The sequence below is a fragment of the Cibotium barometz genome, chromosome 18 (genome assembly GCF_041138505.1).
Source record: "Cibotium barometz isolate CiBa-2024 chromosome 18, ASM4113850v1, whole genome shotgun sequence".
Classification (NCBI taxonomy): Eukaryota; Viridiplantae; Streptophyta; class Polypodiopsida; order Cyatheales; family Cibotiaceae; genus Cibotium; species Cibotium barometz.
This window is the reverse complement of record NC_141063.1, coordinates 8,265,616-8,409,794: the sequence shown is the minus strand read 5'-3', so window position 1 is coordinate 8,409,794 and position 144,179 is coordinate 8,265,616. Positions and strand designations below refer to the sequence as shown.

Below are 144,179 nucleotides of genomic sequence, written 5' to 3'. Positions count from 1 at the left end.
TCAAAGGTGTACTCATAGGCTTACACCCTGTCATGCCATACTTTGCCAACATATCCAATGCATATTGGCGCTGTACTAACCATGTACCTGCATGATCTTTGATCACTTCAATTCCAAGAAAGTATCTCAACTCACCAAGATCTTTCATGTCAATTTGCCCACTCAAAGCTTTCTTAACATGCATCACATCTGCACCATGATCACCTGTGATAATCAAGTCATCCACATAGATGACAAGTAAAATAATCCCATGCTCTGTCTTCCTCACATAGAGTGAAGAATCTGCTGTAGAAATCTGAAAACCAAGAGAGATAAGATATCTGCTCATCTTATCACTCCAAGCATGAGGTGCTTGCTTCAAACCATATAATGCCTTTTTCAATCCGCATACATAAGTGGGATATCTTGGGTGTACATACCCTTCTGGCTGTGCCATATACACTTCCTCTTGTAGATCTCCATTTAGAAATGCATTCTTGACATCCATTTGATGCATTTCCTAGCCATTAGCTGCAGCCATAGCAATGACTGCTCTCACTGTGCCCATCTTAGCCATTGGACTAAAGGTTTCATCATAGTCCAAACCTTGGGTCTGTGCATAACCCTTTGCTACCAATCTTGCTTTATGTCTCTCAATAGAACCATCAGATTTGCACTTCACTTTGTAAACCCATTTACAGCCAATAACATTCTTGTCCTTTGGTAATGCAACCAAGTCCCATGTGTCATTATGAACCAATGTGTCCATCTCAACATCCATTGCTTTCTCCCATACATGCTCTCCAATAGCTTCTGTATAGCATGTAGGTTCCACATGCTTCACCATAGATGTCATATATGCATAGTGCATAGCAAAATCTCGATATGTCAACCTGTCACAACGGGATATCTGACTCTCTGGGATCTCCGCGATGCATGCGGGTCACTCTGTACACCTGTAACTCTAGCATGTGGTGGCACATATCTATCCTGCCTACTAGCACCAGGTGTGCGTAAAACAGGTATGCCAAGCTCCTCATCTAAACTCTCTGAACTGGACGACTCATAACCTGTAATTCCAATTCCTTCAACTTTCTTCTTTCCTTTATCCATAGCACTACTACCAGTGCTCACACTCTCATGCCTCAAACGTCCTGACCATGGACGTACACTACTACTCTCAGCTTCTGCTGCTGGCCCAGACATAGTAGTAGAACTAGAACTTACTTGTGACAAGTTCACAGGCACATCAGCCTCAAGTGACTCAATGACTCCCTCATCTTTTGCTTTGTACCAACTAGCAAGCTCATCAAACACCACATCTCGTGAGATGATCACTTGTCTAGTTTGTGGATTATAACATTTGTATACCTTACGATCCTGTGCATATCCAACAAATACACATTTTTCTGCCTTAGGATCCAACTTCCTTCTTCTTTCATCAGGCACATGTACATAAGCTATGCATCCAAAAACTTTGAGGTGTCCAATGCCTGGCCTGTAACCTGTAAGTCGCATCTCTGGCGTACTTCCATGAATGGCTGCTGTAGGTGTTTTGTTTAGTATATACACTGTAGTAGCACATGCTTCTGCCCAATAGTAATCTGGCATGCTCTTTTCATTAAGCATCGCCCTAGCCACTTCACATATGACTCTATTCTTTCTCTCAGCCACACCATTCTGCTGAGGTGTATACCTGCAAGTCAATTGTCTTCTTATTCCATGCTTCCTCAAGAAATGCTCAAAAGCCTTTGAGGTATATTCACCACCTCCGTCTGTTCTCAAACATTTAATCCAACAGCCATATTGCTTTTCTGCAAAAGCTTTGAAATCCATAAACTTTTCCAACACTTCACTCTTCTCTCTGAGAAAGTAAATCCATGTCATCCTGCTGAAATCATCTATGAATGTCACATTTTATAAACTGCCTTTGATAGATGGGTTTTGTGCAGGACCCATACATCACTGTGTACTATCTCAAGTGGCCTGCTACTCATATTTCCTTCTCTAGGAAATCGCAAACTTGCCTACTTTCCAAACTGACAGGCTTCACAAACATGCATATGTCCATCATACTTGAATCTAGGCAATCCACTGACAATGCCTCTTGTTTGCATGTTCTTTAATCTCTGTATATTGACATGTCCAATCCTCTTATGCCACATATCAATGTCCTGTACCACATTTCTGCTTTTAGAGAACATGGCTGATTTTAACTCAGGAATTCCAGCATCCAGCTTAAACAACCTGCCTTCTTTCTTGCCTTTAGCAATGACTCTACATCCACGTTTGAAGTCCTCAACAAAGCAACCATGCTCGTTGGAAACGAACCTGTAATCCCTGTTCTACCATTTGACCAACTGAGGCCAAGCTCTTTGTGATAGAAGGCACATACAATACATCTGACATGGACTTTGTTTGACCATTGTGCATAACCAATGGTACACTTCCAACATGTGTAATGGCATGCTGAGTATCATCTCCTGTTTCCACATAGCCTTTCACATCCATAGGCTTCATATGCTCAAACCATTCACCATGACACGTCATATGGTTTGATGCTCCAGAATCCATATACCAAGTATCATCATTCTCAGCATTTGTCATCATCGATCCAACAACATGTTTCATGGCGAACAAATGATTTGCAGTGCCATCATTACTGCTTGATGCATAGTTTCCACCACCATGTTATGCATAATTTTCACCATAATGACCACCACGTTGTGCTCTACCCCCTCTCAAATCATTCTGTTTGCGGAAACAATCTCTCGCCATATGACCAAACTTCCCACAATAATGGCATTCCACATCTTGCATAGATGTCTGTTGGCCTTGCCAACGTCCTCTACCACGGGGGTTACCTCTGCCTCTCTGAGGTGTATATCCACGACCACCTCGAGCACCATATGTGGGCTGAAAATTCTGTTGTGGTGACCTGTCCTGCCATCCATGACCATTACCACCACGTCCACGTGATGTGAATCTCCCCCTGCCTCTAAAGCCTCTCTGAGAATAGAAAGTTTGATTTCTACCATTATCATCATGGCTAGTAGATGCATCTAGAAATGAATCACTGAGTTTGATTTCCTCCACAAGTAAGAGTGAAACCAACTCATCAAAATCTGGGAAACCTGTACTCCTCACTGAGATAGATGTATCAAAAGATTTATATTCCTTGCCAAGACCACGCAAGGTAATATCCACCAAATCATCATCAGGCATGGGGGCATTTATTGTTGCCAATGCATCTGCAAACTTCTTTATTTCTTGCACATAATCATGGATGCTCCTTTTATTCCACTTCACATTATGTATCTGTTGTTGCAACTGAGACTTGCGAGCACTCGTGTCTGTATCAAACATCTTTACCAAAGTATCCCATGCATCTTTGGGATTCTCAGCATCCTGTATGTGTATGAGCATAGCATCAGAAATACATATAGACAAATAATACAGCACTTTGAATGCTCTTTCTGACCATTGCTTATGAGCAATAACCTGCTGCTGTATAGGTTGTCGGGGTAGCTCAGGCTCTGGCTCAGCACCTGTAATGAGATTCCAAAAACCTTTTCCTTTTAAGAAACTTTTTATCCTGTACTTCCATGCCTGGAAGTTCTTCCTATCCAGCTTTTCACCAACAATCTGTACTGGATTATCCGACATGTTTGCTCAATGCAAAAACACCTTGCGTACACTTCCAAATTTGTAACCAAGCCTTCCTTAGCTCAACCACACTCCAATGAGTGTTCCAGGTACTCCAAAGTAACCACCAATCTTCAATTTTGATGGAGAAAATCAACCTGTATGCATTCAAAATGAACTGGCTCATGCAGTCCGAGATACCCTGTTTTGATGCGCCTTCCAAGGCTTCAAAATCACAATGTAGTGCTGCAATCAAGTATGGGAAACTTGCATTGACACCTAAACAACCTCAATGTTGAATATCAACACCATCTGACATGTGTACATATCAATTTTTGAAAACCCCTTTCTCTGTTTTGGGAAAAACCAGAAAAACCAATAGTAATTTGGCTCTAATTTCTTCAATATTTGTCCAAATTGAGCAACCAGGCATTCATTAGCTTAGCAATAGTGTCCACTAACTCCATGTAAGAGGAATTTTTCCAATTGTATAAGACCAAAGATTAATTGCTCAATTAAAATCACTCTGTTTCTCTGTAACCAGTGGATAGCTTGTTTAATCAACTCATTCCCAGCATTATTGATGATAATTTATCAATCAAATCACATAGCCCTCTTCTCAACTATGTGTAGCAACCAATTGCTCAAGCAATTGTGAAATATATCAAGCAACCAAGTGAAATTTGGCCTCCACAAATCAAAGTTATCAAAAATCTGCCCTATTTCTCTATAGGAGCTGCGTCGCTTGCTCCTGAGGGCTTTGGGAGTAGTTGTAGTGCTAATTGATGATGGGATTAAGTGCTCAACACACCTAGGTATGTGTGCAACCAGTCAATGGTTGGATTTTTGCCAAAAACACGCTCCAAATGCATCAAATCTTGACTCCCTTTTCTCTATTTTGTGAGAGCTCAAAAACCAGTAAATTCCACTCATTCAAATGCATTCAAATTGCTCCAAAATCAGTATAGGGCTTGCATAGGAGTTGCCAATACATCTCTCCTTGTCAGATACATGTTTGTTTTGCCAGATTTACATGTATTTCCACCATACATCAATGTTTCCAAGCTTTAATGGAAAGCTTCCAAAAACCAAAATTTTGCTTTGCTTTGAGTTGCTCTAAATTGCTTTGCTTTTGCCTGAATCACTTGCAATCCACTCAAGGATGTTTAGAAGACCTTACCCGGTAGGCCAAGCTCTCAGATCTGATAGTATTTGGTGTACTCCAAGCTTCACAGCTTCAATGGCAAGCTTCACAGCTTCTTCTCCCTCTTCTCTTCACTCACTCATAAACCCTAATAGACAGCACAAGGCTCTGATACCATGTTGAAAGAACGGTAGAGGGAGAGGAGACACACACAGGAGAAAACCCTAATGTATATTGCAAACCCTAACCATAGAGGGAAGCCATCTCCCTTCTCACACAATGCATAATGCCATAATCCATAATACACACAACACTATGAGTTGTGTCCACACACATCTAACCCTAGCTAATGTCCACACACTATGACCAGCTGGACACGCGGTCATTTATGTCTCACACATGTTCCTACCTAACATGCCAGCACATAGCATAGCTGGCTCACACTGACATCGAGCTTGAATCTCAACAAAAGAAATATGAAAGGATGCAATATGCATTATGATTCCTCACGTCAACTATTAAAGAGAGTAGCTACATGGAGAAATGAAGGAAATGTCAAACAAAATAGAAGAGATGAAGAAAGTCCATAATAATGAGTGAATGTTAAAGAAGGCAAGAAGCAAGAGAAAGAGTTAAAGAAAGTAGTAAGTAGCATAAGCAAAGCTTTGCATTGAATCACTTAAAGTCTTGCAATGCCATTGATGCCATTGTTCCATTTATAAAATCATGGTTTGTTTATCATGGTCTGGCCTTTGAAAAGTAAACCTTTTTACCATAATTCCCCCCTCATTGATCTCATTTCCATTGTTACTTCGACTTTGAGACTCCACTCACTAAGACAGTAAACCCAAAGAAGATAACCAAGAACCCCTTGCAAGCCACATTAAAGCAGATAGCTCACTGTAGCTTTATTCTCACAAAGGTAATTTTCCATGTTGCATGCTTACCTCTCCTCGAACCTCTCCCATGACAACTCACCAAACTCAACACTAGGTCCAACCCTTTGAAGGATATTTTATCATTGACAAATCCCCATTGTGAAGCTCATATGTGCTCCCACAAAGATCCCCTTCAAGGAAGCAAAAGGAAGTACCAACCTCACAATTAACCACCAATTTTTCTTCTAGTGGTATCCCAAGCCACAACACCTAGGTGACAAGCTACACTTATTAACTTGCCTTGTCTAGACAAACAAACCACCGTTTTGATTTTTCTCACACCACCTCCAACCTTGAGACTCTCGCCAGTAACATTCCAATAAAACTTGCTATTGGAGTTATTGACATTTGACAAACTCACGGTTTCCATGACAAAACATCCACAAGATCGCTCCATCTCTTAAGCAACCTACAACAAGTTCCCCACCTTGCCAATTGACATGAAAAGTGTATCAAGAAATGTCAAATGTCAAATGATGCAACAAATCTACCCCACAATGAACCATGTGTAAAACCACAGTACCGTAAACCACTCTTATCCAGTTTGCATTCCTTTCTAGTAAAATTGGATGAGTATCAAGAATTCTCTATTAGCTTTGGCAATCCCAAACATAAGATATAGTTGTTGATCATCCCTCCACCCAAGCAGAGGTCCATCCAAGTGCAACGACTCCAAGTTTCTACCTTTGAAAATGCTTTAGCTTGGCCCCAGATTGGACCTGGATGGTAAGAATTCCTTTACTGAGTCCCCAAACCAACTCCATGTATTAGATATAACGATAAATTTGATTAAAATGTACATCATATAAATAAAGAATGAAATCTGAAGTTGAACACTAACACTTAGTATAAAGGTAGGAGTGATCTGTGGGAGTTTCCATTACCTATCAAGGTCAAAATCTTCCTATGGAAAATGAAGGTGATGATGAGGTCCCTACCATTAGTCACAAGTTACAAAGAAGGAATATGTCTTTAGAGAAGTGTTGTAGGTGTAGAAGAAACAAAGAGGACTCATGGCATGTTTTTTGGTGTTGTCCCACATTGAGAGCTATGTGAACTCAACTGGGAAGATGGGCTATGCGTATATTAGGGGCTAGGATAACTTAGTCTGATTGGTTGTTCACAGCAAAATTGTAAGTCCTACTGATGAGGATAGAAATAACATATTGGGGATGATCTAGGGGGCTAGCTCATTCTTATTAGTTTTTTGGTAGGTCCTACTGAGGAGAGCAATATCATATTAGGGATGACCAAATTCACCACACTATGAGAAATCTATATACCCTTTGCCATGACCCTAGTCTTGTATTTATCTAGTGGACCCTCAAGGTGCTAATAACTTTCCATTTTATTGGACGATCCATAAGATCACAACAAGTGTGGTACTCATGATTGAGTCATACTTTGACTACATTTCCCCCCTCCAATTTCAATCTTCTAATGCTTCCTGTAAGTTGGCTGGCTCCTGTATTTTCATTATCTGAACCAGCATCGAGGCTATATTAACAATGTGAGTGGAGGCCCTCTTCTACGCTCCTCTATTTTCTTGGATCTACGAACAGCTGGTGACTCTTGTGGTGGAGCTCTCCCATCCATGAGAGTTGCTTCACCCATTTAGGATATCGCGCCTTCTGTGTTGCAAGTGTCTCTTCTTTATCGTCTCATGAATCCACCTCTTGTGGAGTTGGTACTGCCACTGGTTTGGTTGTTTCTGTTGGGTTACCTCTTCGTTAAAGGATATTGTGGATGAAACCTTCTCCTCCACCTAGTATGAGGCTGTTCCATGAACACCACATCACGGCTGAGATGATTGTCTTCTTTACCTTTGACTCATATAGTGAGTACCCTATGACTCCATAAAATAGCCTAAGAATATACATTTCTTAATCTTGGAATCCCACTTTGTATGAGTCTAGAACATACACAAAACAATCACATCCAAATGTCTTGAAATATGTAATTGAAGGTTTTCTTTTACCAAAATAAGCTTCTTCAAGTGTCATGCCCTCCTTCGCTGCCTTTTTTTAACTCATGTTAAGCATATGCATTATAGTGTTAAATGCCTTAGCTCAATTTGGCACTCCATTCCCTTTAGGAATACTACATTACATCTTTTACAATTGTGTGATTCTTTCCCTCCATAACACCATTTTGTTGTGGACTATGAGAAATTGTTGAATTTCTCTTGATCACGTGCCATATTTGAATTCTCCTCGTCGATTAGTTTAAAACTTATTTAGCCTCTTTCCTATCTCATTCTCCATCAAACTATGCCATGTTTTGAGTTTTCTAAAAGCTTGAGCCTTATCCAAAGAAAATACACCCGCATCCTGTCATCGTTCAGTAACACAAGGAACATTGCAATGCAGTGGTTAACATGCAAAGAAAATATCTTCCTATTGAAGTCTGACATCAATCAGTAACACAAAGAACCATGCCAATACAATGGTTAGCATTTTACCACAAAGATCTACATGGACAAGCTCTAGAGAAACCTTTGCATGATCCTTTGCTCTTCTTCTCTATTCTCTCTTCTTGTGGGTCTAGGAATTGCAATGTGAGATAATAAAGCTTGAAGAAATCATACAAGATTTGACTTCACCAATTATAACACCTACGAATATAAGGAACCCCCTCGGTGTGATAATGCAAGAGTGGGAGGATCACTTCTCTATTCTCTCTTCTTGTGGGTCTAGGAATTGCAATGTGAGATAATAAAGCTTGAAGAAATCATACAAGATTTGACCTCATCAATTATAACACCTACGAATATAAGGAACCCCCTCGGTGTGATAATGCAAGAGTGGGAGGATCACTTGAGGTGCAAGCTCTCACCAATATGTAGGTTTTGCCTTGTGTTATGACCCTTGCTCTAACAAGGCTAAACATTTTTTATTCCATTTCCAAGGAGAGTCATTTAGCTTCATTAATCATGGTTTTCATTCCTTTATATCTAGAGTCTCCCCCATGCTCGGTGCTTAGTACTAACACACTAGGAAAAGCATACGATTTTAGTGTTGTTTTGGAGGTATTTGTGTGTTTTCTTTTAGAATTTATTCAGTTGAAAGTTTTGAGCGAGGGAAGTGTAACATTTTTTTCCAATTCCTCTTAGGATTTTTACTATTTTTGTAGCATTAGATAGCTAAGTAGGAAATAGCAATTAGGTTAGAAAACATCAAAAGAATAGGGGAAATATTATCTTGATTTGATAATCAGTGTGACGATCACCAATTTTGGTGTCACACGAGTTTTTCTTCATTGGTATTCCATGTCCATGAGAACCTCTGAGCCATGCCTTTGTGCCTCTGAGCCATGTTCGGACCTCTGAGTTTACCTTGTAGGTTATGATATCAACAATCTTGTTCTCTTGGCATTTTCTTACGCAATTGAGGGCAATTGCTTCCTCAAACGGAAGGACTGTTTATAGGTATATATTTTATCATATTTTTGATGAATTAATAATCTTATAAAAAAACTGTGAGATCCCTGTTCCCACCGCGCAACGGGTTCGGATGCTGGCAGCGGAAGTAGCACATTTTGCGAGGGCAAGGTCCCACACTCGGGGCCTCGCCCACGGATATCCGGACAAGAGACTAATCCGTTGGTTTATCCAAAATTGAACCCGAAAAAACTTCCTTTACCCGGAAAGCACGGGCGATTCCTCCAGGATAACTTTTACTCTAACATAGTCACGACCATTTCCGATCAAGCTGATCCGACTGCATCTATAAAGATACTTGGTCAGATCAAGGAAGAAACTTGCACTTGGATCATTGGGATCACCGCTTTTTTTCCCATCAAGAGGCACAGCCGTTGATTCCTATCCATAGAACAATTACTATCCGAGATTTACTTTATCTATTATAGTAACAGAAATTGAGTCTCGGTTTACGGATCTCTGTGCAATGCTGTTAAAGCTGAAAATAGTGCGTGGCGTCATCCTATATCATTCAACGCCTCAAAATTTTAGACTTTCATGCCAAGTCTACAGACTCCTCAGTTGCTTTATTCCTAAATGGAAGATAATAGCTCCCTTGTCAGTAAAGTGGACATTTGTATCAGGGCATGGCTATGGCCCAATACCGTCGTCATATGCGTCTCCCGAGGAGATTTTGAATTCTGGAGCCGAGTTGCTCTATGTACATATTGCAACTTTTACTGCTGCGAGTGACAAGTAAGAGTTACGACTTATATAAAAGAAAGAACTAGCGTAACCTAGAAGCCAACGGGGTATCTTGTCCACTGAAGTTTTACCGTCTTTTCATGATTTGGTTTTGGCACATATTTCTATAGAAGGCTTACATGAGATACATTATGAACTTTGAGATGAGGAGGTAAAAGAAGCTCGTAGGCTAAGTCACCTACTTTCTTTGAATTTAGATATGGCCCACAATATCTGGGGGATAACTTCTTATACTTCTCAAGAGATAAAGAACTTCTTTTGGGCCGTACTCGAATGAAGACCAAAAATTGTGGTGCACCTAACAGCTCCCATTTTGGACATTGGATGGTGGTGAAATATAGCCAGATCGTTAGGAGATGGCTTATCTAGTGGCTTATATAGACTTGGCACTCTGCTGCGAAGTAGAATGCATGCTTGTGTGGGCTATGTGATCGCATTTGTGAGCACTGAGCAACAAACCGAGGACACATTATTCTCATGTTACGAGGCCTATTTGAGGGTTCAAACGATATCAGATGGTTTGTGAGCAACAGTTTGCTATTGTCCCAGTCAGATGGCTAGGTGTGGGAGACAGTCTACTATAGTCACAATTGGATGATACAGTCAGTTGGTCATTTTAAACTCGTTTGACAACCTCTCATCGAGTTCATTACATTCAAATGCTCTTTTAAACAAGACATCCTCTATCCAGAGTTCATTATATTCAAATGCTCTTTTAAGCAAGACATCCTCTATCCAAAGTCTATCAAGATCACGGGTGGCTGGACAACCCATCATCACCATCAATTTTTTGTAATCAAAGTTTATAAAGCAGTAACTTTGTTTACTCTCCACTTCTTTCTACAATTCAATGCTTTGTATTGCAAAGATCCCACATCCGCTCTATCGCGTTTTTTTACATGGTATCAAAGCTTAGGCTCTAGGCAAAGCTTATTTTGGCAGTTTACTATTTGAACGTAGATTTGGAGAGATGGTCCAACCTATAAATAACGTAGTTGTGCCCCTGCCCATCCTCCACCATTTGGTGATGAAAAGTTAGATAAGATAGGTTACACTCTTTGGAGTTCAAGTTTAGGGTTATTTTTTATTCATATGAGTTATGGGAAATTCCACAACAAGTGTTGATGCAAAACTGAGTCCTACTGTGGCTCCAACCCTTCCATTATACAGATCCTGATCTCCCTTTAGTGTGGAGGTGTAGGAATGCATATATGTTATGTGCATTCATCATCGCATCACTGGTTTGGTAAATGTAGATACATTATGTGTCACCGCGTCCATTGATTTGGCAAATGCAGATACATTATATGCCACTATCACCAACAACATTAATTTGGCAAGTGCAGATACATTATATGCCATTGATTTGGCAAATGCAGATACATTATATGCCACTATCACCAACAACATTAATTTAGTAATGACCCTGATTCAACATACTACCATGGCTTTTGAAGCATGGCAAGTTCATAAGAACCTATATGAGAAGCTTCTAAGAAGAAGAAGATGTTAAACACATATTGGTTAACACATTCATATGACAACTATGTCCACACACTTATGTAATGGGAGCCTGTGCTATATTGTAAATCCTATCATTTGACGAGGGAAACACCCTAAAGGTGCTCCCAAGTATTAAGCTTCAAAGGAAACACAAGAGGATCTTGGTCAATTGGCCAAACCATAGAGAAAAGCCTTGTAACTATGTTTTAGGTGCCCCGGGTCACTTACTCCCGGGCGGCCTAGTGGGAAAAGGCTTGGAACTATAAAAGCTAATTTCTCTTGTTTGTAACTCATTCTTCCATTTATGCAATAGAAGTGGAGTGTTCTCTCTCTCCCTCTCTCTTGCAACTCTAATCTAGCATGTGTGGTGTGCTTAGGGTTAGGATTTGGGAGTGCTAATCACTTGTTTCCTCTTCCTCTCTCTCTCTCTCTCTCTCTCTCTCTCTCTCTCTCTCTCTCTCTCTCTCTCTCGTGTGATTAGGCTAACCAATGTAATTCTCTTCCGCAGAGATCCCACACGATCTTCATGAGAGAGCTTGCATCACCTATTGGATATTAGAGCAACCGCCTCGATGTGACAACGAGTGCGATTCTCTCCTGTGGAGATCCCACACAATCTAGTGTGACAACGAGTGTGATTGTGTCGTGGACGTTCCTTCCTAGTCATTCCTTCCCAAGTGCCGTGGACATTCATTCCCTACCGTTCCTTCACAAGTGTCGTGGACATTCCTTCCAAAAAAAAAGTGTTTAAAAAAAAAATTCCAAATCTTTTGAGGTGCTTCTGCTGGTCTACCTCCCCGACTCACTTGGGTCATTTTTGCATACATAAAACACCTCAAAAGACCACTTTTAACCTTAAGGGTGTGTTCACGTGCAAGGTAAAAGTGAGCTAAAACTCCTATTTTGGGTCTGCACGCGCACCGTTGAAGCTTCTTTAAGCTTACCCGCACACCATGGACACCTTTCGGTCATGGTTGCATGCCCCCAATGCCTCCATTCCATTCGGTGGCACCCCGATCTCAATTGCTCATTCACATGTGGTCGCCATGCCCCACATGCTTGGCCAGGAGGGCGAAACGATCTTTAAAGAGCCCTCATCTAGTGGGGCCCCTCCATACATGCACCCCAGCATGGATAGACGCCTCGAGCACATTCACATACCCTCTTCTATATCCACCACGTATTTATTCCCACCCCCCACCCTTGCAACACCTCCTCTTACGCCACAACTTGACATTCCTAGCTTAGCACAAGCTCTAGGAAGGGGAGTGTCACAACACTTGCATCCACAAACATCATATACAAAACCTATGTGGGCGAAAATTTTCAAACTTCTGCCAAAATTCCACGGAGTTGGAGACCCCGTATTCCACATTGAGGTCTTTAACCAAATCTGTCAGACATTTGAAATTTTTGACGATACAACCAAAGTCTATCTACTTGGACTTAGCCTTGAAGGCAAGGCCATGCAATGGTTCCAATCCTTGGACCCTTGGCACAAAAGCACTTTCAACACAGTGAGGGAGGCCTTCATTCTTGGATTTACACCTACGGGCCCAAATGGAGCCCCGTTATCTGGAGCAAAAACTAGAGGATTATGTGACTACATCGCACACATCAAGTACCTTGATTCGCATTGTGAAGAGAGGGAAAAATTGAGTGATAAGCAATAAATGGACCGTTTCTTCTTGGGCTTGCACAATCCAAGGCTTCACGACCACATGTTGGTCAAGGACCCCTCCACCTTTGATCAGGCCTACAAATGGGCCATCTTTCTCAATGACAACATGCGAGAAAGCTATTCCATGCAATTGGCCACCACGCCAATGCCACCCCACAGCTTATTTGTAACATTACCTTCCTCTCCTCCCAGGCCCCAAACCTTACTGATGGCACCACCCCAAGCTAACTACTCATACAAAGCGCCACCACGACCTTCTCATGTGCCCATCTTTCCACTCCAACTGTTGCCTCTTCAAGAAAACCCCATTGCTTATGGAAAGATCCCAACCAGGTCCATTGCTAAACCTGTGGAGCCCATGCGCTCCGCAATCCCCGAGGCACCCCTACCACCTCATCTCCCTCTGCCCATGCCTCACATGGACCCTAAACCACTTGTGCACACTATAGATGCACCCACAGGGAAACCACTTCTTATGTGTTCCCTCTGCCCCATGAACCCCATATAGTGGCAGACTACCCTCAAAAGAAACGTTTGCCAATGCAACCATAATTTCATGGCTGTAGAATTGACCATTACTATAAGGATTGTCCTTTGCAATCAATTTCTCATTCCATAGTCGAAGGCATGCCATCCCTCAATGTGTTGAGCGTTCAGCATTGGGAAGATATCCAGTGTCCCATTAAATGTTGTCACACGGTTGCACGTCAAGCTAAAGAAACAATGCTCTAAGCACGTTGGCCATGATGACGATTGGGTTAGCATTTGCACGGGCTCAACAAAGACCACATCCTCCTCCTCCACGAGCGATGATTGTGCCTAACTGCCCCTCCCCCATGCAACCCACCAAAAACTCACCAAACGGGAAAAATGACTGGCCACATATCCTAATACCATCCTTGAGAAGCAACGTCTTTAGGAGGCCCAAGCACTGGTAGAGAAATACCAATCTCAACTTGAACTACCACCCATTTTCGTAACCTTTGACCCCATATCGGAGTGCGCACCGTCCCCCATTGAACCTAAACTTCCACACCAGGTCATCAGGCAGGAGCCCCTGCAACCACTCCAGGTTGAGGAAGATCCGTTCGCCAACATGATGTTGACAAATGAAGATTTTATCCCTCATGCACCTCCTTATCCTCCTATGCCTATTCCACAAATGGCCAAGCCCACAACTCTCACGTTCACATCATTGAACAACTTGATGCGAACACTGACGCAAAGTCTGATAGCAACTCATGAGATCCGCACACCAAATTTGCTGAGGAATTTTATCCTCCTACAGCAACTACTTCTCGACCTCCACACCTATCAAATAAGGACCAAATTGAACTTCCATATACTATTGTTGGTCCACCCTATGACCAAGGCCCCACCCCTCAAGAATCCCCTACTCATCAATGCAACCTGGCCGGCCTCTCTGCCTTCCTTTCCTCCCAGATCCAAATGCCCATTGGAACCTTGTTTTAAAAGGTAGTCCAAATTTATGGAATGACCTTTGCGATTGGAACACAAACTACAGACTTATGTGGAGGAGGAAGCTCCAAATTCCTTGGATAAATATGAGCCCCGTCATCCATACTTACTCCATCGCCACCACCCATGACCCAAAGGTGCACCACAATTCGAGTCAATATGCTGGGACAATACTTTGAAGGCAATGACACAAATAGAGCATTGCCCATTTCCTATAACACGGACATGTGGTCAAAGGCATCTTAGATGGAGGTGCTAGAGTAAGCATCCTCACACAAACATGCCCCTCCACTGTACATCCTCAACCACCCACAGTGCAAGCACCCCAACCTCGTATCTTTATCATGATATTCAATGGTGGGTGCCAAAGAATCTTCTTACCGCTTAAGGATTCTATGATGGCTACACAGAATTATGGATCCCTAGATGGCCATCTCTAAAACCCAAGCGTAAAAAGCCAACTAAGCCAACACACACCAACCCTAAGACAAAGCTTCAACATTGGCTAGTCCTCGACTACCTGTACGAGCACAAGGCTACTATGAAGGCAACACTCGCCTCTGGCTACCCAAGCATGTTGCTTGTGCTCATCCACCACAACTCACCACAACTCCCCAAGAAGCCATGACAAAAGGTCCCACAACCACAAGTTCGGCAACCCCAAGAACAACGAAGCCAACAACATTGGGTGCCTACGAATGTGCTCAAAGCACAAGACTTCCATGAAGGCAACACACACCTGTGGCTCCCCAAGCCACAATCAAAAGCCTCTTCTCCGCATTGACAACCACCTCATAGCTCAAAGCCTCATTGACAAAAAAGCCGAAAGCCTCGCCAACCACCACACGGACCTTCATCACTCGGCAGCGTTGGGTGCCCAAATGTCGCTTAGAAGCCCAAGGCTTCCATGATGGCAATTCCATCATTTGGCTCCCAAGGCATACCTCTCAGCAGTTCGCCCAAACCACACCCACCATGCTAGTACCTATCCAATCGACAAAGATGGTTTGGTGACCACTGGGCAGGCAGGTCCCCTCCTCCTCCTCCTCCTCGATAAAATCCTCCGGACTTTCCCACACCCAACCCATGGGCACTCCAAAGCTCAATTCGCCCAACTCTTTCAACCCACAGAGCCTCATCCACGAAGCTCCACCCTACCCCTCGTCTGCATCACCAAAACAAGGGGCAGTGCTACACATGGTTGATCTTATTCAACCACTCAAAGATAAACTCAAAGGTAACCTCACAACACTAGCCGCATGGGCCACTCAGTAGAAAACCCTTTTTAGGGGTGCTGAATAAACACACACAAAAAAAGAGAGAGTCTCTAGGTGATTTTAGGATCTAGGTGATTAGGACCACAAGCACATCTTTTGCCCTCACCCATGCACAACACTTGCAAATCTCACTTGGCTCTGTCCTATGCTCACACACCGCATAAAGCTTCATCCTCGACAACCATGCAGGTACATCTCTACATGGGGGGACCACGGTGGACGCAAGCCTGGTCCATGGTATGACCCATCGCTTGGATCTCCTTAATCACCCCTACTACGCCAGAATAACTGTGCTTCATGTCTAATCAATTCTACCCAAAACTTTTCTTCAGCGCAACACCTATGGATCCTTGCAATCGACTACCACTCCTATTAACATAAGATCCTAGAGCTCCAATGACAGTAGAAGACAAAGCATAAAAAGAAAAGAGAGAACACCGCAACCTGATGTCTCAACATCCACAGGAGCCAAGATACCCATCATTGTGTCTTGACAAAGATGTTAAAGCTTCATGAACATCGCCATATCGACATACAGCATCTTGGAGTACAAGCATTCTCCATGCGTGTTGCCTCCTTGTCCCTTCGGAATTCCCCCCTAAATAACCCCGTTACTTTACTATCTCCTCTTTAATCATACCACTTACCTGGGATACTGGTCATTAAGTATTTCATGCTAGTCTACTCATTCAAGTACTCTGACTCCTCTAATATGGATGTCCCGTCGCGCAAAGGTGACAAAAAACGAAAACATGCCCAAAATAAAATTAAAGAAAGAGTACTACTGGGCACATACAAAAAAGCAAACTCTAAGAGCATGTAGGACTAGCTGGATACTTAATCACCAGCCACTAACTTTTTTCCATCATACTAACTCCCCCACCCCCTCCCATTTCCAAAGAGACAGGAGAACCAACCAAGTGCGACATTCCCGTGTGCCTCACCAACCTCTCACCGATCTCGAGGATGTGATCGACTTCAAGAAGGAGAGTATGTTAACCACATATTGGTTAACACATTCCTATGAGACAACTATGTCCACACACTTATGTAATGAGCGCCCGTGCTATATTATAAATCCCGTCATTTGATCAGGGAAATGCCCTAAAGACGCTCCCAAGTATTGAGCTTCAAAGGATAGATAAGAGGATCTTGGTCAGTTGGCCAAACTATAGAGAAAAGCCTTGTAACTATGTTTTGGGCACCTCGGGTCACTTATTCCCGGGTGGCCTAGTGGGAAAAGGCCTGGAACTATAAAAGTCAATTTCTCTTGTTTGTAACTCATTCTTCCATTTATGTAATAGAAGTGGAGTGTTCTCTCTCTCCCTCTCTCTTGCAATTCTAATCTAGCATGTGTGGTGTGCTTAGGGTTAGGGTTTGGGAGTGATTAGTGCTAATCACTTGTTCCCTCTCTCTCTCTCTCTCTCTCTCTCTCTCTCTCTCTCTCTCTCTCTCTCTCTCTCTCTCTCTCTCTCTCTCGTGATTAGGCTAACCAACGTGATTCTCTTTCACAGAGATCCCACACGATCTTTGTGAGAGAGCTTGCATCACCTATTGGATTAGAGCAATCGCCTCAGTGAAACAACGAGTGTGGGAGGACATCGATGATGACGAGTGGCTATGGTGGAGCTCTTGAGCCATGCTTGAGCTCCGCAGATAGGCAACTTCCCACGACACGGTTAGGGTAGGCTTTCCTTAACAGAAGAAGAAATAAAAGGTTAAGTGTTTCTATTTCGTGTGATAAAATCATGTAGATTAAAGAAAGGAGATGAGAAGAATGACACTTTAAAGCCTTTGAAGAAGGAGTCTAGGAATAGTGCTGAAGTAGATTTGGAGCTGTGGCAATCGAATAAATCTCTATATAAAGGCAGACATTAGGCAAAATATGGACTCTCATTTATTTCCTTTAAGGATTTCCACACCTCCTCTCTCTAGAAAAATGGGCTCATGGGGTGAAATTTTTACAAATCAAATTAAAAGTTGGTGGAGATTGCACATTTGGAATCTACTCCATCGAGACCTTTCCCAATGATATATAGCATGATGAGTCAATTATTCAAGAAGTTGATTATGCCACAGCATCACCCATCACCAATTTGGGGACTTCTTGAATAATCAAAATTTCCCATCATGCTATATATCATTGGAAAGGTCTCAATGAGTAGATTGCAAATGTACAATCTCTACTAACTTTTAATTTTATTTGCAAAAAATTCACCATGAGCCCATTTTTCTAGAGAGAGGGGCAAAAATGAGAGTCATATTTCTCCTAATGACATTCCTCAACACTCAACGGAGCATCCGACATATAACTAATTAAAAGGTCCCTCAAGCCTATGGTGGGGGAGTCCATCCTAGTAGCGGTCGGGAACGACGCCAAATGCCCAACCATGGGAACATGTATCATTTATTTTTTTCTAACAATCGTGATAGTAAGAAGTTTTCTAATTTTCTTTATATTACAAACATCAAGCTTGTGGGGGATTCCATCCTCATAGCGGTCAGGAACAATGCCAAATGTCCAGCCATGCAAACATGTACTATTATTTTTTTCTAGTAATCATGATACTAAGAAGTTATCCAATGTTCTTTATATTCTAAACATCATTTGCAATCTGCTCTATCAATTTGTGCGGCTTGCTGATCATGACTTGAAGATTCTATTTAATAAGGCTGGTGCCATTAACAATGTCATAGGGAGAGGAATCCGATGCAACAACTTGTATGTGATGACTTTTAAGCCCAATGTTGTGACAAGCAAGCTATTTGGGACTTTGAGTTTTGTAGTCTTAAAAGAGATGCAACAGACTAGGATTAAGGCACATCTACTAGCATTTTCTAAGATGTCAGATGTATGTGAAGCTTGTATTGATGGGGGAAGGCACCATCAACAATCTCTTCATAAGCCATTTCTTGCTTGGGAGCAAGTGCCTTAAGAACTCCCATTGCTAGTTCTAACTCTTTTACATAGACTTGGCCTTAGTGTGCTAGTTCTAACTCTTTTACATAGACTTGGCCTTAGTGTGCTAGTTTCTTCATGATACAACCTTGACACCCTAGATGTGTAGACATCCTTTAGACATAACACCACAAAGACCACTTTTACAATATAATGGTGATGGTGATGTGATGAAGATGTCAAGCTAGACATTATGACTATAGATTGTTGATTATATATCCATGTCAATCATGCCCTCCATTTTAATCAAGTGATTAACATTTTAGATGAGAGAGAGAGAGAGAGAGAGAGAGAGAGAGAGAGGACAAAATGGGATTCTCACTTGATTTTTTATTAACTTACTTTTCAACAAAGTTAGAATACTTGGATAACTATTCCTATGGTTTCTCATGGCCAAGTGTGGATTATTTCAAATAGCATGAGATTGATGGAATCCAAATTGTGCACAACACTAATGGGTCACTATTTGTATGAAGAAACAAAGATTAAAATTTTATGGAATGATATAAGACTAAAAGAAGAAAATGGATTTTGATTGCTTACATCAACATGGAAACAATGATAGGGCACATGTTAGAATTTTGTGAGTGATTAGGCATGAGGTGGATGCTATCAAAGAGCCTCTCATAGTCCTTGGCAAAATAACATGTTAATTAATAGTAATTTTTTTGAAGTTAATTATTTTATGTTAGTGGACCCAACTAGCCCGTTTGGCCATCGCCCGAATTGGCCCATTGTGCAACAAACCAAGCCTTCTTGTTTTGTAACAAACTTGTAATGGTTTGTTGAAAAACGGGTAGTACCCATATGTATGTTAGCAACAAAGGGGGGATTAGTCGGATATGTGTGGATTAGAGGATAAGGAATAGAGGATAGTTGAGTACTGAGTGGAGGAGTCTAGTTTTTACCATTGTATTGCTTTGTATCTACAAAAGCTAATACTGAAGAATGTTGCTAGGGTTGGTCTCACATTTATCTCCGCTCTCCCTTGCATTATGATGTCTATTCTACATCATTCCATGTTAAGTGCATTCCTGTCTAGACGAGAACTCCTGTCCGAAATCATGACAGGCCTAGGAACTAACTTGCACACAAAAATGATCAACTCCTCTAGATTACGCAGACAGGTAGCTCAATGTGTTAGTGTTAGCTTATTGCATTGGGCAGAGTTACATTAGTCGTGCTCTTCAAGAGCCAACTAGGTGGTCTGGAACCACGCAAGTGTCGGGTCGTCTTGACCAAACACCGATACTTTTGGACGATCCTACTGGGGAAGTGGTATGCTAGGTAGGGGAGTAGAAAGATAAAGATTAGTTATAAGGTCAATCCTGCATAGTAAGTTTGTATAGAAAAGCTAGTTAGAGTAGATCTAGAAAGGAAGTGTGCAAGTACTAATGTCGGGAATGTTCATGAGGAAGAGTGCATGGAGAATGAGGGGAGCTCAAATAGAGCAATGCGGTACTGCGCAGATAGTCTGAAGCTGTAGGAAATGAAGGGTAACTACATCATCCAATAAGATTTCCATAAGGAATTCCGCACCATCAAGAGTGGCATATTCAAGAACCACTGAGGAAATGAGGAGAGCACCAGGAGTTTTAAAACAGGAAGCAAGAAGCTCAAGAAGAAGAAGAACCGGTAGCTGTGGGAAGAATGTCTCTCAAGTACCCAAAGAAGTTCAAGGGCAAGAGCAAGGAGGATCCACAGATGCTCACATCTTTGCCTTCTTCGAAACCACATTCTTGGCCACCCGAGCTCCGTTTCCACGAAAGACAAAGTACTTTGCAACAACTTTGGGTGGCAAGGCCACCAGTTGGTATGCACAATATGGTATAGAGCACTTCCAGAAATTTGAAGAAAAAATGTGGGGTTGGTGTTTGGCATGTGGTGTGTCCATTCGGGTGCCGTGACCATTCAAATTCCTTTAAAAATATATATTTTTGACCCAAAAATTTAAACAATCCATTAAAATTGTAGATTTTCATTGGATTTGAGAATTGTTGGTAGAATTGGAAATTTCATGAACGATGGAATTCTCAGGAAAAATTATGAATTTTCTAGAAATTATTTTTAGAAATCCTAGAAGTTGGTATTTTTAAAATATCAATGGTATTTTGGCAAAATTAATTGCTAAATTTTTTTTGGAAAAATATAGGTTTGGAATGCCATAAGATAGGTTTGGTGGAATTCAAAATTATCATATTTTGAGGTCCTATTAAATTAGGAAAATTAGAAAAAAATCATGATAATTCTTTTTCTCGAGAATTTTATATTTTCGAGGGTTATTTAATGTTGAAGTACGTTTTCTCCTGCTGACATTAGATAGATACGGGTTATTCGCATATTATTAATACGATTGTAACTCGTATTAGTAGTTATTTTTGTTTGGATTAATTCTAAACGATATTTTCATGATTTTTTACCATTGTTTAGCCATTCTTTTTGGACATGTTCCTTAATTTCTTTTGATGGCTATAATCTGCGTTCAAAGTGTGTTTCACCTTTGACACTTTTCCATGATAATTTATTTTGCACTTATTTAAGTGTGGTCTATGCTTAATTTCTTAGGCCTAATACAAATTCTATTATGGGTCAGTTGATCAGTTTGTTTTGCTGGATTTTATTGGATGTTTTCCAAGTTTTACATGGACTCATCAGGTTCTGCCTAGATCACTTATGTCTACGGGGTTTTTAATGAGTGTTACATACATGTGTTTCACTTGCTTACTTTTGGAGTTTTGCTTGAACAACACCACGTTCATATACTCCGGAGGATTGATGAGTTGGCCACCAATTTTAATGCTTCTTTTGGCATGATTAATGTCCATTAGATGGCATGCATTGATTTTTATGATCAACTATGGTTTTCATGGATTCGAGGAGCTTTTATGCTTTTATCCATGGTTTTATAAGGATCTTTTGATCTTTTGGATAATTTCATGTGCTTTGAGTGTAGCATTTGCCTTCGTTTTTTGCACATAAGTTTGGAGTATATTGCTTGTACTCTTGTACATATTCCAACTTGGATACCTAGTCGCTTATGTATCTAGGTGAGTTATTTTTCTACCCTAACTTTATTGTGTTTTGGGTAGTTATCATTAGAAAGGCACCAATAATTCAAAATTCATGATATACTCGGAAAGAGTTATTCCTTGATGTAGTCTCGAGAATATAGAGACAGGTTTTAGTATGTGAAAGTCTGGATAAGGCCATCTTATTCCTTTTATATAGGATTTTATTCATATTTCCTAGACAGCATACTAGAGAGTTTTCAAATTGTTAAGGTATGTATGGGTGGTATCATGGTGGTATGGGACGCTAGTGATCCCTCACATATATTATCTTATGGGATAATTTGGGCTCAAGATTGTTGCTTTGCTTACATCACTTAGCATGTTGACCTCAACATTCAAAGACAATCTCATTTTCTAAATACACTAGAAATTATAGTGTGGGCATTCTCTAGATAAACTTCTTTTATCTATAGCCTGCATGTTTTGATGAGGGTAATCTCGTCGGCATATTCACTTGTTGAAATCTCTTTCTTTAGAATTCAACGAGTTTATCTTGTTGTGTTCGGATTAAGGAAATTTGGATTTTTCCTTGGTTAGCATTTCTTTTTCTAGTTCCATACTTTAGGTGATTTATACAGTCAACCAGATGGTTTATGGATGGACATATGTGACTCATCGAGACGTTGATGACTCTCTATGTTGATATGGGTAACTCGGGACACCGATAATTCCATGTGCAGATGTGGGCGCATCAGGACGCCGATGAATCCCTGGTTTTTGCTGTTATAATGCCATGTTTTTCTACTTTATCACGAATGGTTTACAACGAGGAAATTACTTTGAGTATGAATTGCTCTGATCATCCGCTGCAGTCTGATGGTGAACAAGTGTATGAATCAGATTGTAGAGGATATGCTTTGTGCATATGTCTCTGGAAAAGCATCAAATTAGAAAAAATATCTTTCAATGATGGAATTTGCCTATAATAGTTTTAAACATACGGCTATTGGTTTTAGTCCGTTCATGCTTATGTATGGGTATCAACCCGGGCACCTATTGATGTCGGTCTTAAGGACATCGAGCTTGATGCATCGAGGGATTTCTTGCGTGATATGCAAGAAATGCTAACCGAAGCTCGGGATTCTATCAGGAGTGCTCAGGATATGGCACGGTTCTATGCTGATAGAGGACGCTCAATTTGGTCTTTTGAACTAGGAGTGTTGGTTTATTTAAAAGTTCTTAAAGATTTTCAGACTTTGTCAAAAGGAAAATGCTCGAATTTATCTCCTAGATATTGTGGTCCATTTGGATTTATACATCGGATTGGCACGATTGCGTATGAACTAAAACTACCTCCAATTGTTAGAGTTCATCTAGTCTTTCATATCAATACATTGAAAGGGAAACTGGGAGGTGAGGATAACACAGTTGCTCCTCAAGAACTCGTTGAAGTCGAAGAATTATCCTATGTTTCACATAAACCTGATAAGGTACTTGAATTCAGGGAAAGGAAACTTTGTAGTTGACTAATCCCTGAGGTTAAAATTAGGTGGAAAGATAGGGAAATAGAGGATTCGACTTGGGAGTCGGTTGAGATTGTTCAGTGCAGTTCTTCTTCTTTTCATTGCAAGAGTGCAATGTTTTGAGAGAGGGAAAGTATGTTATATGCACATTATGTGTGCATATACTAGGAGGCTAACCCACATTAGGCTTGTGAGCATGGGAGCATGGGAACAAGCTCTAGTGGAGCATGGGTTAGGACTAACCTTAAGGGTTAAGGTTAGGGTCACGCATCCAAGGGTCCCACATGGGAAATGGAGAGTCAAGAGTCACTTGAGGGTCCTCCTATATAATAGGGACATGGGGCACACTCAAGGGAGGCTTGGGGGCTTGGAGGCTTAGGCTATGGTCTCTTGTGTAGAGGTCCATATCTACTCACCTACCATTTCACACTATAGCTACATGCTATTGGATTGGAGTTATACCTCTTGATGGTATGGGACATCAAGATAGAGGTATGATGTATTTCATTCTATTTCATGTGTGCATCCCTTGGGCTCGGGGGTGGTTGGGTGGATGAGTTTATGCCTGATTTATGCATGTTTATGCATAACAATTATCTAGAGAGATCTTAGGGTTTTAACACCTGGGAGGAGCTCTCGCACAACTTTAGAGTTGTGGAGCAGTTAGAGCAGCTACCAAAATCAAATCTCATCAACGCTACCATTAGGTGAGAAGAAGGTGTTCGACCCTTTATATGTCACCGAAGTGTTTAATTTGCCTAGTTGAGGATGAAGTCGAGATCAAGCCAGCGGGTGGAAGACAAGGGCCTGATCAGGGAATTCGGCCTGCTTTAGAGGGTAGGGCCAAGAAATTCAAGATTACTGGCACAGTAGATGAGGACAGATAGAAGTAGCTGCGTTTTGTGGTGGAGATGATCAATCTCACCCACAAACCATACTGCATGTCCAGAAAAACTTTCAAGGATGGTGAAGGCAGCTGAAGACGGAATAAGAGTGGCCTAGGTAGAGGTCCTGGCTGGATGGATACATTGCAAAAAGAAATCTAGGAACTCTAGTAGGCCAACAAAGGGTTTAAAATGGAATTGGAGAATATGAAGGAAATGATGGCCAGAAAGGAAAACATGACTAGACAAATGCAGGAAGATTTGGAGAGGGCCAAAGAAAACCAAGCGAGGACTAAGAAACAAGCCACTCTGATCTGGGAAGAGCACCTCAAAATCATTAAAGAGGTCGAGGATAGGGCTGACAAAGACAAGGTGGAGCTAGCAAAACTAAAAGCTAGGCTGGCACCACTAGATGCAGAGGAGTTCCCTGAAGTATATAAGCTTAATGCTAAGAAGATGGAATAGTGAAAAGGTCATGTGATAGATGACCTTAAGGAGGTGTGGGGAGAGTATCTTACAAAGCTAACAGCAGTACTGCAGGCCCCCACACCTTCCTACAAACAGTTGGCTCCCTACTACTCAAAAGGGGGAGATTCGGACGAGGGGTCCAGAAACCCGAATTCGGCCCAGTTAGCAGGCCTGTAGCCAACAAAGGCCTTGGAAATAGCAACAACCGGCCAAGTGGGCAAAGGAGTTGGCAGTAAGAGGCGCCAATAGAGAAGAAGAGCTATAAAAGGAAAATAAGCATCTGGTAGGAGATGGAGGTCTAGAAAAGAGGATTCACAATTTTGAAAGGAGATGGAAAGAGGATTCACAATTTTGAAAGGAGATGGAAAGAAGCCAGCTATGCAATCTAAAGGGAAGGGAAAAGAGATCATCTTATGGAAAGGATGAAACCATTACAAGTTTGTTACAAAATAAGAAGGCTCAGTTTGTTGCACAATGGGTCAGTCTGCCAAACGGGCTGGTTGGCTGCCAACACCTATAGCGATCACGATGGATGCTGTGCCAGCAGCAGTAAAGCCCACAGTTGTTGTTGTGGAAAATTTTTGCATCCAGATATTCCCGATTCGGGATCCTGGGGGCAGTTAGACGCTTATGGCCTATCCCATCCGCCCTCTTCTTCTGCTTATGTTCTGATGCCCCCTGAAACAAATTGGATTGGGCGGTTCTAGGCATATCTTTGCTCATAGGCCCTTTTCCTACTGCTCACCCATGCATGGCCCACTCCAATTCTTTCATCCACCTATTGGAACTGCACGTCTATGGGACGCACCTTCAGATACCTTGCCCTGGCCCTTTTCATTGTGTCCACAACCATGCCTGCAAAGGCATGGGACTCTATTTGCTCTCGCGTGACGACGTCATCTTCAAAAACCATTTGCTCTGTCTCTCTTGGCCTTCTTCTCCCGCCCGAACTCCATTTCCACCCCCCATAGGATGGTATGCGTGTTGGTTTTGACTTTGGCACTCCCCTTCCTCTTTCTTCTAGGTAACTCCATTGGCGAGGGGCACTAGCGATATTGCTCTTTGAGTGAGCTGTTGACTCCTCACCTGGATCCACGAGTCATAAGAGCCCACTACTTCCCTGCACCGCTCTGGATTTGAGGGAGGGGCTTTTTCCTTGTCCCCCGGCTGCTCTGCTGTCTAAGAGCTACTCTGGCCCTATCTTGCTACCTTAGGCGCTTCCAAATGGTTCATGAGTTTTGCAATTTCGTCCCAATTGGAAGGGCACCTGCCTGCTGTGCCGTTTGGATCATGAGTTCATGAGTTTTGCAATTCCGTCCCAATTGGAAGGCCTCATGGGCACCTGCCTGCTGTGCCGTTTGGATCAGATTTTGCATGCACTTCAGTGGAGTCTCCTTCCATATGCTTTTCTGGCTCATTTCCTCTTACATCTTTTTCAGAAAGTCCTCCTTTGCCCTTTTTTCTCTTTTAGCCTAGCTTTGGAATTCCTCTAGCATTTTTTCTTTTGACAGCACTTCCTTCGCATGTATCTTTTTCATGGCCTCCATTTGATCTGCCTTCTTTATGAGGTCAACATTAGCTATCACGTTAGGGCAATGTTCAGCTCATTGATGGTCATTTTCCCTCCTTTGCCTCTTGTTTTATTCTTACAGTTGTGGCTACCTCCACTTCCTTTTTCAGGGTTTTTATTATCTTACCATCCTGTCTCTATTGTTCTTTGAATTCCTTTATGAGCGCCTCCAATTCTTCAATCTAGACCCTCAGTGCAGCCTCATCATTTTCTTTTTCCTCTAGCTTCTTTGTAGCTGCCCATGCATGCTCTTTAAGTTCATCGTCGAAGATGAGATCCATTGACGAAAAACGGGTACTACCCATATGGATGTAAGCAGCAAAGGGAGGATTAGTCAGATATGTGTGGATTAGAGGATAGTTAAGTATTGAGTTGAGGAGTCGAGTTTTTACCATTGTACTGCTTTGTATCTTTTGCAAAAGCTAATAGCAAAGAATGTTGCTAGGGTTCGTCTCTCACTTATCTATGCTCTCCCTTGCATTGTGCTATCTATTCTACATCATTCCATGTTAAGTTCATTCTTGTCTGGACAAGAACTCGTGTCCGAAATCATGACAGCCCTAGGAACTAACCTACATGCGTAGACATGATTAACCCCTCTAGATTACACACAGGTAGCTCAACGTGTCAGCGTTGGCTTATTGCATTGGGAATAGTTGTATTAGTCGTGCTCTTCAGGAACCGACTAGGTGGTCTAGAACCACGCAAGTGCTGGGTCTTGACTGGACACCGACATTTTGATTATGGCTATGCTATTGAGTGCATATGTGTGTGAGCGGAAAAAAAAGGACCAAACACAAGGTATGGCAAAGAGATGACACAACTCTGTCTTTAAATTTATGTACATAGGGGAACGTGCCTTCCCCTAATTTAAAAATCACTTCTAGTGCCATCCAATCCCGTGGGTTAGCCAACTGCCCAACCACTCTAGTGATGGGATCCAATTAAGAATTTGGTTAGGTTTCGTCTCGAGTACCAAGGAAAAGAGTTCCCAGGCCCCCTAGTAGCCAGATATTCATGCAAACATAAAACTAGTCACACCACTTACACACCCAATATGAACTTGCCTTTTTCACAGATTCAACAATCTTTAAAACAATCATTTAATGAAACCATATTTACTCAGCATAATCCTCTAATTATCCAGTTGAATCCTAATTTCCAATTTATTCCTTCATCAGTGTACCTATGGCATCATTGGCCAACCAGAACGCTCACCACCTGTTCACTCAAGGGCCTTTTCAATAGTTTCTAGCTCATAGTACCCGGCAATATAATCACATAAAAATATCCAGATGGAATCTCCGTTGAAGATTAGCAAGATCAACCAACCGATCCATATAAAAGAGCCATGGACTCACCCGTTGAGGACCAGCAAGGTCAATCAACCAGATCCATGCTCGAATTCAGAAAACAACTCTTACTCCTTGTTCCAATATCTTCCTCGACGTACTTGTGGGTATCTTCGGCGACCCAGAGTCCGAGCACCGTATGGTCAGCACCCTCTAGGATCCTTCCCAGATCACCTAGCGCTTCACTCATAGGCCGCTTCCTTGGTCCCTCATCCACTGTACCGGAAGCTCACCATTTAAATCAAACCGAGGCTGGTCAAGACCTCGGTCGACCTTGCTACGCGAGACGTCCTCCGTTGACTCTCCATCAGCAGTTGCAACTTTAACAGATAGGTCTCTACGACCTCATTCACAAGACGGTCAAAATGTTTCCCCAACATTCTTGACATAAAACAGTCATTTAAAAACAGATTTCACATACAAATACGGTTCCAATAATATTTCCATCTTTTCTCATTACTCCGCATCCTTTCACATTAGTCCCCATCTTTTCTCATCTTACCACAATTTTATTTTCTTCATCAATCCCTATCACATCACATCATTCCCACATCAAATCACATCCAATCGTATCATTCACACATCAATCCACATCGATCCACATCATCCATACATCCATCCACATCAATCCACTTCATCCAAACATCCATCGACATCAATCCACATTATCCACACATCATACATACACCAATCCACATCATCCACATCATTCACTCATCATACACACACCAATCCACATCATTCATACATCCATCCACATCAATCCATATTATCCGCACGTCAATCCACATTTATTTCATAAGCATTCTCATTCTCATCACATCGTTTTCTAACTCATCACTTATTTCCTCATTTATCCTCATCAGATCTCATCTACTTGCATCTACCCATATATCTCATCACTTCACCCTTTATCGTTCATTCACATCACATCACATCACATCCATTCACATCCCTTATCATTCATTCACATCCCTATTCTCATACTAATTCATTCACATCTTGATTCACATGCTAACACATTCATTCACATTCTAACACATTCATTCACATCCTATATCACATCACTTCTATTCACATCATATCTCATTCATACACATCTCATCTCATTCATCCACATCCATCCAATCGTTCTCATGTACGACTACTCACATCTATCCCTACATTCATATCTATCACTTCACATCCACATATATTCATGTCACATCTCATCTCTTTATATCACATCACATCACATTCTTTCACATACACATCTATATCCATTCTTTACATACACATTCACATCCATTCTTCTCATACACATCCTTATCCATTCTTTCACATACTCATTCACATCCATTCCTCACATACACATTCACATCCACTCTTCTCATACACATCCTTATCCATTCTTTCACATATTCACATCCATTCCTCACATACACATTCACATTCATTATCATCACATACATTCACTCACATCACATATCATTCATTACATTCTGATTCACATGACATCACATCTCATCTATTCATTCATCATCTATCTGATTCACATCTTATCTCATCACATCTATTCACCTCTATTCACATCACATCCATCCATCCATTCGCATCTATCTAATTCACATCACATCTATCCATCCAATCATCATCTATCTAATTCGCATCTTATCTCATCACATCTATCCACCTCACATTCTCATCATCTCTATTCACATCACATCCATCCATCCATTCGCATCTATCAATTCACATCACATCTATCCATCCAATCATCATCTATCTGATTCATATCTTATCTCATCACATCTATTCACCTCATTTCACATCACATCCATCCATCCATTCGCATCTATCTAGTTCACATCACATCTATCCATCCAATCATCATCTATCTAATTCACATCTTATCTCATCACATCTATTCACCTCATTTCACATCACATCCATCCATCCATTCGCATCTATCTAATTTACATCACATCTATCCATCCAATCATCATCTATCTAATTCACATCTTATCTCATCACATCTATCCACCTCACATTCTCATCATCTCTATTCACATCACATCCATCCATTCATTCATTCCCATCTCTATTCACATCACATCCATCCATTCATTCATTCCCATCTATCTGATTCACATCACATCTCACATCTATTCACCTCACATCTCATCATCTCTATTCACATCACATCCATCCATTCATTCATTCCCATCTATCTGATTCACATCACATCTCACATCTATTCACCTCACATCTCATTACCTCTATTCACATCACATCCATCCATCCATTCGCATCTATCTAATTCACATCACATCACATCCATCCAATCATCATCTATCTGATTCACATCTTATCTCCTCACATATATTCACCTCATATTCTCATCACTTCTATTCATAGAATTTAAGAGAAATCTAATTTTTGATATAAAGATTCTCTACGCATCTATTTATGCATAATTCAAATTTAAGAAAAATAACACTTTTGAAATAAAATTAAATCCTTTATGCATCTTTATATACATAAATTCAATTTTAATGAGAATAACACTTTTGAAATAAAAATAAATCTTTTATGCATCCTTCCTATGCATAAATTAAATTTTAATGAGAATAACACTTTTGAAATAAAAATAAATCTTTTATGCATCCTTCCTATGCATAAATTCAATTTTAATGAGAATAACACTTTTGAAATAACAATAAATTTCTTTATGCATCTTTCTATGCATAAAATCAAAATTAATGAGAACAACTCTTTTGGAATAAAAATAAATTCTTTATGCATCTATTTATGCATAAAATCAAAATTGGTGAGAATAACTCTTTTGGAATAAAAATAAATTCTTTATGCATCTATTTATGCATAAAATCAAAATTGATGAAAGCAACACTTTTGTAATAAAAAAATTCTTTTATGCCTCATTTTATGCATAAAAATCAATATTAGTGAAAGTAACACTTTTACAATAAAAAAATTTCTTTTATGCATAAAAATCCATTCTAATGAAAGTAACACTTTTACAATAAAAATATTCTTTTATGCATAAAAACCCATTTTGATGAAAGTAACACTTTTATAATTAAAAAAAATTCTTTTATGCATCATTTTATGCATAAAAATCCATTTTAATGAAAGTAACACTTTTATAATAAAAATAATCTTTTATGCATCTATCTATGCATAAAAACCCATTTTGATGAAAGTAACACTTTTATAATTAAAAAATTAATCAATATGCATCTTTTTATGCATAAAATTTAATTCTATTAAAAATCACTGTTTTATAATAATAAAAAATAATCAATATGCATCTTTCTATGCATGAATGAAAATGTCACTTTTAGAATACACAAACAATGGGGATTACTCTTTTTGATTAATAAAAGATGAAATTTATTTCACAAATTTTTAAAATTTTTTGCCATAACCTCCTTTGTATAGCTGACTATTTTTCAATTTTTCTAACCTTAATCTACTTAGGAATTATCCCCAATTAGTTTAAAGCATTCTAAACTAATCAATTTTCACTTTTAAGAGAGAAACAATATGAAAAGTTTAATTCCAACAATTTGATCACTTAACTAGGATAAAGAAGGGTTGATTTTAAGAATGAGAGAGGGGGAAAGCCTTTCCAAGAAGGCATATCATCTGTTTATCATTTTTAGATAACAAACAATTTAGAAAACCATTAAAAGAATAAGAAAAAGTAAGATTTCTTACTTACATGAAATTCTGGGAGCTTTCATTTGGCTTGATGGTTTGAGGGATCTACTCTTGTTTGCAACAAGAGTGGCCACCAATTCTTTAGAAGAGGGAATGGTCAAAAACTAGTGAATTATTAAGAAATTCACAGTTCTTGGCTTTTGGGAGGAGTAGAGTAACAATGCATAAAACACTATTAAGCTTCAACAAAGGGGGAGGCTTCTATTTAAAGGAAAAAGTGAGCTTCTAACTAAGCAAACTGATTCTAAAATTTTCCAGATCAGTTTGGTCAATTTTTGACCATTTTTAGGTCAGTTTAGCTTACTTTTTGGAACTAGACTTGAATTAGGAGAGAGGAGAGGTGAAATATCTCAATTTTTGGTAATTTTAATCTCCACTACACATGTGAAGTAGGCGCCTCCTTCATGAGGGGGGAATTCCCATTGTGAGGTGTCAAAAATCTATTTTTTTAGTAATTCCTTTGGTCCTTAGTCCACTTCATCTTATGTGAGTTATTTACTCATTTTTTGGGGGATTTTTTTTATTTCTTCTATTTATCTTCTCCACACGTTTGGATGAATCTGATTGGCCCCTCAAAACCTTAATTTAAAATTTTTCGAAAATCTGGATCCCTAGGATAAGGCCTCTTGAACAGATTATACTTGATTTCTAATGCACCTTCTGAAAATCTTTTTGAACTTCTGTTTCGGGGGAACTTATTTTAATAAGAAGATATATTTTTTCATCCAAAAATATTCAAAATCTGAATAACCTCTCTCTAGAATATTTTCTCTCTCTAGGCCAAAACAGGTAGAAACAAGATCTGTTATATTTCTGAAGAGGGGATTGATTACAGGGGAAGATACCATCCTGAGAGACTGGGGAGGAATCTTACATTCATGACTATAGCATGACATAGGTTACCTACTAGTCATGCCTACTAGTGTATAGAGGGAATTAAAAACATTACATTGCCCATCACTAGTTTGTTGAAGAAAAAGATCGATGTTTGGCCACCCAACTGAAGAGACTCCATGCCATGGCCGATGAAGTTTGAGGGTGGAGGATGATGTGGCTAACGTGAGGCAATGATTGTGGAAGAGGGGAGGTGACGGTGGACTCCAATGCATGGTTCCATAGGTGATGCTACTTCGACAGAATGCTACGATAAAATGGCATCGGCTTTCTTCATAACAGTTGCATTGTCACTGCTCTGGCTGGCAACCTAGCTGAACTCCCATGCTATTGTTCTCTTTGTGTAAGTGGGTGTGAGAGAGAAAGAAAGAGAAGTAAGTTGATAAAAAAAAAAGCTAAGCGAGTTGATTTAAAAAAACGGAAAGATGTGGCTCAATGTGCTTCCAAGATTTTTTTTAGCCTTCGTATACCACCAACGTAAAAATACGGTCGCTAAGCAAAAAATAAGGAATTTCGGAATATCGTAAGACTGGCACAACTTATTAATTGTTCTAATTTTTAGCCTCATAAATATGAGGTGAAAAATATTTCCCTCCCCCCCCCCCCCCTCTCTCTCTCTCTCTCTCTCTCTCGTGTCAACAAAGGTGGATGCTTGTGATGAAATCCCCTATTTTGTTGTAAAGGAAAACGTGTTCACAAAAAATATTTTTTTCAACAAACCATAAAACGTATGAAGATCAAATTGTTCAAAAATTTCTTGTTGAAAGTTACAAAAAAATTTTGAGTTGTTAAAATGTATTGGATGTTATACCTTTTCAAAAAAGCAAGAAACCTATTTTAGAAGGAAGACACATGTTAGAACCTTCCAGATGCGTCTAGATAATAAACAATCATTTCATTTTTTAATTAGGATTATCTGCAAAAAGATTCAAAGAATCTAAAAGCCTCGGGGGTCACGAGCAGTGGCAGTAGGAACCCTAAGCGGGAACCTCGCTTGCGTTGTAGCAAGGTAATAGAAACCCTAGCTCGGATCACAAAACCTAGCGATGCCAGTGGCAGTAAAGCTGCTCTAGCAACCCCAACTGTGACTTAGCCAGTATAAACCCTACTGTAGTCCGTGGACGCATTGGAGTGGAATTTCAGCTGGAACCCAAAGTTTGAGTAGCCTTGAAGCTGAGTTTTTAGGGTTTACCAGTAGAAGCCCTAACGCAGAGCTTTAGCTGAAACCCTCACTATCAGATTACCTGTAGCAACCTTGCAAACTATCAGATTACTTGTAATTTGCCATAGCCATAGCCATGGGCAAGTCTGGCAACAAGAAGAAGAAGCCTGCACCCTCTGGTGCCGATGCCTCCCCCTCTTTACCGCCAAAGGTGGACAGTGTTGCTCCCAAGAAGCCTGCAATCCCTTCCCCTGCTACTACAACTGCTAGCCCCGCTGCTCCAGAGGCCCCTCCTCCTGCAGCAGCATCCCTGAAGGTGGAGCATTTTGCGGCCATCTTCCTCCGTCGTGCCCAGGAGCTCAAGGAGGAAGGTAATCGCAGGTTCCAGAGCAAGGACTACCATGGGGCCATGGACAATTATGAACAGGCCCTCCGGCTTACCCCACGGAACCACCCCGACCGTGCAGTCTTCCACAGCAACAGGGCTGCTTGCCTGATGCAGATGAAACCTGTCCAATACGAGGCGGTAGTTAGGGAGTGCAGCCTGGCATTGGAGGCTCGCCCACGCTTTGTACGCGCCCTTTTCCGGCGCGCCCGCGCATTGGAAGCCCTTGGGAAGTTTGAGTTTGCGCTGCAGGATGTCCAGCTTCTGCTGCAAGCTGATGGGAACAATCCAGATGCCCTTGACCTTGCAAAACGCCTTCGTGCTGCCCTCAGGAACCGTGAGGAGGTTCATCAGGACACACATATGCATGGCCGGCCTGTGATCGTACCCACATCCGCCACTGCACCTTATGCAGGGACTTCTCCTGCTGCATTGGGAGCTTCAGTAGTCAATGGCAGTCCAGTGGCCAGCAAGGGTCCTCCCAAACCATTGCCAAAGAAGAAAGGAGGTAAGCCTGAACAGTCTTGTGTTAAAGTTCCTGTATCTGATGTTAGACAGAATGGTTTGCCCAGTTCTGATGCTAGACAAAGTAGCTTGTCCCCTTCCATGATCCTTGCCATGGATGCTTCTGAGCATGTGTGCATGGGCCACACTACCATGGCAGCTTGTGGGCCAAAGGAGTCCTTGCAAAGTAAGGCTTTGAAAGGCAATGCCACTCAACCTCAGGAAACCCGGGACTCTGCAGGAGAGACTGTAGAAAAACCTCATACAGGCAAGCCTTCTAAATCCAAAGCCCAGGTGACCTTACCTACGAGGCCTTTGAAACTGATCTATGATCACGACATTAGGCTAGCACAAATGCCACTGCAGTGCAAGTTCGGTGAGCTCAGGGAGCTCGTTAGAAAGAGGTTTCCATCATCGAAGGCAGTCCTCATCAAATATAAAGATATGGATGGGGACCTTGTGACAATTACAAGCACAGAGGAGCTCAGGCTTGCAGAAGAAGCAGTCTCAACTGAGGTGGCACAAAAAAAGACTCATAGGGAAAAAACACAGGGAGAGCAGGGCAACTCCAGCAGTAAGTTCGCTGCCTCCTCGTCTAATTTGGAGCCTCTGCGTCTTCATGTGGTGGAAGTAACCGCCGAGCAGGAGCCTGTTGTGGAGGAAGAGGAGGATGATACAATCACAGAAGGGACAGATAACAACAGTGAAGCGTCATGCTCATCTACAGGAGGGGGAGATGGTGAAGGAAGAGGTGATCCTGCACAAAAAGACTTGACTGTGGATTGTATAAGGAAGGCTGGAAGGGTGGAGAATGGTGAAGAAAGCAATGATAAAGATGGAGAAGAAAGTAAAGGCAAGGAAGTAGAGATCGATGACTGGCTACTAGATTTTGTCCATCTTTTCCGCACACACATAGGAGTAGATCCCGATGTACACATCGATCTGCATGAGCTTGGAATGGAGCTTTGCTCTGAAGCTTTAGAGGAGACTGTTACGAGCGAAGATGCTCAATCACTGTTTGAGGCAGCTGCCTGTAAATTCCAAGAGGTGGCAGCTCTAGCCTTTTTCAATTGGGGTAATGTGCACATGTGTGCTGCAAGAAAGCGGATACCGCTGGAGGGGACTAGTGACGAAGGCGAATTCCGTGAGCGGTTACAAGTAGCATATGACTGGGCACAGGGTCAGTATGAGCAAGCTGGGATGAAGTATGAGGAGGCACTTCGTGTGAAGCCCGACTTTTATGAGGGAATTCTTGCTCTTGGGCAAAAAAGTTTTGAGAGTGCTAAGCTTCGGTGGTCACTTGCCATAGCTAGCCAGGTGGATCTATCAACTTGGGACTCATCAGAGACCCTTGATCTTTTCAACAATGCAGAAGAAAGAATGCAAGTGGCAGTTGGAATGTGGGAAAAGCTCGAAGAACGGCGGCTCAAAGAAGCTAAGGATTGTCCTCATGTGAAGAAAGATGTGCTCAAATCAGAGGCCCGAGGCCATAGAGATGTTCCTCAAGAGCTATCAGAGGCTGAGACTCGAGAGCAATTCATGGTCATGAGATTTCAGATCAATCTCTTCTGGGGCAATATACTGTTTGAGCATTCTCAGGTTGAGTACAAGCTTGGTTTGCCATCATGGAAGAAGAAGCTGGATGTGGCAGTGCAGAAGTTTGAGCTGGCTGGTGCCTCTCCTACAGATATTTCTGTTGTTCTGAAGAATCATGTCTCCAATTCCACTTGCTCATGTGAAGCAACAAAGCCAGTTACTGAGGTGAGTGAGCTCACTTCTGGCAATGAAGGCAATATCAAAGCACAGGAAAACAGGACACATTAGGACGCATTCTCAAAACTTTGTTGAGAAAGAGGCTTGCAGGTGTAATTGTTCATCAGACGCAACAAGGGAAAGTAAGTCCCTCCAGGTGCATGATGTTGTGCTGTGTCGATTATTGTGCATGCATGCAAACCCTTCAATCAATTCAGGATTTTGGAGTTGAGCTTTGTAGTGAAGTCTCTCTTTACATAGACTCTCACGAAGCTGAACAGGTCATTTCTGAGTTGTTTTTGTTTCTTCCCAAGGAGGATTTCATTCAGTTTCCCACTTGATATTAAGGTTTAAAGTTTGTCATTTTCTTAATGAAGGGAGAGTTTGCGTGGTCTCATGGTTTCCTTTTTGTTATAACTTATGAGATGAAGTTCAAATATTTTTGACTTCTCAGTACTTTGACATGTTGAAGCTAGTATGTATGTTGGCGGGCTCTTGCCTGAGCAGTTATCGCACCAAGAAGGGAGTGTGAGTTCAAACCCAGACAGTTCGGCCTAGACGTGAAATTTTCTTACACACCAAGCTGGAATGCAAGGACATTTGACAGTTTGATCTAGACTTTGTGAAATTTTCTTACACACGAAGGTGCATATGCCTTGATACATAGAGCCCTGCCCCGCCCCGCCCCGCCCCGCATGGTTCTTGAGTGATAAAGTTGGGAGGGAATGAAACTAGAGTAGTTCTTGGTGTCTTATGTGCAGTCTGCCAAAGGTGGGGTTGATGTAACGACTTGTCTCCCTTGATGTTGTGCTGTCTTTCTTGTACATATACTGTGTGCTTTCAGAATAAAGGTCTTTCTGCTGCTCATTACCAGCTGTTATGAGCTCAAGATGAACCTCGGCAACGAACCTTGTAGATACAGTGGGGATGCAGGTTTTTTGCAGAATGCTATGAGATCTTCTTGCCAACTCCCTGAGCCTCATAACAGCTGGGGAAGGATGGGGATCATCCTTTGGACTTCCCCCATTCTTTTCCTACTTCATCGTGGTTGCTTGGAGTTTGGGGAATCTCAATCCCTGCAGTAATGAATGTCCTCCTTTGGGATATCCTTAAGGGCATGGGGCCCACCTCTGCACCGTACATTTCCCACTGAATTTACCCTCTCTGCTCTAAAACTACAGGATATGCCATGATACTTTTGGGAAACATCATCATCATACCATTTTGCTCATGCTCTCCCGTGAGCATATATTACATACTCCCTCCCTGCATGCTTACCTTTCCTTTTACCAGATATTCTATGCACTTGCCTTGAACGAAATAGACAGCCCGATAGGTCTTCTCATATCTTGATTACTGAAAAATCTTTCAGCATATTCCACATAAATTAGTAGGGTCCCCCGATTGGGACCCTATTTAAAGGATCTCTCTCAGGACTCTGAAGATAATGTCCTTGAGCTATGGAGGTTAAAGCCAAACGAGACATTCAAACAAATGATATTCTTTATTTGCTCTCAAACAAACTTCATATATTCTATTCAACATTATAAAAAAAAAAGGAAAGTCGTGACTCCTTGATTGGTAGGTCTTTGATCGTACCTTTTAAAAGTGTGCATCATACTTTCAAAATTTATAGGTCTAAACCTAGCATGCCATAATTTAGTTGCTTGCATGGTTGGGTTTACGCATCAATCAACTCTTATGAAGGTTGAATTTCTCCAAGCTTTGAGTGCTCAAAGAAAGTAAACATATTTTGGCCAGAGACTTCAATGAAGCAAATCAAGCATTAAATTTTTTTGATGTTTTGAAGATAATTGTAATGTAGTATTTGGAACTGCCATTTGCCTTAGTTTTGGCCAAAGATATTTATATGCATAATGTGATTTTGTATATGATATAAAAGTAACATGTTTAAGTCAAATTTTAAACTATTAATATTACTATTGTTTGTGATAGTCTTAGCGATTAGTATCGTAAACTATTTATCAATTTAATTGATTAAATGTAAAAAATTCTTATATTGAAATATTAATAGTTAAAAGTAAGACAACAAAGAACCAGATAGTATAAGCTATTAATATTATGAAGTGTTAATAAATTTCGTATGGTCATATGCGAAATTGCATCTTAATGTCACATTAGCCTATGTACACTCTTATGAGTGTGTGTAAGTGACCTTATCATGTCACTTCACTTGTACTTCACTCATTCTCATCAATCTACTTTGAGTGTTGTGCTTCTATCTATTTCTCCTTTCTTGCTGCATCTATGTGTGTTGCTACCTTGATCTCCACTCCAATAATTGGTATCAGAGAGCATGTTCTCTTGGCTCTCAATCCTTTGTCATCTTCTCCTCGAGCTACTCTTTTGATTGCCTCTAATTAAGCTATCCTCTTAGGGGATTTTTGCATTTTGTGTCATATATTAATTATTTGCAGGCTGAAATGGTAGGCGGTGATGTATTTAGGATGCTATCCTCTTTTGATTGCCTCTAATTGAGCTATCCTCTTAGGGGATATTTGCATTTTGTGTCATAGATTAATTATTTGCAGGCTGAAATGGTAGGCAATGATGTATTTTTTATGCTTTCTATGGTGAGGATAAGTTGAAAGGAACCAACTACCCATTGTGGTCATTTATGATGCGTCATGTATCGGGTTTTCCAAAGGGCTTTGAATGTCATCATTAGCATTGAGGCATGCCCTATCTCGCCCCAACACCACATGATAGTACAGGTACTTTGGATAGAGACACTAGTTCAGAGGTAACTATGGCATTTGCCTCCGCACGTCCCACAACAGAACAAGCCAAGTGGGATGGGCAAGGATGCACATGCACATGTGTTGGTGGTACTTTCTATGAAAAGGAGCATTATTCCTCATATTCGATCATGTAATATTTCTTTTAGAAAATTTTCTAATATTTTCTTTATCATTTTCTCTCTTTCTAACCTTAATGTGCGCCCCGGGGGGGGAGGGGGGGGATACATGCTCACAGAAGTCCCCAGCACATGGGAACTTGACTATTAATAATAATCTTTATTTTTTAATTTCTTAATTTTAGCAGTCGCCAATTTTCTCATTAAAATGCTCACCTTATTAGAATTGCACGTTTACTCACTAGAAATATACATCCAAAAATTAATATCTCAACTACACTAGGATAAGGAAAGAGGGGCTTGGTCTTAGAAAATACAACGGATACATGCCGATGAGAATAGATTTATGGAATAATATGCAATAGCAAAATACCAGCATGTGTGTGTGCGAAAGGGCAGTCGTCGACGAGACCAAAACCTCACGACCTCGAACTACCAACCAGAGAGAAAGAACTATGCACACACACATATCAGTAGAAGCACATAATCTAATGATTATTCTCAATCTTAGAAAGTCTCTTCACTCATGCCATGTGTTACTAGCATTGTAAGTACAAAGTATTAAGGTTTCTAACCTCTTTATTGCTAACACTAAAAGTGTGCACTACCCTAACACATTTACTACTAAGACCAAATATGCATCTCTCACAAGGGGGGTGTGAGTTTCATGTGTTGTACATTGAAGTTGCAAATATTCTTAAAAATTCAAAATAAGATGAATGAAGCTTTATTCACAAGGACCATATGTACTACTTTATCCTTGAAAATGAGTATTTTTCAATAGCCTACTCTTGGCTCCTTTTTGTTAGTGAGGGCAGCTAATTCATTTCTAAGGGTATACCTTAGTCAAATTACCCTTTATGCACCCTTTATGTAAGAAGGGTGCTTCCCTTTTTACAAAGGGATGCACCCATAAGAGTTTCATTTTTAAATCCATAAAGGTGGCATACTTTATGTAAGAAGGGTACTTCCATTTTTGCACCCTTTATGTAAGAAGGGTACTTCCATTTTTGCACCCTTTATGTAAGAAGGGTGCTGCCCTTTTTACTAAGGGATGCACCCATAAAGGTGGCAATTTTAAACCCTCAACCCCTTAATTAAGAAACTAGATCTCTAAGCTACAAAGGGATAAAGGTGGAAATTTTAAACTCTCAACCCCTTAATTAAGAAACGAGAGCTCTAAGCTACAAAACCTTGTTATCCACTTACACATATTATAAGTTTATTATATTGCTTTTGCTTTTGCATTGTCCTTTGAAGTTAAGAACACAAATAGATTTTTAATTAAAGCTATAATATTGCATTATCTAAGGTTCCTTGGATTTCAATTACGATAACCTATTTGTGTGATGGAGTTGAGTTTTGAACTTTGAAGTTGGAGGAGTCAACCCTTAGCCCAATTGTGACATGTGGACATTTGAATCACTCTAATAAATAGGCTTCTTGGGCATCCTTATGGGGGCCACATATCCATAATGGTTTGACCCTCTGCTTTGCATGCTAATAGTTTTGAGAAACATATTCATAAGTTTTTGCTTAAGTTCTCCCATGTTAAGCACTCCACATGTCTACTATCCCTCCTTTTTACCCATGTGCGAACCACCTAGTCTAGGAGTGTTGAGCTTCTTAAACTAAATGAAGTCAATACATCCACATGCATGTCTTTTCTTTTACCAATGGGAGTACGTGTTTGAGCACAAATTAAAAACACCTCCTCTTTTAATGTGGAGGTTTAGTGCAACATGCACCACTATAGAGTTTTCATTTTATTGTGCTTTCCTCTCAACTAGTTTTCCTCAATGTCATATCTTTCTCTCAAGAATTCATATTTCATAATTATATTTTTGAGAGAATGTGAAGGTTTTATCATGCCTTGTGTATTGCTTTAGGGAGCAATGAAACCTAGGACAAGGAGTGAGAGTAATGGGGGATCAATGGAAGGCTCATTTTGCACATATAAATTGAATTTTTTCGATAATTATGCAAGTGCTTAGTAAGGAAGGGAAAAAACCTTAAATAAAATACTAACCCCTCTCTCAAATAAAAAAAATGTTTAAAAAACTTCACATTTAAGCTCATATTTTAAAATTAAATCATGAAAATTGATAAATTAATTATCCAAGTTCTTAGCGCAAAGAAAAGAAGAAATTTCTTAATTTCAAAATTATTCCTCTCTCTCTCTCTCTCTCTCTCTCACACACACACACACACACACACACACACACACACACACACACACACACACCCTTCCCTCTCTGTTTCTTCCTCTTGCTCATTAAAACAATAATATTGATGTATGATCTTATTTTAACCATCTCTCTCTCTCTCTCTCTCTCTCTCTCTCTCTCTCTCTCTCTCTCTCTCTCTCTCTCTCTCTCTCTCTCTCTCTCTCTCTTCAATTTTTCTATTAAGATCAATTCATGAGTCTCATGTCATTTTTTTGTCATTATATATATGTAATAAATAAAAATTAACTGAATTAGCTATGGTTTTTTAATGAAATGATTGTTAGATGCCTCAATAGGAAATGATTCGGTTTGGTAACAACAATGATGTTGTATACACATGGAGACCAAATCAAACTTGAGGAACTTTCTAAAGCACATCAACTCAGACAAGTAAAAATGAATGTATTTATGATACTAAGCTATAGGTAAAAAGATAGGGATACAAGTTCTCCTAGGAGTAGATGCATGACAAGAAGTTCACCTAGGAGTAGATGCATGACATTTAAGAGTTGTAGCCCATTAATTGAGTAGGAGGTGATGGTGCCTTACCATTATGCCATGTCTAGGCCCCATACCTTGAAGGTCACAAATGAGTAATAAATACCTATAACTTTTGATAATTATAGATGAAAAAGAAGTTATGTCTATTTTCAGCACAACGAGTGGGGAGAACAAGAAGCTAATGCAAGAGGGAATCCTATAAATAAAACCTATATAGCATGAATCCATCAAGCAAGCAAGATTCTATAGCATATAAGCAAGAGTAGAGAAGAAAGGAAGCCCACAAGTATTCTATTGTAAGGGAATTATTGTGTATTGCTTAGTGTCAAAATTACTTATATACAAATGAGTAGTTTTCACACTAGGTCAATCGAAAAAAATAACTTAAATACAAATAAGTAGTTTCACACTACGTCGATGATAATAAGTACCTATTCAGGCGGGTAAGATGGCAAAAAGCACCTTACGAGACATTAGTTCAAGTGGGTGAAATGTTAACCAGAGAGTTAACATACCCCCTTCCTAATGGTGGTGACTCCATCCTCACATCAGTGGGGAAGCTGTGCGAAGGGTGGAAAGGTGTGAATGTGGTCTAGGATACACCATGAAATTGGCATCCCGCAAGGTTAAGTGGTATGGTTCAAGACTAACGTATGTCCGGGTGCAAGGTATATTGGTGATAAGACTTTGTGTAGCCCTGGTGGTAGGTAGCTTATCAAGGTGGCATGAAAGGTATAGGAGATGTAAAATTTCTTGATATGTGGCATCCTTCAATTATGAAAATAGCTAGTACCCTTCAAAATTAGGTAGTTGGTAGAAGCAATTTGTACCCTATGATTAGTGGAATGAGCACTAGGACCACCATGGAAAATAGCTAGTACCCTTCAAAATTAGGTAGTTGGTAGAAGCAATTTGTACCCTATGATTAGTGGAATGAGCACTAGGACCACCATGGAATGATTTGCATTGGTAAATGACAGTCCGGATCTTGCTAGCATGGTGACATGAGAGTATGTCATGATCTCACATGGTGATGCTTAGAGATTATACTTCTTTATGGAACGCACGTCGACCACCATCAAGGCAAGGTTGTGTTAGTATTGAATTGGAATTGAAGTAGAGACTGCATGAATTGAAGCTCTTTGGAGGTACCTACAAGGTTGAGGGTTGTACTATAGGTAGCCTAGCATGGTCCTCACTATCTAGAGATGTACCTTGAGGGTTAGCATTGACGAGGTTAGTTGTAGGTGCATGTGTGAGTGCATGTACTCTGAGGTACGAGGTGTGAAAAAAATTATGATGCTCGCAAATGAAATATGCAAGTGATATGTAGAGTGACATGCACGGGCAATGGGCAAAAGGTGTGCCCTTGTGTGTGTACTCCTCCAACTTGTAGATTCCTTGAACTCAATTGCTTTCTTCAACTCTCTTTGCTAAATTCTTTAATAATTACTTGACATCCCTTTTCTTGTATAGGGGTGACATTGCATCCATGGATCTACATTTCCACATGGCACACGTGGCCTTTTTTTTGTTTTGTTTTTTTTGTGTTTGTGTGTGTATGTGGAAATTTTCTCCAAGGGAGGAGATGTTTCAAAAAATTTAGGGGGAGGGAATTTAAAGGGCCTATGGGGGGTAGTTTTTTAGGGGTGGTTTTTAGAGGGGGGGTTTTGCATACATGAGTGTATGTGCATATGTAGAGAGTGAACATATATGCGAGTGTGGGTGTGTATATGTATGCATGTAGGTACATGTGCTTATTTTTATTTTTTAATTGTTTTTAGTTTTGCTATGGGTTTCAAGTTTTTAATCATTCTCGAGCATATCTGTATGTACGATTAATAAGAAGTACTGTGATGTTACTCTTGTCACAAGATATCCTCCTTCCATAGTCTGTCTAGATCGCCATCAAAGATTCTTACCCAGAGCACATGGGTGAGTAGTGACACCGTTAATTATAATCAAGTTTTTACAATGTCATGAGAATATATTTTAAGTCCTCTTTAAGAATATTATTTTTCCCTCTTGAGTAATTTGGGGACGCCTAGGTTACTCTTGCGTCATGCCGGCTAGGTTAATATCGTGGGTGACACCACTATAAATATTAATACGTACGGTATATGACGTATGCTTGGGGCCGTCTATGATTATTTCAGTTAGGTTTGTATGGCAGGGTGATTCCTGGGGTACTTACGCCTGGTAGGGTGATTCCTGGGGTACTTACGCCTGGTAGTCATGAGTTGGTGATGGTTTGTGCTTGTTTAATATTTGTGGGATTAATTTAATTATTAATTAGGCTTATATTTTCAGGTGATGAAGATTACGAGGATTGATGAATAATGTTGAGGAGAATGTTTCTTATGCGCATCATATTTATTTTTACAAGCGTAGCTTGTAACCTTAGTAGTTGATTTTTCCATTTTGATACATTGGAAAAAATACATTTATAATGTTGAATTTATTAAAGCCTAAAGGCTTTACCCTAGCCCCAATTTTTGGGACACTCTATTTTTGTTGTGGAAGAGTGTCTTGCTCTCTAAAAGCACACTTTGTATAATTTTGGGGGCTATGGCCTATTTTTGGTTGAAAGCTAATAAAAATACCCTTGTGCGTGGCCTTCCCCCACACAAGAGTATTTTTATTAGCTTTCAACCAAAAATAGGCCATAGCCCCCAAAATTATACAAAGTGTGCTTTTAGAGAGCACGACACTCTTCCACAACAAAAATAGAGTGTCCCAAAAATTGGGGCTAGGGTAAAGCCTTTAGGCTTTAATAAATTCAACATTATAAATGTATTTTTTTCAATGTATCAAAATGGAAAAATCAACTACTAAGGTTACAAGCTACACTTGTAAAAATAAATATGATGCGCATAAGAAACATTCTCCTCAACATTATTCATCAATCCTCGTAATCTTCATCACCTGAAAATATAAGCCCAATTAATAATTAAATTAATCCCACAAATATTAAACAGGCACAAACCACCACCAACTCATGACTACCAGGCACAAACCATCACCAACTCATGACTACCAGGCGTAAGTACCCCAGGAATCACCCTGCCATACAAACCTAACTGAAATAATCATAGACGGCCCCAAGCATACGTCATATACCGCACGTATTAATATTTATAGTGGTGTCACCCACGATATTAACCTAGCCGGCATGACGCAAGAGTAACCTAGGCGTCCCCAAATTACTCAAGAGGGGAAAATAATATTCTTAAAGAGGACTTAAAATATATTCTCATAACATACAAGTAGTAATATTGTTTACTCTTTACAACTTGTTCTACTCCCTAGTAGTTGTGGTGGCACCTCTTGTTTACAGAAGTTGTAGCTTCACAACAAGCTTTGTCTTCACCAAGGAGTATACCCCATTTAAAGCGTGAAAGTACATTGAACATGGGAATGGAAACCTCAAGGGTGGTTAAGCCCTCAAGCTGCTTAGACCTTCATAATCTAATCACTCATGAGAGAGAAGCTAGCAAGCTTCCTCTCTCTCTCTCTCAACCACACTCCACATCTCGTTAATTCACAAGCAAAAATCAAGCAATTTTACCTCAAGCACACACACACACACACACACACACACTCAAGCACTCACACGTAGAGACAAGAAACTCAACAAGACTCCATAGCTAATGATAAACATAAACATAGAAGTATGTAAGAATTAGGAAAGAAAAAAGGCATGTAAGAAGGAAGTTGCTCCCAAGCTTGAGCTCAAGGTTTGTGATTGTATTAAAAAGATTTCTTTACACACTCACATAAGTCACTTATATACAAATGGGATTTACTTGACCACACTTATAGGGTTCCTAAACATGTTCACACTATAAATTCAAGCCTAATATGGGTGGTATTTTATTATAATGGTGGGCCTTTGGCCATATATAATGTGAAACATGTAAGCTAGGGCACAAGCAAGATGTAAGTAAGCTTAGCTCAAGCACACACACTCAAGCACTCACCCATGCAAGTAAGCAACTCAACAAGACTCCATAGCTAATGACAAACATTAACATGGAAGCATGTAAGAATAAGGAAAGGAACAAGACATGCAAGAAGGAAGGAGCTCTCAAGCTTGAGCTCAATTGTTGCAGATTATATTATCATAATCCAATAGGCCCATGTGAGTGCACCTTCCCTGACTAGCTCAAGGTAATGGAGTGAGGCATAAACCATTAGTGAAAATCATATGAGAGTAGCAGCTCATCTGTGGTGGATGTACATGGAGCCATTTGGGTTGAAAGTGAAGAAGGTATATTAAATCAACACTCGTCGGTGCAATAGAGCCTCTAGATAGGCGGTGACCTATAAGACCTAAAGAGAGGAGCTCCACATTTTGTTTTTTGGTTGTTTTTCGATTAAAAATCCCCAAGGTTAACCCTATGTTATCTTTTGAACATAGATCTAAAGAGAGGAGCTCCACATTTTGTTTTTTGGTTGTTTTTCGATTGAAAATCCCCAAGGTTAACCCTAAGTGTTATCTTTTGAACATAGAGGCCTTGGTATAAAGTGCCTTCTACAAAGGGGGGTTAGTCTTAAACATGTATATGGTGTTATCTTTTGAACATAGAAGCCTTGGTATAAAGTGGCTTCCTCCATAAAGGGTGGTTCTCATGGTTAGTCTAAAAAATTTATATGGTGTTGGGATCATCTCACATGCATTAAGCCCTTTCGTATGGCATTTTGGTTGTATGGAAAATTGGACATCTCCACAATGGTGTTTTTAATTACATCATGTGGGTATCATGAGCAATTGATTCTACACATCAGCATCAACAGTGGGACTCTCTTTAGTATTGATCATAATCTTTAGAACATAATCTTGTTATAATCTTTAGAACATCATCTTGTTATGCTAGGGATTTTGGGATCATATGTGATCAAGGGGGAGCACAGCTTCTGAAATTAATGTGTTTATGTGACTAGGTACCCTACCTAGAATTTTATTTTGAAAAGGACGTAAATGCAGGCTTCTATGAGAATGCATTAGTGAACAAGTAATATTTTGAAAAGGATGTAACCTTTGTAAATGCGACCTTCTATGAGCATGCATTAGTGAACAAGTACTATGTGATGTGTGGAGAGCCAGCTTGGGCTCTTGGACTCATCAAATGAATGAGTGAAGTTGTAATTACATAACTCTGACACCCATGTGTAACCTCACTCCCACCTTGGTCTAAAATTTTAAGCTAATAGTCAGCATAGTGATGAGTAATAGGTGACAGCTATAAGGATACCATTCTAGCATGTACTATTAATGTAGCCTCTAGCACATGTATGATAGTAGATATTCATCACTTGAGGGGGAGTCACTGAAAAGCAAGTGATGAAGGGTACATATTAGGAATGAGGGGAAGTGTGCACCTTAGAAGAAGTATTTGTGTAAGGCTTAAATGGTCTTTATTGAAGGTTACTTGTCAAAGTGAATGTAATAATATAATGTAAAAAAGGGCAAATGGTAAGATCCAAACATCAAAAGTATATTCCTCATGATGTAAGCAATGAGGTGTGAAAGTGTCCCTTAAGGTTTTGAAGAGGTGGAGTGACCTTTGAGAGATGGAAAAGGTGGAGTTGATTGCAGATCTAGGTTCTTACATGAGAAGCTATGTAATGATGTACTCACAATGCTCATTTGTTTGGATTTATAATGAGAATTTGACTCTTATTTATGCTTATTTTATTTTATTTCTTAATCTTTATTAGTGCTAATTATCCTTCTTCACCAAACATTATCATGTTGGCGTGTTATGAACCTCCCTAGCTTAGGTTCACCCATGTTTCTTCCTAGCATCTTTTGGTGATAATGCTTACTCCCACCCCTCCATCTAGGATCACAATTTACTAATATCCATTATGGTGCATCAAAATTGTTGCATTAGTCTCATTGCTTTCATAGTAATGACCCAAAATCTGATAAATTGAGGGACACTACCATCCTCCCTCGATTGGAGTGGAACTTCAGTAATAAGCCAAGGCATGTCCATTTCTTGGTTAGCTCTTGATTATAGGCTACCATCACCCACACTCCTTAACATCTTCTCACAACATAGGGGAGCTTTGCAACAATGTCCCTATTGGCATTTTTATATATGATGAAAGGAATGGCACAGGATTGGCTACATCCCGTGGTCTCTTAGTGGTTTCTTGTTCCATGGTAGGGATTTTCTATGTAATCCTCTAGATAAAAGGAACTTGGAACTTCATCTTCATTTACAAATGCTCGTGCCATGAGATCATCCCTTGAGTCACAATCAAAGCTAAGCTCTTCCTCCCCTTGCTCAAGGATTGGCTCAGGAACATTTAATCCCCTTTCCTTTGCATTTTCATGATACCGTGTATCTATTATTACTAGCCCTTAGTATTTCCTCATATTTCTCTTGACAATTTTTACCTAGTGCTTTTGCAGTTTCAAGATTTTGAATTTGTGTTTGGGTATTCATCGAGGATTTTCTACTGCAAATCCTATTTGTTAGGATCTGCCAATCATCTCTTGTAGCAACAAACCCTCTTCATTAGATTGTGTTGAACCTATTTCTATTATTCCTTTGTCTGAACCATGCTCAATTCAAACCATAGTTTTACCCTTTCCCACTCTCTTAATTTGCCTCCTTTGGCCTGGTTTAGAGGTTAAATTGGTAACTAAATATCTACCTTGTTTTTGCTCTATTATATCAGGCGCTTGAGCACGAGTTAAAATATTTAATGGGGCCATTATCGGCCCAGGTTATGTGTACACTAATCATGCAGAGGCTTGTTGCAAGCTCGAAAGAAGGTGGCACTTCTCTACTTAATTTATGTAAGCATGGTCTCTACTCAAATGATCCACTCCACACTCATGTATAAGCTGAAACTATCATTATTGCACATGAGCTTGCGATTGAACTAACATAACCACTTTAAGTGAGCATTTGTTGGAAAATGGAAGCATTGTAGTTTGTCCTTTCCACTGGAAGATACTAGTGTGGACACAATGGTTTGAAACATTGGTACCTACATAACAACATAGCCCCTTGCATAAGGTAGAAATCAAGCACGATGCCTATGATTCCTCAGAATAATCATTATTCAACTCTAACTCATGAGGATAATCAATTTCTTATAATAGTTTGTTGATCAAAACCTAACGGGTGCTAGCTTAGGTGGAGGAGGTTGTGGTGGTAAGACTCAATAATGGTATAGGTATGTCAGAGGTGGCCTATACATATCCCTTGAATAGTTATGTAGATTTTTATGTACATGAACTATAACCACTTTGGTATGAATTAGTGATGTTTCTAAGCTAAAGGTGGCCTTGGTGTGCAAGCAATTGAGCTAATGCTTAAGGTCAAGGAAACTTACACATGGTAGTATTGGGATTCCCTAAACGCATGCAATGAGCACAATACATGTTTTCCTTGACTAATAATCAACCTATAATGAACATACATGTTTTCTTTTACTATTAATTAATCTACAACACACAAGCCACTAATACTAAGGGGATACTTATTAATCATACAATTTCTACAATCGTAATACTCTTGCTTGTCTAAAAGAAGGCCATGTAAGCCCTTATTTTTTGTAGACATGGGTGTTGATGTACATGATTGAAAACTACATTGGTATGATTTGGTGGTGTTGCTAATATTAATTAATCTAGAACACACAATCCACTAATAATAAGGGCATACTTATCAACAATCATACAATTTCTACAATCACAATATTTGTGCTTGTCAATGGAAGGCCATGTAAGCCCTTGTTTTTTATAAGTGGGTTTTGGTGTGGAGCACAGTAAGAAGTATTACACAAGTGTGGATATATATTTTTTAATATGGGGAGAAATCGAAAGGAGCACAAAGATTATTATGACCAAGTCAATGCTTTGATCCAATGAGATTCAAGTCAAATATCAATGATGACGGAAGTGCCATGGATGGAAGGATTAACTACGAAAGTAGTGTATGTAAAGTACAAAGCTTTGCCAACAAGAATATACACGTGGGAAGTTTACATGGTGAAAAGCGCCATTATTAAGGACAAATACATTGATTAGAGATAGATTAGAAGTCTACACCAATGACCAAAGATGGGTTCCCAATGCCCAAATCCCATTAGAACCCAACGACATGATGAAAAAGCCATTTTTGAAGCTTTATGTAAATAATTAAATGTATTATTAGGTGCCCGTGATTTTACTAAGTTATACCCACATATGTACTAAGCCTAATTTGTTGAATTAGGAATTGAGGGAATAAGCAGCCAATGGTGGCTAGAGTAGAAAATAAGGCAGTCAACAAGCATGAATTCCCATAACTTAATTAATTAGGTGGTACTAGGTTATGGCCAAGGATGTAACTAAGCTTAATTTGTTGAATTAGGAACTGAGAGGGAATAAGTAGCTAGTGGCTAGTCTAGAAAATAAGGTGATGGACATGTGTGAATTCCCATAACTTAATTAAATGTATTACTAGGCGCCCGTGATGATACTAGGTTATGGTGGCCAAGGATGTACCTAAGCCTGATATGCTAAATTAGGAACGGTCAAAATCTCATAACTCAATACACTTTTGCATGCTAATTTCAACTTTAGAATCTCTCTTGCACCGTTTTCCTCCTATTGGTGCTTATGTGTGGTGATTCTTAGCTTTCATGGGGCTTATGCATGTTCTAGCTTTCATTTGTTATACTCAAGTTTGTGATTTTGCTTAAGATTTGAGGTGTGTGTGAGTAAAAGACTCTTACATTAACTTATCTTGAGTGAAGGAGGAAAACTTGGGCTGAAATCTCAAGATTAGGGTAAAGTGAAGCATGGGCACGGGGGGAAGAGAGTGAAGCTAGGAAGATATACATAGAAGATGAAGAGGAGATAGAAAAAAGACATGTGGGGCCTAAGATCTAAAGAACCTTTTATGGAACTCTCTCCTCTTATATACAAAATTCTTCATTAAGTTAGGATAAGGAAGGAGGAGAGCAGAGGAAAGATTTGGTTGGCTCTCCCATGCTAAACAACACAACATTCACTACACACACCAGTTTTCTCACACCTCTCGTGCTCACAACACTCATGCCACTTGCACTCACCCTCTTGCACTCACACCTTTCATGCTCACAACTCTCGTGCCACTTAATCTTGCACTTTTTATCATCTCATTCTCCTCTCACTTACACCACTTGCTCTCACACTCCTCACACTCGCACCCGCACTTTCACACTTGTTCATCTCAATTTTCAACGTAGAGACAAGTTAATCTATGAAGCTCAACACTTGGATTCATCCTCGGGTAGTGAGCACTTGCACCCCGAAAAACTCCATCAGTTAGTATAGGTAGGAATGGGAGTTAGGAGAATAATAAGATTATATGTTGGTAGATTCGTGGCATTATCATCCCCCTTGTTATTTTGGTACTACCTCTTCTAGGTGTGACAACTATAAGAGAGAGGAATGGGAAGATCCAGTGGACCTTCTTAGGCCTTGTCCATCCAACCTTAATAGAATAGCCACCCATGTAGCTAGTGTGATTGCAAACCTCAAGAAAGACATGTGTGCCCATGACGTGCTCGTGTGAAAATGGGGCTAGCAAAAATTTATTGTATAAAGACAATTTTTTGTGTGGGGAGAATGGGAAATAGTGTTAAAGTTTGAGGTATGTAATGAAGGAAATTAGTGCTCATCATATTAGATATTAGTTACCTTTTGAAGGATCAATAATTTGGTTGCAATAATTTTTGTTGTGGGGAGAATGGGAAATAGTGTTAAAGTTTAAGGTATATAATGAAGGGAATTAATGCTCGTCTTCTTAGTTACTTGTTGGATTTTGAAGGATCAATAATTTGGTTGCAAAGGATTCTTTTAATTGTAGACTAATTGTTGATGATGAGGAATGGTTTTCTTATTGATTTCCTAGAAAACAACGTATTTAAAGTATACAACTAAGTGCCAACCAAAGTTTTGAGAGGTTCAACTTTAGCACATGCATCTTTTTAGTTTCAAAATAAGTGTGATGTAATTATCAATCGTATTATTGTAATGTTGAGCCCCCCTCCCCCTCCCAATAAGAAAAAAAAACCCTTTTTGCTCTTTTTTTAAAAGCAAAGAACCAATCTTGAAATCTTTACGAGCTACTCTAACCATGTATCATAGGCATTGGTATTGGCAATTTCTTTTCAAACATGTTACAAATCCCTATTTGAAAATGGTGTCTTTTTGTTTTTTTTTCCATTGAAATCTACAAAATACTACTTTAAACTACAAGAATATATATCTCGACATAGAAATAACCAAGCATCAAGCAAGGTATGCTTCACCAAACAACAAGGGCAACTTAGATATAACAAACAAATAAACACACACACACACACACACACACACACACACACACACATTCAAGAGCAAGCCTAAGATTCACATATGAAGGATGTTATACATTCCTTACATTTTAGATTCAAATAAACCTTGTGTGGTGGTCTTTGCATATGATGATAATTAATAATTATCATCATACCATTATCCAAAGAATAGCTTCATTTTTATATTAATTATTATTAACAATGCATGTGAATTTGTCAAATTCACATGAATTAATATTATCATTCAAAACATTCAACACACTTACAATATCTCTTTCAAATGAGAGGGAGCCCAGACTAATCCCCTAAAAGGGAAGTAAGGTCAGAGCTTTGCGAAATGCTTTAAACTTCTCTCATGAGAGAGCCTTCGTGAATAAATCTACCATGTTGTCCTATGTTAGCACATAGGCCAAGCTAATTTCCCCTGCGGAGCATCTCTCCCTAACATAATGATAATGCCCCTTAATGTGCTTTGTAGCATGAAAAATTGGATTCCTCGCCAAACTGCCATAGCGTTGTGACTTTCAATAAAGACGGTAGTGGCTAAGGACTTGTCGCCCAATACCCAAATCGGAAAATAAGGCATCGGAGCCAAACACACTCCATTGCAACTGTAAATGTTACCCTATACTCAACTTCATAGCTAGAAGTGGCCATAGTTAGATTGTTCTTGAAGAGCCACGATATACATAAATCACCAAGACGGAATCAAAAACCACTCATGGACTCTCGTGTGTTGTAACATCTAGCCCAGCATAAGTTTGTAAATGCATGCAGCTATGATTTTCCCCCTTGGGATAAAACAACCCAAAGTGCTTGGTGCCCTTTAGGTAATGGAACACCCATTTGACAGACTGCCACTTGGGCTATATAAGTCTGCTCAATACTAAGACCCTATACTAAATATCAAGCCTGGTGTTACATAAGACCATAAGGCATCCAACGGCCTCGTGATACAAGCCAACATCAAAAGGATCACTTACATCTTCAAGATTGTCGCAAACTAAGTTCCATAAGTGTAGCAATATGTTTGCAGTTTCCAAGATTGAACCTCTTCAACAATGCCTCTATGTATTGTGTCTACAGCATAACAATGCCATTATTACGGTGCCAAAACTCAATGCCCAAATAATAATGCAACGGGTCAAGACTTAACATTTCAAAAGACCTTTATAAATTAGTTATAAAAGTTAAAATATGATCATCATTAGGGCACATGAGCAGCATGTCATCAATGTATAGCATGATGACCAAAAATTAATCTTTAGTCCTCTTAATATAGAGGGTACTATCAGTAAGACTTGTAAAAACCTTGTGCAACCAAATATGCATGTGTCTTCTCATATCATGCTCTAGCAGCCTACTAAAGACCATACAACGCTTTTTTTAATCTGCATACTTTTGATTCCTGACCTTTCTAAACAAAACCACGAGGCTGAGATACATAGATCTCCTCATGAAAATCTCCATTCAAAAAGCAGTTTTGATGTCCAATTAACATATATTCCAACCTTTATGTGCTATTAATGCAATGATACTCCGCATGGTAGTCATACAACATGTGGGTGCAAAGTTCTCACCATAGTCAATGACTTTTCCTTGTGCATAACCCTTTGCAACAACAACAAGCCTTTCTTTACATCACTCGACACTACCATCAGCTTTATTTTTAAGCTTGTAAACCCATTTCGTGCCAATGTCCTTCTGGCCATGAGGCAAATCAGACAACTCCCAAGTATCATTTTTTAGTAAAGCATCATATTCAGATTACATAGCACTCATCCATTGTTTTGATTCCTTTGCTACATCAAAGGAGATAGGTTCCTCTTCATGAACTAGCAATAAGATTATGCCCTACATCAACACGTAGTCTTTGCACCATCTATTTTGGCATACTTTTTGACTTCTCAAGTTCCCTTCTTTTCCTCATCAATTGCATCGTCTACATTTGCCTCATCATCAATAGGTGGACTGTGGGCTAGAAAACATGCTAATTTTTAACCTGTTTAAACTCATTTTTAGCATTCTTTTGAGTACACAAATGCTCTGCAACATTGAACAATGGATACATTTTGTTTTTTTTACATCCAAGAAAAGGTTAAATTGCATCTTCCACAAATACATCTCTCCTCACAATAATCCATTTAGTAGTAGGATAATAGAGACGATAATCTTTACTTTCTGAGGTATACCCCACAAAAATACATTTAATAGCCTCATCTTCACAAGCTTACTCTACAAATTTGCTCAGGCACAAGTAAGCAAGACAACCGAAAATGTGTAAGTGAGCCACAAAGGGGTTTCTACCATTCCTAGCTCCAAAAGGCATAATTATATGCAAAAAAATTTAAGGAAACCTGTTCAAAACATATGTTGCACCATGATTACTTTTAGCCAGAAACCATGAGGTAACTCCTAACTTTTAACCATACAATGTACCATGTCCATGAGAGATCTGTTTTTGCGTTTAGCTACACCATTTTGCTCAAGTGTATAGGACACAATACATTAGTGTTTATCCCATGATCAGCTATATATGCATGAAACTCCTTAGACATATATCCCCTCAATTAATATGCAAGGTACCAATCTTACATGTACAAACATTTTCAACCATAGCAACAAAGTAATTAAAGCACAAAATCCTATGATTTCTGTCTCATACCCAAGTATGTCTCGGATAATAATCAATGAATGTGACAAAATAGAGGTAGCCCCCAATAGATGGTATCCCACATACATCACAGTGTATAAGTTACAATTTTTGGACAACTCTAATTGAACCATTTTGGGAAATGATGCCCGCTACATTTTTCCAAGAATATAGTCCTCATAAACATGTTTGATAGGGGCTTACTAATGGTAGAGATAGATAACAAGTTCTTCTTGACCCATGGTACATATAATACATCTAAGAGCATGATTGTTCCATCATTTGTAGCAATGAAAACAATTTTACCAACTTTTTTTACATGATATGAGGAGTTATTTGCACATGTAACAATGTTTCTGTGTGGAGCATATTCAAGTGGTGATAATAACAATGATGAGAAGTAATGTGCTTACTAGCATACAGTTAAAATACCAGACATGTACATCTGTAATACAACCATACATACATCCTTATGAGAAGGGTCAAAACTACATTGCATAATGAAAGCCCAATCATCATGTGCATAGTATGCAAATTCCTTGTTTTTCGCATTGGATGCTAACGCATCAGCAGCAGCAGTCATACTGAGTCTTTCTTTTTCTCCTTCTCCAGCCGCTTCTTACACTCATTAATGTAGTTCTTGCAATAGTTGCATTTGCCTTTTTTCTTTGTCTTGTCGCCTTCCTTGTCTATAGGCTTGCGCAATGACTCTAATTTTGACTTGTAACTATCCTCAGGAAAGGATATACCATTGCCTCTTGTAGCAACAAAAGCTTGATCTCCTCTATGTATGATAGATATGTTTTGCCTAGATTGCTCTTCTTGCAAGAGCACAGAAACCAACTCCTCAAACTTTGGATTGCCTTTTCATAAGTCTGATGGTAGAAGCAAAACTTTGGTACATGTCCGATAACACATTCAAGATAATAGGTACCAACAAGGATATACTTCATCAACACTGGACAACTACTCTTAATTTTTGTAAGAAAATTATCCACCACAGAGTCTCCCTCATTCATATGCTCTAACTCTAATTGCTTGTGTAGATATACGCAACACGTGCTTCATTACATACCTAGTATGATGACATAAGTGTATCCCAAGTATGTTTAGAAGTCCTGCATGATCGAATGTGAGTAATGATACTCCTCTTGGATTGAAAAAGCAAGCAACGCATGTGCTTGTGCATCTCTTCCATCCCACTTTGTTTGTTCCTGAATAGGAGAGGTAAGGTATCTTATAGTAACATACCATGTGAAACTGAGTTCGTGTCTGTGGATATGTCTTCTACATCATGTTCATCATAGGAACCAGGATGTTTCTCAGTACTAACCACAACATTCCTTGTCTACCAATATATGCCACATCATATAGGACCATAACGGGTAGTTGGTCCCATCAAGGTTATCCTCAGCTAGATAACATCCGAAATGCATCATTGTTTGCCATTTCTGATAATACCCAAGCAAGTAATCACGCAACCTGTAAAGTGCTGAGTGATCCTTTGATGCAACACCAAGGTGGCGTCTAATAAAGCCACTAACAATGGAGACATGCATGGTGTATGAAAGAAATGCAGAATAAAGTGAGTAGAAATTTTACTCGTAAGATGTATAGATCGATGTTGCTGAAGTGTAGCTTGTAGACAAGATCCGTGTGGTGAGCGTCTCATGATGCTTTCATGTGTATCTGCACACCCATCTATAGTAGATCTGAAAATCCTACTCTAAAATTTGATGAAGAACAATGCAAATCTAGTCCTCGAAGATGTCTACAAAAAAAAAAATCAAAACCTGTGCGAACGGCCCCCCTAACATGCCTGAAACAAAAATCTAGCCCCCACAAAACTTCAATGCAAAGTTTTATACACTTCAAGGTCCTCTTTCTTCTACCAGAAGGGCTCCTTGAGCCAATTCAAGAAGACATGCGACTCAGGGTGAAGGGTAGGCAGCAACAACAACAGGGACGAGGAGTGTATGCTCTGATACTAAATGTTAGAAACAGCGTGCGCGCGCACACACACACATAGTGGAGAAGCTCGAGGGAGCACACAATGAGATGATAGATAGATAATGAATTTATGCTGTACAAAGATTATAAGTATACACCAAGATGAGTGTATACTAGCATGGGGAAAAAAACCTCCTAAAGAGAGAAAAAGTGCCTCGAGTAGTCCTAGTGTGTAAACACACACATCACTACCAAATATGGCTACAAAATTTTAGATTTGTAGTGGACTTTGACTCTTCCATTCTAAACCTTTTTAGAATATCTATGAAATATTTTGTTTAAGGAAACTTTTACCTTTTTCCCTATAGACTTCTAAACCCAAAAAATATTGCATCAAACCAAGATTTTTATCTCAAAGGATTTTCTCAAGTCAAGTCAACCTTTACTTGGTTTATAATTTCATCATTATTGTTGGTGATAATAATATCATCAACATCTAGTAAGATAAGATTACCTTTCTTATCATCTAACTATATGTTGATGATAATATCATCAACATATAGTAAGATAAGATTACCTTTCTTATCATGTTTGGCATATTGGTCTCAAACCCTTGAGATTTTAAGTGTGTATTGATAAGTGTGTATCAATCTTGTGGTACCTATTCATGGAGCTTGTTTTAAACCAAAAAGAACCTTTTTCAGCCTGCTCAATTTATTCTCTTGCTAGGTAGGCCCACAAACCTTTTACGTTAACCCATGTACACTTCTTCTTTAAGATCCCCATACAAGAATGATATTTTAACATTTATCTAGTATAGATGTTGATTCAAGTGGGTTGCATGAGACACAGTCATCCTCATTGTGTTTAGCTTAGCAAGTGGTGCAAAGGTTTCCTCATAGTTAATGCCTTCCTTTTGGGCATAACCTTTTGCGACCAATTTGGTAAAGCTGGGAACAATCCAATTGCTATTTGAATATTTGAAACCATAACAATGAGATATGCACTGAAGACCACTTTAGAGAGAAACGTGTCTTCACATGCTCAAGGTATGAGTCCAAAACATGCCACAATTCTTGCACTTGCAAAGCACCCATAGTAGCAGACTCCTGAAAGGATTGTATGTTTCAAGCAGATTGTCAATTTGGTGCAGCCTTTGTATTATCAAGACTCAAACTAAGATGACAAATTGAGAGAATGGCAATTTAAGATGCTTTATCATGTGTCTTTTATCGTCCATTTCTTTTGCTTTCTTGTAAACTTTACTACAATTTAGGGAGCCAATGTCAGAATTATATAATTTTTTAGGATTAAAATGGTAATTTTAAGCAATATGGCCAAATTAGAAATGGTAGAAATAATATGAGGGTCAATACTAGAATTTTAGTCAAATTTAAGGCCAATTTGGTAGGATCAAAATGGGAATTTTGAAAATACTAGGGTTAAATTGGGAATTTTGAAAATAGTAGGGTCAAATTGGGAATTTTTTATAATACTAGGGTCGAATTGGTAATCTTCCCTTCCATTATTAACATCCACATCATTAGGTTCATGCACATAACTAAGCATACTTAATGCAAGCCATCAACATGAACTCAATCTATTAATTAAAATTAGAGAGTGTATGCACATATAACTGAGCATACTTAATGCAATATCAACGATCTATTAATTGAAATTAGAGAGAGGATTGGATGGAGAGAAGTTTGGCATAACCCATGCACTAGAATCACACTTCCAAATGCTTCTTGGCCCATATATGAGAATACCTAATGTGGCGGCAGAGCTGGTGCATTCCCTCCCCACACTTTATATAAAAACGGAGCTAGCCCATATCTCCTTCCCTTATGATATTCGAGCACCACCTTCAATATTAACCTTGAGCAATGATTTTGAGTTGCAATTTAAGAGCAATGCCTTGAGCACAAGGATTACGCAATTCAAACAAAGAAAATGTTCAATGAACAAAATAAACACATATAGGGTAAAAAAAAGAAGATGCCAATTTCTTAGTATGACTATTTTTGGCAAGCAATTTTTGGTGAGAGGTTTTCAAAAATGGCAAGCACTTTTCACTAGTGTCTTTGACATAGATACATAGATATACACATATATACATGCATGCATGCATATATATGTATGTATGTCTATGCATATATAAATACATGCATGTATGCATACATAAATACATGTGTGCACTTTTAAAGTCTAATTAGCATACATACATGCATACCTTCAACCCTCTTCTCTCTCTCTCTCTCTCTCTCTCTCTCTCTCTCACACACACACACACACACACACACACACACACACACACACACACCCCTCTTCTCTCTCTCTCTCTCTCTCTCTCTCTCTCTCTCTCTCTCTCTCTAGCTCTCTCTCTCTCTCTCCACATAGACACAAATATATGAAAATATGAATATATACTTGTGTGTGTGTGTGTGTGCATGCATGCATGCACAAACATACATACATACATTCTTGGCCTTAAGAGAATTCACTCCCAAAAAATGTAAAATAAAATATACATTCTTAGCCTTGAGAGAATTCTCTCCCAAAAAATGTAAAATAAATCACTACAAGCAAAAAAAAATTACTAATAAAGTGTTCACTTTTATGAGTGATGGTGATAGGATGTCTTATTACCTACCTTAGCTATAAGCATTAGGAGTCACATTGGCCACTTTCTATGTGTATATGTATATGTGTGTGCATGTGCATGTGCATGTGTGTGTGTGTGTGTGTGTGTGTGTGTGCGTGTATGTGTGTGTGTGTGTGTGTGTGTGTGTGTGTGTGTGAGAGAGAGAGAGAGAGAGAGAGAGAGAGAGAGAGCACCAACATGAAGAGAAAGATTGCTAATTCAAAACGAAATGTAGCTTTTGTGGAAAAATAAACCATGAAGAAAAGGATTGCATCTTCAAAAAGGGCATCGTCTGCGCATCTTATAAGCAATGAAGAAGAGATGGCTTCCAAATAAGAGGCCAGCTTTGTCGAAGATGAATGGAATTTCTAAAGCCTCCTTAAGCCAAGGCCACTCTATTAAAATATCCCTACTCTTCTATAAAACTTCACTAGACTAAGTTGGTGAAACCAAATCCAAAAAGAGCTTGGTAAAATCCAAACATGTCTAGACTAAGGTGGTGAAACTAAACCCTAGAAGAGCTTAGTAAATCCACACATGTCCAAAGTGATGGATAATTACTTGAGGGGGATTGTTGGAAAGAGAAAATAATCATCCATCAATATTAAGATTGAGAAAAGGTTCAAGGTTTCTAAGGTTGTTAGTGAAAAAAACAAAGAATATGCTAGTTACATTCACCATGAAATAAAGCCAAGGATAGAAACTTTTTGCCTAAAATATAGGAGACGATCATGGAGAGAATTTGGGGCATTTGAATTGATGCTAAAGCCACTTCAAGAACTCATGGATTCCTCCTTCCAATAGCCATGTACTTGAGCCTATTTAAGGCCTTTGATTAATGGAGAAACTACCTTGCTTACTCATCATCTTGTGTCATTAGTCTTGCTCATTTCATTAGTGTTAATTACTTTCTCTTAGCATTGTTACCATGCTTAATAATTACGTCTAAGCCTCATTACTACCCACCATAGCATGCCAATACCATAATTCCAACACCTATGTATAACCATGGCTATGATACCATGATGAAACACCTAGATCTAGGCATAGCCGTGGTGGATCATAGAAAATAAACACACTTATGATTGAATACGACAATGAAAAACATTAGCACTTTTACTACAACTTACTTAAACACAGCTTAATGAGCAAAGATCACCCAAAACACAAGCTTGATCTAATTGCAAAACTCTCATATAAGTGAGCCCCATGTACACCATAATAAAGCTCTCATGATCTTACAAGCACCACACATGGGTGCCATGTCATTTGCCACACTTATGGCCCAAATTTCCCATCCACATGATCTTCTCATGTATATGTTAACCTATAATAAATGCAGTCCTATCCATACACCTTATCTCCTTTTTAAGTATTCATCTACCCTTTTACAAATATGACCATAAAAAAGAAGCTTTAAACCAAAACCATACAATATCATCACATTCAAGAGAACTCTTGCCTCCCATCAATGAACACATTCAAGAGAACAACTCACCTCTCCAATGCATATCCATAATTTTAACAAGGTTTGCCCATCCTAGAACTCAACAAGAAAATTTGTGACGATTGTATAATGGGGAAACACCATAGAGAAAACTTTCCTAGAAATGCCACTAGAATGACTAGAATCCTAGAACTAGAGCATTTATACCTTTATTGACCAACAAATACTACCATAATACATGGCAACTTACCTCCCCTAAATCACACAATGCAAATACATAATTTTAACAAGGTTTGCCCGTCCTAGAATTCAACAAGAAAATTTGTGGGGATTGTGTAATGGAAAAACACCATCAAGAAAACTTTCCTGGAAATGTCACTAAAATGACCAAAATCCTAGAGCTAGAGCATTCAAACCTTTGTTGACCAACAAATACTGCCACAATACATGGCAAGTATTACTTCATGACCTTTATAGATGATTTTTATCACAAAACATGGATCTATTTCTTTTAGGGAAAATTCATAAGCCTTCACACATTAAGACAATAATAGAAAAAGAAATTGGAAAATCTATCATGGACCTAAGGTTGAATCGAGGACCTAAGGTCAGATGGAGGAGGAGAGCATACATCTCTAATGAATTCAAAGAAATATTATTAAAGAGCATGGCATCAAAAGTGAGAATCCTCATACTCCTCAATGAAGTGGAGTTGCCGAGAGAGGGTGAATTAGAAAAAGTTGTATAATTATGGCACCCATTGAGCTTTTTTTTCTCAAGGGATGTTATATTCAACTAGGACCCCAATGAATCAAAAAATATCATCATTAATGATGATCAAACTTTCATTCGTAATCTTGTTGGTAGAGATATCTAAGAGAAAGATATTACATCCACCATACTGCAATTGAGATTCAAGAAGACAAGATTGATTTTCTAGATTTTGAAGAATATAAGATCAACAAGACCAAGTATTCCACCTAATAGACTGACTTGTAATCATGCCTCGATGAAGGAAGTCAAAGGAAACTAAGATTGGGAAGAAGCTATGCATGAGGAATACGAGAGCATCCAAGTAAAAAATATAGGGGGTTGTTTGGTTTTTACCTTAAGGCAAATCCAATATTGGCAATAAGTGGGTTATAAGGCGAAACTAAAAAGTAATGGAAGTATCAAAAAGTACAAAGCTATGCTACGCATTTAGGGTGAATAGAGGAAAAATCTTTTTTTGTTCTGCTTAACTAATGTTACAGCCTAAATGCCGAACCCTCGACCCTACCCATTTTCGCACTAAAGACTGCTTTAGAGAGAAACGTGTCTTCATATGCTCAAGGTGTGAGTCCAAAAGGGGCCACAATTCTTGCACTTAAAAAGCACCCATAGCAAACTCCTAAAATGATGTAGAGTATTGTGTTTAGAGGAGTGATTGCCATGTTTTTTATTCAAGCAAATTGTCAATTTGGTGTGCCTAAAGTTAGATGACAAATTGAGAGTATTGTAATGCCTATGTAAGATCCTTTATCATGTGTCTTTTATTGTCCATTTCTTTTGCTTTCTTGCAAATTTCTATTATAATTTAGGCTGCCATTAGTTTTTGGGGGCCAATGTGGGAATTATAGCAAATATTAGGGTCAAAATCATAATTTCGATGTAATATGGCCAAATTAGAAATGGTAGAGTAATAGTCGATACAATAACTTCAATCAAATTTAAGGCTAATTTGGTAGGGTCAAAATGGGAATTTTGAAAATACTAGGGTTAAATTGGGAATTTTAAAAATATTAGGATCAAATTGGAAATTTTTGAAAATACTCCTAGGTCAAATTGGAAATTTTGACATCATTTAGGGTCAAATTGGTAATTTTCCCCCATAGTGGATATTAAAAAAAATAGGATGATCTTCACATAAGAATTGATTGGCTTTGAGTTATTTTGTGTTCAGACACACAAATAGGTACTTGTATGACATATTATCATAGTTAGAGGATTGTTGAAAGCAAACCATTCAAATTTGTGCATTTTGTTTTTACTATCAATATAATCGTTTCTAACCCCTATGATTCTTAACTTATTAAGGTGTGATCACCCATTGTTGGTTATCATTTTATATTACATTTTGCTTTTACTTCATGTTTTTTCTTTTTGATTTTATTAATAAATACATGATTAAAAAACTATGTATATTTTTTATTAAATAAATATATGAATAACCTTATTATGATTATAATCTAGTAGCCTAGCACCTATAAATGTCATCCATTGATCCTAATGCTATGCACGCATATATAGTTTTAAGGTTGTTTACAAACTTATGTCATAAATATCCAAACAAATAGGGGTGAGCAAGGAGATGGATGAGGAGACTCCACACCCACGAGGATGGGGGGGGACATCTCCCTTGATTTTAGGGATTTCATGCACTTACCGAGAAATCCACGTGTGTAAAGGCCCTAAGGTTTTTGGCAAGATGTGTGTTGGCTTGACCCCCCCACCAATGATTATGACTTTTACCTAACCTAAATGTGTCCGGTGCATACAACATGCTCAATGAACGGCCTATTTGAAAACCATCAAACCACTTCTAAACATGTTAATAAGTTTGACGAATGGCCTATGTGAAAACCATCAAACCACTTGTAAACATGTTAATATGTTAATAAGTTTTGCATTGCAAGAGAGAGTACTAAAAGATGTGTTCGATGCGTACTAATAAAAGCCTATTTGAAAACCATCAAACCACTTGTAAACATGTTAATATGTTAATAAGTTTTGCATTGCAACAAAGAGTACTAAAAGATATGTTCACTGCATACAACATGTACGACAAACGGCCTATGTGAAAACCATCAAACCACTTGCAAACATGTTAATATGTTAATAAGTTTTGCATTGCAAGAGAGATGTGTCTTGTGGGTAGTCACGGCCCACCCTAACTAAAAGGTTGTGGGTTAGAACCCTGACACCATAAGGGGGTTCCTTAACACTATTTCCCAAAAGACCCTTGTCAGGTGCATCAATGGATGACATTGATCAAAATTGCAACGCCTTTTTTGGGCCGTAAGATAAAGTAAACTAGGGCAAGTAAACTAGGGGTGAAAAACATAAAATATAATGGTTTAAAACCTCATGGTCTCATTGCTTGAAGGTATAGTGCAGCGGCAAGATGTTTCCCTTGGTGACCTAAGATCTTGAGTTCAAATCCTCTTTTGCACATAACATCTTGCTCCAAATTTTGCCCAGGTCTTGACCAGCCTCGGTATGGTTAAAGTTTCCCTTGGTGGCCTAAGGTCTTGAGTTCAAATCCTCTTTTGCACATAACATCTTGCTCCAAATTTTTGAAGTCCCAAACCTAAATTCACCCTCATTTCATGATGTAAACTAGGAAGTAAACTATGAAGATGAAATTTTCCTTGTTTTTTGTAGTTTACTCGTGCTAGTTTACTTTATCCGCCCCGCCGCGCCGATGGCCCAAAAAAGGCATCACAATTTTTGATCAATGCTATCCATTGATGCCATTTGACAAGGGTCTTTAAGACCCAATGGAAGATAGTGCTGGGGGGGGGATTTCTAGTAAAAAAAGAAAAAATAAAAGTGTCAGGTAGTGATGTTAGGAGGCCTGAGAGAGCGAGAGATCGAGTAGGTAAAAGTGGGCATTTACTCTTGTACTACATGGCGGCGATTGTGGAGGGAGTGGGGTCCCACCTTGTAAAGGGTGATGGGCTGGATGCATGGATTGCCTCTCAGAGCATTGCCCATATGAAGGAGCTAGTGGTTGGGGGGACTGGGGCAATGAAGGGTCTGATGAGATGAAAAGGTCATGAGCGATAGAGGATGAAGAAAGGGACCGGAAGTCCTCGCCTAAGAGGGTAGCCGAGAGGCTCATTACACATGCTTAGAAGCCCCTAACTAGAGGAGAGAAGGCATGCTTGCAAGTGTCCCCTGAACTGGTGATGAGGAGCCAGATTGATTTGTTTTCTTTGTGCAGTGTGATTGTATTTTCCTTAGGTAGGATCCCATCCAAAGCTGATGTAGCGAGATGGCTGCAGGATGACGTTTTTCATGGCAGTGTCATTTCTCAGGTTTTTTATTTAAGCAAGGACTTCTTTAACATCTTGTTTACTAAAGCACAAGCTATTCCGGAACTGTTTGCCAAAGCCCCCCTTTTCATGGACCATAGGCTGATGCATGTTATTCCTTTTGATCCCTTCTTTGATGTTAATAGAAGCTTGGTTGAATCCTATCCTATATGGGCGGAAGTCATCGGGATACCCCCTGACTTTGTCCTGCTTTGAGGGAGATTGCTTGCGCGATTGGCCCGGTGCTTTACTTACCTAAGGAAGAAGTGATCAATGGACAGGGTAATAGTGTATGTATTGCTTGGAATAGAGCTGTAGAAACTCCTAAATCTGTTGAGGTGGACTTAGGTGACTTAGGCAAGATGGAGTTGATGTTGAAATTTTGACCTTTTCCCCGATGCTTGCTTCAAATGTGGGGGGTTCGAGCATATTGCTAGGTACTGTGTTAAAGTGGGGAAAAGGAAGGTGATAGGGGTAAGGGGTTAGAGGATAAAGGTAAAAATATTAAAGAGACCATTGGGGACTCAGTTGGAGAGGGGGGGGCTAGAAAACTATATAGGGGAAAATGAGTGTGAGACATGCCAAAGATGAAGCCAAAAAGAAGGCAAGTGGGGGTGGTGTTGGGAATAATCAAGGGAGTAAATAGTTTGGGAGTCTAAGCCCAGTGATGTACTCTAATCCTTTTAACCCATTAGGGAGGATAGTGGGACTTCATTAGCTCAAAAATTTAATTGGCAAGTTGATGAAGCTTGGAAAGGGATTCAAAACCTCTCATGCCACTCTCAAAATAACACGGTCCCCACTATGCAGGATGTTGTGTATTAAATGGAAAGAGGTGTTGGAACTCATGGTCTAGGATGGATGTGGTAGAGCATTAGGGAATTCTTTAATGTGTTTAGGGATATAGTGGACTCATAAGTTTAACCCCCCTTTAGCCCTTCAAGACCCCATAATAACCAGAAGATTGAACAATAAGGGTTTGATGAGATTAAAGGATTGCTGGGATGAAGTATCAATGGGATGGAAGGAGCCTAAGCGACTGGTGATGGATTTAGCTTTATCCAATAGGGAAGCTCAGCTGGTCAGGCATGTTGTGTTGGAAGAGGTGTAGAAAGGCTGGACATCCATTGCAGTGGATGAATCTTATTGGATTAGGGATTGGTCCTAGTTTAATGGTTCTAAGCTGGACAGAGGCACAACTAGAGTTCTGTACAGTGCTTTGAGAATAAGTGAGGACAATGTCATATACTGTAACAGAATATGGAAAGTGAGTTGGAGCTCCAATTGTTGGAGAAGGAAGTGGAAGGCAATATGGGAAATGGAAATACCTACTAAATCTCAGGTTTTTCTGTGGACAGTGTGTATGGGAGCTTTGCCCATGGGTTCTACTAAATGGAAATACCTACTAAATCTCAGGTTTTTCTGTGGACAGTGTGTATGGGAGCTTTGCCCATGGGTTCTAAATTGCTTCAGAGGAACTTCATAAGTGGATGTTGCCCTAGATGTAGGACAGCCTTGGACGATGGAAAGCATACATTTAGGGATTGCCTTGCTATTAGAGGAGCCTGGGTTAAGATTGGAAAATGGGTCCAGACCTGTTTAGGGGTGCAATGTCAGTGGGGGGATTGGTGGCTGATTGGCAGATGGAAAACTAATGGTGGACATGTTGATGTGATCTTTAATATCATTAGATGCTAGTGTTTATGGGAAATCTGGAACTCCAGTAACTGCATTGTGTTTCAGAAAGCTTGTGATACGGGAATTGATGTTAGTGGATTGATGCATAAATATATATGTATGTGTTGGTCTATATGTTTGGTTAATAAATTGAGTGGGGCTGAATTGTTTCAATTGATTCGGTCCCTACAATTTGCTATCATCTCATGTTTAATGATCTGGTGTGATAATTTGCAGGGTCTCAGAAAGCAGTGGGTGAATACTAAGCCAGCTAGATATGGACCTAGAACAAAGAGATGGTACAAGAAGGTCAAGCAAGCAAGTTACATCTTTGTTGCCTTTGTTGTTGAGAACCCTGTGGGGACTAGACCTACAGTCAAAATTTGGTTTTAGAAAGGGGAGATGAAGGGTGATGCTGTGGAAAAACAGGCTCCTAGGGGCTACTCAACCGAAGCTTTGGTGGAGGCTTGCATTTTACTTGGCTACCAGTTGTCCTGGGATGAATCTTCTTTTGTATCAGAGGATGATAGACGGGATTTAGTGTGTCGCCTGACCGTGGGGTTGGAAAGTATGCAATGTAAAGTTTTTCTTTTCTTTTTATAATATATATATTATTGGTTTAGAAAAAAAAAAGTGTATGGTAGATTCGATCCTACCTCTAAGGAGGCATGAAGATGCAGCAAGCTTTCATTAGCTCCATTGCCGAAGCAATCGTCCGGTAGGTAGCTGGCGGACGCCATGTATCTGTCTAGGGCTGCACACTGAACCAGCTCCAAAAAGACTACTCTGCAGTGCTGCTGCACAGTGCATATTCACGACAATTAAACTGAAGCAAGCTGCTAGAGGAGGCAAAATGACTGTGGAAGCGTCCATTTGGGTCTGAGATCTCACCAAAATCTGGCCCAACTATGACGACTGCGACACTCCCCGTAATGAAGAACCTACGAGAAGAGCTTGCAACAAGGAGGCCTTTTCTCTTCAGAGTCCTGGCCCTTTTGTCTCTCTCCTGTCTGTGCTTCTACATAGGAAAGAGATGGGCTACCAGATACGAAGAGCTTGTGGTTTACAGCACTACATCACCTTCAGGCTTACCCCCATCTGAGCCCCATGTTACTCTGGTCACAGATTACCACGAAGAAACAGAAGACCCATCATTAAAAACCAGTGCTTCTTTGCCCCCCCATGTTGTGGTCTCCCCCACTGGTGTCTTGCAGAAAGATGGGTCCATCATTACCAAAGAGTTTCCCATGGATGATGATGGTGGCACAATGCCCAGTGAAGATGTAAGCATCGATTTTGGCAAAGTCCATGTGGCTGGGGATGCAGATTTACATGGTAAGAAGAAAAGTATAAAGTTTAAAGTATGCCCTTCCAGCATGAAAGAGTACATCCCATGTCTGGACAATTTGGCTGCCATCAAACAGCTTCCTTCAATCCGAAAGGGCGAGAAATGGGAAAGGCATTGCCCACAAGGGAAAGGTGCTGACTTGGAGTGTTTGATCCCGCCGCCGCCTGGTTATCGGTACCCCATCTGGTGGCCAAAAAGCAGAGATGAGGTATACTTGCCCACCATCAAGCTATCCTATTCTACTGCATCTTGAAAATTCACTGCCATTTTTTGATGACTAAGTGAATAGAGTCAAAGGATAGAAGTGAAGTGGTGTCAGTCGACTCTAATCAGTGATCTTTTGGGTCGCCTAGCTTACGAGTGACCTTTCTAGTTAACTTTTTAGTCGAGACCGGCCCATACTATCTCTTACAAGCGAGTTCTCACAGGACGGGTGTGTGTTGGTGTCGTGAGTTCAACTCTGCCGGGTGAGGGCAAGGGTTCGAACCGTGCAAGCTACACTCACTGGAGGCGTTGTTCATCACGAAATATATATACATATGTGTGTGGGGGTATGTATGGATGGATGGATGCGTGCATGCATGCATGCATGTTTGTATATATGTAAGCCCTCCCAAAGAAAAAAGCTAAGAATGGGGTGCCAGGGGAAAGCTTGAGTTGTTTTGGAGATGGCTTCAATGAGTCTTAGGAATAAAAAGATGATATTTATCCAGAAATAATCTTCGGTCTATTCCATTCATATCGTAGACCAGGTACACCATATATATATTATAGCCACACGGGCTTTATCCCATACATCAGTGCATATGTCATTCTCACACACAAAATTATGCAGGTCACTCAATTTTACCCACTTAATCTCACACCCTTGCCAATCACAAGTACTCACAACTCCCTTGACAACTCTCATGCACACAACTCAGATACTCCAATCGTACTCACAAAATTATGCAGGTCACTCAATTTTACCCACTTAATCTCACACCCTTGCCAATCACAAGTACTCACAACTCCCTTGACAACTCTCATGCACACAACTCAGATACTCCAATCGTACTCACAAACCATTCTATCCACACACACACACACACACACACACACACACACACACACACACACACACTCCCCTATGATTCTTACCCCGGTGATTCTTAAGAACCCCTATGATTCTTAAGAACAATGGATCATCTTAACCTATTAAGGTGTGCTCACCCATTGGTGGGTATCATTTTATATCACATTCTGCTTTTACTTCAAAGTTGGACAAGCCTCTATCCTGCTATTAAGGCTGGTCAGGAGATTTGGCTAAGCAAATTCTAACAGTAAGCCTCCATATGCATGTCCTAATTCTAGGTGATTTAGCTTTGCCATGCATTCCTTGAGTGTACATTGAAGCTAAGGAGGGGGTATCCATAGGTGTGTGGTGGTGTTGTGAGTGAGTTCAACTCTGCGGGGTGAGGGCGAGGGTTTGAAGTTCAAACCCTGCAAGCTACAGTCACTCACTGGAGGCGTTGTTCATCACAAAATGTATATACATGTATGTGTGTGTGTGTGTGTGGGCATGTATGTATGTATGTATAGATGGATGCATGCATGCATGCATGTATTTATATATATATGTAAGCTCTCCAAAAAAAAAAGCCAAGGAGGGGTTGCCAGGGGAAAGCTTGACTTGTTTTGCAGATGGCTTCAATGAGTCTTAGGAATAGAAAGATGATATTTATCCAAAAACAATCTTCAATCTATTCTATTCATATCGTAGACTAGGTACATCATATATATATTATAGCCACATGGGCTTTATCCCATACATCAGTGCATATGTCACTCACACACATACTTAGGTCACTCAATCTTACCCACTTAATCTCACCCCCTTGTCAATCGCAAGCACTCACAACTCTCTTGACGCCTCTCATGCACACAACTCAGATACTCCAATCATACTCACAAACCATTCTACACCCACACACACACACTTTCACATGCACTCTTCGATAATGCACGTGCTAATTCTCGCTCTCATTGGAGATTTTTTGTCAACAACCTCTCATAAGTGAAGGTAGAACACATACAAGGCCCTCCTACAATTCAACAAAGGTGAACTCTCACTCCACTCTCCATAACAGTGAATCCAAGAGTAAACAAATGACGCTACCAATTACAATAGTGAAGTCTTTTCACTCCTCTTACACAAGGATCTTACATGGCCCTCCCTTTACAAGGTGGAATCTCATGTTTCTTTCTTTGATTGCTTACCATGGGGTATCTTAACCTTTTGGTAAATCAGATAATGGGCGACATAGGTGAAAATACCCCCTCGCATTTTTGGCCTAAAAAATGCCATTGAAGTTTCTCCAACATGTTGTTCATATCTCGATGAGACTACTAGTGATGGCATCATGCATCCCATGGATAAGGGAAACCCTATGAGACTTAAGTACACACATGCGGTCTTTGTATAAGAGCCAACCATTGTGAACCGTAAAATGACATGGTCTAGCGGCCACAAGCACCTTTGTCCATTGTTTCGAATCCGTGTGCTCGTGTTGCATATCATAAGGACCAAGCCACACATGGCTAATCAAAGTGTGTAAATGGTGGAAATGGATGAAGTAACTCCTTTCCTACTAAGAGCATCTACAAATAGACTTTCGTAGAATATACCCCAAATTGTAGGAAAGATTGACTTAAGTTCACTCCATTGAGCACTTGGCATGGTTTCAAGCCACCGAAGTGCTTGATGGTCCGTGCAAACCATGAATTTGCACCCATTTAGAAAATGCTTCCAATGTTTGAGGGTTTGAATTTCTACTAGGAGCTCTATGTCATAAACCGAGTAATTTCTTTCTACCGGGTTCACTTTGTGGCTCATGTAGGCTGCAGGATGACCTGGGTCATCCCAAGAGGCTAGTTTCAAACAAGGTGCTCAGCGAGGGCCTTCTTGAGTTCTTTTGAAGGTTGGGGGGGCAGCCTTTCAGCAAATTCGTAAGGGCTATTGTAATTTGTCTATAGTAACAGATCCCAATGAAGGAGGAGCAGACATCTTAGGCTGTTGTCAGAATGTCCCAATTGAGCACTTCTTAAATCTTGGCTCTTTTCAAACTAATGCCATCCGAATCAATAACACAGCCAAGGCAATGAATTTTTGCCATGAAGAACTCAGACTTCTTATTATTAATATATAGCTCAATATTCTCCAAAAGTTGGGAGGACCTTTCTGACATCCTTCTCATGCTGTTTCTCAACAATTGAAAATACCAAAATATAATCAAGAAAATTGAAGACACAAATGGCCAATCAAGGGTTTGAAAATGCTCATCATTATATGATTGACTATGGCGAGTGCATTGGCCAAGCCAAAGCGCATGACCAAAACTCAAAGCGAGCCCATTTCATCCGAAAATCTGTTTTGGGGATGTCCCCCTCCAAGATTGGGACCTAGTGGTACCCACTCTTTAAGTCTGTCGTAGAAAAAATCTTGACACCATTCAAGCATTCAAAAATTTTGAAACCGTTCAAGCATTCAAAAAACTTGACACCATTCAATAGTTCAAAAATGTATTCAATGCAGGGCATGGAAAATTAGTTGTTGATTGTCAGCTTGTTGAGGGCACGATAATTGACACACAAAGAGGATGAGCCATTCTTCTTGACAAATAAAATTGGACCTGGTTGGATAAATCTTGATCGTAGTAGTTCTTCCAGGTGGTGGTCCAACTCAGCCTCCATAGAGTTACAAGGTGATAGGGGAATTTGCTAGGAGGTTTTGAGAGTGGGAGGAGATTATTGTGATGGTCCTCCAAAGCTAAGTCGTTCCATAGGAACAACTTTTGAAACTTGGCAAATAGTGTTAGCATGTGGAACTTGAAATGCTCTTAAAAGCCACTTACTATGGGTTCCAACTATGCTAGAGGATGTTAGAATTACACCAGGGCCTCTGTTGTGGGTGTGCCCGCCCTTATTAGGTGTTTTCTCATTTTTCCCCACTCTCCATATTTTTTTCCCATTTTTCCCTATTTTTTCCTATTTTTCCATGGCTTGGGTGGTTGCCTTGTGATGGTAGGATGTCCCAGTATAGCTGGCCGACTGCACGTGTTCACCTTCTGGAGCAGGTCGATTGTTGTGATCTGGTCGTGGACCTCTCAGATGCTGGCCGACTTCATTTCTGCTGGCCGACCGGTGTTGAGTGCAGTCGGGTGTCTGTCGGCTGCCCCTTCTACTGGCCGGCTACTCTCTTGGGGCCATATAAAATGGCCCCATAGCCCCCATGCCATTGTATCAGTCATTTGGGATTCTTTTGTGTATATAGAGCAGAGTTACACGGCTCTCTCTCTCCCTCTCTCTCCATTGCTGTATTTTTTCTGCACTTGCTGTTGTGTTCTCAGATTTTGTCTTCATCTCCGCTGCATATTCTGACAGAGGATTGTAAGGTGTTGAGGATAGCTTTGCTCTTTTACATAACCCTTTATTGCATTGAAAGCAACCTAGTTGTAAACATGTCTTTGGCTGCATGATTGAGAATTGAAAGCACTGGAAACAGCAGCTTAGTGCTTAGTTTTTGATGATCAGGACTTAGGATCTATCTATAGGCCCATATCCTCAGTTTCCTCCATTTCATGCTCTTTGTAGATCCTTTATGCCATTCAATATGTCCCCTTTCAGCTGCCATCGTGCTTCCATCTCTTCATTCTTGCTGGTATTGCAAAACTCATATCTGGCAAATCCTTGTGCACAGGCAGATGAGCATGCATGGGGGACATTTGTGGGTGATGTGGCGGTGTTCCGTTTGGCTTTTACTTCTGCAAGCATCCTTTGTGAGGGGTGTGGTGGTGTTCCATTTGCCTTTCACTTGTGCATGCATCCTTTGATTAAGAGAAACTGGAATTTGCAATGAGAATTTAGTACTTTAAAATCAAACTTTCAGGTATGGTACAGCAATGTTCCTCACACACGATTAGTCAAAGACAAGGGCGGACAGAACTGGATAGCAATCAAGAAAGACAAGTTTATTTTTCCTGGAGGTGGGACGCAGTTTGCCCACGGAGCTGACCAGTATCTGGACCAAATGGAAAAGGTCCGGAAATGCTAATCCTCTTATTTTGTTTAGATGGGTCAATTAAGCAAGGCTCAAATGCTCATTGTTTTTTCAGATGGTTCCGGGCATTGCTTTTGGACATCGGACCCGTGTTGCATTGCATATAGGGTGCGGAGTGGCTAGCTGGGGGGCTTATCTAATGTCTCGGAATGTGCTAACTCTTTCCATTGCCCCCAAGGATGTGCACGAGAATCAAATCCAGTTCGCACTTGAACGTGGTGTTCCGGCTATGGTGGCCGCCCTAGCCACACGACGCCTCTTGTATCCAAGCCAGGCCTTCAACATCATACATTGTTCGAGATGCCGTATTGAGTGGACTCGCGATGGTACATTGTTCCTATTTGTTGGTCAACGCATTTCTCAAACAATATGTTGGAATGTGCGGTGTAGTTGTGTGTGTCTATTTATGATTGGCTGAACCACTAGCAACTTATTTTTGTCATAAGTACTCGGTAGATGCTAAATAAATGATTCAAAAGAGCTCTTTTTTCCAAAAAGAAAGAGATCCTTCTACCTGTAGAAAAATGTGTACATCTGCATAAGCACATACCAACAGTCTAAAGAGGAGGGAAACTGCATGAAGAGGGAAGTTCTCCTTCCATAGCTGGCCGCTCTCAGATAGAGACTCCAGGGGGGTGGAGGAGGGAAAAGCTACAGCGAGAGTCCTGTAATGCCAAATGATGCCTCCTTGTGTGAGAAAGGGTCTGGGTCCCAGGTACAAAGAAAAGCAGCATGCTGCTACTACATGGCCTATGAGCCGCCCTGAAGGTACTCCCAGGGGCAGGGTAGGGTGTCTTAGGGGGGGGTCTATGGCTTTGCTTCCATATTAAGAAGTACGGTCGAAGCTTGAAGGTTTATAACTTTGTTGGTTGTTGTTGAGTGCAAAAGCTCTATCTCCAAACTTAGTCTGTAGACGCAAGCTTGGTAAGGTGGCTTGAGAGTACCACATGGATGTTAAAAAAGGACACCAACAAAGGAGTAGTACGCTGCGGTGTCTGCCAACTTCCAAGGTCTAGGAATGCAAGTTGCGGCAGCAGTAGCACCAATTGGCCCAACAGACAACATGGCAAATCAGCACGAGGTGACCTTGAAGTTGAAGGCCCTCCTTGGGAGAAGGAATAGCAGTACACAAGTCTTGTAATTGGGCTGTGTAGAAGCTAATAACACAAACAAAAGTTGGTGCAGTAGCTGTCAAAGGAAGGGCGGGTGTTAGATCACCGTAGCACCACTACGGGCGCTACCACAGGAGGGGACGGCCTCTGGCTCACCACCCAGCCACCACAGAGGAAGAATGAGGATTGCCCCTCATCCCCCAGGCTATATAGTGTGGGGCCTGCCGTCCACACTAGCCTGGCCGCCCATGACTCCGCATGGGCATCCTCTCCCACTGAACCCCTGATGGCCACGTCCTCGGCGCTCCGGCCGAGGCGTTGACGCTAAAGCCCTGTCTGGTCATCCGGTTTGCCGTCGGTCACAGGCATTACAGCCTACGTGACATTACTCCCCCCTTAAGAAGAGTTTTCGTCCTCGAAAACAAACTGGGGAAACCTCTTGGAAATTGCACTACGGCGTTCCCAAGTAGCTGCCTCCTCATCCCTGTGTGTCCATTTAACAAGTACCTCCTGGTACACTTTATGTCGGGTTTGTCTGTCACGATACTCTAGAATCTTTTCAGGTTCATGTGGTATCTTTGGTGGCTCTATCAAGTCCACCAAAATCTCTGGAGAAACTGCATTCTCTAACCCGTGAACTGATTTCTTCAGTTTACTGACATGGAAGACAGGATGGACTTGAGAACTCTCCGGTAACTCAAGTTTATATGCTACGTCCCCAATCTTCTTAAGGATTTTAAAAGGACCACAATATCTCGGAGAAAGTTTATCACACTTTCCCGTTTTCATGGTTTCTGACCTCGCAGGAACCTTGAGGGATACAAAGTCACCTTCTGCAAAGGTCACCTTTCTACGTCCTTTATCTGCATAAGTTTTAGCGCGATTCTGAGCGCTACGAATGCTCTCACGTGCGGCTCTCAGCATATCATTCATATCTTCAAGGAAATCCTTGACAAATTGAATCTTCTCCTTTTCTAGGCCTACAGCCATCGGAGATCTCGGCTGGAATCCATACATTAACATGAATGGTGTAAATCCAGTCGCTGAGTGTTTGGAGCTATTATAGGCAAACTCCAATAAGGGCAAGTACTCTTCCCAATTAGATTGCTTCTTACTAACATAAGAAGGCAACGTATCCTCTAGAATTTGGTTAACTCTTTCAGTTTGATCATCAGACTCCGGATGATCTGCCGTACTCATACTAAGAGTAGTATCCAACTTTTTGAAGACTTCCCTCCAAAAATGACTGTTGAACTTTCTATCTCTATCCGACACTATATCTGCGGCGGCGGGCAGGCCATATAGCTTGTAGAGATGTTCAATAAAGAGTTTTGCCAACTCTGGCGTTTTAACAGTTTTCTTCGTGGCGATAAACTTTGCCATTTTAGTTAACCTGTCCACTACCACCCACACCGAGTCATTGCCTCGACTCGTCTTGGGTAAACCAGTAATGAAATCCATGGAAATGCTTTCCCATTTCCCCTGAGGAATCTTTAGCGGATGGAGTAGTCCTCCAACATTAAGACGTTCGTGTTTATTGACCTGGCACTTATTGCATTTCAGCACATAAGTCTGGACGTCCTTAAACAAACTAGGCCAATAAAACTGTCTTTTTACTAGTGCATAGGTCTTCTGAACCCCGGGATGACCCGCACTTGGACTATCATGACTTTCTTTAAGAATTTGGGCCCGAAAGTCACCAATAGTTAGTACACAACTCTACCCTTGTAGAGTAAGTACCCGTCGTCAATGGAGTAATTAGCATATTTCTCCCCCCGACAAAGTTTATCACCCCCCTTTGAAGCCATGGCAGTCAAAGGTGATGAAGGGCCTACGTCAGAGCTCTCCGGCTCCAAACTATACCCGGAAGACACGACTAGTCTCTCCGGACTCACTCTCGCTTCCCTTCCCGTTGTACCTTTGGCCAGTCTCTCCGGACTAGCAATCCGTGCCAACGAGGGAGGTGGTCGCGTCTGTGAAGAAGTGCGTACGCGTACAGCGTGCCAGACCTCTGTAAAAGATGGATCGTGCTCACATAAACCACGTAGTGATTCCAAGAAATCATTCTTGAAGACTGTGAAACTAAGTTCATTAATCTGTGGCATGCGACTAAGTGCATCTGCCACCACGTTATACTTACCTTTCTGGTAACGTATCTGAAGGTTAAACTCCTGTAGAATCTCCGCCTACCGAGCTTTTCTACCCTTCAGTTTATTTTGACTTGAAAGCCATTTCAGACTTTCATGGTCCGTCCGGACCTCAAAAGAAGCTTACTGTACACAAGAATATCATCTAGGAAAACTACTACGAATTTTCCCAGATATGGACGTAAAATGCTGTCCATCAGCGTCATAAACGTCGCTGGAGCATTGGTTAGCCCAAATGGCATAACCAAAAACTCAAAATGCCCGAAACGGGTCCTAAATGCTGTCTTCGCAACATCTTCTACTTTAATTCTAACCTGATGATACCTTGATCTCAGGTCTACTTTTGTAAAGTATCTCGATCTATAGAGTTGATCAAACAACTCATCCATGCGTGGCATCGGATACTTGTTCTTAATCGTTATCTGATTAAGAGCCCTATAGTCTATGCACATCCGCATAGATCCGTCTTTCTTCTTTACCAGAAGAATAGGCGATGCCCACGGACTTGAACTAGGCCGAATAAAGCCTTTGTTCAAATATTCCGTCAATTGTTTTTCCACCTCCTGTGCCTCGGAGTGGCTTAGTCTATAAGCAGGTTTGCTTATAGGTTTTGATCCTGGCATAACTTCGATGCCATGGTCTACTTCTCTAGATGGTGGTAAGCCATCTGGCAAATCATCAGGAAAAACATCCTAAAATTTCTCTAATAAATTCATTAAAGTATCTATGTACTTTTTCTTTAATGTCTCTTTCACCTTGGATTTTTTCTTGTTTGAATCGCATGCATGCCAGACAAGGTTTTCAAACAGTGGGTCTCGTCCAAGGCTATTTTGTTTTCCTTGTTTGTCTACGCAAACATCATCTACAGTTTCATCTACGGAAACAGAATTTAAAAGAGGGTAACAAGCATATACCTCTGCTATCTGGCCTCTGCGGACCTCTGTGCATAGCTCCATGGAGGAAATAAGTGGTGTGGCGGGGACAGTACGATCGCCCTGCAGGGTAATGACTCTACCTCCATGCTCAAAACGTAGCGTATTATGTAGGTAACTCCGAGCTAGACTAGGGCCCAAGCCATACAGCCACTCCCTGCCTAGATATACGTCTGCTTTGGCTAAGTGCATGACCTGAAAGTCAAGCGGAGCCTCGTAGTCCTGCATAGATAATGGGATCCCCAATACTACGGTATTCCATACCGTTTTGTCATACCCATTGGCTTATACTCATGATCGCTCTGGGTCTCAGTCAACCCCAACTTCTTGACTAATGAGTAGTTGAAGAAGTTGTGGCTAGCTCCATCATCGATAAAAACTGACTCTACGGCCACCTATGATGCCATACATGCGGACCTACAGTAGGCTGCCACATCGCTGGTGTCACCCATCAAGCGTGATGCTCATCACAATGACACACTGTCACCTCTCTGAACTCTGCGGAACTGAGAGGGAGTCTCTGCACTGTATGCAACTGCCTAGAGGATTTACCATCTCTTTTGGGCTCGTTGCCGCTCGTGCTGGCTTTAAGCTTTGGACACTCAGCCTTCGTGTACCCTACATCGTTGCAATTAAAGTAGCGATTTTCCTTTCGCGCTTTAATATACTCCTCTTTTTTTTTGGACTTCGCTGTCTCTTTTCTTCCTGGATGGTCGCGGTTTTTTAGATCAATGACCACCCTGTCCTCCCTGGTCCATCCTATCCCCCTGCTTATCACTGCGGAACCCTTTTCTTTTAAGGCCTGACCTCCTCTTCTCACTACCCTCGGCCGTGCTCGAACCACCACGCGTACTATGGCGCTTGATGTCATCGAATATCTGCGCATACTTAATTGCCTTTGCTAAGTCTTTAGGCTGTAAGGGCTCTACGTACTCAAGGTAATCATCTTTGAGGCCTCTTTTAAAGCCTCGCAATGTCTGGAATGCATCGATCCCCTTTAGCTTGAGTACTATCTCCCTATAATCTGAGGTGTACTGAGTCAGGGATTTGTTCTCCATCGAGCACTTGTCCCATAACTCCCAGCTTCTCTCCACCTCATTAACAGGCAAAAACTCTTTTCCAAACATCGTTTCAAACTCCGTCCAAGTGGCAGGACGAGTTGTCAAACTCATCCACCACTTGTGCGCTTTGCCGGTTAATGAGAGGCTAGCCTCTACGGGTTGTATCCGGCTAGGCTGCTGTCGCAGCGCGTGCAAGTCTGACCACTTTGCTAGAAACATGTTGAGCGAGTCCTTGTTTCTCTCCTTCTCCTCGCCACCAAAACTAGGCGGCTTTAAGTCTTTCAATAACGATGAAGCTGTCTCTACGGACGGCTAGAAACATCGTTTCAAACTCTGTCCAAGTGGCAGGATGAGTTGTCAAACTCATCCACCACTTGTACGCTTTGCCGGTTATAATGAGAGGCTAGCCTCTACGGGCTGTATCCGGCTAGGCTGCTGTCGCAGCGCATGCAAGTCTGACCACTTCGCTAGAAACATGTTGACCGAGTCCTTGTTTCTCTCCTCCTCCTCGCCACCAAAACTAGGCGGCTTTAAGTCTTTCAATAACGACGAAGCTGTCTCTACGGACGGCCCCGCAGGCGCATCGGCCTGTACTCTTGCAACCACTGGCGAGGCTACGCTCACCCGTGCCGCAGGAGCAGGTCTATCACGAGGAGTCGGAGTACTAGCCGAGGCGGCTGTCAGTGCATCTAACCGTGTGGAGATGCTCTGTAGCATCGTGACTAAGTCAGCCTGGACTTTACCCATATTGTTCAGTTTTGCATTAAGATATTTAAAAAGTCCACTAGAGAGCTCCGTCTTTGTCAGGACGTCGGCAGGGTCCAATAGGTCATAATCGTTGTCGTCATATTCCAAGAGGTCCTCCTCGGTCCCCTCGACGACGTCGGTGTTCATGTCATCTGGCTCATCGGCCAGAAAGGGGTCATCTATACTGCGGCCGCTGCGGGCTCGTTGGGTCCTAAGGCGGGGTCAACAGACGAGGAGGGCGCTGGCGGATCACGCGTGATCGACGAGCGCACTCCGGACCCGACAACGATCGGGCGTATACGGCCTGACAATTCAGTCGGGGTTAAACCCGCGACCGAGGACAAGAGACCTGAAAACCCTAGAGAAGTAGAAGGCGGTGGGGACACACTACGCCTAGCAGACATATTTTAATTCTTGCACAAATAAAAATGCGAGAACTCGGAAATTACAAAAAACGCTAATAAAATGAGCAGTGGTGAGAGAATAGTCGCCCCCCTTACGACCGGTCGCCTGCGACTGTCGTCGACCCCGATTTGTGTTGCGCTGCGAGCCTCTACAAGTGTCGCTACTCCAGGATGCTCCGATCCGAGAGAAAGGTGCCTGCAACTCATAAAAAAATTATTCCCCGCGGGAACCTATGCCTGAACCACCCCGGATTATCCCTCCAGTGCCGGGAGAGAGATGTTTGTTTGTTTGTTTTTTTTCAAAAAAATAATAAAAATAATAAAAATAATAAAAATTGGCTGGCCGCTTGTGGGCTGGCCGCTGGCTGCGCTGGCCTGGCTGGCCGCCTGTGGGCAGGCCGCCGGTTCCCTCCACACACCAGACAGCACCAGACAGCCGCCTCTCTCTCTTCACAGCCGACCTCTCTCTCTACACCGGACGAAAAGCTCCAGCCGCCTCTCTCTCTACACAGCCGACCTCTCTCTCTACACCAGACGAAAAACTCTTCTTTCGCAGACAAGCTCCAAAGCAAAAAAAACGAAATTGCTTACGTGCAATGGAGAGCTTGGGTGTGTGCAACGGAGAGAGAGAGAGAGAGAGAGAGAGAGAGAGAGAGAGAGAGAGAACCAACCCTTCCAGCTATGGCCGCCTCCCTCCACACACTCAATTGTGGAGATAAGGATAAGATTTTTATTGAATGGTTGAAAACCATTGAGTGGGCTCCGGTCCTTGGTCACGCACGGACCCTGACCAAATGGAACTGACGCTCTGATACCAATGTTAGATCACCGTAGCACCACTACGGGCGCTACCACAGGAGGGGACGGCCTCTGGCTCACCACCCAGCCACAGAGGAAGAATGAGGATTGCCCCTCATCCCCCAGGCTATATAGTGTGTGGCCTGCCGTCCACACTAGCCTGGCCGCCCACGACTCCGCATGGGCGTCCTCTCCACTGAACCTCGGATGGCCACGTCCTCGGTGCTCCGGCCGAGGCGTTGACGCTAAAGCCCCGTCTGGTCATCCGGTCTGCCGCCGTCGGTCTCACAGGCATTACAGCCTACGTGACAGCGGGTCAGGCTACGAAGGAACAAGGGTCAATAGAGGCAATGGAAGACTAGGATTTTATTCTTTCATGGGCCACCAGGACAACCTTGCCTGGCGAGTTGTGGGAAGAGCTCCAGCCTCTCAGCCTCGACTTGATGGTTCCCAAAACTCCAAGAACTTGAAGGATGAGCACAAGGAGGAGGTGGAGCAGCCACGGCGGCTGCGTTGCTCCCGTTCTCATGAGAGCAGACAATTGAGTTGCAATGGAAGCTGGCACGAGAGTCAACACATCATCATTTCATGAAAAACCAAAGAACAATCATTCGCTTCGGCAATATCAGACCTAAAATGCACAAACCACAATGCAATATTAAGGCCTTCTTCCTTCACCTTCTCAGAGGCAATGGCAGTGGCTCAGCTTTGTGAGGACTTCGTTTGGTAAATCTGCTTGATTTTGAGAAGGCCTACGACGACAGGGTGGATTGGGCCTTTCTTAAAGGTCCCATGCTCCGGATGGGCTTGTTAGCCTTGCAAGTGCAGGTGATATCAATGCTTTACTCTTTTGTCCCACAGCCAAAATCTCATTCAAGGCACTTGTGAGGAGTGTTTTCCAATTTCTTGCTTGGTTTGTCAGTTCTTTCCTCGGGTCCCCTTTCTCTTCTTGTTTGTGGCGGAGGCCATGAGCAGCTTCTTGAGCTCCGAGGATACGGGTTTATAGGGCTTGTATCTTCCCATCCACATAGTGGATGTAGAGTACTTGTGCCTATGTGCTAGGGTTTCTGGAATAGAGAGAAGAGTATAGTGGAACTCAAACACAGGCACACACAAGTAGCCCTAAACCTACTGTATTGTATTAGGTATAACGATGTACAGAATGTTATGGAAGATGTTGACTGTAGATCACCTTTGGCCAGCCTCAGTCTTGAGAAATGCTATGCAGAAGCTTGATCGCTTGATAGAAAACGAGATGGGAATGCTGAATATCTACTCATGCTTATATAGGTGGCATCATTCTGATGCTGTTGGCCTGTAGAGGGACATGCCCATGACTGCATAAATGCTGGCTGACTGCTGCTTAATCTGGTTGATTTCCATGTGACACTTGCATCTTCTTCTACTGCTGCCCGCCATGCTCTAAAGGATACCCAATTGCTATACGCTTGGCTACAGGGCGGTACATGGAGGTATGTCACATTCTTCCCACTTGCATTGCAGCTATCCTGGTGTTCATATAACCTTCCCGTTCATAGAAGGAAAGGATCCAAGCAAAGCTTATCCAAGGCACCCAAAATCCCGAACACTACGAGACTACTTTGCGTCCAATGCAAAGGCTCACATTCCGGCCTTGCCGCTTCAGCATAAAAGCTTGCAACAAAGCCTGTGGATGACCAACTTTTGTCCAACTAGTTGTCCATGAAGAAAGGCTAGCGAGTATCCTCCTATAGCATGTGGGAAGCACATCCCAGAGAATGGCTTGACATTACGCTATCCAAACTCCAGCCACTGATGCATCGGCTCATATGGGTCGCACTACTTGCTTGAACCAACTCCAGTGCACTCCGACGGAAGAAAAAGCATAACCAAATACAGTACTCCTTAGAAAAGCTGCAACAGTCCTGCCCGGCACTTGTATGTCTAGACCACCATCTCCCATGAAACATACTCATCCTCTGATACACTGAAGCAAAAACTCTGGTTGTTGCCGATACAATCTCCAAGATATTTTCTGCGTGTGAAGACATACCAAGTGGCATATCCTCTTGAACCTCATACCAGCATGCACATCTTCCTGAGATGAAGACAAATCTGGTGACATGCCTTCTTGTGGCACCTCCATGAATTCAACAATTGAAAATACTCCACCCAATGCAAACAACAGATGAGAAGAGAGAAGAGTCCTCTTGTATAAGCCGTGAAACAATAGTAACCACCACTGAAGCCAAAGATTCTTCACGTACTGCAGATGGGCAATTGTGAAGACTCTCTCTTGAACTTGGCTGGAAACTTCCTTTGTTTGTGCTTGTGGCTTGATGCTATTCAACATCCTTGGTGTGTGCTCAATCCAAGAATGTTAAAAAGTTGAGATGCGCACACATGCATCTTCTTTACACTTATCCTTTGGTTCTGAAGAGGCCTCCTTCTTGGACTGTTCCTTCAATGTTCTTGAACAATCCTTTACGATGTGCTTGCTGGAGTCACACTTGCAACATTGACTGGCTAGTCGCTTGCCTCGGAACTCTTGAGAGAGTCGTGTCCGTGACACTTCTCGAGTTACTCTTCACGGCGTGAACAACTCCATATGCTTGACCTTCTACTTCTTAGATGAACTGCATTCGAGAGATCATAGGGTCAATGTGCATGAACATGTGCTTGAAAGGATGGTTTTAAACCATCCACAAAATACTCAACTTGCTTCGATCTTCGGACGGTCTTAGAGAGCCAGGCTAGATAGTCAGTAGTCAGGTATCAATTTGCCCTGTTTCTGTGCTCCCATTGCCTCTTCAAATTACATTGATAATCCATGGGAACAAACTCCTTCAAGACGGCCTTGCATCAATCCTCCGTACAGGTTGTTGGTTCTGGGCAAGAAAACAAGAGCAAAATGGAGAGCTTGTAGACACACATAGATGAGCACAACAGTCCACTTACATAGAGGTTGGCAGTGGAATACCTCATGTAAGAGTCACGAGTGAGATACATTAGCAAAAAGTAAAGAACTTTCTAAGCACAAAGTCCCAAATGGGGTCAAAACATATAGTGGCAAGTGTCCCTATAAATGTGTAAGTGAATCTAAGGTTATAAACCATCTATAAGTGCATCAAAAACTGTAGTGTGCCTAGCACTTATTAACCCCTAACACCTACATCTTCTTGATCAAGTTCCTACAAAGCAATCATACCATCAACTAAATTATCACCATCTTGAAGATAACGCTTCAGTCGACTCACATGAAATACTGGGTGGACACAACAGTCTTGTGGTAAGTCTAACTTATAAGCCATATCTTCGACTCATTTCAAAATCGTCCATGGCCCACAATATCTAGGCGACAACTTAGTAGATTTATCGACACCTGCACGAAGCGTCTCAGTCCTCCAAGGAACAAGTAGAAACACTTCTCCCCCTCTTTAAAAGAACAAGCTATCCGCTTAGGATTATCATACTTAACTGCTCGATCCATATCCTGACGGATATAATCGCAAGCTCTAGCTAAATTTAACTGCATTTGAGACAGAAATTGAGTTGCACTGGGTATCTTCTAAGGTAATCCAATTGTACCTGGCATCAATGGATGATACCCATAATTCAATTCAAATGGAGAAAAGTTTGTAGAGGAATGCTTGCACGATTTATACACAAACTCCAATAAAGGCAAATACTTTTTCCAATCGCTTTGTCATTCTTCGACATAAGCTCTTAACATATCCTCCAAGACTTGGTTGACTCTCTCAGTCTGACTAGCAGTCTGTGGATGATCACCGCTACTCATGCAGAGTTGTGTGCCAAGTTTACTAAAAACATGCTACCAAAATTTACCTGTAAACCGCGGATCTCTATCTGACACAATGGGTTTTGGCAAGCCATGTAATCTAAACACATTGGCAATAAAAAATTCCACTACTTGTGGAGCTTCGACTTTGTTTGTAGTAGAGAATCTATACGCAATGACAAAGACAACATTATAACCTTTCCTGGTTCTGGGTAAACCCATAATGAAATCCATGGAAATACTCTGCCATTTCCTCTCTGGAATAGGCAACAGATGTAATAATCCGGGCGATAGACTTCACATGGTTGAATTTAGTAACTTGACACTGTAAACAATGTGTCACATAACGATTAACATGTTTCTTTAACTGTTGCCAACAATAGAAACGTTTAATGAGCTCAATGATATTCTTAATTCTTGGGTGTCCAGCACGTGGACTGTCGTGACATTCTCGTGTCACTAATACCTCCAAATTATCTGAGTTTGGAACACATATTTTGTCGTCCCCCTTGAGAATTCCATTCTCAATAGTAAATCTACGTTTACCAGACAATAAATCAGTCGGGGCTGATTCCTCATCTACTTGGCTAGCCTTATTCCATAACGATTGAATATACGGATCTGTCTTTTGAGCTTCACATATTCTATGAGTGATCTCATTCTCGACTATACTGAAACTCATTTGATACATTATGCGAGATAATGCATCGGCAACAACATTCTCTTTTCCTCGTCTATACAAGATTTCCATGTGAAACTCTTGCATCAATTCGGCCCATCTTGGCTGTCGGCCTCTTAAATGCGGCTGGTTACAAAAATACTTCAGTGTATCATGATCCGTGTATACCTTAAACTTAGCTCCATACAGGTAATGCCTCCACACCATGAGTGCATGTATAACTGCATACAATTCAAGCTCATGTGTGGGCCACTTGCACTGCGAACTATTGAGTTTCTTACTCTCAAAAGCCATTGGTCGGCCTTCTTGGCTAAACATAACCCCTATGGCAATGCTACTAGCATCTGTCTCAACGACAAATGGTAATGACGGACCCACGATCTTCAACACAGGTGTAGTTGTAACCGCCTGCTTTAATTTATCTCAAAACTTTTCTATTGAATGTCAGTCCAGACATAAACAATGGTTTCTTGCAACAAGTAAGTGAGTGGCACAGTGATTTCAGAATAGAAAATAATAAACTTTCTATAAAAACCAGATAGTCCTAAGGAAGATCTGAGTGTAGTAATATCTTATGGAATAGGCCAAGCCAAGATTACTACTACTTTCTTGGGATCCATCTTTACGTCTAGCGTTGATATAATGTGTCCCAAATATTCAACTTCCTCTTGACATAGGAAAGTCTTTTGTTTATTGGCATATAACACATTTTCCCTGAGCACGCTAAATATTGTAAACAAGTGTTCCAGTAAAGATTTACTATAAATCAAAATGTCATCAATAAAGTCCACTACAAATTTACCCATGAATGGCTTATAGACATCATTCATCATTAACATCATAAATGTGGCTTGTACATTATCAAGCCCAAATGGCATTACAAGGTACTCATAATGTCAAAAATGAGTACGAAAAGCAGTCTTAGATACATCTTCGTCTTTAATACGAATTTGATGATATCCACTTTTTAAATTTATCGTACTGAAGACCTTAGCTCCACCTAAAGCGTCTATCAAATTATCGATTCTTGGCATTGGATATCGATGTGTTACAGTAAGTTTAATAATCGATACACATTCGATAAGAACCATCTTTTTTCTTAACTAGCAAAACCGGAGAAGCAAACGGTGAGAAACTGGGACGAATGAGTCCTTTCGCTAGGTACTCCTTAATCACCTTCGACACCTCGTTCTCCTCGACCAAACTCATCTGGTACGGAGGTCTATTCATAGAAGCCAGGTACGGGACATGACGTATAATACAATGAAGTATAATACGCGTACTGGACGTCTTTTATGCCAGACTGAAATATAATACATCATTTTTATATATATATATTTTAAGGGCCTAGCATGATGCTTAATTGGACTAAACTCTCGAGAGAAACACACACGGGAGTATTTGCTGCAATTTCGAACATTAAAACGTTATCTCTTTTACAACCTATTTTTTTAAAAGACTACAAAGACTCACGTTTTTTATTTAAAAAAACGTGACGTACAATATTTTATATAAAATACGTGTACTTTAGCTTCTATGGGTCTATTGACTGCAGTTGCACCAAGCACAAGCTCTATTCGATGCTCCACATTTCTGCACGGAGGCAAAGAAAAGGGTAGGTCAGATTTGAAAACATTAGAAAATTCCGTCAAAATTTTCTCTTGCAAAGATTTTGTGGCATTACAAGTTGGAGTTCCACTTTCATGTGTGTCTATAGCACTTGGAACTTTTTGAACCCAACCTAAAAAGAGAGACCTACAAGATATTCTAAGCATTTGTGTAGTAGTAATTAATGTATTCTTGGGTAGATCTGGCTTACCTTTAATGTGATGTGTCCTCCCCTGATGCATAAAATTGATAGACATGCGTTGCGAAGTTGATAAGAGGCTTGTGCATGCCATTCTTTCCCTAGCACAACATCAAAACGTGCTAGTCGAGTAATATCAAAGTTGAGCTCCTCAAAGTAGGATTGAATGGTGAGACCAAGGCCTACAACCTGTTGATCCCAAACCTCTGTTCCTTTGCCATCTGCTAGCTCAAGCGTGTACTGATATGGTGATGGTTGGGTTTTCAACTTTAACTTCTTGACAAGTTGAGAACTAACCACATTATGACTAGAGCCCGTATCGAAGAGTACCTTCACTGGTTTCCCTTCAATCCAACCCTTCATTACAATAAGTTTTGTAACCGAAAACTGGTAACCGCGACTAGTCTTTGAAGATAAGACTGTATCTGTAGCCGTGGGTACCCGTTTCTCAATCGACATTGACACTAAGAGTATCCTAGTAGAATGTTGGGGTGGTTGCTTTGGAGTATCATCCAATAAATCTTCTTGAAGATCATCCCGTGATCTGAATCTATAGATTTAGTGGTCATATTTGCAGCTATGCGTTGCTTCTTCAATGGACAATCACGCCTTTGATGCTTGCCCCTACAAGCATAGCATATAAGCCTTCAATTTTTGCTTTCTCAAACTGTTCTGGAGTGATAGAAGATCTGCGGTCATTGTGCATTGACACCTTTCTCTTAACTCCTGCAAGAGTCTTTGTAGATGAATGTTGTCACAAACGGGCGCGTGATTATACGGAATTTAACACTTAAATCACAAAATTACCATCTTTTGATCATTGCCATGTCCCACATACACAGCCATACATCTGTGTCAAAAGTACATGGCAATTGAGCAATTGATTAAAAATTTTGGAAATACTGAAAAGAAATGACACAGCACTAGGGACCAGAAGATGGGCTAGTCCCCCCCCCCCCCCCCCCCCCTCCCCTTGAAGGATTTGTATTGCCTTTAGGGAGTAGAGTTTCACAAGTACATGAAACGGGTGGCCTGGCCCAGCCATACACCACCGTCTCTTCCAAAATAATCTTGCATGAAAACAATTCACAAATGCTATACTTGATCAGAAAAAAGCTAGCTGAATTCTGATTTTTCAGAATAGAAGTTCTCCATTCAAACTTTTCCCAGCCATTTTAGTGTTTTCTCTCTCCAAAAACACTAAGAAGCTGGCTGAATTCTGATTTTCAAAATAGAAGTTCTCCATTCAAGCTTGCAAAAGAAAAAGACTTTTCCCGAAGATTGAAGCTGTGGAAGAATCATTTTGGTTCTAGTTGCTGCTAATTCTATGTGGGAGAACCATTTGGAAGTGTTGGGCATTTTCCTAGGGCTGATTTTTCAGCCACTGGGTGGTTGATCTTATTGTAGCTGGGCTACATTTATTTCTCTTCAGGATATTTGGGCAATCTTGGAGAGGGGTGTTGGGTGTCATATTGCTAGCTTGTAGCTGGACTACTTGTGGGCAAGTATAGCATTTGTGAATTGTTTTCATGCACACTTGAACTGTAAGATTCTTTTGAGAGATAAAATACCAAGTATCAAGGGCCCTACTTTGCTCATTTGGTGGCACAAAATTTTGAATAAACATTTCCTTAAATTTCTCCTAAGGCTTCGGGATTGCCTTGTCCTTTTGAATTTTCCTCCACCAACAATGAGCCACACCCTGTAAATTATATGCAGCATGCTGGATTCTAATGTGCTCATCTGTGATATCACATAAAATAAAGCATTGTTCCCACATAGAAAGCCACTGGTCTACTGCATCAGTCGTATGAGAAGGTTAAGTGTCAGTGTACTTTGGTGGTTTTAAATCCTTTAGTGCAAGTTTTGGCTTTAATCCCATTTCCGGTGTACCCTCACGATTACTCGAGTGATGGGTATCCGAAGTAAGCGGATATCATAGTGCGGATATCATTCATAAATAAATTCATTTGCTCCCGCAAATCATGCATTTGTTGGCGAAGAGGGACAAATTGTGGTGATTGTGGGGAATAGTGATCGGATTCTATTTTTAATCAATAATATGCAAGAAGCACCAAACGACGGAATATAAAAGAAGGGTTAAGTGAGTCCCCTGGTCATATGGTTGTTGAAGCCGATGAATGCAGAAGCCTTGTAGAGTTACAGCTTCGTGTATTTTTCAAGCAGCGGACCACCAGAAGGAAAGATTTTTGCTGAGATACACCGTGCAGGAACTGCCCCTAAGAACCTTAGAGTAGAAAACCTTTGGGCTTTCGTTTGTTTGTAATAAGCTTTAGATAAAAGAGATGTGGGATTCTTTATTTTTATTCTGTTGATGGCCGATCGAAGGCGATGGCTTGGTGCTGTGCAGTAGAGTCAAGATGGAGAGGTGAAGGCTTGGCTGAGTAAGATATCACAAGGACCACACCAAGGTGTGGCCTAGTTGCCACACCTTGCAGGTGACGGCCTAAAACAATGGATGGATGACAGCATGACGGAACGGCAACGACGGACGGAACGTCGATAGAAATCCGATACCGACAAGAAAAAAAACGGACGGTTGCAATGATGATGAAACTCTTGATCTCCACGCTCAAGGCAAGCTCAAACCTGTAGCTAGGCTCCCCCCAAAGCAAAGAAGAAAAGCCTAAGCTTTGATACCAAATGTCAGGCCTCCATGCAAGGCAACTTAGCTTTGTGAAAAACTAGCTTCATCCAAAAACGTGTGAGAGTAGAAGAACTCAAGAATAGCTAACACAAACCTAGTTTGTTAGTTAACCACCCAACCATTATATATACTAGTGACCCCGGGCGTCTAGTGTGTACCTTATTGGCCACACACCATACTCATGCGCCCCATGTGTCCCCATTGGTACCCCCATGCTACACATCACTGGGTCTTTGGCCTACAATTGTCACCCATGAACGTTACCCGTTCACGCTTATTAATATAAACAGTGATGTGCAATAGTATGCCGCCATTGGTTTTCCCACGCAACGTTGGCGTGTCCCGTGCATTACTAGCATGTAAATCCCGCGTATCGGTGTGTACGCGTCTCACGTGTTGCCACATGTAAGGGTCGTAACAATAGTCTCCAGTTGTTAGTCAACCCCCTGGCATAGAACATCCCATAAGACTGAGTGCTTTGGAGGCACTCAGTCCCATAAGAAGTGAGTGCCTTGGCCTACAACCGTCACCCATGAACGTTAAACGGTGATGTGCAATAGTATGCCGCCATTGGTTTTCCCATGCAATGCCTGCATGTCGCACACATTACTAGCGTGTAAATCCCGCGTATCGGTGTGTATGCGTCCCATGTGTTGCCACATGTAAGGGTCGTAACAATAGTCTCCAGCCCATTCGGAATCACTGTGAGCATAAAGCTGAAAATCAGCCCCCCTGGCATAGAACATCCCATAAGAGGAGGCATCTAAACACTCGCTTTATAGCTTGCCAATTCTTTATCCTTGGGCTGTGCATAAACTTACTCAACATGGATACACCATAAGAAATATATGGTCGTGTGTTGCATAAGTATATGAGGTATCCAACAGCCTGGCTGTAAATAGTAGCATCAAAAGGCTCACTTGCATCATGGCTACTAAGCCTCATGCGTGTCTCAACTGGAGTAGAGATAGGTTTGCAATCTTCCATGTCAAACCTCTTCAAAAGCCCTTTTACATACTTAGATTGAAACATTATAATTCCACCATCTGTCTGCATGAACTGAATACCCAAGTAGAAGTGCCATTAGCCAAGATCGGATACTTCAAAAGCTCTATGTAATTCAGCTTTAAAATCTGAATTTTTCTGCTGATTACTCCATGTCAAGATTATGTCATCAACATAGAGTATGATGACCACTATGTCTCCACCATCAATGTGCACAAACATGGTACTTTCAGTTGGACTATTATGGAACCCATGGCTGGTCAAATGTGCATGTATCTTTGCAAACCATGCTCTTGGTGCTTGCTTAAGTCCATAAAGTACCTTCTTCAAAAGGCATACTTTGTGTTCATGGTCTGTAATCACAAAGCCAAGAGGCTGACGCACATAGATCTCTTCCAAAAGATCACCATTCAAGAACGGTGTCTTGGTATCCAATTGTTGCATCCTCCATCCATGATGTGCTGCCAATGCAGTGTGACTGTCTTGATAGTAGTCATCTCTGACATAGGGGCAAAAGTCTCTTCATAGTCTATTCCCTTCTCTTTAGAATATCCTTTAGCAACTAGTCTTGCTTTGAATCTATCAATAGATCCATCTACCTTCTGTTTGACTTTGTACACCCATTTTGTACAAATAACATTTTTACCATGCCCATGACTGCATAAATGCTGGCCAACTGTCGGTGTACCTGGCTGACTGCCACATGATGACACCTACACCAATTTCTACTGCTGCCTGCGGGCGGTACACGGAGGTGGTGGAGGAGCCCTTAGACTCGGGGTTGCGGATGACATTGTAGTCTACCTTTTGGGTGCAGAAGAGAGTCTGCATCGTTTTGCTTGTTTGATGAAGATGTCGATGTCGATGTGGAAACACATATGCCTTGAGACAGGCATCAATGCTGAAAGATCCCAGAACTCCATGGAAGAAACATAGGATGTAGACCATGTGGTGGTCCTAGTAACGAAGACCAAACAGCTTTCTTGGCCTTTGTGAATGCCATGGTTGAGTAGCAAACTTTCTATCTCATCAAACATACTCATGGCAGAGTCAAACATAGCATCCAATGCATAGAATTGTTTGAAGTCATCTCCTGTCTAGATTTATACACCAGGGCCTTTGTTGTGGGTGTGTCCACCCTTATGAGGTGTTTTATCATTTTTCCTCACTCCCCGCATTTTTCCCCTATTTTTTTTATGGCTTGGGAGGCAGTCTTGAGTTGGCAGGAGGATCCAGTTTTGCTGGCCGACTACATCAGCATGTGTGTGTTCCCATTCTGGAGCTGGCCGACTGCTGTTGCAGGTCGTGGATGTCCAGTCGACTGCCTCACAACTGGCCGACTGGCTGCAGGTGCTGGTCGTGGAGATTCAGGACCAGTCAGCTGCTTTTAGCACAGGCCGACTGGTATATGGGGCCATATAAATAGGCCCCCATCCCCCCATTCCATTGTGTATCATACCCGGGATCTTCTTGTGTATATAGAGCAGAGTTACACGCCTATATCTCTCTCTCTTGTGCTGTATTTTTCTGCATGCGTTTTTGCTCTTGTGTTCCCAGATCTGGTCATCATCTCCGCTGCGTATTCTGACATGGTATCAGAGCCTAGGCTCTAGATAGTTCTTGGGATTTGTGTGAGCAAGAGGGAGTGTGCTGTGTTGCTGATTGGTGGACCGTACGGGACTGTTCGGGAAGAGGAGAAGCAAGAGGACGGCGGGCTGATTTGCTGGACAACCACTTGTTGCAGGTTTTAGTTCTTCTTTGTTCCCATCCACCCACCTTTTTCAAAGTACATCCCCGCAATGGCAGATCTGTTTGAGATGGCCGAGAGGCATGTGAAGATCCCGACACTCCCCACGTTCCCGGTGGACCGTCAGTTGGACGGGAATAACTACGGCATATGGAAGGTTATGATGGGATCTGTTCTGGAGTCTTACGACCTCCCTGATTTCGTCGTTGTTGGGTTTCCACGGCCGAAAGTAGAGGAAGGGGAGCTATCGTCGATCCGAAAGGACCGGGAGGCACAGGCACAGATGTGGGATCGTGTCAACGCCAGGGTTCGTTCGTTTATCTTTCTCAACTGCACACCGCAGGTAATCAATCATGTAAAGCATATGACGCTGGCCAGAGGTATATGGCAGCATTTGGCCTCTCTTTACAACAGGGTATCGCCCATGAAGGGGTTTCCTTGGAAGTACAGATGCGGGTTATGAGTCCTGCAAAGTCGTCGACGATGCGGGAGCATATTAACAAGCTGCAGGCTCTTCAGCAGGAAGTTTTTCCGGCTGGGATGGAGATATCGTCAGAGGACATGGCCATAACGTTGCTGTCGCACTTGCCCTCTTCGTACTCAGCATTTTACTCGTCTTTGATTACCAGTGGCAGGCTCAGCACCATCACGTGGGAGGAGCTTGTGCCCATGGTCCTCGACCAGGAGGAACGATTCACGAACCCTCCTGAGGGTGGAGGTTCGGAGGCCTTAACTGGCCAACGGTCGAAAGGCTGTAACACGGGCAAAGGGAAGGCTTCGTTGGAGAAGTATTCTGAGAAGAAGTCCGTTACTGACCGCGAGAAACTAAAGGCAGAGAGGACCTGTAATGATTGTGGCGAGAAAGGCCACTATTGGAGGCAGTGTCCCAAGCGGAAGACTGAGAAGGATGAAGATTCCTCAGCAGCAATCATGAAGACTCCGGCTTTTGTGCACCTGGAGGTGACGGACACCGATGTTTCCTTTTCTTCAGGCAGGGAGGAGATTGGAGGACTCTCCGCAACGGATACTCGGGAGTGGATTCTAGATAGTGGTGCTTCCAGGCACATGACTCCTTCCCGTTCTGGTTTACAGGATCTTTGCAGGCTTTCTGGTCACATACTTACTGGGGATACATCCACTATCCCAGTTCACAGTGAGGGCAGGATGGAGATAGTTCCCGATGTGGCAGAGGGGGGAAGCATTCCTCCCAGGTGTTGTATGTTCCGTCACTTGGTTTTCATCTATTGTCAGTGCATCAGGTTTGCAAGACTGGCGTACGGGTGGAGTTTGATGAGCATTTTGTTGCTCTCCGGGACAAAGCAACAGGCCAGGTAGTTTGGGAAGGCGGAGTGGAGAATGGAGTTTACAAGCTTTCAGCACTCTCTCTCCCAGGTCCTCAGGTTTGTGATGAGTGGCAGTCTGGTAATGGCCACTTAAGTGTGGATACGCTGTAGGTACAGGCTTTCCGAGACCAGGTGCTGGATAGCTTGCTAGTAGACGGCAGTAGTTGGCAGGAACTCTCCAGTACTGATGTTGGTAGTTCTTGTGTTCGTCAGTCAGAGGAAACTGAACAGGTCACTTATGCTCTGATGTCTCGTAGTATTCGGGACAAAGAACCTCCAGTAGATGAGGATGTTCTTTCCACGGGGACTTTTTGGAAAGCCAGGCAGGTGGCAGTTGATTACTTGCAGAAGGAGGTGGTTTCTCCAGGCTTTGTGGTTCCGGATTCAGAGGGGGTGGTTGACAGGTTTCAGAAGGCCTTGCGTGGTCTTCAGCAGGTTTCCAGGACTTGTTTGTGCACCGTAACAGGTGTTGATCCTTGTGAGCAGTGTGATGCTTTTTTGTCTCAGGAGCAGAATGGTTCATTGATCTGGTTGATGGACACCAGATTGGACGGGAGCTTCCTGATGAGGCAGTTGAGCTCATGGTTGCAGATGACTCTTTGGGAGGCAGGATTGTGTCTGTGGTTTCTGTGGCATGCGAAGGATCATGGACTCTTGTACACAGGAGGGGGATTGTTGGATGGAGTCCGACTCCACGGTTGGAGTGACTCAGTTTGGGGAGGAGATCCGGACACGAGGAGATCTACTTCAGGCCCAAGAGCAGTTTTACGGAGCAGTAAGAGGTAGTCATCTTTTGCCTTGTCGCGGACAGAGGCAGAGTACCGGGCTGTTTGTGATGCTGCTTGTGAGGTGGTGAGGATGCAGAGGTTGCATTGCAGGTTTGGGCTTCCACCGGAGGAACCCATGGTCATCGAGAGGCACTTTGTTCATGAACAGATCGTTGCTGATGACATCTTGCTAGAGTTCTGTTCAACTGAGGACAGTACGGTGGACCTCTTCACGAAGTCGCTATCTCAGGAGTTGCTCAGGCGGCACCCCAGCTCCCTGTGGTTGGTTTCACAGCCAGGAGTTGAGAGGGGGTGTTAGAAGTCATCTCCTGTCTAGATTTATACACCAGGGCCTTTGTTGTGGGTGTGCCCACCCTTATGAGGTGTTTTATCATTTTTCCTCACTCCCCGCATTTTTCCCCGCATTTTTCCCATTTTTTCTGTGGCTTGGGAGGCAGTCCTGAGCTGGCAGGAGGATCCAGTTGCTGGCCGACTGCATCAGCATGTGTGTGTTCCCATTCTGGAGCTGGCCGACTGCTTTTGCAGGTCGTGGATGTCCAGTCGGCTGCCTCACAACTGGCCGACTGGCTGCAGATGCTGTACGTGGAGATTTAGGACCAGTCGGCTGCTTTTAGCACAGGCCGACTGGGATATGGGGCCATATAAATAGGCCCCCAGCCCCCCATTCCATTGTGTATCATACCCGGGATCTTCTTGTGTATATAGAGCAGAGTTACACGCCTATATCTCTCTCTCTCTTGTGCTGTATTTTTCTGCATGCGTTTTTGCTCGTGTTCCCAGATCTGGTCATCATCTCCGCTGCGTATTCTGACAAGAATATATTGTCTTCTATGACAAAGATACCACATAGCTGAGAGATTTCAACAATATTGTGTGAAGACCTCTTTGTGCTAAGTGTGCGTCCCCCTTGTAGGAAGGAAAACACTGGAAAAACTTTTGATCCATTGTACTGCTTACCACAAAATTGTCAGAGGGTTAATGCAAAGTTGATGATGACGTTGTAGCCTAGCTGGCTGCTGATGTGTTGGTGCTGCTGCTAGGAGCGAAGAGAGCTGACAGGCGTTGACTGAATTCTGCTGCTGGCCATCGGGCTGGCACACAATGCAGCTAGTGTAGATGATGTTGATGTTCCTGACGGGCTACTTGCTGGTCAGCACATGAAGTGGAGCAGATGACTATGTATCCAAGGTGCCGCTGGCATTGCATTGATAGTAGTGGCAGTGATTTGAAAATAAGAAAATCTGTTATGTGGAACATCATTCAACTCCTCTCAGGCCACCCTCTTGGAACCTGGCCCCACCTCGCCTTAGCTCTGCTCTGGCTCAGACCGTCGATTCTTGGTTCTATTTCCATGCCCTTCCTCATATTGGTATCAGAGCTCAGGCAAGCCATGAGTCTTTCTCCTCCTCATGTTGGCATCTCTGCATTTTTAGGGTTTCTGCACCTTTAGGGTTTTTGCATTTTTTTTCCCTCATCAGAGCCCAGCGTTCATCCATTCAGCCCAGCATTCTTTTCCTCATCATGCCAATCTGTGTTTTTATGTAACCACCATCATGCTGTGTTTTCTTTGTTGCCATCTCAGCCGCCTTTTGACGTAGCTTCTGCCACCTGTATATCTCCTCACAAGGCAACCCGAGGCCCACAACCCGAGGCCCACCCTGATTAGCGGTGGGAGCTCATTTTTAGCATCGCAGCCAGGGTCCCGTTTCCCTATAAAATGGGGACCCAGCCCCTTTCTTCCTCATTCTTGCATTTGGAGCTTTCAGCACCCCCCCCCCCTCTCTCCCGAGTGCGAACAGCTTCGTATGCAGTAAAATCAGCAAGTTTTCCCTTTTTCCTCAGCAGCCAGTGTTTGCATTCAGACACAACTTGGGCTCAGCAGGAAAATCAGTTGTTACAGTTTTTCTTTTCAGTTCTTAGCCTCGATTCATGTTGATAGGTATTGTATACAGAGTGCTTGCTCAAGATGATATAGAAAAATAGTAGTAGTAGTAGTAGCAGCAGCAGCAGCAGGTTATTAGTGTGTACCTGTGTTTTTGTCAAGTCTTCTGTTGCTTTAGTAGTAGTAGGTTATTGGTGTGCACCTGTATTTTTGTCTAGTCTTCCATTGCTTTGGTCATCTCTGTTAACACCTGCATTTGACTAGTAGCCTTAAAGTAGTAGATGAGGCACTCTCCTTCATTTTAACTATGTTCCAAACTCCAGTTTAACTAAAGCTACAAATGTTTATTGTCTCGTTCAGGAGGAATTCTTTTGGTTGAAGTGGACCGCGTTTTGAGAGGGGGAGGGTTCTTTGCATGGGCTGCTCAGCCAGTTTACAAGCATGAGGGGAACCTTCCGGAAGAGTGGCATGGTGAGCTCTCTATTTTCTTTTTGATGTAAGAGGTGAAGGTTTCGGAGCCGGTCTAATTGCTCAAACAAATTTCTGGCATGTTTGTACTGTGATCTGTCCGTCTAGAATGCTGTCAACTTACCACAGTAATCGCAATTGCCCTTCTTGTAGCCATTGTTTGGGCCTTGACTGACGCACTATGGTTTTGTAACCCATAGTTGCTCTCTGATGACGAGTTAGGACACACATGTTCAGATTACTTGATTGATAGTGCAGCCTAACTTCTTTAAAATCGCGGATCTCACAGCAATGGTTAATCTTACTGAGTGTCTCTGCTGGACCTTGGTCGCAAAGAATGGCTATCTTGCTATATGGCAAAAGCCTTTTGATAATACTTGCTATGAAAACCGGTCGTCTGGGACAGAACCACCCCTTTGTGATACAGACAACGATCCGGATAATGTTTGGTAAGGTTGTAGCTTGTCAGCTCAAGCACACAAACTCTCAATTTTTACTCAAGAAAGAGCTGAATTAATGTATCTTTTTGCAGGTATGTTTCTATGTCGGCATGCATCACGCCATTACCACAAGTTACAGTGCAGCACAATGCATCAAATTGGCCTGCTCGGTTGCACATTCCACCCAAAAGGCTGCTTGGAGTTAAGACTGATGCAAAGGAAGCTAAGGAGGAGGCCTTCATAGCAGAAGAGCGATATATGAAGGAGATTGTGAGGGGATATCAACGTGGTTTGGGATTAAAACTCCATGAAATTCGGAATGTAATGGACATGAATGCTGGCTATGGAGGGTAAGGTTATGCCTCTTTTTGCTGATTTTGTCTGCAACCTAATCAGTTAATCGCTCAAATGTCTATTGATGTTGCTTGCCTTTCTTGGAGGGGGGGTGTGGGGAGGTTCACTATTCAAAAAACCTTTATATTAGCGTTTTCAAAGAGCACCTGGGTGCCCCACAGTTCCTAGTTTAGATCTGGCCATGTATTATGTAGACTTTGCACCATGCCAAGTAGGATGCATGTTAAGTGTGGGCTGATTGGCCACACTCTTGGTGGGTAGAAGGAGATCTTCCAAGGACACCTTGTCCTTCTATCGAGGCCGAAACGGGTGAACAAATGACCTCGGATGGTTTTGGAAGCTGGTAGAGACCGTTGGTTTTTATTATACTCTAATATGGTCCCAGTCTAATTGATGTGGTTGGCTGGGTTCATCTGGATCAATCGTAGGAGGGTGGCCATCATAGGCCGACAATCTACAATATGACCAACCCTGGATACTATATATAGACTAGTTTGGCAGCCTCCTTAGTCATCTTGAGACTGACAGCTTAGGATCTATCTTCACTACATTGTTGTGTATTCATAACACACTTTACCTAAGAATCTACCTCTTATTAGGCGATTACCATTGGCCTTACTTTTTCTTTTTTTTTTTTGGGGGGGGGGGGGGGGGGGGGGAGGGGGGGATGGGTGGCCTTTTGCAAATTTCCTATATATTTCATGAGTTCAAAGGGTTTTTATAAAACCCCTTACATATGAATCTTTCCTGTTTTGGCCCATTATTATTTGGCATACTGGAGTCATTATTCAAAAGCCCTATATATTACTTGTGTTCAAGGGTATTTATGAAATCCTTAGGCATGAATCTATCCCTTTTGGGCCCCTCACCATAGGACTTTTCTTTTTTCCTCAAGAAAGGATCCTTCTATTAGTCCAAAGAAAGTGTATGCATGATGTAGATTACAACCATTGATAGAGGTAGGTACATAGGTACAAATGGTCTCTCATGCGAGGACTGGATAAAACCGAAGAATGAAAGAGAGGGAAGGGATCCCTCTCCGGCTGGCTGCTCATAGAGGGAGGCTACGTCGGGGAGGTGGTGGAAAAAGCCACAGAGAGGGTTTGTACTGCCAAACAAGTCCGTCTATAGCCTCATTGCTTGTGGCATGCCAAATGTGCCAGGTGGCAATGTAGCTTATGAGCTCCCCGCCTCTTGCTTATCCTGAACTACTGAGGCATTGGGACTAAGGAGGCAGGAATGGCCAAGTTTGAAAGTTGGACCATGCATGATGTGTTCCATGTCAGTTGGTTGAAGCCTTATGTTGGACCTCCTCTCTTCGATGTCCATGATGAACAGGAACCGGACATAGTGGACGAAGCTGAAGTTATGGTTCCAGAACAGATCCTCTTGCATGGTTTCAAGCACGGCTTTGGCCGAAAAGAAAGATAGTTCCTCACGAAGTTTCATGACGGAGGGACACATGAAGTGGTGTAGCTTGACGAGAACTTCTTCGAAAGATTATCCAGCATTATTGACAGACTATTTGGACCGTCAAGTTAGGCAGAAGGGAATGTCACGTGCATCCCGCACTTGATGCCATGTGGACATATCTGTACAGTAGGTGCAGGATCTAAAGTAGTAACTGGTCACTTGTGAGCCTCAGTCTAGGACGAGTCAGTGAGGGTTCCACTCTAAGCGTTCAGGGTTAGATGTACAAGTCCTGTACATGGTCTTGGTCATGTGTGCAAGTCCTACACATGGAGTAGTGCCAGTCCGTACTGTGAGTCACCCTCTAAGATGATGACAGGTGTTCTGGGCATTGATAGGCTTGTAGCTAGATGCAAGGCACCTAATAGGCATATAGCTGAATTTAGAACCGCATAAAGTGCAGGGCCATGGGTTTACCCATGTTGCCCTACACTTGGGCCAGCAAGGCCAGCCCATGGGCCATAGTATTGGCCCACAAGAGCCCCAAGCTTTGTTGACCAGCCCCTATAGGGTATAGGCCTTATTGGCCAGCCTCTAGGAGGCAAGGGCCCAGTCGGCCAGCCGCTAGAAGGCATGGAATGGCTGTCGGCCAGGTCTAGAAGGCCTGGGCAGCCAGTTAGTTAGCCCATGAAGGGCCAGCACGGCAAGACGGCCAGCATGTGGAAGGGTGCCTATTAAAAGGCTGAATAAAACAGGTTGTGGTGCATAAATAAAGAGGCTGACCCCTGTTCAGTCCACCAATCAGCCCTTTTTGGGAAGTATAAAATAATAGGCTAGTCAAGGGATTTCACCATCTCATATTCACAAAGTGCTGAAGGTATTGAAGGGCCAGGACAGCCAAGGGAAGCCTAAGCAAATGGTGAACTTGAAGGTCAAGAGTCAGGTACTACAGGCTGCAGATTTACAGCCAAGGTGAACCTACAGAAATCAGTCTTTTTCTCATCCTTCAATAAAGCAAATACAACAGTCCTTTGTGTGGTCCCTTCAGAGGGTATTTGGGACCCAATCGGGTGTGCCTTGTCTTTGTTGTTCTCTCTCTCTCTCACTCTTATCTCTGCTACATTGTGCAATCGTCAAGAACTAAGGGGTTGAATATTCATTATCAAAGTATAATCTTGTCTCTGTAAGCTTCCGCATGTCACAGCAAGAGACCATACAACCTTTGGATTCAAGTGCGCCAAGGTCTCCCTGGTGCAGATTTGTGGTGGTTTTTTTTTTTTTTTTTGGGGGGGGGGGGGGGGGGGGGGGGAGGAATTAAATATGAAACCCCAGAGGACTGCACAGCGGCAGCGTTGACTTCAAAATGACCGGAGTGGTGGGTGTTACATGGAAGGGGCAGCTTTTTGCTATTCCAGATCAGGATGCCTCCCACTTGCTAGAGTCTAGTCTTTTCCCCCACAGTTTACAGTTCTCCGAATCAGATCACCATTTTGGACAACCTAGCATGTCTAGACCATTTCTATATGGATAAGTGGGAATGTGACAAGGGCTGTATGGTGGGCATTCTGACAGCACTACTTTCTTGTATCCTGCTCCAGTTTTTCTCCATCTTGCTAATGTGTGGCAGTTTGACCATCTGCAAACAGCCAGGAACTGGGACTCCCTTATCAATGACCGAGAGCTGTGCACTCTGCATAGAGGAGATCTAAGAGGCTCTTTCTTTCCGCCCCCTAGGGCAGCTGCAAAGGCATTGGATGGCATGCTACAAGAGATCAGTTTCTTTCTCCACGCAACAGCCTAGGATTGACTAGAGACCTTCCGTGAGTAGGAAAGAAGCCTGTGGCATAACCTTCCCTCCCTTCAGCTCCTCCAAGAGCAAACTCCAATCAATGCTTGGATGGGCGCTCAGATGAAAGCCACCTCTACCAATCTCAAGGCCATTTAGACTCAGAGGGCAGAGTACCGCTACCAAGCACGGGCGTCCTCCTGGACTTTGGCTGGGGACACGGTGATTGGAGAATTTTTCATCTCGACTTGGACACACCACCACAAAGGTGAGGCTTGCCGCCTCCATGGCCTGGATGGAGCAGCGGCATCAGGTCTCTCTCAGGTCCATCCCATCACCACAGACTTCTACTGCCATCTCCTTTCGGCCAATCCACCCTCATGGCTTCAAGACCAAGCTTGCCAAAGGATCTGGCAGCACACGAGAACCCTCGTGTTGTTTGATTCGCAAAGTTTCTTGGACTTGCAATTCTCCACAGATGAGATTGTGCGTGCTCTTCCCGATCTCCCTAACTGGAAGTGCTTGGTGAGAATGGGCTACCAATCTCCCTCTTCTAGCATCACTCGGATCTTGTGAAGGTTGAACTACAGGCAGCCTTCAATGAGGTCATGCCGATAGGTATTCTTCTAGGAAGTCTTGTTGAGAGCCTCATCCATTTGCTCCCCAAAGAGGGGAGGTGATCAACTCGAGGTGCAACAGTGATGCCCCATCACCCTCCTTACTGCCTACAAAATCCTCGCTAAGGTGACCAGCCATCGGCTTCAACCTCACTTTCCTGACCTCATTTATGGCACGCAGATAGGTTTTATCTTAGATCAGAGAATCTGGACAACAATCTTCACTGTTTGGGAGGCGATGGCCTCCGCTCAGATTCAACAGGATCTCGGACTCCGGAGCCCTCCTTTTTGACTTCAAGAAAGCCTATGACAGAGCTGAGTGGACCACCTTGAAGGGCTTACCATGCTGCAGTTGGGTTTTTGACATCTTGGATTTAGGGGTGCTCATCCCTCCCATAGCCAAGTCCTCACTTTGGGAGCACTTTCCTATTTCCTGCTCCCTGCGGCAGGGCTGCCCGTTTGTCCCCTTTCTCTTCCACTTCGTCACGGAGTCCATGAGTGGTATTTTACTGCTTGCAGTACATACGGCTTCAAGGACTTAGTCCCCCCATCCATACACTGTAGGAACTCTTGGATGCGGAGTTCGTCCCCTTACCTTTCCTGTTTGAAAGGGAATCTCCACAGCTTTGCCGCAATGATCGAGGTGTTTTGCATCACCTCTAGCACACCATCGACCGGCAACCGGCACAAGTCGTATGGTTTCTGGGTGGGACCCTTTCCCACTCCGACTCAGCGACTAGTTGACGCCTTCCAATGCATCCCCAAAGGCACCACGGCTTGCTATCTTCTATGTCATGTGGGCATTGATCTGAGCTTTGTTGGGCAAGTGCATTGTCTGCAGCTTCCAGCCAGAAGGAGATACCTTAAAAATTATATATATGCTTGCCCGCATTCTGACTTGCACCCTCCCACAGTGGTCGTTGACCCACTGGCATCAAATGGATTTTCTCCACGGCCCCCATCTGCAAACTTAGTACCTCTTTCAAGGACAAGTTTGTGGTCAACATTTTCTCCGCCTGAGAGACTTTGAGCACCACTCTAACTTGTGATGAGGAGAGTCTTCGCCAGCCCTTGACGTGGAATGAGCTCACCTACTTCCCCTCAGGCCACTTCATTGGAGCCTGTTTGGGGACGTCTTAGCTTGGGCCCCCCAAACAGTAGGCTTCTAGCTGCCCCCCCACTCCCACACGCCTCCAGGTTGGCACTTATCATAACCTTAACATCAACACTGCACCGGCGCATTCCCATAACCTCCCCTCCCAATCCGGTGCGGGTCGCCTCTTTCTCCCCACAATGTCCCGTTGGCCACCTTTCACATCCAGAAGGACTCCTCCCCTTTGGCTTTTGTAATTGGCGACCAGGGCCAACTACAACGCAATGTACCTCTCTCAAAGGAGTACAATCCTTCCTACCCCCAGCAGGTGAGAATAGTTGGTTTCCACAAGCACAAATAGCACATCGATCCCTCTTCTTTTGAGGTTGAACAACCTGTCGTGTCACCTATGGATTTGGGAGAATTGCCCCGTTACCCAGGTTTAGTGGGACCCAAGGGAAGAGAGATCCCACCACCCGACCAAAGGCCTTCAACATCCCCTTCTTGCAATACTCGACCAGATTGGGCTGCCACATTTTGTTGTAAGAGATAGATGGCACCCCAACTACCACCACTTTCTGGCATGTGCAGAACCTCTCTCTCAGTTTTCTCTTGCACTTTGGACACCTGCTGTAGAGAGTTTTTGGCCTTAGAAGATTACCCTCTTCCTCTGGCTACTTTCCCCACCGCAACCTCACAGAGGCCACATCATTAGAGCCATTGTAGATCATCCAGTTGCATACAATCATCATGGCACCCTCTAGGAGATGCAATGTCATTTGAGACTGTGCCCGTAGGTGCAGCAAGTTTGGTGGAGGATTCTTTGGTTGTTCAACTCCAAACCCAGCACTCATATAGAGCTGCTCAAAGGATTTGGGGTTCTACAGCTCAACTTATGTGCAGTTTGAGGAGCGATACCATTTATGTTACTTGGGGTGCTATTGCGTGGCTCACTTAGTCTGGTCCATAAATAAATTTTTAGGGCAAGGATCGGGACACCGCTACAATGATATGCAGAGGTGTGGGCTGTGGCCCAACTACTGGATATTCCTCATACACAATATAGACCACCTTCGTAGAGGATTGACACTACTTGGGAGATTATTGCCAATATCACAGCTTGGCAGATTTGGAGGTCTAAATCCACAAAGGCTATTGAGGGCATTTAGATGTACGACACTCAGTGCATTTATACTATATGGGGAGATATTTATGGCCACATGGGCTTGTATACAGGGACCATCCAGATCTGTGCTAGCAAAGCGCAGTGTTTTCATGAGGGAGTGGGATCAAGGGATTTTTTTCTCATCGACCCCCATAGGACTCTCTTGGCACCTTTGTGCCCAACCTACATTCTGGGATGAGGTTTTTTTTTTTTGTTTCCAGCTTCCAGCTGTGATTTTGTATGGTCTACTCATACTTAATAGAAGTCTCCTTTTTGCTAAAAAATAAAAAATTGTTCACCACATGGGCAAGATTGCTTGGGTCACGGAAGTAAGAGAGGCAAGAGGATGGCACGGATTTTGCCCTTCATCTCACACATTTTCAAATTTTGGCCATTTCTGCCTCCTTAGTCCCAATGCCCCAGTGGACCTCAAAGTTCATACTTAATAGAAGTCTCCTTTTTGCAAAAAAAAACTAGTTCACCACGTGGGCACGATGGCTTGGGTCATAGAAGTACGAGAGGTTGGAGGCATAGATCTTGCCCTTCATCTGAGAGGTAGCTTCAGCTTCATAGAAACCTCGTTGATCTTCTTTAGAATGGAAAAGGGCCCGAAGCTCTGAAACGATAACTTTGGTCATAGCTTGCCGACCTTTTTCAACCTTTGCTTCATTATCCGTAGGTATACACAATCTCCTTCCGAAAAAATCATCTCGTCTATTCTTGTTGGCGTGTCGAGTATAGGCCTCCTGCGCTTTAGCCAACCTATTTTTCACAGACTCCAAAATCTCCTGGGGTTTGTGACAAGCTGGTCCCACTCGTAGGTAACAATTCCATAATTGGAATTGGCCTGGGTGCAATGAGTCCACCAAGAGATGGCTTCTTCGATGTAGCAACTAGCTAACACCACCTTCTCTATGTCTGACTTCCTACCTGCAACAAAGTAGGCTTCAAATTGAGGAATCAAGGGATGAGGTGTCAAACCTCTAGGGTCTCCTCGTAGGGCATACCTGCAACAAGACTCCAAACTTGCAAAACAAAGCCGTAAAACCATGAAAGGGGTGTAGGCCTGACTCACCACACAACCATGACAGCCGTGGGCAAAGCCCGCAAGTCTTGGCTATCTCCACCGAGCCACGAGCTGAGCTGATTAGCTAGACATACCTACCAGTCTCTATCCCATGATGTCCCATACCGCCATGGAGCTACCCTCGTGGGCCTTGAGACTGTTGTGAGTCTCAACTGCATGAAGTAGGTGCATGTCTGCACTAAATCTAGGTTTCTGACCGCAGAGCTCTCGCATAGCCTCGCGAGACTCTGACTAACTGACCTTGGCCACCCTTTTATAGGCTCTTGGCTGATCACTGGGCGTCCACACATGGGTGCCCGTTCGCCAGTCCAGCTCGCCAATCTACCTGCCTAGCTTCAAGCTACCCCAAGCCTCAAAGCTAGTCTTGTGTGCGTGCTGCACACGGTAGATACACTCTGTGCACACGACATACTCCCCTTCCTCTAAGAGCTCACTCCTGAGATCAGTAAAAACTCAGGGTAATCCATCTGAAGGGTAATCAATGTCTCCCATGTAGCTTCCTCCTCAACACGATCCTTCCACTTGATCTTGTATTCCGTGAGTAGCGTATGCTGCAATCGTCTTTCACGAAATCCAAGGATCTTTTCCGGTTCGTGTGGCACAAATGTCATATCCTCGACATCTATGATTTCTTGAGGAGTAACTAACTGGTCAGCTCCACCCAGTACTTCCTTAAGTCTACTGACATGAAATACGAGATGAACTTTCACATGAGAAGGCAAGTCCAATTTATATGCAACTGAACCAATCCGACGTTTAACCCGAATGGTCTGCAGTATCTAGGGGATAGTTTCGAAGATCGGCTTGTCCGTAAAGTCTCGGAATCTTTTGGAACTCGCAAATACACCATTGTTCCTTCAGAGAACTCTCTCGGTGAACGATGTCTATTAGAAAAAAATCTGTCGATGTCATGAAGAGGCACCGGAGATTCCGCGGAGATCAATCCGACTGCTGCAAAAGTCGTGAAAATCCCACGGTAACAAGTGATCTAGGTTGAAACCCGTACATAAGCATAAAAGGACTAAAACCTGTACTCGTATGCTTAGTACTGTTGTATGCAAATTCCAACATATGAAGATAATCCCCCAATGAACCCGGTCTTTTGGAGACATATGCACGAAGCATGTTCTCCAAATTCTGATTCACCCTTTCAGTATGGCCATCAGATTGAGGATGATTTGAGGAACTCAAATTCAAAGTTGCTTCCAACATCTCAAAAACAAGCTTTCAAAAGTCACTTGTAAACTTAGAGTCCCTATCACTGACTATGTCATGTGCGGTAAATTGTACAGTCTAAACAATTGCTCGATAAATTGTCTTGCTAATTGTGTAGCTGTAATAGTCTTCCGTGTAGGTAAAAATCTAGCCATCTTTGTCAAGCTGTCTACCACAATCCAAATAGAATCATGGCCTTGACATGTTCTTGGCAATCCTATAATAAAATCCATGGAAATACTTTCCCACTTATTACGTGGGATTTACAAAGGATGCAATAATCCCACCCGCCTAAAGCGTTCAGCTTTATTTGCTTGAGAAATTTGACACTTGAGGACATAATCTTCTACATACCCTTTCATCTTTGGCCAATAGAAAGTGTCTCACTAAAGCTAAAGTCCTATGTACCCCGAGGTGTTCAGCAGAAGGGGTGTCGTGACACTCCTTAAGAATCTTGGTCCTAATGTCTGGGACCTGCGTGCGGTACACAAATTTTATCATTACAGAATAGTAAACCATTCCGAATCATCCACTGGCCTCTTGTAACTTGAATCATAGGCTGCTCAGTCATCACTGAGTCTTGGTCAATCAATGAGCTTCCATCATGGATTCTCTACCAATATGGACGAAAATAACTATCAGTCTTGCAAAGTCCTCTCAATGACTGAAATAAGTTAGTGGAGATCTCGGTGAAGGACAAAGTATTCACCTCTCTGATCGACTAAGCGCATCTGCTACATTGTTCATGGATCCCTTGCGATAGCGTATCTCAAAATCAAAATCTTGCATTAACTCTGCCCATCTAGCCTTTGTCCTCTCAAATCATCCGCATCACACACATACTTGATTGACTGATGATCAGTCTATACCACAAACTTGGAGCCATATAAATAATGCCTCCAAACCTTGAGAGCGTAAATGACAGCGTAAAGCTCCTATCAAGGATCGGCCAATGAGATTGAGTGTCGTCCAGCTTTCGACTCTCGAAAGCAACAGGTCTACCATCTTGGAATAGAGCAGTCCCGATCACATAGTCACTCGCATTGGTCTCAAGAACATAAGGCCGATTAGGATTGGGCAATGCTAAGGTAGGTGCTTCCTTGACTTTATCTTTCAAAAGTCTGAAGGCCGTATCCAAATCGTTATTTCAAGTGATAGGCTGAGTCGACTTACGTCCACGACCTTTCAACAAGTTGGTCATCGGTAGTGTGAGCCGAGAGTACTCCTGCACAGATTTTCGAAGAAAAACAACAAAACTGAGAAAAGAACGAAGCTGTTGCACCGTTTGCGGTATCGGCCAAGCCAAAACCTTCTGCACTCGGTCATAGTCAATACTCAACCCATCTCTTGTGATCTTGTGTTCCAAGTAAATGATTTTTGTCATGAAAAACTCACATTTACTAAATTTAGCATACAGCCGATTTTGTCTGAAAATAATCAAGATAATCGTGAGGTGTCTAACATGATCCTCGAGAGTACGATTGTATACTAAAATATCGTCTAGGAACACCCCCAAATGTTCACGAAAAAGATCGTTCATCATTTCCTAGAAAGTAGCTGGAGCATTGGTTAACCCAAAAGGTAATACGAGAAACTCATAATGGCCATACCTAGTCCGAAAGGCGGTTCTTTCGACGTGCCTTTCATGAATACGTATATGGTGGTAGCCAGGACATAAATCTATCTTTGTGAAATACTTTGCTCCTACTAAACGGTTAACAGGTCATCTGATCTAGGGAGAGGATAGCGGTTCTTGATTGTCACTTTGTTCAGTCTCTTGTAATCTACACACATTCTTGATCCTTCTTTCTTCTAAGTAACACAGGCCCATCCTAAGGTGATTTACTTGAACGGATTTGGCCCATCCTTAAATAGTTTGCAAGTTGTTTAGCCAGCTCATCTTCCTTAGCATGGCTGCTAACAGGTTGAGCACCAAGGACTAGATCAATACGATGATCAACTGTCCTTTCAAGTGGTAAACCCGATGGCAGCTCCTTAGGAAATACATCTTGAAATGAGTCGAGTAACTTATTTAATTTTTTTGCTTTCAAACATACTTAATTCATTAACTTCCATCACATAGCAGGATTACCAGACTCGTACTTGTGATGGAAGTTAATGAATTGAGTGTGTTTAATGAATTAAGAATGGAAGTTAATGAAATAAGTTTGAAAGCAAAAAATTAACTTGTTATTCTTGATCTGTAAATGGTACGAGTCTGGTAATCCTGCTACGAAGAAACCCAAAAGAGTAGTAGAATCCATCTTCGTAGCTTTCATCTGCAAGTCTAAATTTCTAGAGGTAGACCTCATAAGTGAGGTTCTGCGAGGTCATGGTCAAACTGGCAAACTAAGCAACTAGGTCGTAGTCGTCCTCCTCCTTGAAGGCTTCTTCAAATTGCGCCGAGGTTGTCGGTTTAGGTTTGAGTTCTTTCCACTAGACCAAAGCCTTGCGCGAGAGGAAACCTGCTACTAACTGAATCTTTTTTTCATTGCCATATGGATGAAACTGGAAGTGGACCTACCACTTATGTAGCCACGTGTCCACAATCTCCTTGGTATGTTGCTTTTGCTCGCCCCCGAATTACTTCGGAGTGATGTTGGGGCCTAAAGCAGACGGGTATCCATGCTCGAGAGAGTAGACAGGGTAGTGGTCAAAAGCGAGATGGAAGTTTGCAAGGTTTGCATCTGCACGGCGACCTATGCCTGATGCTCCGCGAAAAAAGCCTCGAGAGCGTCTTTAAACCCCCGAAAATCAGAGTTAGTCACGAAATCTTCGAAAAGATCGCCGTCAGCGGCCTCGGTAGCCGGCAGGTCTTCGTATTCGGGGGCGGGTTCCATCTGTGATTCTTGGGCTGACATCTCGAAGTGGGAAAGTGAGAGAAAAGCCATCTCCGGGAATGAAGAAGTTCCCGAAAGGGTTCCCGAGCACAAAGGGTTTGAGTGGCTCTAAGGAGACTTGGAGTGGCTCTAAGGAGACCTGGTTGCTAAAGGAAGAGAGAAAACAAGAAGTTATTGCAAGCCCGAGATGCTGCAAGAAGCCGTCACGAGAACTCCCGTGCTGAATTCGAGAAACCCACGCTGGTGTTTTAAAAAACTTCCACGTTGAGTTTTTTTTTAAAATTTTTTTTTAAGCCCACGTTAGTGGTGTGTTAAAAACTGCCACGCTGAGCTTTTTTTTGAAAGGCCACGTTAAGCTTTTTTGTTAAAAAAGAAAAACATTGTGAGCCTTACAACCAAACTCCATGCTGGTTTTTGTTTTTTGTTTTGTTTTTTTTTTAGAAAGGGGTTGCCGTCAATAAAATGCGCGCGAGGTCCTTCAAAAAGCTAAAAAAAACATGGAGTCTAAAAAAATGTGAAGGCGGAAAAAGCATCGCACCTTGGCTGCATGCCACCTGCCAACAGTAGGAAACGAAAAAAGATAGGAGGCTCGGTTCTCTCTCGGTCTGACTCACAACCTACAAGGTTTCCTTCACTTGCCTTCCCACACTTGCAAACAAGCAAAGCTTTCCCTTCACTTGCCATCTTTCACGACCCACATCTTGACCACAACGCTCCCACACGTGTTCCAGCAATGCAAAGAAAACGAACAATTCTAAAATCAGAATAAAAACAGGCTATGACATGAACTCATACATTTCCTTTGATCTTCTCTTCTCTACCTACCGACTTGCATGCCCTCGAGGCACGCTCTGATACCATTGTCAAACCTCCAGGGTCTCCTCGTAGGGCATACCTGCAACAAGACTCCAAACTTGCAAAACAAAGCTATAAAACCACGAAGGGGGGGTGTAGGCTTGACTCACCACCCAACCACGACAGCCGTGGGCAAAGCCACAAGTCTTGGTTGTCCCCATCAAGCCACGAGCTGAGCCGACTAGCTATATGTACCAACCAGTCTCTATCCCATGACGTTCCATACCGCCATGGAGCTACCCTCGCGGGCCTCGACACTGGTGTCGGCCTCGACTGCATGAAGCAGGTACACGTCTGCACTAGATCCAGGCTCTTGACCGCAGAGCTCTCGCATAGCCTCATGAGACTCTGACTGACCCTAGCCACCCTTTATAGGCTTTTGGCCGGTCACTGGGTGTCCACACATGGGTGCCTGCCTGTTAGTCCATCATTAGCCTAGCTCGCCAATCTGACTGCCTAGCTCCAAGCTACCCCAAGCCTCGAAGCTAGTCTTGTGTGCGTGCTGCACACAGTAGATACACTTTGTGCACATGACATTAGGGAAGCAGGAATCTAGGAAGGGATCTCGGTGATGACTGGCAATGGAGAGGGCGGGGATGGGTGTCGAGATTTCTTGAAGACATGCATTTCTCCAAGGCCTATATAGAAGCCGTACATGCCCGCATCTATTCCCCTTGTTGCGCTATGATGCACATAAATTCTTGGAACATGGTGTTTGTATCACCACCATTGATGACTTGGCTTCCAGAAGCGGTCGTTGTCGAAGAAACAGATTCTGTAGGGATCTGGTGCGCTCCCTTATCGTCGGAATTCACCATAGTGGGAGTGGTCAAGTTTTTACCTTGACTGCAATAATACCATCCACTATGTGTGGGAGATGTTTCTGGCTGCTTCGGAGGCTATAAACCAACCCTCCTTCAAGGGACAAGAGTCACACACGGAACGGGAGTGCAACCGGCATCTGAAAACCACAAGCGAGAAAAAAAAAATCTTTTTTTTTTCTTGGCTGAATCTTTTTACAAAAGGCAAAGCTCTAATACCACGGTAACATGCAGAAGCTATCATGTGCACAAGGCAATGCTATGGCTAATCCTTGAGTATATCTCGCATCACGCAGCAGTATTAGGTGCATGTAGGCATCTTCACCAACATGCATCAGGTCGCCAGCAGTTCAGCACACATATTAGGTCGGTAGGAGTAGAATATCAGTCAGCAGCATTGTGTAAGCGTCGGCACCATTTATGAGTAATTTAGGTCCAAAAGTTAGCATTTTATGCTACATATTTTATGTCAGAGGACAAATCAGCTGGCCGACAGCAGTTGAAGCTGGCTGACCAACATATCAACATCATATATAAGAACATAGCATATTAGCTCATAAATCATCTTTCTCCCTTTTGGAGATTGGTCATAAGTAGTCAGTAGCCCTTTTGGGAAGGCCTATGGCCAAGCATAAATGTGACCTTTTTCTATGTACATAATACATTATACTGGAAAACTGTCTCTCTCTCTCTCTCTTCTCTCATGCTTGTTGCATTAATGCTCCTACAGGGTTCTTGAGGGCTCCGATGGCATGAAGGTTTCTGTTATATGTACATTATGTGTGCTATATTATATACACATAATGTACATATAACATATTATGTTATATGCACATTATGTGTGCTATATTATATACACATAATGTACATATAACAGTTTCCGCTATGTCACATTGGTATCAGAGCAATAGGTGCAGCCACATCACCAAGCACTGGAGGTCCCACAGTGTCACATCAGAATATGTGAAGCTTCCATACCTGGACTAGTAGTCATGCCTTGACTAGTAGCCACACCCACTCTACCTTCATAACGCGAGGACCAACCTCCACCCAGGGGCATCATACTTGCACCACAAGGGCATTGTTGCAATTCTCAAATGCATTGTCATAAGGGGTGTACAGGTCCAAGCAAGGTAAATGCAACCAGTTAAGAAGCATCGGGAAGGTCAAGCATGCATTTGGTGAATCCTAAGCATTTAGCGCATGGAATTTAGGTCCTCAAAGGAGTAGCTTAGTGGCTTCCCGGGAACAGGAGGAGCAGCCTCAGTTAGGTACCTTGTAATCATCAATCATAAGTTGGTGTGTTCAGGGACAAGGGTATGCATGCAAGGGGACAACATTGGAACAGATGCACAACCATGGAGTGGAATTGAGGTTGAACAGAAGATTCAGTTAAGTTGCCAGGGAAGAAGTATGACAAAGTTGGAATCCCAGAGCAATCAAGGGATGATGACCGTCATCCAAAGTCAGAGACGGAAAAATTTGAATTCCCGTCATCAAGCTCAGCAGGAGGGGATGTCACGTGCACAAGGCAGTGCCATAGCTAATCCGTGATCATATCCCGCATTAGGCAGTAGTATTAGGTGCATTTAGGGCATCTTCATCAGCATACATCAGGTCGGCAGCAGTTCAGTACACATATATCATGTACATAATACGTTATACTAGAAAACCTGTCTATCTCTCTCTCTTCTCATGCGTTTTGTGTTAATGTTCCTACAGGGTGCTTAAGGCTGCGATTAAGGCATCAAGGCTTCCGCTATGTCACAGAAGCTTACAGACAGGATTATACTTTGATAATGAATATTGAGCCCCTTAGTTCCTGACGATTGCACAAAGAGAGAGAGAGAGAGAGAGGGAGAGAGAGAGAGAAATGAAATGAAATGAAATGTTATATTAACGTCTTCAAAAGGCCATAATGACCTATGAGACCAAAAGTTACATCATGGTGGATCTGATACAATGTCTGGATAAAAAAAAAAAAAACCCAGAAAATGAAAAAATAAAGATGATACTACTGGCACCTAAAAAATGAAACTGGAACTGGAAGGTACACTATGGAGGTACCTCCATCTCATAATATGTGCCGCATCGGACACTGGCGGATCTCCTCAATATCCTGTGTGGTCAGCACCCTGACTGGGTGTCTCGCATGCCTCGCAAGAATAATCCGAATCTGCCGCTGCAACATCCGTCTATGCTGGGATGCCCTCCTCCGTGGTCGTGGGCGTCTGGACCACCCAAGCTCAATCGCACGATCAATCAGTGTACCTCTGGTGTGGGCGGTATCCATGTCCTGCTGCTGCTGTGGTCCATCTGGCGCAGTGATGGCCGGACTAAAGAAGTCTGTAATGTGCCTCTGAGTCTGGCTCTCTGTGCGCCTAAGCAGGCTATCTCTATGTCTCCGCAGCTCAAGCAAGAACAATCCCAAACACCTCTGGTCCTGGTACCCCATGACTCTGGAAAGTGGTCCAAAACCCTCTCTGAATAAACAGTGGAAACGACCACGTATCTCATAGTATGCAGTACAATGGCATATATAATGCAGCTCTGTCTCTGGCTCCCCATGGCATACTCGGCATATCCTGGCCTCAGCTGGTATACCTCTATATCGGCCAATCTCAATCTCAAGCTGGTGTGAGGATGTGCGAATCTGACCAATAGCACATCGTACTGCATGAGACAAGTGTACATCCATGTAACTGGGTCTGATCACAAAACCATCTGCTGTGAGCTGAAGAAAATGTTCTCTGTAGAAAGCCATCTTCGTGCCCAGCTCCTCAGTCGGCTGTATCCATGTCCTCCTAATGTCCAGCTGAACTAAATCCTGACGGATGAGTCTGGTAATCTCTGTCCGTGTAAGAGTGAGAGAGGGTGCCTCCAGAGAATACTGGAAGGGAGGCAATCTGTCCATGCTAAAACCATGTGCCTGGAACCAAGATGTCATCTGTCCATACCAACAAGCCGTGTCTCCCTGTAAAGCTAACTGTCGGGAGGACTCCAGGGTGAGGCGTGCATATCTGTCTCGGGGGAGATCCCACAAGCCATGTATGTAGGAGACTGATCTCGTAAGAGCCTCAATCACCAGAGGGGCAGCCGCCAGCTCTGCTCGAATAATCTCATGAGGTACCACAGCCTTGGCTCTAATAAGCCTAGCAATCATAGATACCAAAGGCCTCTCCATACCTCTCCACCCGCCTGCGCTGTGATGGCCCACTGAAGGTCCCCATATCTGCACTCCATAAAGCATAGCTGATGTCACTAGAGTGTCAAAAAGCCAGAGTTTTGTTCGAGGTTCCTGAAACTGAACCTGCGAACACATCCTCTCCAAACCACCCAGGGCTGCATGTGCTCTAGTCAATCTAGTCTCTGCTGCTCTCCTCATCGAAAACACTGGCCCACTGAATACTACCCCAAGATATGTATATGCATCTGTATACTCCACAATCTCCTGCCCATATGTAAATGTGGAAGCTGATCGCCGAACCCACTGTGGCGTGGTGTTAAACACCATAACCTTGGTTTTGCCAAGGTTGACAGACAATCCACTATCATGTGCAAACTCATGTAAAGCATCCAGATGACGCTGCATACCCTCAGGAGAGTCAGAGATCAACACAATATCATCAGCATATAACAATAGTGGGATCCATGTACCTGCTAGCTGGGCTCCTCTGTCCCCCAATCTCTCAATGTAGTCAGAAGCCTCATCCACATACATACCAAACAGTGAAGGAGATAACGGGCAACCTTGCTTCACTCCTATAGTGGAGTGAACCAAAGTAGAGACCCCCTCTGGGGTGCGTACCTGTCCTGCAACTGATCTGTATAAAGCCATAATTCCCCATATGAGCTCTGTGGGTACCCCCATCTCTTGTAATCGCCTCATCAATCTGGCTCTGGGCACTGTATCAAATGCTTTGCGGAAGTCTACAAAGCTACAATAAATCCGTCGCCCATGCGACCTGCCCTCCTCAATAATGGCCCGGAGAGTCAAGATGTGGTCAAGAGTAGAGAAACCTCTCCTGAACCCTGCCTGTCCCTCTGCTCGAATGCCAACTCTCTCTGCCCATCTACTCAACTGCTGCTCAAGAATGGATGCATACAATCGTGCTAGTGTGTGACCAATCATAATAGTGCGATAATTCCCTGGCTGCATAGGGTCCCCTGACTTGAAGATAGGCACGATGGTGGACCTACTCCAAGTCTCGGGTAAGCCTTCGCACATAGCACGATTGAACATCACTGCTAGAAGCTCTGCCAGCATGTCTCTCGCATGAATAAAGTGCTCAGCAACCAATCCATCGTGATCATATGCTCTCCCAGTCTTCATCCTATCAATGGCCTTCCTTACCATCTCTGCGGTAAAGAAAGTACATGTCTGTGGGCATGGTGCTGGCGGGTCAGGAAAAGGTGTCTGTCCAGGAACTGTATATAGAGATGCTGCATAACTACCCCAGACCTCTGTAGAAGTGATGGCCAAAGCAGGGGAGGACTCATGAAACAGACGCCAAGCCTCCCTCGAATCCTGGCTCAAGAACAGCTGGTATAATTCCTGCTCTAGCTGAGCAAGGAAGGCCCGCTTCTTCCTTCGCACAAGGCGTCGGAAGGCAATACATGACTGTCGGTAAGTAGTGACTCCCAAAGCAACCTCCCGCTGCAGTCGGGCTCTGGTCTCTCTGCACTCCTCATCATACCAGCTGTTCTGGGGCATACATCTAGAATGCTGTCTCTGTCCAGGCTGAGTATGTGGATATGCCTCTCTCGCTGCATCATGTAAAGTCTCTGTCAGTATATGGGTCAACTCCTCCAAAGGTCTCCCTGGCTCCTCTTTGTACAGACGTCTATAAATCCCATCCGTGTAGACAGCATCAGTCTCTGAGGTAAAAGTATATCGAGTGTGATCTGCCCCTCGTGTCCTCTGAGCTGTGGTAAAGTGAAAAGAGATAGTCAATGTCAACAATGCATGATCCACTACTACCCCAATGGGCCGAGATCCAACTGTGAAGTCCTCAATGCATGAAACAAAGCTGGGCATAGCCATAACATAATCCACTGTGCTAGCACCATGTCTATGTGGAAAGCAAGTAAATCCAGCTGCTGACGGAAACCTCTGCAAGCCATTAAGTATGGCCAACCCATGCGCAGTCCCCATATCTACCAAATATCTCCCATACTCTGTGCACTCCACATCCTGTGAGCTTCTGTCTAATCCCATATCCAGAGTGTCCAACTCTCTCAGCATCTCCTCCGAGGTATCATAAAAGGCTGTCTGGCGGTTGCCCGTCCGGGCATTAAAGTCCCCTAACAGGATGATGTCTCCATCCCTAGAGAACTCCCATATGTCATCATCTAGCACAGAGAAAGGAGACTGCCCTCTAGGTGCTGCATATGTCGATGTACTAGGAGCAAAATAGCATATGGCAATATACAGGAATCTGCCTGTGTCGGCCCTCAGTCTCACCCACATATATCTGGCCTGATCATCTCTCCGAACTATGTGTATAAGCGGTTGCAGCTCCTCCCTGAAAAGAACTGCCACCCCTCCTGATCCTCTACTACTGTGTACCGATCTCGTCCCTACTCTGCAAGCTGTCTCCCATCTGTATCCTGTCACCTGTGGCATCATCTGACCAGGGGCCTGGTGAGTCTCCGAATAGAAGACTATATCTCTATCTCTAAAGCTGTCCTCAAAGGCACCTACATCAAGTCTGAGGGATCCATTGCAGTTCCAGGCTGCCAGCTTTAATTTGGTCCCATAGGTCTCGCACCGTCATGTAGAGCGTCGCTCCACGATGACCACCCTCCCTTCTCTATAAAATGCTATCTTACCCTTTTCTCTTGCTGCTCTAATCTCTGGCATGACTTCCTTCATATGTGCAAGCTGTGAAAGAGTAAGATCATCACCAAGAAAAATGCCTGTATTCTTTAAAGTGGGTCGTCTCTTCAAGAACTCCTTCTTCGCCTCAATAGAAGGGAAGCGAAGTATGAGAGCTCTTTCCTTTGATGTTTCCCCGTTGCCTCCGCTTTTTTTGCCCACTCTCCAGGCTTTTGCGTGTGTCGGACTGTCAATCCCCATCAACACCATAAGCTCTTTCACCTCCTCTTCAACTTTATCCCCGTCTTTAAGGCCGGTAATCCTCACATGCAAAGCACGTGTACGTCTTCGTTGTTCCTCTTCCAAAGTCATATTAATGATTTTAGGTGTAGGGGTTGTTATCTCCTTACCTTTACCCTTCTTGGCGACCTCTATCCACTTCTCCGCTTCATCCATCTTCTTTTGCGTCTTGGTGATGACTTCCACCCATGAGGAAGTCTTTGCTTCCTGTTGCTTCTCTTCTTCCTTAATTGCCCGTACTTGTTCCTTGATAACCTTGAGCTCTTCTATCATGGATGGCTGAATTTCACCTTCTTCAAGTCCACCATTTGCCTTGGCCTCTGCAAGCTCCCTCTGAAGAGCTGAAATTACGCCTTTGAGCGTGTTGACTTCCCCGTGAAGGTCTTTGACTTCCACTATGAGGTCCTCCTTCTCCTCTTTCCACCGCTTACCCTCATTGAATACCATTTGGAGAAAGTTTGCTTTCTCCTTCCACCATCCCTCCATCTCTGCCTTCCATTCCTTCATTTCCTTTTCCACATTTGTTATCCTCTTGTTTGTGACCATAAAGGTCGCCTTCGTCGGGTTGCGCAAGGGTGAAGCCATGGAAGAAGTGAGAGAGAGAGAGTTATGCTGCTGCCTTGGGGGCCTGAGCAAGGGTGGCTGGGGAAAGGGGAGCACAGGCACAGGCACACGTGGGGAAAGGGAAGCAAGGGTGGCCATTGCCACCAGACCTGTGCGACGTACAGCACACGTGGGGAAAGGGAAGCACAGGCACAGGCACACAGCCTAACGGAGAACAAGGGTGGCCATTGCCACCAGACCTGTGCGACGTACAGCGAACAGGGCAGCAGGCGGGGGAAGCGAGCAGGGCGGCGGCGGCGGCGTACAGCGAACAGGGCGAGCAGGGTGGCGGCGGCGGCGGCGGCGCACAGCGAGCAGAGAGAGAGGCAGAAGCGAAATGGCGGGGAGGGAGGCAGAAGCGAAATGCTGGACAGAGGCGAAATGGCGGAAAGGGAGGCAGAGGCGAAATGCTGGCGAAATGGGTGCAGAGGCGAAATGCTGGGCACAGGCGAAATGGCGGAAAGGGAGGCAGAGGTGGGCAGAGGCACAGGCGAGAGAGAGAGAGAGAGAGAGAGAGAGAGAGAGAGAGAGAGAGAGGTGGGCAGAGGTGGGCTGGGCACAGGCGAGAGAGAGAGAGAGGTGGGCAGAGGCACAGGCGAGAGAGAGAGAGAGAGAGAGAGAGAGAGAGAGAGAGAGAGAGAAGAAGAAGAACAACAACAACAACAAAGACAAGGTACACCAGATTGGGTCCCAAATACCCTCTGAAGGGCCCCCACCAAGGACTGGTGTATTTGCTTTATTGAATGATGAGAAAAAGACTGAGTTCTGTAGTTTCACCTTGGCTGCAAATCTGCAGCCTGTAAGTACCTGACTCTTGACCTTCAGGTTCACTGTTTGCTTAGGCTTCCCTTGGCTGTCCTGGCCCTTGAATACCTTCAGCACTTTGTGCATATGAGATGGTGAAATCCTTAGACTAGCTTATACTTTTATACTTCCCAAAAGGCTGGTCGGTGGACTGAACATCTGGGTGCCACTTGCGGATGAAGCTCCACCTCCCGTGCCTCCGGTAGTTCAGGAGGGGTGTCCCTCTCCTCCCCTCCCCCGAGTACAGACTCGTGCAAGGTGACCCATCTAGCGGCAAACAAAATGCTGGCTGGGCAACCTTGAGAACTCAATGCTCTGCAAGAAAGGGGTACCATCCAATTTAGGGATCGCTATTTGTAAAGGAAGGTTCTTTGGAGAGGCAATAAGGACAGGTAGGATCAGGAGCCCAGCTGCTGTTGCAACAGCAGTCTCTGGCGTGCCCCGTGGGGATGGGGGGTGGGGGCGTGGGAGGGAAGTGTGTGGCTCAAGAACCTGGTCCAAAACTCAGCCAATCATTGGGAGCAGAGCATGATACTCCTTTGGGAGGCCGGGGAAGCAAACTGAAACTGGAAATCTGAAGCTCTTGCCAGTGGTTCTGAATATGAAGAGAATCCATGCTTCCACTTGGCGAAGTATACCTAGGAGCCTTGTACTACAAACGGGCTCGATGACAAGGTCTTCACTGCCAGCCTGCCAGGGTGGCTGAGTATTCAATCCAGATACAATCGTTGTCTTTCGTTGGTGCAGGCAATCCTCAACAATACTCATTATCTAGCATTGGCAGGACATCTACTATACGCCTGTGCTCGCCTACTAGGTTGGCTTGCAGGAGGTCTCATAGTTGTCCCCGGGCTGGGTTGCTGCTGACAAATCTGTACACTAGGGTCATGGCTTTAAGGGAAGTCACCGAGCTGGTGAGGAGCTGGAGGTCCGTGTTAGAAAGTTGGCAGTTGATGGCAGCTCGGTGGCTGCCATGGAGTCCTCTTGAAGGGGAAGGCCAAAGAGTGCCAGCAAGGAGCAGCAGAAAAGGGGGGTAGGGTAGGTGAACTGGAAAAGAAACGGAAGGAAAGCAGGGCAAAGATTGGTGGGGGGCTGCAGAAGGGAAAGCAGGCGGGGACCTGGTGAAGCCAGGAAAAACCAAAAACCAGAAAATGGGGAGGGATATGCAGTGCAAGCAGAGGAAAGGGTGGGAGAAGAGGCGTGCAGATGAGATAGAAGGGCGGGGGGGGGGGGGGGGGGGGGGGGGGGGGGTGGGAGTTGGGTTGGTTCAGCTCGAGGTCGCACTCTTCCTTAAAACATTTGCATGGGTTGAAGCGTCATTATTGAGCTTATAAAGAGGCCATTTTCAAAAACTGCATCACCATTGGGCTTAATGGAGGGACCATTAAGAAAAAAAACCTTGTATATCACAGATGTTCAAAGAATATTTATAAAACCTTTTATCTACGAATCTACCCCTTTTTGGGCCATTACCATTAGACATACCGGAGGGATCATTATTAAAAAATCCTGTTAGTCAGGTGTGTTTGTAAAGGCTCTCTAAAACCCAATACCTATCCTTTTGGGGCCACTAGCATCGGGCTTACTGCACTTCAGTGTTGCTTTTGTAATGCGTTTGGTGCCAGCACTTGCTTTTTTTATTTAAGGCATGATTATGGTCATTTGTACATGCAGATTTGCGGCAGCTATAGCAGATTCAAAAGTTGATTGGTGGGTGATGAACATAGTACCAATAAATGGTCCAAACACTTTGCCTGTTATATATGACCGTGGGCTGATAGGTGTGGCTCATGATTGGTAAGTCATGCAAGCTTGTACCATCCCCACCTTATTGCCACATGTTTTGCATGATGCTATATCATATGTAAAAAACATGTTTGATGTACCATCCCCACCTTATTGCCACATGTTTTTGAATGCTTTAAGACATGTGATGATATATCATATGTAAAAAATCTGTTTGATTTTGCACTGTGTTGCAATGTGTTATTGTACTTAACACATTTTCTAAGGGGAGACATTTGCAGGTGTGAATCATTGGATACTTATCCTCGTACTTATGATCTTCTCCATGCAGCCGGCCTGTTTACTTTGGAAAAAATCAGGTGAAGAGTTCCTTAACAGTATAATATCTATCATTTCTGTAAGGGTGCTTGTGTGCGCGCATATCCACATGCATGAGGTGACTGATACCCAACTTACCCACATGCTGAATTGCAACCTCCTTTCTGCAGATGCAGTGTCGCACGCATTGTTTTGGAGATGGATCGCATCTTGCGTCCAGGTGGATCCGCTCTAATTCGCGACTCTATAGATGTAATACAAGAAGTAGAAGCCATTGCAAGGTCAGTAAGGTGGAAAACGCGTGTCTTGGAGACTGAGAGTGGCCCTTATGGAAAAGACAAGCTGCTTTCTTGCAAGAAGCTCCTTTGGCATGTATAAATACATGATTAATGTAATGGGTTGAAATTTGTTCTGTTATCAGAGAGGCTTTATTCTTGTAAGGGGTGCTAGTGACATTGTAACATGTAGACCATTTTTTGTGGAAGTCCATGCTTCTATGGGGAACAGTAACGAGAGAATGGATTCAGAAACTGTACAGCCACTCAAGCTTGGAATACAAATTCAGATTCTTTATATCCCTCTAGTATAGCAAGGTTCAGGTGGTAAAAATTTCACATCAAATAGTGGCATTATTCTTGGAAACTCAATTACAGGGTGGATGTTTTGAAGTGACCTCATAAGACTAACGCTTTACTTTGTTCTTTAAAGCTACATCTCAAATGTGTGTGTGTGTGTGTGTGTGTGTGTGAGAGAGAGAGAGAGAGAGAGAGAGAGAGAGAGAGATTTTATTAATGCTTTCAAAAGACCCCGAGGGTGGTCTATGAGACCAAATAGTAGTGCAGTATCTCCATAAGAAATACTCAGTCGTGGAAGAACCTGGAAAAGAAACTAGGTACCTAAGCTAAAAAACATGTCTCAATGAATACAATATAGACCTAGCCATGTGGTGGCTGATACAAGGTGCCAAGAGTGTGCAATGGAGTCATCCAATGGTACCATCCTCCATATCTCCCATACACGACGGGAGCTCTCCACATTAGCCGACGGATATCGTACCGGGGTAGTGGAGGCTGAGATCCTTGAGGTCGGGTGCCTAGCTCTTAGAAGAGATTGTGCTCTCTTTGGTGATCCCTTGGGTGCACAGGGCCAAGGATTGTGCGCCCATATGTGTGTGAACAACGACTTACCTGATCCCTTCGCTCCTATTGAACTTGGTAACAGCCTCTGTGTTGTAATCCTAGAAGTAGTCTACAGTGAAGGTCTTAGAGGCATTTCATTGGCTCTAACTCCCTGGATGTTGTTTGGGTGTCATCCCAATAAGACGTCTTGATGGTGGCAAAGCTCCATTAGTAGGTATATTTCCCACAGATCTCATAATAGGGTGGACATCTAAACAAATAGCGCTCCTCTATCTGCACCTCCCTAATTGTGTACACCACGTATATCCGTGCCTCTTATGAGTCGTAGGATGCCTTTTATCCTACCAAACTCAATTCAAGACGGTGCAATGATAATCTTAGAGACGGTGGGATGCCCTTTATCCTAGGAGACTCAATTGAGATGGTGAGATGCTACTCTTAGTTGGCCGATGGCAATCCACATGGCATGTGATATGCTTATGGAGGTGTACAAGACTCTCAATGAATCCATCTCTAGAAACTTGCATCATGAAATGCTCTCTATATAATTGGAGTTTAGGAAGCCCTCGTGGAGACATCCAAGCCCAACTAGTGTGAAAAAGCCTTGTCAAGTCGAGACAAATAAGGTGGTTCAGAGAGATCTAGAAAAGGGGAGTCAAGGCCATACTACAATGGGGGGTGGCAATCCATCTGAAGGCCATTTCAGTCAAATCAGATGACAAACCAGTCAATATTAAAACTTGCTCTGTTTCTCTCGAGTGAGTTGAATGAAGGACTCAAGGGCCAACCGCGGAAGACAGTATGTATCCAGTGTATACACATGAACTTTGTATGTGATAATTTGAAAGAGGGTGATCTATGACTAGAGGGAGTGCTCCAAACTCAACTAAGACAATCTCATGTAACGCTGATGGCATACTTCGGATCATACGTGGGAGCATCATCACGTGCAGTCTCTTTGTACTCCAATCCTCGTCTTCTAAATTAAGTACCTAGAAAGAGGTACCATACATCATTGCAAGGTGCACCAAAGTGTCATAAGGCCAACATTTGGCGTGAGGCTCCTGGGCATGAAAACATTGTTTTTCCAAATGGGTTAAAGTTGAATACCAAGGCATGTTACATCCCTGGAAGGGCATGGGTCAATGTCCATGGGCTAAAGGAGTGACATACACAAGCAGATGGCTATTGAGAGAGCTAGGCAATCATCCCATGTGTATGGATAAAAATAGTGCCAAAGACCTATATAAGTAGGAGGAGGGCCCATAAATTAGTATTGAGCATGCCAATGAGGTGATAGCTCAAGTGGTGAAGGTGTTTGCCTAGGACTAGGAGACTTTGGGTTCAAAACCCCCCTTGGTGCTTCCTCGGTGGCATCGACTACGGACGGATAATTATTGACCTTCCTCCATGTGGGAAGCAAGAACGGTTGTTTGATGTGGGCGAATGGGACATCCTGTTATAGATAAATAGCTCATCATGTGTGGCTCTCATGTCCATAAAGCATCTGCAATATGTGGTAATATGTCATGTGACTTGAGATGACTATTGTGGTAATATGCCATGTGCCTTGAGATGACCATTTTAGTTCCATCTCTCTAGGGTCTATCTCTGAAAGCATGAATGAATATCTCTAGGGTTTCTAATATTCGTTGTTTCCATTGAATTGGAACTTTTTGTTTGTTGATTCTCTATTTTTTAATCTTTTTACACTAAGTAGCTTAATGAAACCATTAATCTTTCTATAAAAACAATTAGAATGCATTGAGTACCTCATTTATAAAGATTAGGCTCTTTTAGACACAAAAATTAAAAAATCATCAAAAAATTAAGGGAATGAGCGAATAATGTTTTCACAATTTCAAATTACGTGTTCCCTAGCAAGAATGACACATTTGCTAGAAAAGGAATTATACATAATTAGCCCCTTCATATCCTTTGGATATGAATTTCAACACCGTTGACTCTTAAGCTTTTTGGGAGATGATTTAAGAGTTCCACACTCAGGAGGGCCAATGCATGTATCCCATACACTATAAATAGGCCCATATATTTACAGAAGTGAGAGTGTTCACTCTCCAAGGAACATTGTCTCTCTACTGTCATCTCAAGTACAAATTTGAATCAGCTTCTTGAGCTTTAACAAGGAAGCCCAAGCTTGTGGAAGGATTTGAAGGATTGGATGTACATGAGTGGATGGATGTGAGACTAAGGCATGGAAGAGAAACCACCTCAAGACTCATATGATGAGTGTAATGAAGCTAAAACGAGTGTAACAATAAGGAAATCCACGACACTCCCCAAGGTGTTGTCTCCAAGGTGCCAGTGAACAAATTAGGTCATTACTTTGAGAGTGACAATGAATGTAGGCTTACAAGTCACAACCATCTTGGATGGTGGTGGTGGGGTTACTATCATCACCAAGCAATGCTACAAGAAATAGGGACAACCAACATTGAATGAAAGCGTGCTTACAATTCATAACCATCTTGGATGGCGGTGGTGGGGTTAGTATCATCACCAAGCAATGCTAGGAGAAATAGGGACAACCAACATTGAATGACAATGACATGAAAGCGATCTGACTATTCATAACCATCTTGGATGGTGGTGGTGGGTTTAGTATCATCACCAAGCAATGCTAGGAGAAATAGGGAAAACCAACATTGAACAACACTCATCTAATAAAAGCATGGACCTGCTTGGCTTGACCAAGGGCCTTTTACCACTATATTTACAAAGCCATTGGGAGAGAGTTCTAGCAAGTGATAGCACAAATGAGCAAGTGGCTAACATATTTACAAAGACATTGGGAGTTGAAAAGTTCCAAAAGTTCCAAAAGGAACTTGGCATGCTTGAGAATTGCTAAGCCATTTGAGTTGATTAAGTGTATTAATTAAGCTAATTAAGTAAGGTAAATCTTTGGTTTTGAAGCTACCAAGAAAGCTGCAAATTAGAGTTTGAACTCATGCTTAGTGCTCAAAGCCCATTCAAAAGCTCACATACGATGGCCCACACTATTCTTTGCACCCACTACCAACTGTCCTCTTCTCATGTAGCCCCCACCCATTCATCGACTCATGTTTTTTGCTACGTCTAGCCCTCTTCCTCGTATTGCACTTCACAAAAAAAAATGTATATGTACATACTAAAACTAGGGACTTAATTCTTGCACAAGGAACATCCAAGCAGGAAACATGGCTACCTTTGGATCTTCCTAATCCATTCGCCAAAAGGATAGTCACCCATTAGGGATGATCCTCGACCCTGACATGCTTTGCAAGTCCAAGGAACCCTCATTCATGCCCAAGTCAAAACCACCCTTAGAAACCACTTTAGGCTCACCTATCCATATTGATTTCCATCTACCCAAAGTAGCCACTTACCTTGATAAGGTCGGTCTCACCGCCTTCTAAAACCGATCATCATGGGGCTAGATCTCCCTCTCATCATGCACTTCATTGTGTCCTACCATAACACGGATAATTCAAGGGAAATCCAGATGCTAGATGGGTTGCATCAGTGGGTCCCTCTCATAATCAAAGATCTTATTAGAAGAACCCTACACCTCCTATCCATCTCATCAAAATTCCACAACGGAAAAGGAGCCATGGAAAAAGTTTGGCACCAAAAAGAAGGTCTCAGTTTCAACAATAGAGCTAAGTTTGAAGACATCATAGTCCCCAAATTGGGCCCCTTCCTCACCTTCCTCGCTCACCATAAGGCTAGGAATCGATACAATAGGGTGTCAAGCCAATCTACTCTCATGCTAATCGGTAAATTGGCTAGTTGTCCATACATAGGTGTGCACTTCTCTTTGTTGCCTCTTCTTCATCATAGGCTATCCCCTTTTGTAATAACCGGCTATATGTGCCACCCCTTCATCATGGGTTGTCCCATGAATGTCTCCGACATTCAATTTCAACATATAAACAGTAATGATAAATTAATATATAAATCCCATTATAAATGTGTAAGCCCTTGTTAAAAATATTATAAATAGTTATATAAATTTAGGAGGATCATTTTATGTTTAAAACAATATGGTTATATGCATGGAAAATCAGTTATGACCCCTCAAGTGTGCACATAGGCATACTACACACAATTAGTTAAAAATGTTGATTAATGGGAGTAGAGTTAAAATATGGCTTAATAAACTGAAAAAATAGAAATAATGAAATTACAAAAAGACAAATAGTAAGGTGACATGAGAAATAATATTAAAATAATGTGTAGATGGTGCACAAGTCAAATAAATGAAAAATTATGCTTTTATAAGGTGCACATTTATTTTTGTAAGATTAGATGATTGAATGGTCCTCAAATATAAAAAGAAGTGATTTTAGGGAAAAAAGAAATAGAGAAGAGTGGTGTTGTGCACATCCTAGCCCATAAAAGTTGGAAAACTGGATGGGTACATGTGAATGGCTAAAGTTATGGATAAAAGAGTGGAGAACATATACAAATAGAAAAGTAAGCCTAAAAGCAAGGGGAAAGAAATGGAGGCCAATCAATATGCTTCAATCTTATCTTAGACTCCCCATCCATTTGCCTGTCACTCGTCATATCTCTTGTTTGGCCTGAGCAACTAATGTTGCCTCTCAAGTAATTATTACATCTCAAATGGCCCACGCTACATCTCAGGTGGCCTGAGCTACTTGGAACTCATCATTTCTCTTATTTGTTGCCTCACCTTGCTAGGTGGATATGCTGGATGGATGCGTGCAACAACTACAAACTCATTCTGATTTGATCCTCAAGATGTGTAACAACATCTTAAAAGCTGCCTGTAACTCGTCATATCTCTTGTTGTTTGGCATGAGAAACTAAGTGATTGCTACCTCTCAACAAGTGGCCTGAACTTCCTCTCAAGTGATTGCTACATCTCAAATGGCCCGTGCTACCTCTCAAGTGGCTTGAGCTACTTGTAACTCATCATATCTCTTACTTGTTGACTCAGCTTGCTAGGTGGATGTGCTGGATGAATGCCTGCAACAACTACAAACTCATTCTAAGCCTTAATATGCCATCTACATGAGCATCCTACATTTGATCCTTAAGATGTGTAACATCTTGATAGCTTTTGAGCATTTGTTGCTTTTAATCATGAGTGTGTGCCAACTTGTCCTACAAGTTTATGATGGCATGAGCATAGATTTATTCTTTTACCAATTCTCTTTCCTTTTGGAGGCTCCTAATCTACTCTTTTAGAGTGGTCTTTTGGGCCTCCATCTTTGGAAACCTTTTCTCATAGGAAACCAGTTTTTCCTCTACATGTGTAAGCTTTATACTTGCATAAGGTTGATTGTTGCAGACCTTTCCAAGTGAAAGTTGTTTACCATGAGCCACTTAGCTCTCCTACATTTGGGTTTCTTTTCTATTTAGTTTATTTTGCAACTCTTGTACCTATCACTTTTGAGCTTTTAGCTCCTTCTACTTGGATGTAAACTTAGAGCTTATGAGATCATTGTTCTCCTCCAACTCCTTTATTTTTTCATGGCCCCTTTTCACACACTTGCAAACTTTGGTCCACCATTGGACGTTGTTCAGGTGGGGTATGGTGTTGCATCTACTGTTTTCTACGTGGATTCCCCCCCACAAATAGCCAAAATGTGGGTTGACTACACTTTGCAAGTATGTGGGGGGCATTGCGGGGCACCAGTTAAAGTGAGATATGGTGCTCCATCTTGCATTTTCTATGTGAATTTCCCCAAGAGGGACCAAATATCCAAATATAGGTTTTCTCAACTTATCATGGCCAAATGCTCGGTTTAAGTAAGTAGCTTACCTTTGTTAAGTGATATAGTGGTGGTATGCATTAGGTTTAAGTAAGTAGCTTATCTTCATTACAACTATGAGGTCCAAGGTAGTAAACATGTTGGAAATTAATGCTCCACCATCATATTGTAATGTTTGGGTGATACTAGCTAGTCATGTACCCCATTATGATGTTGAGCAACCTAAGGCACCAAACATCTTCGTGGTATTATGGCCTAGGATACTAATCAGTTGTCTAACAAAGGTTCAGAGATGTTTCTGATCTTGAGGGAAGGTGTTAAATGTTGCCATATATATATAGGCAGTGATGTGTGTGAACACACTTAGGACCGCCGGGGCACTTTTTCCCTCTTTAGGAGGTTTTTTTCCCTGGCTTGTATATACGCCCATCATTCTAGGGCTAACTTATCTTTTGTACATTAACACAATCTAATACACTTTGTGTTGTGTGCATTCTTGCTTCTTCTTCTCCAAGCTTTGTGTGCTTTCCTGCAACCCTAATTCCAACAATTGGTATCAGAGCAGGCATCGGCTCCCAGGGCTACGCCACCAGCACCCTCCGACTCATGTTCTCCGATTGAGGCATACGTATTCTATTGTGGACCGTGCTACATAGCACGAGTTGTTTTCTGTTCAATCTTTGCTTCATTACAGGCAGCTTTTGCATCAGTTTCAGTCAGTGGCCATGGCTGATAACAGCAATGATGTATTTCGCATGTTGTCTGCTGAAGACAAACTGGATGGAGACAGCAACTACCCACTTTGGGCATACATGATGCAGCATGTTTTGGTTGCAAAAGGAGTGTGGAACATTGTGCAGGGTATGGATGTACGTCCAGGTTCTATGGATGTAGGATCTATTGAGGATGTTGGAGGTTCTAGCAGCTCTACTGTTGCTGCTGTTTTACCCACTGCTAAACAAGCTCGTTGGGATGGTAAAGATGCGCAGGCTCATGTCTTGATTGCACTTTCTGTCAAACGTAACATCACCCTACATATTCGTTCAGCTAAAACAGTAAAACAAGCTTGGGATATTCTAGCTGGTTTGTATGCAGGTCGTAACAAGGCAAAAATCGCTTACTTGCGTAAAGAGCTAGAATTGAAGATTATGCAAGAAGATGATGACATGAATGTTTTTCTTGCTGAGATTAAAGATCTCAAAGAACAGTTGATTTCTGCAGGTGAGATTATTCCCGATCATTCTCTTGTGCAGACTGTTCTTGATGCTTTACCTGAGACATATCAGACTTTTGCTTCCACGTGGAGACTTCTTAATGAGGACAGACCTGATGCTGTCAAGTATGATACTTTAGTCAACAAGCTCTTGCAAGAAGTGCAGTCCAAGCAAAACAGGGCCAGGCAGCGTGCAGTTGATCAAGCATTTATTGTTGCCCAGCAGCAGTAGAGAAGAAGTGGTAAGGCAGCCCCTTCCACTATTTCTTCTCCTATTAGTAGGTCTGCAACTTCTTCTCCTTCCACAGGTAACAACAATAAGTCTGAGAAGGCTCTTGATAAAGGCAAGAAAAAGACCAGGTGCAACTATTGTAAGGCAAATGATCATGTCATTAAGAATTGCCCTAAGCTAAAGGCTAAAGAGGCAAAGAAGAAAGAGTCAAATGTAGCCACAATAGCGGATGCTTCTACAAATGCAGATTCTGCAAATGTTGTGCAGGATACAGAATGGGCGTTTAGCGTGTATTGCCAATATGACCCATCTGTACATGATGCATGTTTGGCAGTTTCTGTTGACTCTCATGTTTGGTATTTTGACAGTGGTGCTACAAAGCACATTACCTCACATCGTGATATGTTCACTTGTCTTGAGGCTGTCTCTAATGGGAATACTGTCACATGTGCCAATAATGCTTCTTACCCAGTGAAGGGCATTGGTAAAATTATGCTTACTGCTGCAAATGGCAGCGCTTTCACACTTTCAGATGCTTTGTATGTGCCAGGGATAAAGAAGAATCTATTGTCTGTCTCTGCGCTTGCTAGACTTGGATTTGTAGTCAAATTTGTCGATGACAGATGTAATGTTCATGATTTGACTTCTGGTGATACGATTATTGCATCTGGCACCTTGTTTCGTGGGCTGTATAGGCTCAATTCTTATGACAAGTGTGTGGAAGATTCAGCAAATGCAGTTTCTGATGAAAAAGCAGTTTCAGATGCAAAACTATGGCATGCTCGTTTTAGTCATCTGAACTTTGCTAGTTTACTGCGTTTGCAGAAATTTGATATGGTTGCTTCATTGCCCCCTCTTGAGGCACCATTGAAACATGTTTGTGAAGGCTGTATTTTGGGCAAAATGCAGCGTTCTGTGTTTCCAAAGGATGGTTCTATGCGGGCCACTCGCAAATTGCAACTTGTACATAGTGATGTATGTGGGCCTATGCAAACTCCGTCATTTGGTAAACACTTGTACTTCGTGACTTTCATTGATGATTACTCAAGGCATGCATGGGTATATCCACTGAAGGCAAAGTCCGAAGTGTTTTTGTGCTTCAAACAGTTTTTTCTTATGGTTGAAAATGTATCCAATTGTACTGTGGGCACCCTCCGTTCTGATCGAGGGGGGGAGTACATGTCTAAAGAGTTTGATGCATTTCTGGCTAGTCGTGGGATAAAACACCAATGTACAGTGCCGTATACCCCTCAGCAAAATGGTGTTGCTGAGAGAAAAAATAGGTCACTTATGGAGATGGCACGATGTATGGTCAAGAGCCAAGCTTTGCCACATGCGTTTTGGCTTGAGGCTGTCATGTGTGCTGCATATGTACTCAACAGGTGTCCCACTAAGGCCTTGCAGTCTATTACTCCATATGAAGCTTGGCATGGCAGGAAACCTTCTATTGGTCACTTGCATGTCTTTGGTTGCTTGGCCTATGCTTTAGTGCCTATGCAACAACGCAGAAAATTGGATGATAAGGCTGTCAAATGCATTTTTGTTCGTTACAGTGCTGAGAGCAAGGGTTACAGATTGTATCATCCACAGTCAAAGCGTATCTTGATTAGTCGAGATGTTGTTTTTGTGGAAGATGCTGTGCAACCTTTGTTATCATGTACCAAAGAGACAGGTGTGAGCTCACGGGATGTATTTGATACGTTGTTGCCTCTCTTTATAGGTGGGAATTCAAATGTAAGTCCTAATGAGGCAAATATTCAGCCTATGCAGATTTCAAACGACATCATAGATCAGCCTATTTCTGATGCAGATTTACAGGATGTAATTCATGAGGATAGGGCTGAAAATGAGCAGGCTAGAGGTATGCCAAAATGGCTGGTGCAAACCTTGCGTGATAGTAAGATTGATGCACCTATGACTAGTCATACTCGTTCAGGTTTTCAGCATGCCTCTTATACATCAGATTGTTATGCTTTGGCTGTGTCTAGTATGTGTGAAGAGGAAGAACCTCTTTCATTTGATGAGGCACAAAATTCAGAAAATTGGTTGACTGCAATGCAAAGTGAATATGATGCTATAATGAAGAATGGTACATGGTCTTTGTGTGATTTGCCTATTGGTAAAAAGGCCATTGGATGTAAGTGGGTTTTTAAGTTAAAATGAAAGCCAGATGGCAGTGTTGATCGCTATAAGGCTAGGCTTGTTACAAAGGGTTATGCTCAAGAAAAGGGCATTGATTTTGATGAGACCTTTGCTCCCACTTGTCGTATGACTACCATTCGTAGTATTTGTGCATTGGCAGCTCATAATGGTTGGAATGTACATCAGTTGGATATAAAGACTGCGTTCTTGAATGGAGATTTGCATGAGGAGGTGTATGTATCGCAGCCTCGTGGTTTTGTTCAAAGAGGGCAGGAAAACAAAGTGTGCAGGTTGAAAAACGCTTTATATGGTTTAAAGCAAGCTCCACGAGCTTGGTATGAAAAGATACATGCATATTTGACTGCACATGGTTTTCAGAATAGTCCAACAGAAAGCACTTTGTATGTTAAACGTGTGGATGATGTACATCTAATCATTGCTCTCTATGTCGATGACATGCTGCTCACAGGACCAAATGAGAGTCATATTGCTGATTTTAAGGCTGATTTGAATGCCTCTTTTGAGATGTCAGATTTGGGGCATTTGCATCATTATTTGGGGATACAATTTAAGCAGTGTGATGGAGGTATTGCTTTGTGTCAGACAAAGTATATTGAAACATTGTTGCGGAGATTTGGCCTTGAAGACTGCAAGCCTATTGCTACTCCAATGGAGACAGGTTTGAAGTTGAGTCTTCATGATGCTAGAGATCACTTTGATGTCACACTCTATCAGACAGCTGTTGGTTGCCTCATTTATGTATGCATTACGAGGCCGGACATTCAGTTTGCAGTCTCACAGGTGAGCAGGTTTATGCATAGCCCAGGGTCTCAACATTGGAAGGCAGTTAAACGCATCTTTCGCTACTTGAGTGGCACCATACATCTTGGGTTGTTTTATCCCAAGGGGGGATCGTTGCCGCCAGATTTACATGCTTTTTCGGACTCAGATTGGGCTGGTTGCTATGACACAAGAGTGTCCACAAGTGGTTTTTGTTTCATGCTCGGTAGCTCATGCATATCTTGGTTGAGCAAGAAGCAACCTACTGTGGCCACTTCTAGTTGTGAAGCTGAGTACAGGGCAGCTTTCACAGCTACGGTTGAGTGTGTGTGGCTCAGACGGCTTATGGCTGACTTGGGTGTTGGACAGGAGTCTCTGCCACCTCTATCTTCACTGACAGTCAGAGCGCATTGGCAGTTGCGAGAAACCCAGTTTTTCATGCTCGCACAAAGCACATTGAGGTGCATTATCACTATGTCAGGGAGAGACTCTCAGCAGGAGAGATCAGCTTGGCCTATGTGCCAACACAGGACAACCTCGCCGATCTTTTCACAAAGGCGCTTCCTCGTGAGAAGTTCGAAGCTTTCCGCAAAGCTTTGGGCTTGCTCCCCTTTGTGGACTGATCTACTTCGGGCATGGCACTCCCCTATACATGAGTGCCAGCTCTCATTCACACCATCACTCCCAGGGGGGATTTGTTGCCATATATATATAGGCAGTGATGTGTGTGAACACACTTAGGACCGCCGGGACACTTTTTCCCTCTTTAGGAGGTTTTTTCCCCTGGCTTGTATATACGCCCATCATTCTAGGGCTAACTTATCTTTTGTACATTGACACAATCTAATACACTTTGTGTTGTGTGCATTCTTGCTTCTTCTTCTCCAAGCTTTGTGTGCTTTCCTGCAACCCTAATTCCAACATTAAAAGATGCAAGTTCACACCGTCTAAGGTTTGTAAAACCTTGGAGAAATGTGCCGCCTGTTTGGTAGAAATCAATCCCTACATCAAAGGAGGAATTATAGGTCGTCGTCTTCTTAGGACAACTACCAAGTTAGCTAACAGGAAGCTGTAGTGTTACCGGTCACACTTAACTCAATACATCGACAGAGATGAAGCCTTGATCACGACGCATCTCCTATCGACCATAAGATATTCATTCTGGATCATTATAAAAGCATGTTCTGTATGCAGGTGTTAAGGGCACAATGAACGATAGTGAACTAAAGTGAACAAGACAATGTACAGAAGCCACCTACTGAGTGTAGCCTGAGCTAACACTCACAGCACTGTATGAATTGTCAGATCTGAGCTGTTTGAGCTCCTTAGTAGTACTAGGATTAGGGTTTTTGGGATTAGCCCATCCCCAGATTAGAGTCAGAATTTCTCACTCTTGTATCTCATCTCTTTCAAAAATATAAATAGTGATGTTCCAGTTTTAACTTGTTCATTCAATAGATGTACTGGTCGTTGTGTCACATTTCCTTGTGTCATCACGATTGTTAACACCTTTCCACCACAAGCTCTTTTGCACTCTTGACTTTCCTACTTTCACACACATACACATGCATAAACATAAAAGAAGAAGATAAGCATGTAATCCTCATAAGTGATGCCATTTAATGGGCTAAAATGCTAGAAGAAAATAGATATGGATCTCTCTCTCTCTTTTTTTTTTCGTGAAATGGTGTTTTATATTATATGTAAGAAAGTACATCAGCCACTTGGCTCACACAGAACCTATGGCCCAAAAAACCCCCCCACAAAAGATCCTCTAAAGGATTATGACCATGCAAACCTGTACACTAATAAGAAAGCCTCCTAACCAAATAAGCATCCCAGATAAAAGCATCAAAGATGAGCCAGCCGAGCCGCCGTAGACCATAACAAAATAACATCTGCATCCAGTAGCTGAGCTGAGAGAAGAGAAGAAAACTGCCAAAGCAGCAAACCGCGGATACGTAGAATGTGCCCATGTATTCCAGACAAGGAATCAAAGATGAACCCATTCCGTGTAGTCCAAATATGCCAAAGTCCTGTCCATCTAAGGAAATGGAATATCACAAGGTGACTGTCCGAAGTAATGACTTGAGGACAAATCCCAAATATCCACTGATGAGCCGAAATAGTAGACCTCTCTACTGCCTCCCAAACGCAAGAGACAAAAGACCAAATCTGACGGGCCACTGGACAACTCATGAACATATGCATAACTGTTTCAGTGCATGTCGTGCAAAAGAAGCAAGAGGGCAATGTAATTTTACGACGGCTGAGCTGATCCCGTGTAGGTAACCCTCCCACCAACATCCTCCAAATGAAAACCTTACCTTGGTAAGGGAGTTTAGACTGCCAACCACGCATAAGAGTTTTCTGCCACCATGATTTAGACTTGTGCAATCCCCACACCTTATTGGCCTTGGCTGAAACCCAATCTTTCTCTGATACGAGCTTATGATAGACCTGGTTAGCAGAAAGTGATATCAAGTCACCAGATTTACACAGTGCCCAATCAAGCCAAGGCTGATCTGCAGATGGCTGAGGCAATGGAGTAAAAGGCTCAACTGCATGCATGATGTCAACCCATAGTGGCTGAAATGTCCGAGGAACCCTAAAGTGCTGCCGAATACGACGAAACGAATATAGCCTGTTACGACCAGGTATCACAGCATCTCGGATTCTAACCAAGCCTAACCTGACCATGCGGTTGAGTCGTATGCGTGAAGCATCTCTGTCTGGCCAAACAATGACACGCGACTCCACAAATGTTTCGAACTGCAAAGAGTTCAAAAGTAGTCTTTCATGACCAGGATCCCACCGAGCCAATAGTAGAACTTCATGCCAAGAAAGGAGAATATGCGATAAAATGTGAGATGAGCGAATACGGACAGGATGAGCCGCATTCACAATGTCCCACCATGAAGCCTGCACACGTGTCCGTCCATGAGACAATCCCTCCAACTCAATCAAGTCACGAGCCATAAATACCCAAGGCTGCTCCTGCAAACACATATCCTGAAAAAGCGCCCACCTACGTACCACCATATGCAAGCGGACATCCAGTAAAGCAGCCCCACCCATTCTTTTGGGCGTCGTAATGTGATTCCAAGCTATCCATGTTTGACCCATAATATTTCCTTGCCTCTTCCACAGCATAAACCGAATGGGAGCAACCAAGCGGAGAAGAGATTTGTGCGTCCAAGGTAGCAAAGGCAAAAAATAGGAAATCATGCTAAGCATAATAACCTGAGCTACCTTAACCCTCACATGCATAGGCCACCCTTGAGCTTTCCAATACATAAATTTATCCGAGATCCGAGCAGAAATCCAAGCAAGAAGCGCTTGGGGGTCCACATCCACACCCACCGGATACCCAAGATGACGAACAATGTCTCCTGTATGCACCACACGGCCTTGCTACCCTAATGCCTCAAGATCAAATTCCGTGCATACAATGAGGGCTGATTTTGTTGAATTTATTTTCAGCCCAGAAGCCAATGCAAAATTATTCCAAGCTTCCATTGCTCGATCTATATTGGCTTTTTCGGCCCTGAGAAACATAAAAGTGTCATCCGCAAGGGCTTGAGCAACCAATTGCTTGCCATGAGGGAGATGCAAACCAACCACTTCACCATGTGATGCCATAGCATCTAGGCGAGATAACATAGGATGAGTGGCAATGGCAAAGAAAAGAGGGCTAAGAGGACAGCCCTACCGGAGAGAACGGGTGAGAGAAATACCATCCGAAAGTCCTCTATTGAGCATAATCCGCGTGATAGAGCCAGAGCCAAGTAAATGCACCAAATTAGCCATTTTGGGACCAAAGCCCATGGCTGTCATTAAGACCAACTGACATGATCAAAAGCTTTTTCAAGATCCAACTGCACCATCACAATCTCTTGCTTCTTTGCCTTGGCATAATCCACTCCAATTTGAACATTAAGAATATTATGCAAAATATTCCTGCCATGCACAAATCCATATTGATATGGATGAATAAGAGTAGGAAGCACCTTCTGCAAGCGATTGGCAAAAATCTTTATAAAGATTTTATACATGATACCCATAAGTGAGATTGGGCGCCATTGAGCTAAAGAAGTAGGCGAAGGGACTTTGGGCAACAAACGAAGTATGCCCAACTTCCAATCGGCAGGCATATATCCCTCATCTCAAACTCTTTGACAAATAAGTGTCAAAGGCTCTGCAAGTTGATCAGCATATTTTCGGAAAAACTCATTTGTCAAACCATCCCAACCAGGGCTCTTTCCCATGGGAAGTTTGGAGAGAACAGCTTCCACTTCCCCTTGAGTAACAGGAGCATCAAGCTGCACCGCCACATCAGGGTCAACTTGATATCGTACTTCAGCAAACAATGACTCCCTTGCAGCCAAGACAGCCGGCGAGACATCCTCTCGAGGGGCAAGCAAACCTTCATAAAACCTGATGCAATGCTAATAACCTCAGAAGGTTGAGGGGCATCCATCAGCCTAACAATATTCTCACGCATATGTTTAATCTCTCTCTCTCTCTCTCTCTCTCTCTCTCTCTCTCTCACACACACACACACACACACACACACACACACATGCATGTGCATAAAAAAGGAGCTAGAAGGAAGAGCTGTGAGACATTGTTAATCATCAGAAGAAACAAATCTCTCTCACACTCAACCATTCTCTCTTAGTCAAGGCTTTAATCAAGCTCTCTCGCGCCCTACAGTGCTCATTGAGCTATGTGAAGTAATTTTTTTAAATTGGAAGCTTAGATGCAATGATCAAGATTATTTCTTAGATTTTTTCAAGTAGCTTGAGCTTTGAGAGGGAAAATACTATCTTGGGCATAGGAAAACCCTAATCAACATCTCCAGTCTCTTATCTCTGAACATATCATCTACCATGTGGCAACACAAGCATAAGCCCTATGAGTGAGTGGACATCATTGGTGCAACTAAATAGCAAGGCAATCACATAAATTTACATTAGAATGTAGAGAATCTCTCTCTCTCTCTCTCTCTCTCTCTCTCTCTCTCTCTCAAAATGTGTCAAAGCACTGAAGATCTCTACCTCTTTTATCAAAGCGCAAATGTAGTGGAACTTGGCGGGGGTGGGGTGATATGCGCTGATGGCATAGCATGCAAAGGGCGGCATAGTCAATGGGGATCTCAGTGGATCTTAGGTGGACCTAAGTAGATCTGAGCAGCCATCTATCTCTCACTTTGACCATCTCCATCTCCACCTCGCCTTTGCCCCTTCTCTCTGACTCTTCTCTGCCTCATCTCTCCCTTCTCTTAGCCATGGCTGAGCATCCAAACCATTGGAAGCAAGTGATGTCACGGCTAGCTAAAGCAAGGTTGTGGGTATGGCAGCCGGGTGGGCAGATGGAGGGCATGTATGATCAATCTATGAAGCAACGATGTCAAAATCTACAGCTTGAACGAGATCAAAAATGATCTGATGAAATACTTATGGCATATTTTCCCACTCCAAGATGATCTGACAACAAGCTAGAATAGATTCCCTATGTGAATGTACTTCATGCAAGTATTATGAGATTAAGCATTGTATATGTAATAGGCCAATTATGAACCTTGGGTGAACTCAGTCGACCATAGTTTATGTGTGAACCATTATGGCCCTATATATAGAATCACCCTCACTCATAATGCAAGATACTCTCCCATTTTGTAATTGTCTTGCTTTTGCTAATCCTCTCACTAGTCTTCTTCTCTAATTCATGCTAGTGAGTGTGTGTCAATGGTGTGAGGTAAGAGGAGGAATGCGAGGACCCATAGTCCAACGTGATATGATGTGACAATGCTTGCAATAACGAAAACTTCTACGCAAGGAGGTGTGGAGCTCTTAAAGCAGTATACTTGAGCTCGGCCATTGGAAAGATCCCCATGACGGTTATAGCTTGCTAAGGTAATCTCTTGTGAATTTTGGTTCTCTTTGGTATTTTTTACAGACTTTGGATGCTAATTTTTACACTTCCAATGGGTTTTTTGTTGTAGTAGATTAGAGTGTTTGCATCTATTTTAGTTATCTTATTAATAAAAAAACCATTTAAAAACTTTTAATTTTCACTAATTTCACTATTTGGACTAGTTTTTTTACTTTAGGAAAGTGATTAGTGAAGAGAAAGAGTGGAAAACCCCAAAAAATAGAACTTCTAGTGGTATTTGGTTTAATGTGAATTTCAAAAATGTGATTAGAAGTACATAGAGTACTTGTTGATGCATTAATGCACCAAATCAACACACAAAACTCACAAAATTAAGGATTCTATCTCTCTTTTGCATTAATCTTTAACTATTTGTTAGATCACACATTAGGAAATGCACATGCCTTAATAATTCAATAATCAATCTAACGATGTGCTTAATTATGTGAATTTATAGTGATAATTAGTGGGATTAATTAGAGTCCTTAATCAATCTAAAAAGAAGAAAAATTAGTGAGAGAATTAATCTTAGATTAACTTTCAATCACTTTTTTCCACAACTTATTAGTGGCTAATGTGCATTCAATGTGAAGATGCCTTGTGAGTTGGCTAGAATCCACTTTTGGGTTTCATTTATGATGTGTAAGAGGCATGTAAGAGGGAGTCATAAAGTGTTGACGTTTTCCTTCTATTTGCCTTTTTGGGAGAATATATGCAGGAGGTACATTGTGAGGAGGACCGAGAGGAGGTATGCCGGTCGAAGGAGCACGAGGAGGCGGAGGAGGGCGTGCCTAGAGAAGACTCTATGCGTATGCCAAAATGGCTTGTGCAGACATTGAGGGATAGCAAGTTGGCAGCTCCTTTACCTAGCAGAGCTTGTGCAGGTTCTCATCATGCAGATTATTCTCATGTGGATCATGTTCTCATTTCTACTTTATGTAATGTGAGGAGAAACCTGTTTCCTTTGAGGAAGCACAAAATGATAATCATTGGATGCATGCTATGCAGGATGAGTATAACTCTATACTTAAGAATAACACTTGGTATTTGACAGATCTACCTCATGGCGAGAAGGCCATTGGTACTAAGTGGGTTTACAAGTTAAAACGCAAAGCAGATGGTAGCATTCATCGCTACAAGGCCAGACTTGTTGGGTATGCCCAGCAAAAGGGCATTGATTATGATAAAACCTTTGCACCCACATCTCGTATGACATACCATTAAGTGTCTCATTGCTTTGGCAGCATTGCTCATACTCTCTAGTAGTGGATTCCCACAAAAAAGAGTTGGTTTGGTGGAGATTTGTGGTGTTTTTTGTTGCTTTTTACTCTCTTTTTTGTTTTGAAAAAATGTGTTTTGGTTTATTTTTTTGGCTTAATTTGTTATTTTTTATTGTTTTAGATTGATTTAAATGGTTTATTTAGCGTCTATATATGTTAATCTAGGCTTAACATACATTATTTGCATTACATTAAGCATTAGAAAGCATTTTAGTGAAAGTTTTGTTCTCTTCTGTATTTTTTACGGACTTTGGATGCTAATTTTTACATTTCCAATGAGTTTTTTGTTGTATTTGAGTAGATTAAGGTGTTTGCATCTGTTTTAGTTAGCGTAAGCATTAAGAAAATCCTAAAAAACCATTAAAAACTCTTACTTTTCATGAATTTCACTATTTGGACTGGTTTTTTAATTAGAAAAGTGATTAGTGAAGATAAAGAGTGGAAAAACCCGAAAATTAGAAGTTCTAATGGTATTTGGTCTAAATACCATTAGAAGTTCTAATGGTACTTGGTCTAATGTGAGTTTAAAAAATGTGACTAGGAGTGCATAGAGTGCATGTTAATGCATTAACGCACCAAATCAACACATAAAACTCACAAAATTAAGGATTCTAGCTCTCTTTTGCATTAATGTTTAATTATTTGTTAGATCACACGTAAGGCAATTCAAATCTCAATCCAACGATGTGTTTAATTATGTGAATTTATTAGTGGTAATTAGTGATTAATTAGAATCCTTAATCAATCTAAAAAAGAGAAAAAAAATAGAGAATTAATCTTAGATTAACTCCTAATCACTTTTTTCCACAACTCATTAGTGTGGTCCCTCGCGGGGGTATTTTTTCGAATACTTTGGTTTTCAAGAACAACTCTTTAAACCACTCAGACATCCATCCCTTTCCCGACAGGATCATGAGCCTAGAGCCATCAATAATCAATGGGAAAGCGTGCCAAGCCTGTAGGTCTTTGTAAATTGCACGCAATGTCTTCAGAGAACAAATGGGTTGTATCGCAGGGATGGGGGCTTAATGAATCCCCCCTCCTTTTTGGCCCCTCCGACCAGGGCAATGTACATTCAATGTGAAGTTGCCTTGTGAGTCGGCTAGAATCCACTTTTGGAGCTCATTCATGACATGTGTAAGAGGTGTGTAAGAGGGTATCATAAAGTGTTGACTTTTGCCTCCCACTTGCCTTTTCGAGAAAAACCTCACATCCCTAATTTGAAAACCCCTTCCCTCATGAAATGGTTGTAGCTTGCTAAGGTAATCTCTTGTGAACTTGTTTCTAGGAGGGGCCGAAGTAGGCAATAACAATTTTGGTGCTTCCTGGGAGAATTTTTTTGGCTTTTTGTGTTATTTGCTCTCTAAATCTTGCCCATACTCTCTAGTAGTGAATTCCCACAAAAAAAAGTTAGTCGAGATTTGTGGTGTTTTTTGTTGCTTTTTGCTCGCTTTTGTGTTTTTTTTAAATGTGTTTTAGCTTATTTTATTATTTTTGTTGTGTTTAGATTGATTTAAATGGTTTATTTAGCATCCACATAGGTTAATCTAGGCTTAGAACACATCATTTGTATTACATTAAGTATTAGAAAGCATTTTAATGAAAGTTTTATTCTCTTTTATATTTTTTACATAGAATTTAGATGTGTTTTAGTTAGCTTAATCATCAAAGAAAATCCCCAAAAAATCATTTAAAAACTCTTAATTTTTACTAATTTCACTACTTAGACTAGTTTTTACATTTAAAAAATGATAAGTGAAGATAAAGAGTGAATTTAAAAAAATAGAAGTTCTAGTGGTATTTGGTCTAGTGTGAGTTTAAAAAATGTAATTAGGAGTGTATAGAGTGCATGTTATATGCATTAATGCACCAAATCAACACACAAAACACTCAAGTTCTAGTGGTATTTGGTCTAATGTGAGTTTAAAAAAGGTGATTATGAGTGCATAGAGTGATGTTATGCATTAATGCACCAAATCAACACACAAAACTCACAAAATTAAGGATTCTATCTCTCTTTTACATTAATCTTAAAGTACTTGTTAGCTCACATTAGGCAATACACATGCCTTAATAATTTAATTAAGGATTCTTGCTCTCTATTACATTAATCTCTAATTGTTTGTTAGATCACATTATGCAACACATGCCTTAAAATTTTAATTAAGTATTCTTGCTCTCTTTTACATTAATATCTAATTATTTGTTAGATCACATTAGGCAATACACATGCCTTAACAATTCAATGCTCAATCTAATGACGTGCTTAATTATGTGAATTTATTAGTGATAATTAGCGGTTAATTAGATTCGTTATTATTCAATCTAAAAAGGAGGAATCATTAGTGAGAGAGTTCATCTTAGATTAACTCTTAATCACTTTTTTTCATGACTTATTAGTGGCTAATGTGAATTCAATGTGAAGATACCTTGTGAGTTAGCTAGAATCTACTTTTGGGATTCATTTATGACATGTAAGAGGTGTGTAAGAGGGTGTCATAAAGTGTTGACTTCTGCCTCCCACTTACCTTTTTGGAAATAACCTCACCCTCTAATTTTAAATTAAAAACCCTCTCCCCCATAAAATGGTTAAAGCTTGCTAAGGTAATCTCTTGTGAATGTGTTTCTAGGAGAGACCAAAGTGGGCAAAAATAATTTTTATGCTACTACCTAGGGAGAAATCCTTTGGCTTTTTCCATTGTTTGCTCTCTAAATCTATGGATAACCCATTGCTGCCCATACTCTCTAGTAGTGGATTCCCACAAAAAAAGAGTTTGTTTGGTGGAGATTTGTGGTGTTTTTGGTTGCTTTTTGTTTTCTTTCTTTTTTTTTGTTTTGAAAAGAATGTGTTTTAGCTTAAATTTTACCTTAATTTGTAATCAAAATGTGGATCCCAAAGAAATCCACAAGATCCTCTCCACTTACACAATGGAAACAACCTCGACAATGAAGGCACCAACTCCCTCATCATAAAGTCCATCAAAATTTGATGCTTACATGCCTATTCATTGCACAAGGGTATTATGATGGTAATTACACCATCTTGGTGCCTAAAGCCACCAAGGAAAGAGCCTACTTGCACTTTGAACAACAAGGTTATGCAACAAGTCATCTCATTGCATCGATATCTAAAGAGCTACTAGTTAAAGCTTTGGCTTCAATAATTACTCTTTCCACCAACAAAGTTAGTTGAATGCTTAATGGAAAAATTCAAACTATTTGCCAACCCACTTTGGGAGTCACTACACCAGAGGAAACCCTTCCAGATCATTACACATGCCTCTACAGAGATCACTACTATGGGAAACCCTTCCAGATCATTACACAAGCCTCTACAGGTCACTTGAATGCTCTATAATAACCAAAACAATAAAAAGGAAAGAAAAAAATGAAGGAAAAAGGAACAAAAGAGATTTAAAAAATAATAATGGGATACACTCCTACCATGAGCCATGTTTCATTCATACCTTCGGGATTCACCCCTACCAGCCATGTGTCATTCATACCTCCGAGCTACAAGAAGTTACATGGTTGCAATACTTGGTGTAAAAGCACATATCATCAATAGCCAATCACATCAGGTGAGCTCATTGTCTTACCATTCTTCTTTCAATTGACTAATTACTATAGTAGCTCTCCTTAGTGAGTAAACACAAATACTCACCCACCTTTCAAGTACATCTTTGATGGGGAGCCATGGTGGGCGAAAGCCTCGTCAATGGTGAAACCCATCACCTGGATTCCCCTTGAAAAGGTGTAAGCACAATAGGTTGTCTTTAGTGGCATCCATTCAAACCTCGCGAACAAAGAACCCCTTCAAATCTATGTGCTTGTAAGAGCACAAAGTACATTTATGCATAAAAAAAGTAAAGTACAGCACATGGGATAAAGAATCAAGATCAATTTAAGAGCATTTGATAAAGTCCTCTAAAACAGGGAAAGCAACATTCAAGAAGCTACATTTGCATCGCTTCAATGTACCAAATGAAGAATTGAGAATCAATCTCTCGTTCTAATGGTTGTGTCAAGGTTTCTCCAAGCCCCATTCTCCTTCATTACCAGCAAAAGTCTTAGAATCGCCACACTAACTTGAAATAAACAATGTAAAATTTATTAGGATTGAAAAAAGAAAAAAATTATATAAAATGCAATCACTCACAGAAATCCTTATCTCATTTACTAACTTCATCATTCACTTTTTTTTCCTTTTTTTTTCTTTATAAAATGCAATCACTCACAGAAGCCTTCCCCATTTCTTCCGGAGGAATAATGACCATTGAACATTCATACAGTATCATAAGCATTAATAACAGCTTCGTAAATCTCCTAATAAATTCTTTGACTCAAAATTCCACATCAAATAACAAAGACATAAACACCAAAAGCATGTATGATCAATCTATGAAGCAACGATGTCCAATTTATACCTTGGACATACGTTAAAAAATGGTTTAACAAAATACTTATGGTGATTTCTTGCTCTAAGAGTGTGTGACAACAACAAGCTAGAATGTACTTCATGCAAGTGTGTGTGTGTGTGTGTGTGTGTGTGTGTGTGTGTGTGTGTATTCAATTGGCCTTAGGCTCAAGATCCTCCGATAACTGTCAATTTTTCACCCCGCTCTCGTGCGCTTAATTATCTTCCCGCCATAGGTGCTTAATTATCTACCTATAGGGCGATGCCACTGAGGAAGCACCAAGGGGGGTTTTGAACCCAGGACCTCTTCGTTCTAGGAAAAAACCTTCACCACTTAAGCTATCACCTCATTGGCTACTTCATGCAAGTATTATGAGATCAAGCATTGTATAACCCATTTTGGGATTAATAAGAGTTGCCACTATAATTCCACATTACATAGAAAATATAGAGAAGCATGTATGATCAATCTATGAAGAACAACAATGTCCAATCTACAACTTGGATGGGTGTCCAAAAATGGTCCTATGCAATACTTGTGGTGATTCTTGCTCTCCAAGAGCATGTGGTAACAAGCTAGAATAGATTCCCTAATGAATGTAGTTCTAACAAGCTAGAATAGATTCCCTATAAATGTAGTTCATGTAAGTATTATGAGATTAAGCATTGTATAAGAAAGAGGCCATTATGAATTTATTCTAACAAGCTAGAATAGATTCCCTGTGAATGTATGTAGTTTATGTAAGTATTATGAGATTAAGCATTGTATAGTTACGAGGCTATAATGAGCCTTGGACACTCGGTCGGCTATAGTTGAAGTGTGTGTGAACACTTATAGCCTTGTATATGAGTCACTCTCCCTTATAATGCAAGATACTCTCGCATTATACAATTGAGTTTTGCTCTTACTAATCCTCTCTAATCTTCTTCTCTAATGCATGCTAGTGAGTATGTGTGAGTAGTGTGAGGTGAGAGGAGGGATGAGGATCCATATTCTAACACCACAGCGTGACAATGCTCGTGGGAGATGGTGATAGAAATGGAGAGGGGTCGAGCATGCAATAACACCATATGTGGGGGTTTCCTTCATAGAATCCTTGTGCTTCTAACAAGTTTTGTCGGAATCCAATAAAGCGATAATTTTTGAGGTGGTACTAGGTACTAATGCCATTGGTTGGATGTTTTTGGATTCTAAGGTTATGCAGATGATGATGTTTTTGGGACCCAAATAGACAAGTTCCCTTTGTAGAAGCCTTAAGATTCTAGTAGCTTGATAGTGATCCAACATGGCTCAAGTTTAGGTAGAACTCAAGTTTAGGTAGAACTCTGTTGCATGGGGTAGATCTCTGCTTATGGTTGGACTTTGCCTCATTCACCAAAGGTATGGTAAGCATTATATAGTTGAGCTTGAGTGTTGTGGTCCTTCTTTGCTAGTAGCTGATGATGCAATCTGTGGCCATCGATCAGGATGATTCTCTCTCTCATGGTACCTATGTGGGTTACATAAAACTTGCACAATATAGTTTTGGATCCAATAAGAAACTCCGCTTTAAAACAACTAAAGTTTTAGATCCAATAAGAAAATCCACTTCAAAACAATCGATGGTGGAGATGGTGGGAGGAGTGGGTGGCATCCACGGTTCCTAAGACAAAACATTGTGGCTAACCTCGATGTTAAGGCAGGCCACACATAGAATGGGGAAACCCTAACTCAATGCAAGCCAATTTCACCACTAGTTCTATTTTGAATATGTGGAGCACAAACATGGATGTGATTTCAACACTGCCTAATTGTCC

At 42.1% G+C, this 144,179-nt stretch overlaps 1 protein-coding gene and 1 pseudogene across 2 annotated transcripts; both read left to right on the top strand.

Annotated features, from left to right (window-relative positions):
• The first annotated feature begins 33,127 nt into the window (after window positions 1-33,127).
• On the top strand, window positions 33,128-36,409 carry LOC147628878 (protein CLMP1 pseudogene; annotated as a pseudogene). Its single transcript, XR_015267842.1, has one exon. The product of XR_015267842.1 is annotated as a protein CLMP1 pseudogene (transcript).
• Window positions 36,410-67,062: 30,653 nt separating this feature from the next.
• On the top strand, window positions 67,063-120,076 carry LOC147628877 (putative methyltransferase PMT11). The gene is made up of 9 exons (XM_086812051.1): window positions 67,063-67,973; window positions 72,693-72,842; window positions 72,919-73,189; window positions 96,122-96,232; window positions 96,519-96,678; window positions 96,762-97,019; window positions 119,112-119,234; window positions 119,465-119,542; window positions 119,672-120,076. Exons 1-9 carry the CDS (start codon window positions 67,326-67,328, stop codon window positions 119,877-119,879), a joined length of 2,007 nt encoding a protein of 668 aa, XP_086668177.1. The 5' UTR covers window positions 67,063-67,325; the 3' UTR covers window positions 119,880-120,076.
• Window positions 120,077-144,179: the final 24,103 nt, after the last annotated feature.

Bases quoted from the DNA above. Each gene is read 5' to 3' on its own strand.
- LOC147628877 (XM_086812051.1), top strand. From the start codon at position 67,326: ATGACGACTGCGACACTCCCCGTAATGAAGAACCTACGAGAAGAGCTT. The intron at 67,974-72,692 runs GTATACTTGCCC...TCAAACTTTCAG, and splicing joins GGCCAAAAAGCAGAGATGAG to GTATGGTACAGCAATGTTCC. The intron at 96,679-96,761 runs GTAAGGTTGTAG...ATCTTTTTGCAG, and splicing joins AACGATCCGGATAATGTTTG to GTATGTTTCTATGTCGGCAT.